Source organism: Lethenteron reissneri, chromosome 42 (assembly GCF_015708825.2).
Source record: "Lethenteron reissneri isolate LAM-NWPU_2019-01 chromosome 42, ASM1570882v1, whole genome shotgun sequence".
NCBI classification, from domain to species: Eukaryota; Metazoa; Chordata; class Hyperoartia; order Petromyzontiformes; family Petromyzontidae; genus Lethenteron; species Lethenteron reissneri.
In genome coordinates, this window is record NC_083820.1 from 8,629,435 (window position 1) to 8,769,291 (window position 139,857).

Genomic DNA, 139,857 nt, shown 5'->3' on the forward strand with positions numbered 1-139,857 from the left:
CCTTGCCTGGCCCCGCTGTGAGTGGCGCTGTGTGGGGGGGCAGCCCGGGCCTGGCCCCGCTGTGAGTGGCACTGTGTGTGGGGGCAGCCCTTGCCTGGCCCTGCTGTGAGTGGCGTGTGTGGGGGGCAGCCCTTGCCTGGCCCTGCTGTGAGTGGCGCTGTGTGGGGGGCAGCCCTTGCCTGACCCCGCTGTGAGTGGCACTGTGTGAGGGGCAGCCCTTGCCTGGCCCTGCTGTGAGTGGCACTGTGTGGGGGCAGCCCTTGCCTGGCCCTGCTGTGAGTGGCGCTGTGTGGGGGGCAGCCCTTGCCTGGCCCCGCTGTGAGTGGCGCTGTGTGGGGGCAGCCCTTGCCTGGCCCCGCTGTGAGTGGCGCTGTGTGGGGGCAGCCCTTGCCTGGCCCTGCTGTGAGTGGCGCTGTGTGGGGGCAGCCCTTGCCTGGCCCTGCTGTGAGTGGCGCTGTGTGGGGGGCAGCCCTTGCCTGGCCCTGCTGTGAGTGGCGCTGTGTGGGGGGCAGCCCTTGCCTGGCCCTGCTGTGAGTGGCGCTGTGTGTGGGGGCAGCCCTTGCCAGGCCCCGCTGTGAGTGGCGCTGTGTGGGGGGGGCAGCCCTTGCCTGGCCCCGCTGTGAGTGGCGCTTTGTGGGGGGCAGCCCTTGCCAGGCCCTGCTGTGAGTGGCGCTGTGTGGGGGGCAGCCCTTGCCAGGCCCTGCTGTGAGTGGCGCTGTGTGGGGGGCAGCCCTTGCCTGGCCCTGCTGTGAGTGGCGCTGTGTGTGAGGCAGCCCTTGCCTGGCCCCGCTGTGAGTGGCGCTGTGTGGGGGGGCAGCCCTTGCCTGGCCCCGCTGTGAGTGGCGCTGTGTGTGGGGGCAGCCCTTGCCTGGCCCCGCTGTGAGTGACGTGTGTGTGTGGGGCAGCCCTTGCCTGGCCCCGCTGTGAGTGACACGTGTGTGTGTCCATCCGCCCGGCGCTGTTGGCGCAGCCTGGAATTCAGGGGCTGGGATTGGAAAATGTGTTGTTGTTGTGGATAACTCTTATTGTGTACAATTGTTGGTCTGGTGGGAGACCCAATGTGATTGCACTTGCCTCTTAAAAACGCTGCGTGTAGAGAAAATATATTTTAAAGCTTGCTTGCACGATTTGCTTTTTTTTTATTTGCCCAAGAGTTTTATGTTTTAAGAAAAAAAATATATGGAAACAAATTACCAAGTAACTGTTACGATGTAATAGGAATAAAAAATGTATCTGTATATTCTACAAGTAGACGTCTGTTCACCTCATGATATCTGTGTTGCACATTTACTGTTTAAAGGAAACAAAAGCAGTGCAGTATATATATATTAAAGCGTCTGGTCCCAGTGCCCTCGCTCTTCGCGTGTCCCTCCTGCTCATGTCTTAAGCCACGTGTGTGTCACGTGTGTGTCACGTGTGTGCCCCACGAACCACGGGTGATGGTGACGGTCAAACTGGGGGGCCCCTCTAGAACTTGTGTGTCCCTCCTTCTCTCCCTAACCACCCCCCACCCCCTGCTCCTCCCATTGTAACACATTCCTGCGGAGGGAGCTGGTAGGAACGTTGGGTTGCTCGGTCAATGGCCAGGGTCAACGGCGGCGTGGTGTATTCCGCAAATATGGCCGACTGTGAGGGCGGGCACAAGCCGGCGTGAGTAGTTTAAACGTTGAATTTTACAAGGGCACCACGGGGTGACCCAGCCCCTCCCCACCCAGCACCACCCCACCCCTCCCAGCCCCACCCAGCCCCTCCCCTACCAGTATAAAATCCTCGTGAGATGATTGAGGATGTAGACGAGAGGTGGTGGAGCCCGGAGTGCGATAAGAAGTATAAGACACAATAGAGCTGCAGCGAGATAATAAAAGAGAGATTCACGTACTGTTATACGTGCATCCTTTTGTTGAGAGTTTCAATTTCAGAGATACTATTTGACTCTCTCACCATTTTCATTGTTTTCTTTACGAATCCTAAGGGGGGCGGGGGGGGTTGACCCCCTGTGCTATTTGGTGCCATTAGATTTTTGCTTGGTTGCCTTCATGCCATGTGTCGCGAACAGCAGGAAAAAAAGCTGCATTCTGGGTTCTCCCACCTCTTACAAGTGGAAGAGTAGGCCAGAATAACCCCGTAGCGGGGGAGGGGGAGGGGTGATCTCTCCAGATCTCGCTCTGGAGGAGGCCCTTCCACCAGCAGTGTCCTCAGCAGGAAATTGCAGGGCTGCACCCAGTACCCTAACGAGCGTGGGGGCAGGGGGTGCCTTGAAGCTACGAGTTGGGGCCCTCTTGACGATCACCATGAGAGATGTTTTCAACAACAGCGTAAAAGAACGCAAACGCGTATTTAATTCGGAGTGCCCCGAGACCCAGTTAATTGTTCGAGACTGCGCGTACCGATGATGCGATTAGGCAAGGCGTTGCCGCGATAGAGAGAATAGCCTGGGTGTGACCGTGCGAGACAAATTGCAGTATTCGGGGCTCCACCTGGATCGCTTGCCGCACCACATGTGCACCTTTACCTTAAAATAAAACCCTTTTACTGGTAGGGACCCACTGGTTCCACTAGTCCACAGGGGATTATTGTGTCCGTCCGTCGTGCAGGGAGGGGCTGGGTGGGGAGGGAGGGGTGGGGAGGGGAGTGTGGGGGGTGGGAGGGGTGGGAAGGGGCTGGGTGGGGAGGGGCTGGTCACCCCGTGGTGCCCTTATAAAACTCAACGTTTAACCTACTCACGCCGGCTTGTGCCCGCCCTCACAGTCGGCTATATTTGCGGTATACACCACGCCGCCGTTGACCCTGCAGGCCATTGACCGAGCAACCCAACGTTCCTACCAGCTCCCTCCGCAGGGATGTGTTAGAAATGTAGATTGTGATTCGAGCAACAACGCACACCGGGTTTTGACCACGCGGGGTTTTTCCTTTATTGGCGCCGATCAGCCACGGTGTGTATGATATGGACATCTTCAGACTTTTTTGAGGTTTCTTTTTTTTAACAACATCACAAGGAGCAAATCACAGGCAAAACCGACACTGTGCAAACTGCAGGGAGGGCGGGGGGGGGCACGGTGAAATACCCCCTCCCCCCCCCCCACGACACGGCCATAACAGCAGTTACACCCCCACCGTCCCTCAAACAGTGATATGTTTTGTTAGGTTAAGGGTTACAACAGAGGCCACCCCAACCCCCTTCTCCTCTCTCTCTCGGATGCTTCTAAACACTTTTTTTCGTCCCTTGGATTATCAGAAGGAACAACCCATCTCTTATGAAGCGGGGGACGTGCTCATTGACGATTTTTTTTCCCCTAGAAGCGGGCACATTCAGTTACTGGGGGAGGGTCTGGGTCGGTGGTTATTTTAATGCGAGTCCATGATCTCCGTCGTGCCCGGGGTAAGGACATGCTGGCGATGTCACGCGGAGGTCCGGGGGGAAAGGGGGGTGGGGGGGTGGGCAACCCGGGGCCTTTTAAGTTCCACATTTCCGCTCACAGTGCCGTGATGACGATGACGCGTGACCAAACGGTGACACCGAACACGATCCCAAGCCGCAGTCGCTGTACGTGTGCGCGCGGGTTTGTGGTGTGCGTGGGGTTTGTGGTGTGTGTGGGTTTGTGGTGTGCGTGGGTTTGTGGTGTGCGCGTGGGTTTGTGTGCGTGGGTTTGTGGTGTGCGCGTGGGTTTGTGGTGTGGGTTTGTGGTGTGCGTGGGTTTGTGGTGTTGCGTGGGTTTGTGGTGTGCGCGTGGGTTTGTGTGTGCGTGGGTTTGTGGTGTGCGCGTGGGTTTGTGGTGTGCGTGGGTTTGTGGTGTGCGTGGGTTTGTGTGTGCGTGGGTTTGTGGTGTGCGTGGGTTTGTGGTGTTGCGTGGGTTTGTGGTGTTCGTGGGTTTGTGTGTGCGTGGGTTTGTGTGCGCGTGGGTTTGTGGTGTGCGTGGGTTTGTGGTGTGCGTGGGTTTGTGGTGTGCGTGGGTTTGTGTGTGCGTGGGGTTTGTGTGTGCGTGGGTTTGTGGTGTGCGTGGGTTTGTGGTGTGCGTGTGGGTTTGTGTGAGCGTGGATTTGTGGTGTGCGTGTGGGTTTGTGTGTGCGTGGGTTTGTGGTGCGCATGGGTTATGGTGTGCGCGTGTGTTTGTGGTGCGCGTGGGTTTGTGGTGTGCGTGTGGGTTTGTGTGTACGTGGGTTTGTGGTGTGCGTGGGTTTGTGGTGTGCGTGGGTTTGTGGTGTGTGTGGGTTTGTGGTGTGCGTGGGTTTGTGGTGTGCGTGGGTTTGTGGTGTGCGTGGGTTTGTGGTGTTGCGTGGGTTTGTGGTGTGCGTGTGGGTTTGTGTGTACGTGGGTTTGTGTTGTGCGTGGGTTTGTGGTGTGCGTGGGTTTGTGGTGTGCGTGGGTTTGTGGTGTGCGTGGGTTTGTGGTGTGCGTGGGTTTGTGGTGTGCGTGGGTTTGTGGTGTGCGTGGGTTTGTGGTGTTGCGTGGGTTTGTGGTGTGCGCGTGGGTTTGTGGTGTGCGTGTGGGTTTGTGGTGTGCGTGGGTTGTGGTGTGCGTGGGTTTGTGGTGTGCGTGGGTTTGTGGTGTGCGTGGGTTTGTGGTGTTGCGTGGGTTTGTGGTGTGCGTGGGTTTGTGGTGTTGCGTGGGTTTGTGGTGTGCGTGGGTTCGTGGTGTGAGTGGGTTCGTGGTGTGCGTGGGTTTGTGGTGTGCGTGTGGGTTTGTGTGTGCGTGGGTTTGTGGTGTGCGTGTGGGTTTGTGTGTGCGTAGGTTTGTGGTGCGCGTGGGTTATGGTGTGCACGTGTGTTTGTGGTGCGCGTGGGTTTGTGGTGTGCGTGTGGGTTTGTGTGTGCGTGGGTTTGTGGTGTGCGTGGGTTTGTGGTGTGTGTGGGTTTGTGGTGTGCGTGGGTTTGTGGTGTTGCGTGGGTTTGTGGTGTGCGTGGGTTTGTGGTGTTGCGTGGGTTTGTGGTGTGCGTGGGTTTGTGGTGTTGCGTGGGTTTGTGGTGTGCGTGGGTTTGTGGTGTGCGTGGGTTTGTGGTGTTACGTGGATTTGTGGTGTGCGTGGGTTTGTGGTGTGCGTGGGTTTGTGGTGTGCGTGGGTTTGTGTGTGCGTGGGTTTGGGGGGTTTGTGGTGTGCGTGGGTTTGTTGTGTGCGTGGGTTGTGGTGTGCGTGGGTTTGTGGTGTGCGTGGGTTTGTGGTGTGCGTGGGTTTGTGGTGTGCGTGTGGGTTTGTGTGAGCGTGGGTTTGTGGTGTGCGTGTGGGTTTGTGTGAGCGTGGGTTTGTGGTGTGCGTGTGGGTTTGTGTGTGCGTGGGTTTGTGGTGCGCATGGGTTATGGTGTGCGCGTGTGTTTGTGGTGCGCGTGGGTTTGTGGTGTGCGTGTGGGTTTGTGTGTACGTGGGTTTGTGGTGTGCGTGGGTTTGTGGTGTGCGTGGGTTTGTGGTGTGCGTGGGTTTGTTGTGTTGCGTGGGTTTGTGGTGTGCGTGTGGGTTTGTGTGTACGTGGGTTTGTGGTGTGCGTGGGTTGTGGTGTGCGTGGGTTTGTGGTGTGCGTGGGTTTGTGGTGTGCGTGGGTTTGTGGTGTGCGTGGGTTTGTGGTGTGCGTGGGTTTGTGGTGTGCGTGGGTTTGTGGTGTGCGCGTGGGTTTGTGGTGTGCGCGTGGGTTTGTGGTGTGCGTGGGTTTGTGGTGTGCGTGGGTTTGTGGTGTGCGTGGGTTTGTGGTGTGCGTGGGTTTGTGGTGTTGCGTGGGTTTGTGGTGTTGCGTGGGTTTGTGGTGTGCGTGGGTTTGTGGTGTTGCGTGGGTTTGTGGTGTGCGTGGGTTTGTGGTGTGCGTGGGTTCGTGGTGTGAGTGGGTTCGTGGTGTGCGTGGGTTTGTGGTGTGCGTGTGGGTTTGTGTCTGCGTGGGTTTGTGGTGTGCGTGTGGGTTTGTGTGTGCGTAGGTTTGTGGTGCGCGTGGGTTATGGTGTGCGCGTGTGTTTGTGGTGCGCGTGGGTTTGTGGTGTGCGTGTGGGTTTGTGTGTGCGTGGGTTTGTGGTGTGTGTGGGTTGTGGTGTGTGTGGGTTTGTGGTGTGCGTGGGTTTGTGGTGTGCGTGGGTTTGTGGTGTTGCGTGGGTTTGTGGTGTGCGTGTGGGTTTGTGTGTGCGTGGGTTTGTGGTGTGCGTGGGTTTGTGGTGTGCGTGGGTTTGTGGTGTGCGTGGGTTTGTGGTGTTGCGTGGGTTTGTGGTGTGCGTGGGTTTGTGGTGTTGCGTGGGTTTGTGGTGTGCGTGGGTTTGTGGTGTGCGTGGGTTTGTGGTGTTACGTGGGTTTGTGGTGTGCGTGGGTTTGTGGTGTGCGTGGGTTTGTGTCTGCGTGGGTTTGTGGTGTGCGTGGGTTTGTGGTGTGCGTGGGTTTGTGGGGTTTGTGGTGTGCGTGGGTTTGTGGTGTGCGTGGGTTTGTGGTGTGCGTGGGTTTGTTGTGTGCGTGGGTTTGTGGTGTGCGTGGGTTGTGGTGTGCGTGGGTTTGTGGTGTGCGTGGGTTTGTGGTGTGCGTGGGTTTGTGGCGTGCATGGGTTTGTGGTGTGGGTGGGTTTGTGGTATTGCGTGGGTTTGTGGTGTGTGTGGGTTTGTGGTGTTGCGTGGGTTTGTGTTTTTTTGTTTTGAGCCCTTTGTTTTTGGTTCTGCCGTACACAAGCGGCCGCAGCTGTTGTCCCCCCAGGAGTTGTCGTGACGCGCGCACTCTCTCGTTTTTTGTTGTTGTTTGTGAGCGGCGCTATAATTCCGCCGGCTGGTGTTTGCCTGTCGTGGTGGACAGCGCGCGCACACACACGCGCACACACCGAATGGGAGAAGCAAGTTGGTTTTCCATCGGCGGAGAAGTCGAGGTTTGCCGTCAAATTTTCTTTGAGATTTCACTTGACATTTCCCCCCACCCCACCCCCTTGTTCAGCAACGCGCTGTAGACAAGCGAGTTGGAAAGCCGCTGGGAGCTATGCACATTTAAATCTAGATTTTGCGTTTTAGTTTGTTGTCCTTCCCCCGCACCTCCGATTAGCACGGGTGGCTACGTACGGTGCGAACGAAGTTCAACATATGAGTTGTAATTATCAAGCGTTTTTTTTACATAAATAAATGCATCGTGCTGTCAACACAACACAGAGGAATTGCATTCCGCAGAAATGTGCAAATTCAACATATATTATCTTTGTAAGAATACAGTTACTTGAAGCGAACACACCGCTCGCCAGGCATGCCTTTGCTATTGCACATTTTTGGATATCGCAAACTCTTAAACAATCTTAAGATAAAATAAAAATAAAATTCTCTTGTTTTTTTACTTTACTCGGGAATGACCACTTGTGTGGTGGCATCCCCAGATAAAGTTTTAAAATAAATTGCAATCAAGGCTGCGGAAAACCTAAAATCTAAAGAGCAGTAAAATGTGCCTTTAAAGGCATTACAGTGTTCGCTGCAGCAAAACATCTGTGTGGCCAAGATTCGATGAAATCAAAGGTGCGGTGGTTGTGATGGCGGTGGTATCTGTGCTGGTGGTGATGGTAGAGGTGCCACTGTCGGTGGAGGAACTTGCTGGTGAAGGTGCCGGTTGCGACGATGGTGCTTTGCGAGTGTTTGTAGTTCTGAGCTGGTGCTGAAGATGATGCCATTGCCATGGTGTTGGTACGAGTGCTGACGGATGACGGTGCTGTGGTGAGGAAGGCGTTGGTGGTGGTGGTGTTTGGTGTCGGTCGACCAGTGCTGATCAGTGTTGTTAAGCTGCTGCCCTCGGTGGTGGAGCCGCTAGTGGTATATGTTGCGATGGTACCAGTCCCCGGTAACATTGTGTGTGTACGGAGCTGGTGCGGGTCGCGATGATGGTGCCAGTGGTGCTGGCAGTCCCGGCTGGCACCAATCTCCCGTGCTTATTTTGGCAGCGCCGACGTTTGGGGCATGGAGATTTTTTTTTAAACAATCCAAATGCAGGCATTTCCTGGACAGATAGCAAAATGTGGTGACACGCCGAGAGAGATGACTTTTTTTAAGTGGCCACGAATTCACGGCGTGAACGGCCGCCCCCGCCGTCTGGGTGAAATGAGGACAAACATCGTGCCCAGAGGTTCGTAAGACCGCGGACTCGTTGAGTGTTGACACGGGCCCGGAGAAAAGCTGCTCAAATATTATCAGAAAAAAAGAACACGAAAGAGGAATGCTCGCGCACTTTGCAGAAGGGAAGCTGTAAAAAGCCGCTCGGTGACACCGAAAGTAAAGTTTAAAAAAAAACAATCCGTTTGCAAGGAACGTGGTGGGGAGGGAGTGACTGTGTGTGGATGAGAGCGAGGCAGACGCTGCTGCCGGGTCGCTTGAACCTGAGATGTGCGTGGAGCAGAGCCCGTGAAAGCGTGCAGCGATGGCAGGCTGACCCTACTACGGTTGGCTGAGTGTGGTGGCCGTGGCGGGATGGGGTTAGTGGAGCGATTGGACGATTGAGAGTGGCGAGTGGCGAAGGGTGGCGAGTGGCCGAGGGTGGCGAGTGGGTGGGTGCGATGGATGCCCCAGGTGTGCCGAGTAAAGCACGTAGATGTGGGTGAGCGGTGGGTATGTGTCCGAAGGTGAGCGAGAGTGGTGGGTGGATGTGGTGAGTGTGGCGGGTCAGCAGCGGGTAGGCGAGTATGGTGAACGAAGAAGCAGTGGGTAGATGAGCGAAGCCCCATGGTGGAGAGTTGGGGCGGTAGGAGGGTGGGTCTGCGAGTGTGCATCACATGCAGGCAGGGACAGCACACGCGTCGGACGCCCTCTGAGAAGCCGACGCTCCCACCGCCACCGCCACTGAGCCGTGTCCACTGCCCACAAGCGCCGTCTGCAGGTGCCGTCGTGCCGCGGGCGTCGCTCGCCTCCCGGTGTCGCGGTGGCATCCGAAGCCGGGCGCTCCCAGTCGAAGCTCCCCCCCCAGTGAGTCCTCCGCGCTTTGGTGAGCTGCAAGCAAGAGCGGCAAACCCGGCTGGAGCGCTCGTCCTCCCTTCCACGCGTTGTCGTGTTCCCCGCGCGGGCGCCTGCTCGGGACGCTGGGAGCCATCGCCCCCCCACCCCCCCCCCCCCCCGTGTCTCCGCACCACCACGGCTGCGGTGCCCGCTCAGCACGCGAGGATCGCTCCCTCGGACTTGGCGTTCGTTTTCGATTTGGCATCGTTCCTGGGAGTCGATCGCAGTTCTCCTCGGCTCTGCGGTCTACTGACGGGGAGGGGGGGGCGGATAGCACCGACGGTTTTACCCAAAAGTGGCTTGCAGCGCTTCCATTTCACTGCGCTACGGCCTTTCGCAAGCGGACTCGGGGAGTAATGAGATGACTCGGCTGAGTGCTGCAGCATCAGGTGACCGTCTCGCGCCTACGCGACCCCAGCGACGTCTGAAAGCGGACTCACAATCTCCACCACGAAGCCCTGGGGAAATCTTAGGTGACGGTCGCTTCGCCCCACATGAGTCCAGGTGGGTTTGGGTGCAGCGGTGACCCACGTGACTTGATCACTGTTAGGGTTGCCACCTGTCCTGGTTTTTTTTTTCTTCACCCCCAGGGTCATCCTCGTTTGGAGGCAGCTGTCCAGGGAAACGTGTAATCTCTCACTTAAGCGTACCTGGGTTTTGTCAGTTGCGTGACCATTCGCCACTCGGGACAATACGTGAACACGTTCTGCCCTCCGGTATTGTGAGATGTCCATCTTCCCAATGACACGTCCCGGTGTTTTCGGAGGTGGCAACCCAAATGAGTACGCCCAATCTCTTGAGCAACAACGATGGAAAATTTACAATTTTTGCCGTTTCGTGATTTTTTTTTACTTTCTCCAATTTGATTGAAAACAACAACAACAAAAGAGACACCTCAGCGCAGTCACGCGCAGAGAGAAACGGCTTTCCAGTTGGCACCAGGGTTCAAGCGGGAATCTGTCCGCGGCCGTCGTGCCAACCGACCGCGGCGTGTTTCCGAAATCTTCACGAAGTCGTTTCGTTTTTGATCGCACGAGCGCCCCCCCCATGCCCCCCCCCCTGCACCCCCCCTGCCCCCCCTGCCCCCCCCCCCGCCGGTCATTTTCGCCGCTTGTGGTCTTTTGTCGTGAATCCGGGTTCACAAATCGTTCATCGCTTTCCACTTTTATTTTTCGTCGACCTCTGTTATTTTGCCGCTATGGCCACTTGGCACGGAGAGCCAAGCCCGAGGCTCCATGTTCGTGGGGGGGGGGGGCGGAGGTTATTTTAAGCAACAAGTCTCTGGTTCTATGTTGCAACTTCGAAGTGCTGTCCAACAGTTGTTCCACACTCGCGCGTATTTCACGTTTGCCGAACTTCAAGACGGGTCGAGTGCGTAATCCGCGAGCCGTGAAGGAGGAGGCGGGAGGGCGGGGGGGGGGGTCCCCATTTCCTCCCGCGGCGACTGCCGAGGCGGCACGAGCCGTCGCTGTCGCATCAACGCGGTGGGTCGCACCCTCATGCGCGGGTTCGGAGCCTGCAGGTGGGCCGCCCGGCACAGTGTTGGTTCCCGTCGTGCTGACAAAAGGGGAGTGCGGTCCCGTGAGCCGTGTCCCCCCCACGACCCGGTGTCTCCCGCGAGCCGTGTCCCTCCGGGGAGGCCCCGGGGTCCTCGCGCAAAGACAAAAGCAGTGGCGCTGGCAGGAGTCTCTTCTACTGTGCCTCCATCCGCGTCGCGGGAACGAGGTCACGGATCGCCGTGCCGCGCCGGGGGGCGGGGGGTGCGGAGAGGCCTCGGGGTTTATGGCTTCTGCACGGCCGACGGCGCCTTCCAAGCTGTCGCGAGGAGGAGGAGGAGGTCAGTGGCGAGCGGAGAGAAAGTTGCCCGAGAAGCCCCGGTACGATTCCGCAGAGATGGGCGCCGCACTCGATTCGCCATCTCGTCGGTCCACTGCTCTGTTTCCCGCAATCCCCAGCATTGCGCAGTGGAGGCTCCGGGAATGGGTGGGCATGGAGGGGGGGGGGGGGCACCTGATCGGTTGTGTGAGGCGCCCTTGGAGTTGTGGGTGGCTGGGTGGGTGCCTTGAATGTTGCGCGCGAGTGTGTGCGCGTGCGAAAGTGTGGATGGAATGTCTGTATGTTGAACTTTTATCGCACCGTGCGAAGCCAACCGCGCTAAGGTGCGGAATGGTGGTGCAGTGGTTGGTGCACTGCGTTACAAACCCGGCAACCATGGCCAACATGAGTCACCATTATCTAAACCGGTCCCGGCCATCCTCTGTGTTGACTCAGCCTTAAATGAGGACCTCGTGCACTGTGTAAACATCAGCACTGTGGAGACAAAGGCAGTCAGGCGTGGTGCTGGCTACCCACCCACTCATGTGCCATGCCGGCCTTAATAGGTGCTCTCATTAACAGCACTTAAGACGTATATGATCTTTGTATGCGCATGTGTGGGCGCAGTTGGGTGAGTAGGTGTGTATGTGGTTGTGTGTATGTGTGTGGGGAGCGGTGGTGTAGCGGTTAGCGCCCTGCGCTACGAACCTGGCGACCCGGGATCAATTACCGCTCACGGCCAACACCAGTGACGATTCTCTGAACCGGTCCTGGGCCTCCCCTAGGTCGACTCAGCCCCAAGTGAGTACCTGGTGCGATGTGTAAACATCGCCACTAGGGAGACAAAGGCTGTCGGGCGTGGTGCTGGCCACCCACCTCCTCGTGTGCCATGCCGGCCTTTATAGGTGCAACAACACTTGCCCCTACAGTCTGTTCAGGCTTTACGGGGGATCTTTGTCTTTTCATGAGAGGCTCATGAAGGATGCTACTGGGCAGTCGGAGGCAACCGCCTTCGAACAACCGCGGAGGGGACGGAGAGCGACACCCACAGAAATGAGCGAAGCAACCAGGCCGCTGCAACACAGCAAGTTGGCACAGTAGGGAGCACAGGTAAGTGCGTCTGCCAGTCAAGTGGGTTAACCCGTAACACCTGGTTCTGTCCCGTGACTTAATGCCAGCGAGCCTTCGATACAGTCACGTGCCCTAAAAGTTCACCGAGCCTGGCACAAGCACCGCGGTGATATTACAGCCGCTTGGTGATTGGCGGTTGTTGTATATATGTATGTGCGTGTTTGTGTGCACGTCCGTGGGCATGCATGCGCGCACGTGCGCACGCGTGCGCACTTGGGATCTGCGTGCGCGCTTAGGATCTGCGTGCTCATGAGTGGCGAAGTCAGGGCTTAATATCAGCTGGGTCTGTCCGGGTCGGTGACCTAAGAGAATACTTCCGTGCCCAGAAAACCACATCCATCAGTCTTCATTCCTCTCGCTATGGCTGTGACTGACAGACACGTGCCTAATCCAGTCTACCAGCGACACGGAAAATGTTCGACGAGAAATTAAGCCTCGGGCGTCAATGCCGAGCGTGTGGACGTGGGCGGTGCAGCGGCAACCAGGGAGGGCTCACGGGCTGGAAGAGACCCAAGCCGTCGGCTCCGAAGAGAAGGGGTAGGGGGCGTGGGAATTTGGACAGGGGTGAGGGCACCCCCTCCCTTCCCCCCCTCCCTTCCCCCCCTTCCCTCCCTTCCCCCCCTCCCCCATTTAATCCCTGCACCAGTTTGCCATGCCAACCAACCCTCTAACACCACTGGTGCCCCTAGGGATCTAACGATGCCACCTGTCCTGGATTTCCCAGGATCCTCCTCTTTTTTTTCTGACAGAAGCCGTCCTGGGCGAGTCTTCAAGTCCCAGTCGCGGTTTTTTTTGTCGTCGGTTTGCGCCAAATAACACGCCGCTCAAGACGACGCATTTAGCGCGCAGTTCTCCCGTCTCTCGGTACTGTGAGATATTCTTCGTGCCGCGACCAGTCGCGGTTTCCTTTTTATTTCGTTGTGCACCTGAACAGGCGGCAACACTCCCCCCCCCTCCCCGAGACGTTTTGGCGCCCGAAGGGCAAAGGTCAAAGGTGCCATGTCCGCTCGCCGCCACCGCAAGCTCCAACCACCAGCCGCCGCACGATCGTGTCGCCTCCAGAAGTTGGGCCCACGCAGCCGGCCGGTGCCCGCCGCCCCCACGGGAGGGGCGGCCACCCTGCCCCCCCCCCCGCCCGGTTGCCCCTCCCGCCCACCCCCACCCTCGGCGGCGATTCCCTCCACTCTCAGTTCTGCTGGAGGATGAGGTTCTCGAGTTCGTCGGCCGATCGCAGGAGGAAGGCGGCCGACTCGCGGTACCCGGCGATGAGCTGCCTCACGGCCGACACCTCCACGGGGCTCAGCTGCTGCTGCTGCTGCTGCAGGGAGCCCGAGGTGGGGCACCCCACCGAGCCGGGGGTCAGCGGCGGGTGGGGACCCTTGGCCCCACCGGCGGCGGAGCCCCCCTCCGGGACCCCGGCGTCTCCGTTCACCGGCCTCTTCACGCTCAGGTCGGTGGGGCCTGTGGGTGGCAGCAGGGGTGCGGGCAAACCTGTAGCGTGGCCTTGCTTTTAAGTGTTGGAGGGGTGGGTCGGCGGTCGGGGGGGGCATACAAAAACTTAGGGGGGCCACGAAACATTCACTTTTAAACTATATTCTTAGGTTTTTTTCGGTAAAGTCACGTAGGTAAAAAAATTAAATTAATAAAAATAAAATAATATATGAATCCTTGCAGTCACGAAAGCTTCAATTCCACTTTTAAACTCGAAATAAATGGCAAATGTATAGACAGTGGGGGGTAGGGTGGGTGGGGGGGGCCCGGGTGGGAGGGGGGGGCCCTCACCATTGGGGATGTGTGGGGGTGCACGGGGACCCTCACCATTGGGGATGTGTGGGGGTGCACGGGGACCCTCACCGTTGGGGATGTGTGGGGGTGGGGGGGGCCTCTCACCGTTGGGGATGTGTGGGGGTGCACGGGGACCCTCACCATTGGGGATGTGTGGGGGTGGGGGGACCCTCATCATTGGGGATGTGTGGGGGTGCACGGGGACTCTCACCGTTGGGGATGTGTGGGGGTGCACGGGGACTCTCACCGTTGGGGATGTGTGGGGGTGCACGGGGACTCTCACCGTTGGGGATGTGTGGGGGTGCACGGGGACCCTCACCATTGGGGATGTGTGGGGGTGGGGGGACCCTCACCATTGGGGATGTGTGGGGGTGCACGGGGACTCTCACCGTTGGGGATGCTTGGGGGCGGCAGGGCGGACACGTGTGGGGGTGGGAGCCCCGCGTAGGCGTGGCGGCCGTAGCGCGCCGCCCCGTTCACCAGGCCGCTTGGGTCCGGGAGGAACGTGGCCGGGGATGGGGACGGGGCGGCCGGGAACGGCGGGTGGCCCCCTCCTCCGCCCCCGACGCCCCCCGCCACCGCCGCGTGCAGAACGTCCAGCGGTTGCAAGGCATGCTGGGAGTGCATGTCCGCCGCCTCGTCCTGAGGGAGAGGAGGGCGGCTTCCGTTAGCTTCTGTGCCGCTCCGCGTCGCCACTCTATTTTGGTGTTTTGCTGTCGTAATTTTAAACCACGAATTTACGCCGGTCGCTCCTTTGGCATCAACAAGGTATCCTTTCGGGTTTCGACCTGCTGGGTCTCATCAGCAGAGTCGGGGCTTGTTAAACGAATTCGGCTGGCTGGATTTGTTTCGCAGAGCGGCGCTAGCACCTTTCGTTGTTGTTGGAGAACGCTCCACGGAAGCGAACGTCACAGAGCTACCTCTGAGAGATCCCTTCGCGTGACCTACCTCTGGACCACATGTGCGTGTGTTGAACTTATTTCGCACCGTACGTAGCCAACCGTGCTCATGCAGCACCACACAGACTCACCACGTGATGGTCAAAACGGATATTTTCATTCTCGGAGTTGAAATTTAGCCGAATTAAGTGCGGAACCAAAGTGAACGCGCTTGTCATTTGTGGCCAGGATGCTGTTTTTTTCCCCTAATATTACCATTGCTGAGCACAGGCCCGAAGACCCAACATGCTGAGCAGGCAGGCAAACATAACTGCACTTTTGAAAGGGTAAATCGTTTATATGGAGTGCTATTCCCAAACAAACATCCGGTAATTAATCCAGCAGCATTATTTTAACAACCTGGCTGATGAGACCCGGAAGGTCGCAACTGGTCCAGAGTTTGCTTGCATAAAACAGAACACTGCTTGGGTAATACTGGTCTAAAAAGACAATTTGGACATGAAACTTATTGTGAATTTGAATCCATCTGAATACACAACCAGCGAGGCTTTACCACAGTGGATTAGTGCTGTACCTTTTACTGGCACTGGCCTCTCAAGTTATCAACCGCAAGCCTTGTTCTTTACAGTTTAACACGTGGGAGGCTTTCGCGACCAATGTTATTCATAATCAACGTTTTTGGGTTAGATCGCGTTATTTATAAATGTGTCGTAACCCTCCACCACCCGGCACGGCCAATCAGCAAAAAAAAGTGTCACGTTGAAAAAAGACAAATAGTTCACTGCTTTAGCCCACCGGTCTGTTGAAGCGTGAAACCACAACATTTACAATTTTTTTGTTCTCTACGTTGTAATCGTTACGCAGAGACACAGATCAGCATCCCGCTAAGCACGGAGAGCGCCGGGCCAACGCTGCTCCAACGGTTGAACGTTTGGCCCCGCGTTGCACGATTCTGCTTCTTCGTCCTTGTCCGTTAATTTTTTTTACCTGGAGCTTGGGAAAACGACGTCACCGATGAGAACGAGGAGGACGAGGAGGATGAGAACGAGGAGCGGCGCCCGTACCTGCAGCTGGCTCTCGATGCGCATCCGCTTGGCCGCGTTGCGGCTCTCGCTCTCGCACGCCGCCGCCAGGATCGTCTCGGCGAGCGCCGACGTGAGGTGGGCCGGCGGCGGGCGGGACTGCAGGTGCCGGCAAAAATCACGGGGTCATCACGACGCTCACACGTGCACCCCTGTACCCCCCTCGCCACCCCTCACTGACTGAGCGGGTGGGGCGGCTGCCCTGGACACCTCTCCCAAGGCCGCGTGGGGTGGAGTGCGGGGGCTTCGCATCGATGGGTAGCTACAAAATAGTTTCGAAATGAAGCGAGTAGTGGCAGCTGGTGTCTCGCTAAGTTTTTGGTGAGGGAAGTTTTTTCTGTGTGGGCGGGGCGGGGGGGGGGGCGGGGGGGCGGCGTGGAAGGGGGGAGGGGTGCGAGGTGTGTGCTGCTGCGGCGGCGAGATGTTATCTCCCTCGCCGGGTATGCAGGAGGTCACGGGTTAGAACCCGCACCCTGAGGATGCCCGTTGCATGTTTGGAATTTTCGTGTTTTCTGTCCCCGTGGTGGCCTCGTGCGTCGTTTTACGAGTTCCTCAGGGTTTTTCCCTCCGCATTAAAAAAAACTAGCGTTCATATTATTTGGCAGCTGTTATAAATTCCCACGTGCGATGATGATCCTATGTGTGTGTGTTGAACTTCTTTCGCACCGTGCGTAGCCAACCGTGCTAATCGGAGGTGAGGGGGAAGGAATGATATAAGCCACTTCGATGAGCCAGGGTGCCAGGTGGCCAGGTCGCCTCTGAAAAAGAGCTTATAGCTCAGTGGGCTTTACCTGGCAAACAAAATAGTTTAGTGTGCACGTGATGAATGTGTGTGTGTGGGGGGAGTGGTAATGTAGCGGTTAGCGCGTTTCGCTACAAACCTGGCGATCCGGGTTCGATTCTTACTCACGGCCAGCACCAGTGACAATTATCTGAACTGGTCCAGGGCCTCCCCTAGATCGACTCGGCCTCAAATGAGTGCCTGGTGCAATGTGTAAATATCACCACTAGGGAGACAAAGGCGGTGGGGCGTGGTGTTGGCCACCCACACCCTCATGTGCCGTGCCGGCCTTCATAGGTGCTCGCTAACAGCACTTGCCCCAGCAGTCTGTCGAGGCTGCGCGAGGGATCTTTGTCTTTGTGCTGACAGTGTAAATGCGTGCGGTGCGCGTGCTGGCGATGTGCGTGCGATCGTGCTCTCTAACCGTAGGTGCACGCGCGCCGACCGAGTGCAACACGACCAGCGCGCGTCAACGGGCTCGCTCACGGCACCTGCCCCAAAAGCCCGTCGAGGCTACGCACCGGGGATCTTCGTCGTCTTCGGATACGCGCGCCGGCCGGCGGGCTCCGCCGCGGGTGTCTCTCGGGCCGCGTCTCGGAATGTTTAGGGGCGCGGGGGTTGGTGGGCCAGGTGAGGGGTGGGTGGTGGGGGGGGGGGGTGGGTGTTCGGACGCGCACGGCACTCACGGTGGCTGCGCACTTGCGGCGCGTGCCCTCCTCGGCCGCCCCCACCTGCTCGGAGCCGTGCTTGCGCGTGCGCCGGCAGGACTTGAGGTAGGTGCGTATGCGCTTGCGGGCTCGCTCCTGGAACTCGGGGAACTGGCGGTGGCACGACTCGATGATGGCCTGCACCTTCTCCTTGGGCTGCTTCGAGATGGGCACCATCCGGTCCAGGTTCTCGTCCACGAATAGCCGCACGAACATCTGCGCGGCAGCGGCAGCGGCGTCAGCGTCACCGTCACCGTCAGCGTGACCGTCAGCGTCGCCGTCAGCGTCGCCGTCAGCGTCGCCGTCAGCGTCGCCGTCAGCGTCGCCGTCAGCGTCGCCGTCAGCGTCGCCGTCAGCGTCGCCGTCAGCGTCGCCGTCAGCGTCGCCGTCAGCGTCGCCGTCACCGTCAGCGTCACCGTCGTCCCAAGGGCCTCTCCCAAAAAACTAAATAAATCTTCAAGTGGCAGTGAGATCGTCGCATTACCGTCGAACTGGTCAATTTAATCTTGATTTGAAGCTTTCGTGGCTGCAGGAATCCATGCTCTTTGGTTCTTTCGGTAAAGTCACGTGGGTATAAAATAAAATAGATCACGACGTTTTGGGTGCAATACAAAGGTCCGTCATCAGGTGGGAAAGCATCATGCTGATGACGGACGCTTGTGTTGCGCCCGAAACGTCGTGATTCATTTTATTTTATACCTACGTGACTTTACCGAAAGAACCAAAGAGTATGGTCAATTTAAATTGTCAGAAATGCAATGAGGCCCAAATCAAGCGCGAACCTTTTACTTGTTGTGACCGGGGCTAAGACGAACCCGGGATCTTAATGGTGTCAACTTGGAGCTCTGACCTCTGAGCCACGCGATGACCTTCGACCGTGAGAGAAACTCAAAAGGTTTGGAACAACTGGGCCCGACTCTCCTCGAGGACAACGTGCCAATTGCTACATTACAGATATTGCAACGCAACTCCAAGGCAGTGACTTCTACGCTCTGTGCTGAGATTTATATCAATACCAGTAAAGGAAATAATTTAACTTGTTAAGCAAAAGGGGCTTTTTTATGGACAAGATTGATAGACTCACTCTTGTCTTTCTCTCATCTCACTCCACTCCCCTCCACGCACTCTCCTGCCTCTCCTCTCTCATCTCATTCTACTCCCCTCCACGCACTCTCCTGCCTCTCCTCTCCCATCTCACTCTACTCCCCTCCACGCACTCTCCTACCTCTCCCCTCTCATCTCACTCTACTCCCCTTTACGCACTCTCCTACCTCTCCCTATCTCACTCCATTCCCCTCCACACACTCTCCTACCTCTCCCTCCCATCTCACTCCACTCCCCTCCACTCACTCTACTACCTCTCCCCTGTCATCTCACTCCCCTCCACGCACTCTCCTGCCTCTCCCCTCTCATCTCACTCCACTCCCCTCCACGCACTCTCCTACCTCTCCTCTCTCTCTCCTCCACGCACTCTCTCTGCTCCAGCAGCTGAGGCTTTTTGTGCAAACACTCAGTCACACGCCACACCGAGGGTGACGGAGTTATGCGTCCACACGGTAGCGGAATTGTCCCCTCTCCGCAGCGAGTGAGAGAACGAGAGAACCGAGACGCCCAGGAGCGTGAGCGCGACGCGAGTCGACGGGAACTCGCGACCTGCATTTCATTTCGTGCCGGATCTGTCTGCGTGGGCAACCACGGGGAAACCGTTTCCACGCCGTGGTTCAAGATCACCTCGAGCAGCCCGTGGCTGCATCATCTCTGGGCTGTCAAGGGTGGACAAGGACGTCTGTTTGAGTGATGGTCAGTGTGAGGGTCAATCCGAGGGTCAGTGTTCAAGCCCATCCAAGGGCCAGTCCAAGGGTAAAGTTTGAAGGTCTGAAGGTCAGTGTGAGGGTCAGTCTGGGGGTCAGTCTGGGGGTCAGTCTGAGGTCATTTTGGAGGTTAGTCTGGGGTCAGTCTGGGGGTCAGTCTGAGGGTCAGTCTGGGGGTCAGTCTGGGGGTCAGTCTGGGGGTCGGTGTGAGGGTCAGTCTGGGGGTCAGTCTGAGGGTCAGTCTGGGGGTCAGTCTAAGAGTCAGTCTTGGGGTCGGTCTGGGGGTCAGTCTGGGGGTCGGTGTGAGGGTCAGTGGGGGTCAGTCTGGGGGTCAGTGTGAGGGTCAGTCTGGGGGTCAGTCTGGGGGTCAGTCTTGAGAGTCAGAGGGTTAGTCCCGAGGGTCAATGTGAGGATCCAGCATCTGTGTGAAGATGAGTGTGGCGGTCTGTCGGTCAATCTGAGGGTCAGTCTGTGGGTCAGTTTGAGGGTCGGTTGCACATGGCGGGGGGCAGGGGTGGGGGGGGAGTGAACTGTGCGGCAAAGCCAGCGCGGCCGTGCTTACGTTGAAGGCCTTGAGCCTCTCCTGGTCGACGCCGTCGCTCTCCGCCAGCCTCTCCCCGTCGTCGCCGTCGTCGTGATCGTCCTCGTCATCGTCGGCCCGGCCCCCCACAAAGGAACCTTCGCGAACGCCACCACCGCCACCGCCGCCGCCGCCACCGGGTCCCGGGGGGCCGCTCGGTCGCACGCAGCCCCGAGCTCCTCCAAGCTGCCGCGTCGGAGAGGAGAGACAAGCCGAGCGAGGAAAGATCCCCCGTGTAGCCTCTAACAGGCTGTCGGGGCAAGTGCTGTTCGCGATCAGCACCCGTGAAGGTCGGCACTGCGGCACCACGCCCGGCCGCCTTTGTCTCCCCGAGTGGTGATGTTTGACACACCGCACCAAGTATTCATTTAGGCTGAGTCGACCTAGGGGAGGCTCCGAACCGGTTCAGATAATCGGGTTCGTAGCGCGGCGTGCTGACTGTTGCACGACCACTCCAACGGCACACACACACACGCACATAAGGATCAAAGATAAAGAAAAAGATCCCCCGTATAGCCTGAACAGACTGTTTGGGCAAGTGCTGTTAACAAGCACCTATGAAGGCCGGCACGGCACACGAGGGGGTGGGTGGCCAGCACCACGCCCGGCCGCCTTGGTCTCCCCAGTGGTGATGTTGCCACACCTCACCGGGTACTAATTTGAGGCTGAGTCGACCTAGGGGAGGCCCAGGACTGGTTCAGATCATCGTCACCGGTGTTGGTCGCCGGGTTCGTAGCGCAGCATAGCGCTAACCGCTACACCGCCGCTCCCACATACACATTCGCTCGCACACACACGGCGCACGGCAGAAGCACGCACCTCCCGTGGCGCCGCGCGGGAAAACTTGAACCGGCCGCGTGGGGCCTCGTCGTCGTCGTCCTCCTCCTCCTCCTCGGGGGGGGGGGGCCCGTGCCCCGTGAGCCCCGGGCCCCGACCCGGACCCCGACCTCCGCTCGGGGCCGCGGCGACCCCGCGCTGCACGTGCGGCGCCGACGCCGTGAAGGCCGGCGCGGGGCTCCCGTAGCCGTTGGTGGCCCCGGGGCCGCGACCTCCGGCCCCCGGCGCGACCCCTCCCTCCGCGGGGTCAGAGGTCAGGGTGGAAGACTCGCTGTCGCTAAACCTCTCGCCTGGTGACGCTGCGAGCAGACAGCGCGGCGGCCCGTAGTCATCATCTCCCCGTGTTGGGTAAAACGCGTACAATTTTGTGGGATGTAAATTGTTGGTAAGTTGTCCTGGGGAGAGAAAACTCACTCTGCCCAGCCATATGAATGTGGAATTTCCGCCCGTGACTTGGGGCTTGGGGCTGTGGGCTCTGAACTTGAGATTAAGTGCTACCCCATTTGTCCAATGCTCATCCGAGTAGAAAGAAAATCCCACCAATACTGTATGCATGTTAATACAACACTCACCAACCCACTAATTTACTAATTATTCTACTCACTCAATTATCCACCATCTCGCCCATCCACCCATCCACTCACCCACTCACTCACTTGCTCACCCACTCGCTCAACCACCACGCTGCAGGTCACAATGATTCTCTTTCTGATTATTCCTGCGCACCGCTCCACTTTGGAAAGTTCCCTCCCATCATCGCCTCTCCCCCCCCCCCCCCCACAAGCCCCCACAATAATAACCTCGCTCGATTTTAAAAGTGCCCTTTGCTTGCCGCTTGACAAGTTGGGCCTCTGGGCTTGTGGTCTGTGGTTTTATATGGAACTCAATTAAGGCTGGAGTGGGTGCCACGTGACTTAGGAGTCAAAATCATCTCTGGGTTTCTCTGGATGAGATTTCCCAGAGTCCGGTGATCGCAGGTAGACTAAGTGACATCGTTGTCCACTCAGGCGCTATTATTTTAAGGCGTTTTGAAAAGTGCGCAAAGAAGCGTGGAGAAACGCACGCTCGGAATTGATCGAGAGACGCAAAGACGGACACGTGGGATGAGAGGACGTACACCGGGCTAACGTCGAAATTGAAATTCTGACGAAAGGTCAGCGAGGCCTAGGGCAGGACGCGTCATGGCCAGAAGGGACGACCGCCAAGGGTTGAAAATAATGACGGAGCCGAGGGATGGAATGCGTCCGAGAGGACGTCCACCGAAGAGAGATGAGAGCGATGAAGTCGGCTCATGCCGGGTGGATGATTAGCTTGTAGATCAAAGGATCACGATATAGGTGCTAGGTGGATGAGCCGACCACCACGCGTGCAATGGGTGCCACAGGCCTGCTGTGCACCTACATCGTCAGCTGAGGACAGAGCAGAAAAATCAGTTGTACTGTACTCCGCATCAACATCTATGCCCCCCTTCCTCGCACTAAGCAGTGTAGTGTGGTGAAATATCACCCACTATCCGCGCAGCGTAGGGGGGGGGGGAGATACTCATGCAGCAGTGGATTGACCATAGCTGCTGCTGATGATGATGATGCTGCTGCTGATGATGATGATGCTGATGGTGAATGAATGCAAATTGGACGCAGCTGCGTGTGTGCACTTGGGACGAGAGCCACAGCTGGAGGGGCTGTTGTTCGGCCGCTCGGCCGGGTGACTCGGGGTTAAGGGGTTGGAGGGGAGATAGCGTGCAGTGCCGCGTGGATGATAAAGGCCACTCCGAGCCCTCCAAGACACATTTTCTGGTCGCTTGTTTGCCCAGGAAAAGGCCTCTCTCTCTCTCTCTCCGAGTCTCGGGCCAACTTTCCATTAGGAGGGCCCTGCCAAGTTCGTCACAGGAGGGGGCGATGTCGCCTCCGTGCGTGATCACAATTTGAGTGATGTGCGCGTGATCACAATTTGAGTGATGTGGGTGTGTAAGTCGTCATCACTGGGCTGTTTGGCGAATACCAGTTACATTGTGTTATATTTGTTATTTTTAGCTACGGGAGGAAACTCAAACAGGACAGGGAGAGAAACGTACAAATTACAAACACAGAAAGGTGCACGAGTTGGGAATCGAACCCAGGACCCTTGCTGTAAGGGGAGCGGAGTGAGACGAGAGGTAGGAAAGTGTGTGGAGGGGCGGGTTGAGTGAGATGAGAGGGGTAGAGGTAGGAGAGTGTGTGGAGGGGTGGGTGGAGTGAGATGAGAGGGGTAGAGGTAGGAGAGTGTGTGGAGGGGTGGGTGGAGTGAGATGAGAGGTAGGAGAGTGTGTGGAGGGGAGTAGAGTGAGATGAGAGGGGAGAGGTAGGAGAGTGTGTGGAGGGGTGGGTGGAGTGAGATGAGAGGGGTAGAGGTGGGAGAGTGTGTGCAGGGGCGAGTGGAGTGAGATGAGAGGTAGGAGAGTGTGTGGAGGGGCCAGTAGAGTGAGATGAGAGGAGTAGAGGTAGGAGAGTGCATGGAGAGGCGGGTGGAGTGAGATGAGAGGGGAGAGGTAGGAGAGTGCGTGGAGAGGCCAGTGGAGTGAGATGAGAGGGGTAGAGGTAGGAGAGTGCGTGGAGAGGCGGGTTGAGTGAGATGAGAGGGGAGAGGTAGGAGAGTGCGTGGAGAGGCCAGTGGAGTGAGATGAGAGGGGTAGAGGTAGGAGAGTGTGTGGAGGGGTGAGTGGAGTGAGGCCCCAAGTCGCCCACCGTTCTCCCCCTTCGCTCCCTATTGTTTATTTGGCAAATGAGCGATAAATCGGCGCAGCCATCAGCGAACGCATCTGCTTACCGCGTGATTTACGCGGTGCGCCCCCATCGGACGGACAGGCAACGCACGAGTGTATCTTTCTGGGGAGCGGTGGTGGAGCGGTTAGCGCTACGCTGCGCAACGAACCCGGCGTCTCGTGTTCCCGATGCCCGCTCACGGCCGCCAACACCGGTGGCGATGATCTAAAACCGCTCTTGCGCCTCGCCTAGGTCGACTCTGCCTCAAATGAGTACCTTGATGCGGTGGGTAAAAACATCGCCACTGGGGAGACAAAGGCGGCCGGGCGTGGTGCTGGCCACCCACCTCCTCGTGCGCCGTGCCGGTCTTCGTAGGTGCTCGCTAACAGCACTTGCCCCGACAGTCTGTTAAGGCTACACGGGGGATCTTTGTCTTGTCCGTCTGTGTGTCTGCCGCGCAACCGAAAGCCGAGCCCGAACCGAGAGGCTTCGAGACGCCGTCGCCACCACCGTCAAGAAGAATCTCGATCTGAAATCCGTGGTGCAGTCACACCACCCCCCCCTCATCCCGGCGCTGCTGCAAGATCGTGGGCAAAAAAAAAAATGCATCCCGGCACACCACATCCAGTATAGCTACGGGAACCGTGGGCTACTAAGGCACGTGCCACCTACTCTCGTCTAGCGGCGGCGACGACCACGAAAATATGCGGTGGGCCATGAAGTCCGGCACGCCGGGGATGTTGGGTAGGGGAATGTCGTGCCGTGTGGGGGGGGGGGGTCGCAGGCGGCTGGGCGATGGGGTTTGGTGGAGGGGGGGGGGAGACCCCCATCGCCACACATCGCCCTTGAGCCTGAGCTCATCTGCCAGCCAGGGCACATCCTCCCCTCGCGCGCACGCGTGTGTGTGTGCGTGTGAGCGTGTGTGTGTGTGCGTGTGAGCGTGTGTGTGTGTGCGTGTGAGCGTGTGTGTGTGTGCGTGTGAGCGTGTGTGAGCGTGTGTGTGCGTGTGTGTGAGCGTGTGTGTGCGTGTGTGTGAGCGTGTGTATGTGTGTGTGTGAGCGTGTGTGTGTGTGCGTGTGTGTGAGCGTGTGTGTGTATGTGCGTGTGTGTGCGTGTGAGTGTGTGTGCGTGTGAGCGTGTGTGTGTGTGCGTGTGTGTGTGCGTGTGAGCAAATGCCTCCTCCTATTCCTCCTCCTTACCCACTCGTGCGCCCTGCCCTCTCATCCGCCTGCACCCCCCCGTCCCCCCACCCCTGTTCTACCCCCCCACCCCTACCACCCCCCTCCCCACCACCATCGCGGCGGACACTGAGTCATAGCGGAGGAGACGGAGCTGCACTTTGACAATGCAGCTCATTCCGCAAGAGAGAGGGAGGGGGGAGGAGGCCACGGAGAGGAGTCGGGGAGGACGAGGGGGGAGTGGGAGGGAGGGGGGTGGGAGGTTGGGAGGGAGGGGGGAGTGGGAGGGAGGGGGGAGTGGGAGGGAGGGGGGTGGGAGGTTGGGAGGGAGGGGGGAGTGGGGGGGAGGGGGGAGTGGGAAGGAGGGTGGGAGGGAGGGGGGGTGGGAGAGGGGGGGTGGGAGGGAGGGGTGGGTGGGTGGGAGGCAGGGGGGAATGGGAGGGAGTGGGAGGGAGGGGGCTGGGAGGGGGCTGGGAGGGTGGGGGAGTGGGAGGGAGGGTGGGAAGGAGGTTGGGAGGGAGGGGGGTGGGAGGAGGAGTGGGTTGGAGGAGGAGTAGGAGGGAGGGAGGGGGTAGGGAGGGGGAAAGGAGGGTGGGAGGGAGGGTGGGAGAGCGGGAGAGTGGGACGAAGGGGAGTGGGAGGGAGGGGAGTGGGAGGGAGGGGGTGGGAGGGAGGGAGGGGGAGGCACGTAATCTCCGCTCCTGGGCTTAGTGGCAACAATCGGCTTCCGTGGGAGGGTGCAGAGGGATATTGTGAGAGGGGTCCAGGGGATACTGTGACAGGGGACACAGTATCCCTCCCTAACCGTGTCGCCTGCTCCCCCTCGCAATTTCACAGTATCCCCTCTCAACCGTGGGGGAGCCGGCGCAGGGGATAATGTCAGTGTGTGACACAGACGTTCACAAAGGCACGCCACAGTTCTGGCAGGCTGTAGGGCGGTAAGTGATGTTGGGGAGCGCACGCAAGATGTGTCACGCAGTCGCGCACAATCTCACAAGCAAACAGTCAAAGGCACACTCATAGAAAGGCAAAGATCCCCCGCATAGACTGTAGGGACAAGTGCTGTTATGTCAACCGCCTATGAAGACCGGCACGGCACACGAAGGGGCTGGTGTGGCCAACACCACGCCCGGCCGCCTCTCTCCCCCCCCCCCCCAGTGCTGATGTTTTAGACGACGTACCTGGTACTCATTTGAGGCTGAGTCGACCTAAGGGAGGCCCAAGGCAAGTTTTGATAATTGTCGCTGGTGTTGGTCGCGAGCGGGAATCAAACTCGCGGATTCGTAGCGCAGCGTGCTAACCGCTACGCTTCCCACACAAAGACAATTTTCAGGCACACACAGCCAAACACATTCACCCAGACACAGCACCTTTGAAGGCCAACACGTGCACTAAAACATACGAAACACCGAGAGAGAGAGACACACATGTGTACGCACACGGCGACACATTCAAGCAAACGAATTCAGACACGTACACACGCACACATCCACACACTCACATAGACACATGCACATATTCACGTAGACAAAAAGTCACACAAAAATTCCGTTTGCCACGATGTAGCGGAGACGTGGCCACGTCAAGTGTCGAAGGCTCGCTGGCAGGACACAAGTCACAGGACAGACCCAGGTGCCATAGCTTGACTGACGAAGATGACTGACAGTTTGCACCCCACTGTGCCAACTTGCTGATGTTTAGCCGTTGTTGTGAGCATCGCTCCTCTGCCCTCCGTTGTTGCTGGAGGGCGACTGACTCCAACTGCCCAGGGGCGTCCTTCACGAGCCTCCTCAACAGACGCCGATCTTGACACCAATGGTGCCAGTCATTAGCAAGTACAGTCAACTTCTGTACAACATCAGTCAGTTGATCTTTAGCCCTGCCGCCCGCATTTAGACCGCTCTTTCCAGCCAAACAGAAGCTGCTCGGGCACGCGGTGGCTGGGCATGCGGGCTACATGACCCACCCAACGCAGCCTCGCCTGCCGGAGTAGTTTACCGCAGGAACTGGGTCCAGATCTTTCAAGTATCTGTGAGCTCCTCGCACTGTCCAGTCTGGTTAATCCCAGGATGGATCGTCGGAAGGCCAGCCTTTATATTTCAAACCAACACAGATGATCCTTTAGCGGACACCACGCGTTGCAAGCACAGAGAACGACGGGCATAACTGTGGCCGAGAAGACCCGCAGCTTCATACGGAGCATTAGGGCCGGGTAGCTTCCACACAGCATTACGCAGCTGATAAAAAATAAAATGCCACTCAGCTGATCCGGGGGCGAGACCTCCGCTGCCATTCACACACGAAGACATTCAACAAGGACACATTCACACATCAACACACGCGCGCGCACACACACACACATCAGGTGGGTGCGTGCAATCGTCCACCATAAAATTACCGAGGGCAGCGTGGGCGAGCGTGCGATGGGGGGTGGGGGGTAAAGGTGGACTCACCTTGACCGTGCGAAAAGGCCATGCCATTGTCCTCCCCGGAGCTGGGCTCGGAGGAGGTGAGGTGGCCGGGCGATGCCGTGCCAGGGTCGCTCATCTCAGGGCCCCGTCCTCGTCCTCCGTCTTCCTGCTGCCACTGCCACCGCCGCCGCTCACTGCTGAAGCAGCATCGCTGTGGCCGACGAGACGGGCGCAGGGTCAAGAGGAGCGACCGCCGGTCCCGCATCACTCCCCTCGCCTCCCTCTAGTCACTCCCCTCATCTCGCTCTCACACCACTCCCGTGGATACAGCAGTGCAGAACTGGACTCTAATCCGATTATTATTTGAGCTATAGATTTCTCTACCGATTTCGGTTCGATTACTCGACCGCAATCGGATAACACGAAAATAATTGGTGGGGGGCGGGGGAGGGGAAGTCTCACCTCTGTTCCCACGTGTGCCGCTGGACGGGAGGTGATCGGGCGGGGCTTTGTGGGTGATGTCACGCTGGGCGTGTCTTGTAGGGGGGTTTCCAGCCTTCGAGAGGCCGGATTGGGGCGGGGCGGGGGATGACGCCATTTTTCAAGGTGCCCGAGTAATCGACCGTCGATCAAAAAAAATCGATTACGATCCCCTATAGATTACTCGACAATCGATTAATTGTCCATAGATCTGCAGCAGCGTCTCTCGTCAACAGTTTAGTTCAGTTCATATATTAGGTATAGCTCTGTGAGCCATTCGGCTCTTGAATCGGGTGCAACCGCAACAAACAAAAACATGAATAAGAAACATCTTAAAATGACTAAACGCAACAGAAAAATCCAGGAAAAAACAGCAAAGTCTTCCAGAAAAAGCACCGTATTTCAACGCTGTGTGCAAAAATCCCAGTGGGATGCAAGTCAAACAATAACAACCAAAAGACAATTTAGATTAACAGGCTAACTCTGTACTGTAACAAACAAATATGGCTAAACCAAAACGTTTTCGAAATCACCAAAATAAAGCTATAAAAACAATGTAACAGTGATCATAGGAACTGTGATTCAAATTTAACAATAAACGATAATACATAACATGTACGACCAAACTTTTCAGCCATAGCTGGCAGCATGCGTCACTCCATAACAGCAGGAGTATCAAAAATTTTCAATGCACCTTTAAAGATCAGCACACTATAATCAAAACTCAAGATCATATTTTGCAGCGCCCATCCGAAGCGATAGATTTGATTTCAGGCCACTGAAATAGAGTGGCACTAAATTATTGTTGAATTGGCAGGGACCCTCCTGAAAACGAGTCTTGAGACTCGATGAGGATCTCCAGGGCGAAGAGGCGTAATAATATGAAAATACACCCCACTCACTCGCGCACAAAAATCCCGCGTATAGCCTTCAACTAATTTTTGGGGCAAGTGCTGTTAACGACAGCATGCGAGCGGGTGGATGGGTGTCCAACACCACGCCCGGCCGCCTTTGTCTCCCCCAGTTTATTACACACCGCACCAAAATATTAATTTGAGGCTGAGTCGACCTAGGGGGGTGGGGGGGCGGCACAGGACCGGTTCATATAATCGTCACCGATGTTGATGGTGGCCGTGAGCGGGAATCGAACTCGGGTCGAGGGCGGTGATTTTGTAGTGCAGTGCGCCACCAAAGACAAAGGTCCCCCGTGTAGCCTCAACAGACTTTCGGGGCAAGTGCTGTTAGTGAGCAGCACCTATGAAGGTCGGCACTGTGGCACACGAGGGGTGGGTGGCCAGCACCACGCCCGGCCGCCTTTGTCTCCCCAGTGGCGATGTTAACACACCGCACCAGGTACTCATTTGAGGCTGAGTCGACCTAGTAGAGGCCCAAGTTACCCGGTTCAGATAATCGTCACCGGTGCTGGTGGCCGTGAGCGGGAATCGAACCCGGGCCGCCGGGTTCGAAGCGCAGCTCAATGCTAACCGCTGCACCACTGCTCGCACTCACACAGACTCGTGCCGACCCCTCTCGGGCAGTGATACTCAACATCGTGTTGGCTACTTGCTACCCCCCCCCCACCTCTTGTTGAATTTTGTTGCAACCGAGTAACCCCCTTGCCTGACCACCCCCGCCCCGCCCCCCCCCCCCAACGTGGTTCTGAGAAATGTGTACGAATTAATGCACGTCAATGTTTTTAACCAAGAGTCCAACTTGTGAGGGTGTACACTAACTCGCTATTCACTGCGAGCGAATAAAAACGAAATCGACGGACGCTCTGCCGTTAGTTCCCGCTCGCCGGCTACCCTTGGAAACCCGGCATTGCTTACGCGATCGATGACTTTATCAAGGTCTTTGATATCGCTCCAGGTCACCATGTTGATGAAATGGTTAGCGTACTTATTTTAGATTGGCATATTCGCACGTGATCATTCACCAATGGCTCTCATACATGGCACAAATGTTCACACATTCATGAAGCCACCTCACGTACCCCAGGGGGGCTCCACGTGCCCCCCGGTTGAGAATCCACTGCTCTCGGTGCTTCACGAGAAGGCTTGAATAGGTGTGTGTGTGTGTGATCGGGCAGGCGCACAGGTGTGTGCGTGTGTGCCTTCACAGGTGAATTGTGGGGAGTGGTGGCGCAGAGATTAGCGCACTGCGCTACTCACCCGGCGTCGAGCCGAGTTCGATTCCCGCTCGTGACCAACACCGGTGACGATTGTCTGAACCGGTCCTGGGCTTTCCCCTGGGACGACTCGGCCTGAATTGAGTACCTGGTGCGGAGCGGAGCGGTGGCCACCGACCCCCTCGCGTGCCGTGCCACGGGGCCTTCATAGGTGCTCGCCAACAGCACTTGCCCCAACAGTCTGTTAGGGCTATACGGGGGATATTTGTCTTTTTTATTGGTATACAAGTATGTATGTATATGTGCAGGTGTGTTGATATACAGGTGTGCAAGTGAATGGATATGTGCGTGTGCCAGTTTGCAGGTGTGTTGATGTTTAGGTGTTCAGGTGTGCATGTGTGTTCCATGTCCTAGATATGAGTGCTGCGTCGGTGTGTGGGTGAGTAGATAAGAAAGAATGCAGGTACACGTGCAGGTGTGAGTCGATGTGTAGGTGTGAGTAATTGTAAGGGATTTGAATGAGCCAGGGGCTCGATAAGGTATTGAGGTGTGAATAGGTAAGATACTAACACTCTCTACCCGGTACCTGTGAAAAAATTAGCTTTATAGCTCAAGGCATACCTCCAGTATAAATACATTGATCCTGAACTCGCCTGGCTCACCGCCTTCCCTGGCACTAACATCTGTACACACACACCCTGTATCACCCACACACAGCAAAAACGCAGTCACGCTCAATTACTTATTATACACACACACACAAGACAAAAAAATCCCCCATATAGCCGACTCAGGCTGCTGGGGCAAGTCGGGTTAGCGAGAAACATACATATTCTTAGGTTTTTTCGGTAAAGTCACGTAGGTAAAAAATTAAAATTAATAAAAGTAAAATAAAAATAAAATAACTTGATACTGCAAATCAGGCTGTGACGGTCACACCTGATGACGGAGACTTGTGTTGCCTCCGAAACGTCGTGATTTTTATTTTATTTTTATTTTACTTTTATGAATTTAAATTTTTTTACCTACGTGACTTTACCGAAAAAAACCTAAGAATATGAATCCTTGCAGTCACGAAAACTTCAAATCTGGAGAAACCTACACATGCCCAACGCGTCACACCAGGCTGCCTTTGTCTCCCCAATACTGACGTTGCACGCCGCGCCAGAGAGGAGGCCAGGACTTGTTCAGACAGCGATCTCCGCTTAGCACGGTTGGCTACGTACGGTGCGCGAGAAGTTCAACGTGCGCACGTACATCACCGTTATTGGCCGTGAGCGGGAATCGAACTCGGGTTCGCCCGCCGTGACCGCTACCGGTCCCCGCACGCGCTTACACACAACGACAGATATCCCCACACGACCTTCAATTCCAGTGTTCTACATTGCAAGTCTCGCGGGCCACTGCGGCCCCTGGTGGCCTTTAGTGCGGCACCTGACGTGCGGCCCCCGACACAATACACAGCACGTGACAACACCGCCCCAACATCATCATCATCATCGTGCCGCTGTCAACCACCCCCCCCCCCCCCGCCAGTGGTTTCAAGTGTGTGGCAGCCCTCACTCACTGATGAAGAATATGGCTTTAAGGAGAGCGTTGGGGGCAAAGTGCCTTTCGCGAGCACCTATTTGCACGCACACCCTAACCCACTTAAACACGCACACCTTACCGATAGACACGCGTAACATCGCATAACACCCCCACCCACACCTCTCATTCCCATCCCTTTCTCGTCCTCCTCGCACAGTTGAGCTAACCAACAAGCCACATGCCCTGTCGAAGCCAAGATGCACGCGGTCGCACATTCGACCACGCGCGGCCTCTGACCTACCCGATCGCCCCCAGATCTCGGAAGCTGCGGCGATTTGGGAGGTGGGGGGGGGGGTGAGCTTCGATAGTTGCTTGGACGGATGGGTGGGTGGGTGACCCGTTCACACAAAAAAGTCAGGCTGTCATAGCGTCCCGTGGGGCCACGTGAAAGTGGCAGCAAAATCCACACGGCTCGAACTCCACCGCTGGAGCTTCTATTCTCAATCAGCAAAATGTTGCGAGCGGTGAGTTGACGTATGGTCCATGCAATCTCGCACACATCTCGCTGGCACACTGTGTGTGCAGACTGTTGGGGCAAGTGCTGTACTCACTTTGAGACTGAATCGACGGTAGGTGTGATGTTAATCGCCGCTGATGGTAGTTCGATTTCCTAGCCGTGGTCTGAAATCGAACTCGTGCAGCTGAGTTCGTAGCTTGGAGCCACTGTTCCACCACCACCGCTCCCCAAACGTGACACGCACGCACATACACGCAAACTGTATCACTCAGTCAAAGACAAATACAAAGATCCCCCGTATAGCCTTAACAGACTGTAGGGACAAGTGCTGTTATAGGGAGCACCTATGAAGGCTCGCACGGCACACAGCGGGTGGGTGACCAACAACACGCCCGGTCGCCTTTGTCTCCCCAGTGGCGATGTTTACACATCGCACCAGGTACTCATTTGAGGCTGAGTCGACCTAGGGGAGGCCCAGGTACCGGTTCAGATAATCGTCACTGGTGTTGGCCGTGAGCGGGAATCGAACCCGGGTCGCCGGGCTCATAGCGCAGCGTAGCGCTAACCGCTCCCCACAACTCACAAACTCTGGACACACACGCGCATGCACTCACACGCATGCACTCACACGCACGGCAACAGCACACCGCTCTCATGCACAGTCTCTCTCTCACACACACACACGCGCGCTCTCTCATACTCACATCCCCCCAAACACGTGGCTTTGTGGTGTGGCCAGCACCACGCCCAGTTCCTCCCAAGTGCGGGCCGCTGTTGACACACCGCACCGGGTACGAACACATTTTTTTTTAGGGGCTTAAGGCAGGGCAAGGGTTCCGGTTAAGTTATCAGTAGCCACCGATGTTAGCTCTGACTGGGATTCCAACTCAGGTTTGCTGAGGTCGTAGTGCAGTGCGCTACCGGCTCCCTGAAACACCAGACGCGCGCGTGCGAGTACACACACACACAAGACAAATGTCACCCGTATAGGCTTAACGAGACTGCTGGGGCAAGAGCCGCTAAGCACCAGGCACTTATTTGAGGTTGAGTCGACCCAGGGCGGAGGGCCAGGACCGGTTCAAATATCCACCACTGTTGTTGATGGCGAGCGGGAATCAAACTCGGGTCACTGTGTCTCTCGTAGCGCAGCAACGCGACCCGCTGCGCTACCGCTCCCCGCACGCAAAGGACACACACACAGGTGCCAACACCCTCCACATCCGTGACCATCCACGTAACCACAATCGTGGCAGGCCGCCTCCGTGGCCATGGCCTGCAACTCGGATGCGAACTCACTCCACCCAAGTGTGAGCTCTGCCTGGTGTCTCAGCACTCGGAGGAGATCGACAGAGAAGGACAAGGAGCAAGGGGGGGCCGCGGGGAGAAGGGGGAGCAGGAGAGAGCAGGGGAGAGCAGGGGCAAGCCGAATGCAAAGCAGGGAGTACAATGGAGAGGATGGGGAACAATGGAGAGCATGGGGAACAATGGAGAGCAGAGAGAATGGAGAGCAGGGAGAACAATGGAGAGCAGGGAGAACAATGGAGAGCAGGGAGAACAATGGAGAGCAGGGAGAAAAATGGAGAGCAGGGAGAACAATGGAGAGCATGGAGAACACTGGAGAGGATGGAGAACAATGGAGAGGATGGAGAACAATAAGGAGCAGGGGGAACAATAGGGAGCAGGGAGTACAATGGAAAGCATGGGGAAACAATAGGGAGCAGGGGGAACAATAGGGAGCAGGGAGTACAATGGAGATCAGAGTGAACAATGGAGGTGCCCCTGATAACAATGGAGAGCAGGAAGAACAATTGAGAGCAGGGAGAACAATGGAGAACAATGGAGAGCAGGAGGACAAAGGGGAGCAGGAGAATACGGGGGGTGCAAGGAGATTCGGGGGCAGCAGAGGGGGCTGAAGCATGAGGTGGGGGGAGGGGGAGCAGGCAGGTTCCCTCCGCTGCCCGAATCGTTCCTCCTCCTCCCCATTCGCCTCGCACTCAACAACAACAACAGCGGCAGCGGCGGCGGGCGGGGCGAGCACATGCGCGCGTGTGCACGTGGTGGAGTGTGTGCGTGTGCGGTGCGTGAACGTGTCAGTGTGTGTGTGTGTGTGGAGGGGAACGGTGGTGTAGGGGGTTAGCGCGCGCTGCTGCGCTACGAACCTGGCGACCCGAGTTCGATTCCCGCTCACGGCAACCAACACCAGTGTGACGATGATCTGAACCAGTCCTGGGTCTCCCCTAGGTCGACTCGGCCTCAAATGAGTATCTGGCACACGGTGTGTAAACATCGCCACTGGGGAGACAAATGCGGCCGGGCGTGGTGTTGGCACGCTCACCCCCTCGTGTGCCGTGCCGGCCTTCATAGGTGCTCGCTAACAGCACTTGCCCCAACAGTCTGTTAAGGCTACACGGGGGATCTTTGTCTTTGTGTATACGCGTGTATACGCGTGTGTACGTGTTTGTGTGTACACACGAGTTTTACTCTGTACGCGTATGTGCGCACGTGTATGTGTGTTGATATGCGCACACGTGTGTGGGTGTACGTGTGTGCGGGTACACGTGTGTTACTGTATTACACACTGCGGTGAGAGGGAGGTGTAGGAGGGACATGGAGTAGGGGAGGGGAGGGGTGGGACGGCGGTTGTGGGGGGGGGACGTGGGTGGGTGGGAAGAGGCACGGAGGCACGGGGAGGGAGGGAGGAGGTGGCGGACAGAGGCGCAGGGGAGAGACACTGAGACACGGGGCTAGGGGCCGGCTGGTCCCTCACGCGGGAGACACACGAGGAGGGAGCGGACCTCGCGAGACGCAAGAGACAAATGGAGCGGACACGATCGTGGGCAGACACCGGAGGGGCAGGCAGACACGGCGACACGAAAAGGGTGGCCAACGAGAGACGCTGAAGGATTTGGCCAGACCCCCCCCAACACCCTCCCCCCCCATCCCCATCTCTCCCTCCCGTCCCTCTCCTCCCCCGGGCGCCCATCACCGCGGCAGCATGGGGAGGGGGGGGGCCGCAGCGAGGATGGTGGGGTGGGGTTAGGGGTGTGGGGATGAAGGGTGCGGGTAAGCGTAGGGGCGGGGGAGTGATCGGGGCTTGGGGAAAGGGGTGAGGGCGCAAGGCCTCTCCTCTGCACCAGGATTCGCGCTTAGCCGTGCCCCAGTCCGTGCCTCCCTCTGTCTCACCCATGTCTTAACGTGTCTCACTCCTGTCTCCGTCTCTCTCACTGTCTCACCCATGTCTCTCCATGTCTCCGTCTCTCCCCATGTCTCCCCATGTCTCTCCCACTGTCTCACCCATGTCTCACCCATGTCTCACCCATGTCTCCCCATGTCTCCGTCTCTCCCCATGTCTCCCCATGTCTCTCCCACTGTCTCACCCATGTCTCACCCATGTCTCCCCATGTCTCCGTCTCTCCCCATGTCTCCCCATGTCTCTCCCACTGTCTCACTCATGTCTCACCCATGTCTCATCCCGTCCACGTCTCTCCCACTGTCTCTTTTTTTTTTACGATCAGTGGAAACAAGAAGATGCTCGGTGTAGTCGGCACTTTGCTTCGTTCATCATTTCGTAATTTTTTTTGCGGGTCTCTTTCCCTGTCTCACCCATGTCTCCCACTCTCTCCCTCCTGTCCGTTGTCCGCGTCGCTCTCCCCTTGTCTCACCCCCCCCCCCCCACCGTCTTTCTGTCTCTCTGTCTCGCCCTGCTCGTGTTTCACCCCCACCACCACCCACCCCCGTGTTCCCGTCTCGCTGTGTGTCCCCTCCTGTCTCGCCGCTGTCTGTCTCCCCCTGCCCCTCGTCGCCAGAAACCACGCACGTCTAAAGTCCGCGGTGCTCTGGGCTCCTCGGCCACTGCCCCTCTCCTATCTCTCTCTCTGCGTGTCCTCCCTCCCATCATCGCGTCTCGTGTCCTCATCTCGCTGGCCATCGTCACAGTCGTCGGCAACATCATCAGCAGCAGCAGCAACATCATCGCTCTGGTGCCCTCGTCTCGCTCACACAGCAACAGCATCAATCATCATCAGCAGCAACATCATCAGCAGCAGCAACATCATCAGCAGCAGCAACATCAGCAGCAGTAACATTATCATTCGCATGGCCCTCGTGGCCCCGTCTCGCCACTCCGCGCCCCCCTGGAGAGAGAGAGAGAGAGGCGGAGGGGGGGGATCACGCACACGTACCACCACCTCCTCCTCCTCCTGCTGCTGCTGCTTCTCCTCCCGCGGCTACTCGGGGCTTCATCTGGAGCCACGGGCGGCGCGAGAAGGCGACGCTGTGGAGCTTCTAGGAGCGAGGCGGCGGCGGCGGTGGCGGCAGCGAGGAGACGTTGAGAGGTAGAGAGAGAGGAGGAGGTCGTGGAGGAGGAGTAGGAGGAGCGCTGAGCGGAGCTCGGAGGAGCGCAGAGCGGAGCCTCTGACGTCAGCGCGCGGGGACTTCCGACTCCCTCCGAGGGAGCGAGCGGGGGCCCCGTGCCACCCTGCACGGGAGGGAGGGAGGGAGAGACGGGGGCGGCGGGCGGGGTGTCGGCGGCGATACGCGGGGACAGGGAGACGTGTGGGGAGAGGGAGAGATACAGAGAGGGGGGTGGGGGGGTGTACGCGGAGAGAGAAAGAGAGCGGTACATGGGGAGGGAGAGAGAGAGAGAGTGGGAGGGAGAGAGATACACAAGGATGGGGAGACATGGGGAGAGAGAGAGCTAACGAGGGGTACACGCGGGAGAGAGAGAGGGGGGCATGAGGGATACACGGGGATGGTGAGACAGAGAGAGAGTAAGGAAGAGATACAGAGAGAGGGGGGTAACATGAGAGAGAGAGTGGGAGGGAGGGAGGGAGAAATACACGAGGATGGGGAGACGTCGAGGGCGAGACAGAGAGAGGGGTGCACGGGAAAAGATGAGAGAGATGCATGGGGATGAGCAGACATGCGGAGAGGCAGAGATGGGGATAGTCGTATAGAGATGGGGGGGGGAGAGAGATACGTGTGATGGGGGCACAGGAGATGTGCAGAGAGGTACACGGGAAAGGGAGGGACGGAGAGGGAGAGAGATGCATGGGAATGGGAATACATAGAGAGATGCAGAGATACAGAGAGAGATACAGAGAGAGGGAGAGATACAGACAGAGAGGGAGGCAGACCGAGATGGGTACAACAAGAAGAAGAATAAGAAGAGAGATACACGGGGAGAGAGAGGGGGACAGGTACAGCGAGGGGGTACATATGGAGGGAGAGAGCTCCACGGGGAGAGAGAGAGTGGAATATATGGGGAGAGTAAACGAGAGAGAGGGAGCGAGAGGGTTAGAAGGGTGCGCAGGGGGGAGGGAGAGGGAGAAACACACGGAAGGGCAATACTGGGATGACCATGGGGAGAGAGAAACACACAAGCACATACGGCACACAGAGACACACACAGAGAAACATACCTTGTATAGTTCGATATACAGAGATGCAACACATAGATTCCCACATACACTGAGATTAACATGCAGATATGTATATGCAATAGATACCGGTTCACGTACACACTACTGATTACACATCGAGGCACACGTATTCTGAAACAAAGCTACGTTCGTATTTGCACATGTGTAGACTGGACGTACACAAACGTGCATACCCACATAGAGACAAAGACGAAGATCCCCCGTGTAGCCTTTAACAACCTGTTCGGGGCAAGTGCTGTTAGCGAGCGTCTCTGAAGGCCGGCATGGCACACGTGGTGTCGCAGTGGTTAGTAGCGCACCGCGCTACGAACTCGGCGACCAAAGTTGGACAGGAATGATGACAATACGAACAACCTGTCGCAGTGTCAAATACATCGGTACGGGGAAGACAAAGGCGTTCGTGCGTGGGGTTGCCCGAACCAACTCGTGTGCCGTGGTTCTCACATGGGTACAGACGCGCACAAAGGCAAAGGCCACTCGTGTAGCCTTAACAGACTGCTGGGGCAAGTGCTGTTAGCGAGCGCCTATGAAGGCCGGCAGGGCACAGGAAGGGGTGGGTGGCCAGCACCACGCCCGGCCGCCTTTGTCTCCCGAGTGCCGATGTTTACACACACTGCTGCAGCAGCTACTCATTTAAGGCTGAATCGACCCAGGGCGGGCCCAGAACGGGTTCAAATATTCGCTGTCACGGCCATCGCGTCGTGAGCGGGAATCGAACTCGGAACGGGCTTCTCGCTCCGCGGCGCAGTGCGCTAACCGCTGCGCCACCGCTCCTGAACACACTCGTTGCTTTAGCGCAGACACGCACCGCCGTGGGCAATGGAGAATGCCCACGTGACCCGACACGAACCCAACCTCGTCAGCTCTCGGAAGCTAAGCGGGGTTTGATCCTGGATAGCGCGTGGATGGGCAAACACCCAAGCGCAGCAGCAGTCGGAGCCGGCGGGCGGAGCGGGCGTTGTGCACAGTTCTGCACTCTGCGCGCCCTTCACCCAGCAGCGCTGACCAGCGCGGTGAAGTATGGTCAAAATACCCACCACGCCCTGCACCCCCCCCGCCCCCCCCACGGCACGGCGTGGGGAGGCCCGACTCATCCAGCAGCGGATTGGCACACGGGACTCTACAAAATATCCACAGGTACTCACAAATACCGACCCCCCCTCGCGCCCCCTCCACCCTGCCCCCCACCGCCCATGTGAAGTGGACACCCAGGTAGGCGCAGACACCCACCCCGCACCCCCCCCCCAGCCACCAGGGGGGGGAGGTGAGGGAGGTCATCCAACCAGGGGGTCAGCTATCTAGGGGTTCACTCAACCGAGTGGTTCGGTGTCTATGAAAACCAAAGGGGTCATCTAGACGGTCATGCGGTCACACAAGGGGTCAGCGGGTCACGGGGTCATCCAACCGAAGCTAAGGGGGGTGGGGGTGGAGCTTGAAGGACATCTAGCGGCGGAGAGAGAGGCGGGGAGGGGACACCAGGTGCCAAGGGGGTGGGTTTACGAGCACTGAAGGTCACCGTGTGTAGGGGTCGGTAGGTCACTGAGTGTGGGAGGGTGGGGGCACCAGGTGTAGGTGTAGCCGGGGGTGTCTGGTCGCCAGCTGTAGTGTGGGAGGAATGGGATCGCCGGCTGCAAGGAGGGAGAACTGTGGCAAGATGTAAGGTCGTCAGGTGTAAGCCAATGAGTGCGGGATCACGAGTACATACGCGTCCTCTGCACGCTGCTCGAGAAATCCCTGGAAGACGCCGCGATGAGGGAGTCGCGAAATCTCGAGGAATCGTGAGAGAGCTCAATACTGGAGCCTCGCTGCCTTGGGCTGTGTGTGTGAGACCCTGGCTCTGTGTGTGTGTGAGACACGGGCTGTGTCTGTGTGTGTGTGAGACACGGGCTGCGTGTGTGTAAGACTCGGGCTGTGTGTGTGTGAGACACGGGCTGTGTGTGTGTGTGAGACTCAGGCTGTGTGTGTGTGAGACACGGGCTATGTGTGTGTGTGTGAGACCTGGGCTGTGTGTGTGTGTGAGACACGGGCTGTGTGTGTGAGACACGGGCTGTGTGCGTGTGAGACACGGATTGTGTGTGTGTGAGACACGGGCTGTGTATGTGTGTGTGAGACTTGGGCTGTGTGCGTGTGAGACTCGGGCTGTGTGTGTGAGAGGCACGGGCTGTGTATGTGTGTGTGAGACTCGGGCTGTGTGTGTGTGAGACCCGGGCTGTGTGTGTGTGAGACCCGGGCTGTGTGTGTGTGTGACTCGGGCTGTATGTGTGTGTGTGAAACACGGGCTGTGTGTGTGTGTGAGTCTCTGGCTGTGTGCGTGTGAGACTCGGGCTGTGTGTGTGAGTCTCGGGCTGTGTGTGTGAGAGACACGGGCTGTGTGTGTGTGTGAGACCCGGGCTGTGTGTGTGTGAGACTCGGGCTGTGTGTGTGTGTGTGTGTGAGCCACGGACTATGTGTGTGTGTGAGACCCGGGCTGTGTGTGTTTGAGACACGGGCTGTGTGTGTGTGTGAGACTCGGGCTGTGTGTGTGAGAGACACGGGCTGTGTGTGTGTGTGAGACCCGGGCTGTGTGTGTGTGAGACTCGGGCTGTGTGTGTGTGTGTGAGCCACGGACTATGTGTGTGTGTGAGACCCGGGCTGTGTGTGTTTGAGACACGGGCTGTGTGTGTGTGTGAGACCCGGGCTGTGTGTGTAAGACCCGGGCTGTGTGTGTGTGTGTGTGAGACCCCACGCTGTGTGTGTGAGACCCGGGCTGTGTGTGTGTGAGACACGGGCTGTGTGTGTGTGTGATACTCGGGCTGTGTGTGGGTCAGACACGGGCTGTGTGTGCGTGAGACTCGGGCTGTGTGTGTGTGTGTGAGACACGGGCTGTGTGTGTGTGAGACTCGGGCTGTGTGTGTGTGAGACACGGGCTGTGTGTGTGTGAGACTCGGGCTGTGTGTGTGAGACACGGGCTGTGTGTGTGTGAGACTCGGACTGTGTGTGTGTGTGAGACTCGGGCTGTGTGTGTGTGTGAGACGAGGGCTGTGTGTGTGTGAGACACGGGTTGTGTGTGTGTGAGACACGGGCTATGTGTGTGTGTGACTCGGGCTGTGTGTGTGTGAGACACGGGCTGTGTGTGTGTGAGACACGGGCTGTGTGTGTGTGAGACACGGGCTGTGTGTGTGTGAGACACGGGCTGTGTGTGTGTGAGAGACTCGGGCTGTGTGTGTGTGAGACCCGGGCTGTGTGTGTGTGAGACCCTGGCTGTGTGTGTGTGAGACATGGGCTGTGTGTGTGTGAGACCTTCGCTGTGTGTGTGTGAGACACGGGCTGTGTGTGTGAGACACGGGCTGTGTGTGTGTGAGACACGGGCTGTGTGTGTGTGTGAGACACGGGCTGTGTGTGTGTGAGACACGGGCTGTGTGTGTGTGAGACACGGGCTGTGTGTGTGTGAGACTCGGGCTGTGTGTGTGTGTGAGACCCAGGCTGTGCGTACGACCCTGCCTCTGGCATCTCAGTCGCAGACGGTTGTTGCACGGCGAGTCTGAACACTTGTTACCGCGCATTCTCGTGACTCCACTCCATCACGAATGCGCACTGATCGCACGCAAGTGCCCTCTTTGGCACGACCCTCTTTGAAGTCTGCTGCAAAATTGGTGCGCGCGCGTCTCCACGACCGTTTTTCAGCCGCTGTCCTTGGTGCTGAAAACGGCCGGGCGGAACTATCCTTTGCCCCCCCCCCCCCAGCCCTTCTCCCCCCCCCCCCCGCATACAACGCTCACCTGAATGCTCACCCATGAGCTGCTTCACCTGTAGGCTCCGACCCGAAACTCAGCATCTCACCACACCAGGTGCCTCGCAGCTCAATTTAAATGACCACGGAAAGCGCACATCACGTTGCTGGTTGCAGTAAAGCCCAGGGACATCCAATTTCAAATGGCAGGCGATGAACAATTAATTAAACTCAGTTTAACACGTAGGCTTTCGCGAACAATATTATATTAATAATAATAAAATTTGGGTTAGATCGCGTTATTTAAAAATAATTTATTATTTAAAAATAACGCGATCTAATTGAACTGCTGCTCCTATGCGAAGCCACCCACCGCACGCACGACCCTGCACGTGGCTGACGATCCACGTGTGCCAACCCGATGTGTCCATCCACTACTGGATGACGCCCTCCCCCATGCCTAGCGTGGCACCCAGGGATACTTGACCATTCTTCACCACGCTGCTCAGTGCTGATTGGCGAAGGCGACGAGGATAGACGTTGGAAGCAAAGAGGTGCAGAACAACAACGGATTCTGCTGCAATGGATGTTGCCCACAAAGTCTGCAGTACCTGGCATTTGCCCATGATGGTTACCCATTCATCCAGGATCAAAAGTCCTGTTTTAGCTTCCGAGTTGTGGCGAGATCGGGCGCATCCCAGGTGACTTGGTCAACTGACGGTGGCACACCTTTGTGTATAACAGGGGACACACCACTGAGGCTCTTCAGCTCTTTGTTATGCGGGCATTCCCACACACAGGTAACATGGTGATCCAAGCTCTACTCTCCTGCTCCAGATGTCTTGTGATCACCCCCCCCCCCCTCATTTAATTCTCTAAAACGTATTTTTTTTAAAGTAAGGTTTATTTTAAACATAAATGAATATGCAAAGGAAATACTTATCAGGGGTCATACTCTTATGTTTTTTCCGGTAAAGTCACGTAGGTAAACATAAAAATTAAATAAAAATATAATAATAAAAAAATCAGGGGTCAGGGGTCAATTAATAAGGGGTCACAAGACATCTGGACCGTCCTGTACATCATCGGGGTCTCACTTATCATCCAAACCAGCGGTCGTCCCAAATCCCGTTGATTTTGTCTAACCAGGTGAGACATTTATAAACTAGGATGAGTCTATTTTGTAAGAGTGAGTGGGTAGGTAGGGTAAGTGGGTGGGTGATTAGGTGAGTGGGTGGGTGAGCGAGATGGTGAGTGAGATGGTGGGTGAGTGGTTGAACAAGTGTCTGAGTGAGACGATGTGTGAATGAGTGAGTTCAAGTTGATTTTGTTTTACCAGGTGAAAACTCAAGGAGGCAATGGCATCCAGTCGTCGCATTTGCAACAGTTACTTGGGTCACCAAAATGACGAAAAAAAATAAAATAAAGTACAGCAATAAAGCAAATATCAATCGTAGCACAAACAACTGCTGTACAGAATAAAAAAATATAAAATATTACGCAAATATAAATCAACGTTAAATCACACGTCCTCTACAGCATGAGCGTTGGCTCGGGCAGATAATTTTTATACCAATCATCGTGCAATTACACATTAAGTTACAGAAACATTTTACAGATATATTGTGACTATGTAGTGATATGTAAACAGACGTGGATATATGTCGAAGGCAATTGCAAGTGGGGTATTTGTGTAAGGTGTGTTCTGTGTGCTACGTGAGTGCTGTGTGTGTAGGGTGTCAGTTAAGTGCAAACAGTTAGTGTGGTACATCGATATACTGTGGCGTATAACGTATTTAGGCTGTGTGTATGCAATGTGCAGGGTGTAGTGTGTATGATACACCTCAGCGTATGACTTGTGCAGGCTGTGTGTGTTCTATGTGCATGCCGTGTGTACAATCATTGTTTATAGATACCATGTGGATACTGTTATGGTGTGTGTGTGTGGGGGGGGGGAGCGATAGTGTATCGGTTAGCACGCTGCGCTATGAACCCGACACGTGTTCGATTCCCGCTCACGGCTAACACCAGTGACGATTATCTGAACCGGTCCCGGGCCTCCCCTAGGTCGACTCAGCCACAAATGAGTACCTGGTGCTGTGTGTAAACATTGCCACTAGGGAGACAAAGGCGGTCGGGCGTGTTGCTGGCCACCCACCCTCTTGTGCACCGTTCCGGCCTTCATAGGTGCTCGCTAACAGCACTTGCCCCTACAGTCTGTTAAGGCTATATGGGGGATCTTTTATCTTTGTGCTTGAGCGTTGTTTATATAAGCTACGTGCACACTGTTTATGCCATGCGTGTGTATATGCTATGTTAATGCTGTGTGTAGGCTGTGTATTTGTGTGTGTGTGCTGCTGCTGATCCACGCACGTGCAGAGGGAACTCTCAGCGCGGACTGCATTGACTCCGCCGTGGAGATGCGGAGAACATCTCCCCCTGCCAGTTTCCATCGCTGCCCCCCCTCTCCCCCACCCCTCTAACCAACTACCCCTAACCCCCCACCCCATCCCACCCCCACCTGCCCCCACCCCCAAAAAAGAATAGAGCGACTCGAGGCTCTGGTCCCACGGATCCGGGAGCCTCTACGGGGCACCACGGGGCGAGGGATGCGTAGCGAGCGGTGCACGAGTGGCCACAGAGGAGGAGGAGAAACATGGTGGGTCGAGGGGGTGTGGTGGATAGTGGGTGGGTGGGTGGGGGGCACACATTGTCTCCGGATAGCGCAAGGAGGTGGGGTGGGCGGGTGGATACATGGGTGCACGGAGCCCCATTGAGGAGGGGATGGGTAGGGTGAGGGGGGGAAGATCGCCCTCCCTCCCTCCCTCCCCCGCTCGATCCCGCACGCACGCGCGCACGATCAATCAGGCGCCGCTGCCGCTGCTGCTGCCGCGTAGGGAGGAGGAGGAGGAGGAGGCGCCGCTCATTCCAATGCGCGGCGCGGCTCGGCCCTGCGAGCGCCAGGTGGTAGGGGACGAGGAGGGCCCGCGTGCGGTGGCTCAGCTTTGGGAACCGGGGTCATTCATGGGTCCAAGAATCAAAGTGCTGGGTCATTGGCACAGAGTTCAGGGACCCCCCCCCACCCCAGGGCACAGTGTCCGTAGAGTAGGTTCACGGTCAGGTATTCAGAGTCCGGAAATCGGCTCCTGAGGTCAGGTTTATAGGGATTCGCTGAGCAGAGTTCCTGAACAGGGGTCGGAAAACTGGAGTTCAGTTCGTGACTTTACCGAAAAAACCCAAAAATATGAATCCTTGCAGTCACGAAAGCTTCAAATCTGGAGTTCAGTAACCAGAGTCCAGGGTTCTGGCTTCACAGTCAAGGGTCCGGGGGTACAGGGTCCGGTGTTCACGGATCTCACGCAGAACGCGATCCGAGGTAACAGAAATCAGGGGTTTGTGTCCGTGATGAGGGCTCCTGGGTTAGAGTCCAGCGTTCGGAGTAGCGAGGGAGTTTAGCGTCCAGCTCACCAAGATTCCGTGACAGGGGTCAGAAATCTTGGGGTCCGATTGCTCCCGGAAACTCAAAGAGCCGTGGGCCACAGCCTCGCGCACGAGGACGCGAGGTCACGAGGGACATGGGGACACGGGGGGGGGGGGGCAAAAGGAGACAAGAGAGAAATGGGAACACGAGGGACGAGAGTGACATGGGGACACGTGGGGCATGAGGGCACGAGGCGACAGGGGGTCACGACAGACACGGGGACACAGGGGGTGGCACGGGGAACAGCAAGCTTGCCAACTCCGTGCTCCCTACATCAGCACGCGTTGGCATCGCGTGGCGCAGCTGCTGAGTTCCACGCCACTATTGCCCTCCTTGCGTGTGTTGGGTGTGTGTGGGGGGAGTGGACTCTGAGCTTAATTTCCATTCGATTGGTATTCGTCCGTTCCTCCCCGCCGAATGGGCGCTGGCGACACCAGTGCCTCGCTTCCTCTGCCACGCGGGGGGCACGGGGGGGGGGTGGGGGGGGGCGTTCCTCTACTCGGGGGGGGGGGGTAGAGAGGGGTCGTGTGTCCATAGCGACCACGGGGGGCCCGTATTAGGCACGGCAAATTAGAGAGTGATTGCCCTCCACCCCGCCCGCTGCTGGCTGCACCCCTCTCTCCTCCAGCACCCCCCCGCCCCCCCCCGCCCGCCCGCCCAGCCGGGTCCTCCTCTCCTCTCGCGACGCGAACAGCGATCCGTCTGTTACCATAGCGACGGTGTCAATCTACTTATCATTGCCCCTATGAGGGGTGGGCGAGGAGGAGGGGAGGGGAGGGGTGGGAGACAAGGGGGTTGGGGCAGGAGGAGGAGGGGGGGGGACTTGAGGGAGGAGGCGTGGAAGGAGCTGCACAGAGAGAGTGGAGAAGGGAGAGTGGCGAGAGAGAGGATGCGGCGCCGAGGCGGGAGCAGGAAGAGGAGGAGGAGGAGGCGATGGAAGCGAGCGACACCCGAGACGGGGGGGATTAGGCGAGTCCATTAGCCAAATGGTCGCCATGGATACCGTGGCCTCGCTGTAAAGCGGAGGGGAACAGGGGGGGAACCTCCCCCCCCCCACCAAAACCGCCCCCCCCCCCTTAATCTCACGTCGCCTTACTCGTCACTAAGGACGCGAGGCGCTTTCAGTGAGCACCTCAGGGTCACAGGCGATGCCGCGTTTGGGCACGGGGATCCGTGACCCCCAGAGATGAGGGGTCATCTTTGGGCCCCATCCTCTCTACATCCCATTCACGGCCCGTGCCCCTTCACCCTCTTTTCATGCCACGCTGCTGCCCTCCCCCACCTTGATTGGGCCCTAGGGACGCGATTTAGGGTTAGATTCCAGACCCAGGACCGTCGTGGTCATACCCTGGGAATGGGGCAGAGATGATGGCAGAGAGTGGCCGGTGGGAATAAGGCCCTAGCCACCATTACCGGGGTCAATTTGTCATTGCCACGACTTGTGAATGTCAATGGACGTCGGTGTGACTTGCCAGTGTAATTATCAGTGTGTCGCCGTGTGTCACTGCGTGTCACTGCGTGTCATTGTGTCAGTGTCACGGTGTGTTGCCGTCAGTGGCTCCACGTTAACCGCCTCGTTTGGCTTTACAAGAAGGTCGTGGGTTCGACCCCGACGCCCGCTGTATATTTGGAGTTTGCGTGTCTCTCTCTCTCCGTGGTCATGTGGATTTTTCTCCGGGTCCCATGGTTTTTTTCGTCCACATTGAGAAACATGCGTTTAGAGTACATGTCTGGCTGCTATAAATTTCCACGTGATCGTAAGCCACTTCTTCTTGGTTCTTTCGGTAAAGTCACGTAGAAGGGAAATAATAAAATAATAAAAAATAAAACATAATAAAATAATTCTCACGACGTTTCGGCTACAACGCAAGCAGCCGTCCTCAGGTGAAGAATGAAACACCACCAGCATTCTTCACCTGAGGATGGCTGCTTGCGTTGTAGCCGAAACGTCTTGAGAATTATTTTATTATGTTTTATTTTTATTATTTTATTATTTCCCTTCTACGTGACTTTACCGAAAGAACCAAGAAGATGAATCACTGCAGTCACGAAAGTTTTAAATCGAAACGTAAGCCACTTCGTTAAGCTATCGTTTGTGGCCAGGTCGTTTTTGAAAAAGAGCCGTATTAGTTCAGTGGGCCTTACCTGGTAGAATAAAAATGTTGATCGTTTTTAGCATCACAATGTTTGCCCGTCACTGTGTCATTGCCAGTATCGATGTCGTAACTTTACGTTAGTGAGGCTATCACACGTGTGGTAGTGTCGGTGTGACCGCGTGTTATCGTCACTGTTTGTTCACTGTCAAGGGGTGATGTTGGTATGACACCGACAGAACCACTCGGCGTGTCACTGCTCAGTGTCAAAGTCACCATCAGTGTGTCAGTGTCAATGTGAGTGTCACTTTCTGTTTCAGTTTGTGTCCGTCTCACCGTGTGTCAGTGTCACTGCCTCAATGTTACCGTGTCACTTGATCGCTATGTGTGTGTGTTTCGTGTCACTGTGTGAGTGTCGCAGTATCGCAATGCGTGTCTGTCACTGTGCTTCAGTTAGTGTCACGTTGCATACGTGTCCATATATCACGGTATTAGTACATACGTATCAGTGTCAATGTGCGTCAGTGTCAATGTGTTGCTCTGCATCAACATCAGCCACCGTGTCACTGCGTGGAGCACAGCCTCGAGTCTCTATTGTGTCCGGCAGGGGGCGCTAAAGGCTCTGAAGTCACAGATTGCAAGAAGGGACCTGGGTAAAAAAAATTAACAGGTAGGAACCTCCTGGTTCCACCATCCCACAGGGGATTATTGTGTCCGTCCGTCGTGCATCCAAAAATGGGAGGGGTGGGGCTGGGTGGAGAGGGGAGGGGCTGGGTGGGAGGGAGGGGCTGGGTGGGGAGGGTGGGGAAGGGCTGGGTGGGGAGGGTGGGGAGGGGTTGGGTGGGGAGGGTGGGGAGGGTGGAGCTGGGTGGGGAGGGTGGAGCTGGGTGGGGGGTGGGAGGGGTGGGGCTGGGTGGGGAGGGGCTGGTCACCCCGTGGTGCCCCTATACAACTCAACGTTTAACCTACCCACGCCGGCTTGTGCCCGCCCTCACAGTCGGGCATATTTGCGGAATACACCACGCCGCCGTTGACCCTGGCCATTCTCCGAGCAATCCGACGTTCCTACCAGCTCCATCCGCAGGAATGTGTTCATAAAGTACAGCAATGTATATACCGTATTTGAACTTCTTTCGTACCGTACGCAGTCAACCGTGCTCATTGGATATGCGGGGGGAGGACAACGAGCTAAACACAAAAAAGCAGTTCTAAAGAAATTAGTTTTCAGCCTCGATATATAAGTGCACAACGCCAGTGGCTTCCTGTTATCGGAAGGAAGAGCGTTCCAGACAGCCGCAGAAGTGCATCTGAAAGTGCACGATGGAGTGACCCCTGTGAGGTTGACCCGGTTTCGCGTGCCTGCTTCATTCCACAAAGTGGAAAGCACTTTGTGGAATGAAGCAAGGTAAACCGCGGGAACTAGACCTAAACTGTGATAAATCGTGGAGAAACCCTGGAGTGAGACCTTGGCCATACGAATGTGGAAATTTTTATTTTTCGATTTAAAGCTTTCGTGACTGCAAGGATTCATCTTCTTGGTTCTTTCGGTAAAGTCACGTGACTTTACCGAAAGAACCAAGAATGTGGAAATCTCACGGCCTGGCTTATAGGGGTACCTAAAGGAAGGAGGCGTTTGAGATTTGGTGATTTTTAGGAGGATGTTCAAAGGAGAGGATTGAAAGAATATTTTTTCACAAGGAATAATAGTTAAATATGCTGGGGTGCCAAGTCACAGGTAACCACACACACAAAGACAAATATTATCAGTACAGCCTTAACAGACTGTCACAGGGCAAGTGTTTTTAGCGAGCACCTATGAAGGCTGGCACGGCACACGAGGGGATACATGGCCAACATCACGCCAGGCCGTATTGGTCTCCCTAGTCGCGAGGTATACATATCGCACTAGGCACTTATTTTAGTCTGAATCGACCTAGTGGATGCCCAGAACTGGTTCAGATAATCGTCACTGGCGTTGATGACCCTGCACGGGAATCGTCACTACACGTGACGCGCATGACGCCCGGCCCCCTCCCGCCTCTACCCCCCCGCTCCTCCCCCCCGACGCACGTCACAGACCCCACGTGTCCATTACGATGACGCGGTGCTGTCGTCACAGATGGCCACGCTGCTTATCAAAGGCGAACGTCACTCGCTCGCTCGCAGATGCATCTGCTACTCCGAGACGACGCCACGACCTCTGCTGCTGTGAAGTTAAGTGTGGGATGTGACCTAATTTCTTTGCTGTTGTTGTTTGTTTGTGCTTTTCTTTTCGGTGCCATTTCTTGATTTGTTTATTCATTTGTGATGCTGCTCGGAACTTCGTATGTATGTGTGTGTTGGGCTTCTTTCGCGTCGTACGTAGCCAACCGCGTATGTGGCATTTGGTCATTATATATAATTAATGTGCAGCGTTGTGGGATGCTGTCGGCGTGAATGACGCCGCTATATAAAAGTATTATTATGGAGGGCCTTGGGCTTGCCTACCACCTCACGTGCCCTTTTGTGGTACCAACCGGAATGTTCCATACGGCGCGGGGTGAGAATTTCTCCTCAAACTGGTTGGTGAAGTCGAGTACGTGTGACGCCCTACCACCACCACCACCACCACATCTCACCAATCCAGACATGGCTGACCGCCCCACCAACCCTGCCGAGCGAGAGGCCTCGGCGTCAGTTGGTCGAGAGGACAGACTCCGCCTCAAGCCGCTTCCTCTCCCGGCCACGTAAATGTCAGCTCTGCAACGTGGCCGAGTCTGGGGGAGATGCTGCCCGATCAGAACGGGCTGGACGCCATCGAGGAGGGAATTCTCGATGAAGAATCTACTGCACAGAGTGAGTGTTGTTCTGGCTTCACTGTCACGTCGAGCATCAGTGTGACACCACACCAGACACAAGCGACACCGCGCGCAGAAACACACCGCATTCACTACGATAATGGGCCAAGAATGTCTGTGTGTCCCGCGAGTGACGTCACTCCACGTCGACCAGCCCCCCTCATTAATAATCATGAACAGGTTACGTCCTCCACAAGGACTCCCCACCCCTCCTCATTAATAATTATGAGCCGGTGACGTCACTCCGCATGGACCCCCCCCCCCCTCATTAATAATCCTGAACAGGTGGCGTCCTCGAAATGGACACCCCCCCTACCATTAATAATAATTAGCGGGTGACGTCACTCCACATGGGGGGGCGAGGCGCCTCCTCCCCCCTCCTCAGCGTCAACTTACAACCCTCACGACAAAGGCAGAACCCTCACGTCACGCGATCTCCGTAACGCTGTTGAGACATCGAAGTAAAAAGGACGTCATGATGAACAAGGGATTATAACCTTTAAATGAAATAGGTATGTGTCACCGCGGCCTTACAAATTGCACACGAATGGACGCAATGAATATCACGTCCCGGTCTGCTTTTCGCTTGCAAGTTTCAGATTTACTGCAATACACCCGTCCTTGGACGGGCAAAAGGCTAGTGTATAATAGAATCTTGCACCCAAATATAAATCTCTCACGCATACGTCACACATATATCACATTTACACACATTCGCAGCGACGATTCGCACGGTCGGCTACGTACGGTGCGAAAGAGGTTCAACATACGTAGTACATCAAGGCCGTAATTATAATATATTGGGGAGGACACATCCCCACATCCCCCCCCAATATTCAAATATGCTCAAAATGTCCCCCCCCAATATTATGTATAAAAAATAATTGCTATGCTATGTAAATAAAAACACAATTTGCTAAACCTTGGCCACAATATCTGGACTTGTCTTCATATAAATCAATGCATAGATTTATGTTTATATGATTGTGGTTATGGTTGTACTTTATTGATCCCTATTCTCTGCCATTACATACAATGGTAAAAAACAAGTTAAAACAGAGCAATGTAATACAATACACTATTAGACATTATTGTAAAAAATAAATAAAAAGTCTATCCCATGTGTTAGTGAATTTTTAAATATTTTCGGCAGGAAATTAGATTTTCAAATTTCGATATTTGTCTGGGTTGGGACCCCCAGACACCCTGGAAGATTTGGTCCCCCCCAATGTTGACTCCATGGCTACGGCCTTGTAGTACATACATCCGAGACAAATATCACCCGTATGGCCAACACAGACTCTTGGGCAAGTGCTCTGCACTCAGTATCCGTTAAAGGGTGAGTCAACTTCGAGGAGGCCCAGGACTGGCAAGGCACCAGCATTTAAGCAGGCAGGACTTTGCTGTCAAGACACTGGATATATAGAAGCCGGTCCAGAGGTTTGTGTTGATGCGTGTACGTTGAACTTCTTTCGCACCGTACGTGGCCAACCGTGCTACATCGGAGGTGCGGGAACCAATGCTGTCGAGGTTGCAGCTGATGTAATGCGTAAATAAATACATTTTACGTGAAAATACAGGTGCGTTTTCTGATTATGTTGTGACCCAATTGAACGTGAATCACTGTAAGAGATCCCCGTTCGGATAACGAAGCAACGTTCACTTCTATAATCATACTACTACTACAAAATAATTTATGCATACCTCTTCAAGTGATGTCCTCAATGGTCAAGACTGACACGGTTTATTTAAAATCACTATAACTGTTCAATCTGCGTGCCTATTATCATTCGTTCGACAGAATGTTATTGAAATCCTATAATTTGTTTAATCCCTCACAATACATATTTTAGTTATTTTTAAAGATTACATTTAGTGCTCCGAGTACAGGGTTTTGAGAATAGTATTAAATCACAGCTGTCTCTTATTTTTCGTTGCAGATCAATGGGTTTTGCAACTCTTAATCATCGCAACACATTATTATACTGGTAGGAACCTCCTGGTTACACCAGCCCACAGGGGATTATTGTGTCCGTCCGTCGTGCATCCAAAAATGGGAGGGGTGGGGCTGGGTGGAGAGGGGCTGGGTGGGGAGGGGCTGGGTGGGGAGGGAGGGGAGGGGCTGGGTGGGGAGGGGCTGGGTGGAGAGGGGCTGGGTGGGGCTGGGTGGGGGGTGGGAGGGGTGGGGCTGGGTGGGGAGGGGCTGGTCACCCCGTGGTGCCCTTATAAAGCTCAACGTTTCACCTACTCACGCCGGCTTGTGCCCGCCCTCACAGTCGGCCATATTTGCGGAATACACCACGCCGCCGTTGACCCTGGCCATTGACCGAGCAACCCAACGTTCCTACCAGCTCCCTCCGCAGGAATATGTTTTACTCTGCCAGTAGGGGGCGATGATTACAGTTTTCCGTACATATAACAGTCAAAATGTAATTATTTGCAGGTACAATATCTTCATGTTACATCAGCACACAATGGCTTTCTCGTGTCGAATGACATCCAGGGGCTATTTAACGTCCACTGTTAAGCATACAGCGTGGAAATATCGTCAACACACCTCCGCATTGGCAAACCCCGCGCTATTTGGCGTTATATGTCAGTGTTACTGAAATGGTGTACGACTTTAATTATGTTTTCATCGAACGCAATTTAATGCTTCAATCGCTGTCACTTACTTTAATTTTATCAGCAAGGCCCTCCGTGGGTCATTGTTGTAAATCGGCTTAAGGTTGCATGCAAGTTTTTTCCTTACCAGCTAAAAACAAATGCGAACAAAAACAACCAATCCATCAACTTCCAACATCGCAGCATTAACCAGGGCGACCTCTGCAATTCTAACCGCGACCGCCCGCCTCTCTCACGCCCCTCACGCCCCCACCCCCCCTCCCCTTAATCCGTTTCTCGTAACGCCATTGGCTGAGGCGAGCGCGCGACGCGCCGTAACTCGGCCTGCGATTGGCTGAGCTTCGCCGTCACGAGGGGGGGGGGGGCAGTGGGGGCAAGAAGGCGGGGGGGGGGGCAGTGGCCGTGCCTATCCGCGCTGGGAAATCAAAGGGGGGGAGAGCGTAGGGAGAGGTAAAAACGAGAGGGAGCGGAGAGGAGGAGGAGGAGAAACGCGAGAGCGGCAGACGCGGACGAGGCGAGAGGTGGACTCGAAGAGCGTGGACAAGCACAGGAGGAGAGACGCGTGAGGGAGAGAGGCCAGGGGGGAGGGAGAGAGACTCACGCAGGCAGACGCCGGTCACCAATCCCGGACCCCGGCCCAGCGAGGAGACCTCGGCCCGGCCCAGATTCTCAAGCCCAGGACCCCCCGCGACTACACGGTGAGCAGAACCCCTAACCCCGTCCCAGAGCCCCCTAAACCCCCTTCCCCGAGACCCCCTAACCCCTTCACCAAGACCCCCTAACCCAGTCCCTGAACCCCCTAAACCCCCTTCCCCGAGACCCCCTAACCCAGTCCCCTTAACCCCCTTCACCGAGACCCCCTAACCCCGTCCCTGAGCCCCCTTAACCCCCTTCACCAAGACCCCCTAACCCCGTCCCTGAGCCCCCTTAACCCCCTTCACCAAGACCCCCTAACCCAGTCCCTGAACCCCCCTTAACCCCCTTCACCAAGACCCCCTAAACCCCTTCACCAAGACCCCCTAACCCCTTCACCAAGACCCCCTAACCCCTTCACCAAGACCCCCTTACCCAGTCCCTGAACCCCCCTAAACCCCCTTCACCAAGAACCCCTAACCCAGTCCCTGAACCCCCTTAACCCCCTTCACCAAGACCCCCTAACCCCTTCACCGAGACCCCCTAACCCCTTCACCAAGACCCCCTAAACCCCTTCACCAAGACCCCCTAACCCCTTCACCAAGACCCCCTTACCCAGTCCCTGAACCCCCCTAAACCCCCTTCACCAAGAACCCCTAACCCAGTCCCTGAACCCCCTTAACCCCCTTCACCAAGACCCCCTAACCCCTTCACCGAGACCCCCTAACCCCTTCACCAAGACCCCCTAACCCAGCCCCTGAACCCCCCTTAACCCCTTCACCAAGACCCCCTGACCCAGCCCCTGAACCCCCCTTAACCCCTTCACCAAGACCCCCTAACTCAGTCCCTGAACCCCCCTTAACCTCCTTCACCAAGACCCCCTGACCCAGTCCCTGAGCCCCCTTCACCAAGACCCCCTAACTCAGTCCCTGAACCCCCTTAACCCCCTTCACCAAGACCCCTAACTCAGTCCCTGAACCCCCTTAACCCCTTCACCAAGACCCCCTAACCCAGTCACTGAACCCCCTAACCCCTTCACCAAGACCCCCTAAACCAGTCCCTGAACCCCCTTAACCCCCTTCACCAAGACCCCCTAACTCAGTCCCTGAACCCCCTAACCCCTTCACCAAGACCCCCTAACCCCTTCACCAAGACCCCCTAACCCAGTCCCTGAACCCCCTTAACCCCTTCACCAAGACCCCCTAACCCCTTCACCAAGACCCCCTAACCCAGTCCCTGAACCCCCTTAACCCCCTTCACCAAGACCCCCTAACTCAGTCCCTGAACCCCCTTAATCCCTTCACCAAGGAAACCCTAACCCAGTCCCTAACCCCCTTAACCCCTTCACCAAGACCCCTAACCCAGTCTGAACCCCTTAACCCCTTCACCAAGACCCTAACCCAGTCCATGAACCCCCTTAACCCCCTTCACCAAGACCCCCTAACCCAGTCCCACTGACCCCTAACCCCTTCACCAAGACCCCCTAACCCAGTCCTGAACCCCCTAACCCCTTCACCAAGACCCCCTAACCCAGTCCCTGAACCCCCTAAACCTCTTCACCGAGACCCCCTACCCAGTCCCTGAACCCCTTAACCCCCTTCACCAAGACCCCCTAACCCAGTCCCCTGAACCCCCTTAACCCCTTCACCAAGACCCCCTAACTCAGTCCCTGAACCCCCTTAACCCCTTCACCAAGACCCCCTAACCCAGTCCCTGAACCCCCTAAAACCCCTTCACCAAGACCCCCTAACCCCTTCACCAGACCCCTGAACCCCTTCACCAAGACCCCCTAACCCAGTCCCTGAGCCCCCCTGAACCCCCTTCACCAAGACCCCCTAACCCCTTCACCAAGACCCCCTAACCCCTTCACCAAGACCCCTAAACCCCTTCGCCAAGACCCCATAACCCTGTCCCTGAACCCCCTTAACCCCCTTCACCGAGACCCCCTAACCAAGTCCCTGAACCCCCCTTAACCCCTCCACCAAGACCCCCTAACCCAGTCCCTGAACCCCCTTAACCCCCTTCACCAAGACCCCCCCTAACCCAGTCCCTGAAACCCCTTAACCCCCTTCACCGAGACCCCCTAACCCAGCCCCTGAACCCCCTTAACCCCTTCACCGAGCCCCCCTAACCCAGTCCCTGAACCCCCTTAACCCCTTCACCGAGACCCCCTAACCCAGTCCCTGAACCCCCTTAACCCCCTTCACCAAGACCCCCTAACCCCGTCCCTGAACCCCCTTAACCCCCTTCACCAAGACCCCCTAACCCAGTCCCTGAACCCCCTTAATCCCTTCACCGAGACCCCCTAACCCAGTCCCTGAACCCCCTTAACCCCTTCACCAAGACCCCCTAACCCAGTCCCTGAACCCCCTTAACCCCTTCACCGAGACCTCCTAACCCAGTCCCTGAACCCCCTTAACCCCCTTCACCAAGACCCCCTAACTCAGTCCCTGAACCCCCTTAACCCCCTTCACCAAGACCCCCTAACTCAGTCCCTGAACCCCCTAAACTCCCTTCACCGAGACCCCCTAACCCAGTCCCTGAACCCCCTTAACCCCCTCACCGAGACCCCCTAACCCAGTCCCTGAACCCCCTTAACCCCCTTCACCGAGACCCCCTAACCCAGTCCCTGAACCCCCTTAACCCCTTCACCGAGACCCTCTAACCCAGTCCCTGAACCCCCTTAACCCCCTTCACCGAGACCCCCTAACCCCGTCCCTGAACCCCCTTAACCCCCTTCACCAAGACCTCCTAACCCAGTCCCTGAACCCCCTTAATCCCTTCACCGAGACCCCCTAACCCAGTCCCTGAACCCCCTTAACCCCTTCACCAAGACCCCCTAACCCAGTCCCTGAACCCCCTTAACCCCTTCACCGAGACCCCCTAACCCAGTCCCTGAACCCCCTTAACCCCCTTCACCAAGACCCCCTAACTCAGTCCCTGAACCCCCTTAACCCCCTTCACCAAGACCCCCTAACTCAGTCCCTGAACCCCCTAAACTCCCTTCACCGAGACCCCCTAACCCAGTCCCTGAACCCCCTTAACCCCCTCACCGAGACCCCCTAACCCAGTCCTTGAACCCCCTTAACCCCCTCACCGAGACCCCCTAACCCAGTCCCTGAACCCCCCTTAACCCCTTCACCAAGACCCTCTAACCCAGTCCCTGAACCCCCTTAACCCCTTCACCAAGACCCCCTAACCCCTTCACCAAGACCCCCTAACTCAGTCACTGAACCCCCTTTTTCCCCTTCACCGAGACCCCCTAACCCAGTCCCTGAACCCCCTAACTTAGTTCCTTGCCCCCCCTCCCTCTGAGACTCGCTAGCCCAGTCTCCGAGAGCCTCCCCCACGCCGCCCAACTCGAGCCCTGAGACCCCCGTGACCCACTCCTCATACCCTGGGCCTCTCTACAGCAGCGACCGAGAAACATGAGCCATTGGCACGCGTGATGAGTGAGTGAGTGAGCTGTGTATTTTATTGTGTGCGCCGGGGTTGGGTGTTGAACCTATGGGGCCCTCTCACCCATCGTCCCTGGCATGGAGTTGTCTCTGTCACCCGTGTGTCACTGTCGTCAAATGTCACGGAAAAAGATAAACTATTCATTTTTTTCGGAGGCGACCTGGCCACAAATGACAGCTCATGGAAGTGGCTCGTATCCATGTAGGGAGGTTTATATTAGCAGCCCCCCCAAAAAAAACAATTTAAAAGCAATTATCAATCTAAAAGCATGTTTCTTCATGTGGAGGGGCAAAACCGGAGGACAAGGAGAAAAATCACCATGGGAGAGAGAAACACGCAAACTACAAATATACAGCAGGCGTCAGGATCTGGACCGAACCCATGGCCCCTGCATACCAGGCGAGGGAGATAACATCTCTGTCATCCAGTGTCTCTGTCATCCAGTGTCTCTGTCAGCCACTGTCTCCCTCTTCTGTCTCCTCGATAAACGTGCTATCAGGCGCATTCACGCTGGCTTCCACTCCAGTGCGAGTCTCGACTGCCGGCCATCATCCTTCCCAGCGACGTGTTTCCTGCCTGAGCCCACTTTTCTAAATGGCCCGAAACATTTAACCTTGGATATGTTCTCAGATCCCAGTGTTCTTCTTTCTGTCACTCATTGTAATTCGAAGCGTTCCCCTCCCTGCGCACTTTTGAGCTCTTGAGCGTCACGGAGTGCCTCCGACATCTGGCGTCGTCGATGCTGTGGCAGGCTGATGTGACACTGCCGCTCTCGTGTTTGTTTTGATGAGACACCTCTGTCCACACACCCCCAACTGCGCGGGTCTCCTCGCTCGCTTGCCAACCGGTGGACCCATGTTTGCCGTAGCCATGGATTTGTGTTCGGCTTGTTTTTCTCCGCCGGCTGTTGCGCTAACAATTAATACTCTGTTCAGTTTGAGTTGGGGAGCACCCTGCACTTCTCGCCACAGCCAGAATCAAACTGACGAAGCTTGAGCGAGGATCAGTAAGTAACTTCGGAGTGCGGGTGTAAAGTGGGCTGCGGGTAATAGCGACACCGCACTCAAATGCTACCACACCGGGTGGTGCGGACGCTTTATTGTTCGAGTTTGAATATTTGACGGTCGGATGTGCGGTGCCGTTGTTACTGAACGAGTGAAACGCAGCGCGTGCACCCGTGACTTTAGTTTGCGTTGGCAAGCGTTGTTGGTGCCGCTGTTAGACGGAGGGGGCCGTGCCCAGGGGCTGTTGTGGCGGTCTCCTTGCGGCGCTGGAGGTCATTGTGTCTGGAGGGGACCCGTGGAGAGGACGCGAGTTTGCTTTTCTGCTTTACGAAAAACTCGCGCATAATGAGAGGGCATTTGTGTGCGCCCCCCCCCGCCTCCCCCGCGGACGGCGTGCCAGCTCGTGTGAGCTTGAGGTCGTCAAACGAGGAGGAGATAACTGCGCGGTGTGAGTCGGCGGTGGTAATTTGCACTTGGAGGCGTTAACTGCACATCGATTCATTGATTGATATCGACTTGTCGAGCCGCCCTAGTTTGTCGCGCCGCGGGATTGTGAGGGATGGCGGCGGCAGGTTAAAGACGTTACGTTCACTGTTAAGGCCGGCAGGTGGGATTGGGCAGGACTTGCCACTGTCTAGGGATGGTGCCCGGTGGTTAAGACTGTCAACAGAGTGGCCAACCTGGGGGATGGAACGCACCGGTAGAGAGGAACGTCCCGTTCCCTACCCGTACCCTACCCGAAATGAGTGACAAACGGTTACTCACCAGTGACTCACGGCCTACCCGTACTCGTACCCGGCCGCACCAGGGTCGCAAACGGGTACCCGTACCTGGCCGGGTACGGGTAGCCGGGTATCGGGTAGGGTATGGGTATCGGGTACCCGGTTGCGACCTCTGGCCTTCACCCGTCAGTAGGTTGGTGATGGCTGGTGGTGATGATTAAGTTTACGATGCGGGCACCGAGTCGCGTAAGAGTTGACACATTTTATTTTTCCTACACGTTCCAGTGAAATGTGCTCGTGTGTGGAGGTGCTAGGCGGATTATTACATCGCAGGACCGTGAAAAATGGAGGCGACTTTGGGAGTTCTTCATCCAGCAGCGGATTGACCATGACTGACGATGTTTTACGTATAATGGATTTCGTACAGATGCTCCCAATTCGAGCCTTTTCACATCGAGCAACGTATTGTTTATCCTGTGTACATTCACTTACTTGTGTAGCATGTTCCCACGACTAAAAGCGGTTTGCACTTTAGTTGTGTCCAGTCACCTATTTGTGCACGCTTTGTGGTGCTGTCATTGTCTATCTATGCTCACAATAGCTGTCCTTTTCACATACTCCCCCCCCTGCACCTCAAGACCACAGCAAGTCGGATATGTGGCAATTACTGTATTTCCAAATCAACCTGGCAACGGCTTTGTTGAGCTGACAGATATTTGCGAGTTTGCCAAGCCGCCGCATTTTGTATAAATTGGCAGTTTTTGCGCCAGCCTGCCGGTGGAATTTCACCCTTATTTGTTTTGGAAATTCCTTCCTCCGTTAAGACTCCGTGGCTATTTGAGGCGGCAAAAATTGTTATTTTGTGATTCTGATGACATACATGAAAACTGCCAAAGCCTCTTGATTTGAAGCTTTCGTGACTGTAAGGATTCATATTCTTAGGTTTTTTCGGTAAAGTCACGTAGGTAATTTTTTTTTAATTAATAAAAGTAAAATAAAAATAAAATAAAAATAAACGTCGTGATTTCTATTTTTATTTTATTTTAGTTTTACTTTTATTAAATTTTTTTTACCTACGTGACTTTACCGAAAGAACCTAAGAATATGAATGCCAAAGCCTCTGTTTATGAGTGCGCGGGATGCAGCGATTCACAAACCCGCTTACCCCCCCACCGCCGCCCCCCCCGGGACATTCGATGAATAATCACGATTCGGGTAAATTTGCAGTGCCTCCAGCTGCTGCGGCGGGGGGGGGGGGGGTCACGTCAAACCTGCCCGAGCAGCGGAGCGCATGCCGACGAGTCTCTGTAAGATTGGTGATTGAAACGCCTTGGCCAGTCTGTTGCTGGTGGAAAGCCTCTCCGCGGCACGACGGTGACACGGGTTTTTCGGGAACACTTCGTGCCGATGGTATCTGGTTTGTTGAAAGTGGGGGGATGCCATAGGTGGAGTTTGACTCGTATATTTGGGGGGGATGGAGGGGTGCAGGGCTTTGCTCTGTCCCTCACATTAGGAATTGCCGGTGCATGTTATTGCATTTTTAATCTTAATTGAAAATTATTCAAGGTGTCCAGTTTGCGGTGGGAGGGCCTTGGCCACCCGTGCCCCACCCCCAAACTCCGCCAATGGGGGAGGCCCCAGACTGGGTCAGAGTGACCACTCGCCACTTATGCCCGCCGAGACCAGGAATCGGCACGTTCGAAGCGCAGCGCTTGAACCGCTCTGCCCCCGCCCCACGAATAAGACAATATACGTGAGTTAAAAACTTGAATTCTTACACTACGTTATTTGAGTGCGTGTATCATGATTTAAAAACCGATGTTACTCTTATCGATTCGTTATTTGGCGATACTGCGTCTGCAGTGGTGCACACACACAACAACAACTCAACGCATTCATCAATAACACTCCTCTAAAATTAAAAATATATAATTGGGGGACCATTTCGGGGAAATAGGCCTCCTTAATAGCCGAGACATCAACAAGAGCCATTACCTAAAACGCTGCCTATTATATATATTTCCTTTTAGGGGCAGTGTTGTTGACAATTGTGTTTCAGGTTTTTGGTTTTGTCACTGTAATTGATGGATGGCTTGATGCCTCCTCGTTCTGTCTCTAATATCTGCACTTCACGGACGCTTGTGGTATGCCAGTTACGAGTTGTGGTTGTTGTGGTTGTTGTTGTTTTTTCCCACCCAGACACTGTCCGTTTGGCTTTTGTTGAAGTTAGAGGGAGCAAGGTCACAGCAGCAGTCAATACGGCATGAATAATTCACTAAACCCCGTAGGTAAAATGCAAACACCTGTCTGGCTTATTGCCAGGGGAGAGGGGAGAGAGGGAGGTGCTGGTCGATGTCCATTCACAAATTCACAGGCAGGGCCACTGTACGCTGATTTAAACCTCGACCCCATTCATTGTTCGTGTCACTGGGTCACTTGTCACATGTCCTGTTGCTCACATTGTGAGAAGCGTATTTGTTTGCCTGCGAGTACAAAAAAATACTCAAAACACATTCGTCAATAAACCGACTGCCCGCAATGTCAAAAAATAAATATAAGTAAGGTGACATTTCAGGCCATAACCCTTTTTGATCTCTCACTGCAATGAGTAAGGCAAATTTGCCTAAAGCGTCGCCTATTATATATTTCTAGATTTGAAGCTTTCGTGACTGCAAGGATTCATATTCTTAGGTTTTTTCGGTAAAGTCACGTAGGTAAAAAATAAAAATTAATAAAAGTAAAATAAAATAAAAATCACGACGTTTCGGAGGCAACACAAGCTTCCGTCTTCAGGTGGAACAGTCACAGCGGAAGCTTGTGTTGCTTCCGAAACGTCGTGATTTTTATTTTATTTTTTATTTTACTTTTATAAATTTTTATTTTTTACCTACGTGACTTAACCGAAAAGAACCTAAGAATACCTATTATATATATTTCTCCCATTAAGGCGGTGTTATTGATGGTGGTTGTGTTGACTTTTTTTTGCTCCGCGGGCTTGTGCACCTCTGCCAATGCAGTAGCACACGTTGCTTTTTTTTGGCTGCAGGTCAGTCTGCTGCCACGGCGCTAACTTGAGTCATTTTTTGCCCGTACAAAGTCGAGTCGGTGCTCATTCTGCTCGGAGGGAACCAAGGATGTACGGCATTCATGATGAGTTTTGTGTCCAACGTATAACCTCTGACCTACGTCGAATAAACCTTTGTTTGAGTATTTTCACCGTGGTTTTGTACGTAAAAATGTGGATTAACTTCATTAGTATATTTCGTTTTTTTATCTGACAGGTCACGTGTGTCCATGTCAGTCACTGGGAAAGTTGAGGTGGTGAGCAAGGGAGACAGACTTTGTTGCATTAAAAAAACAGTTATTAAATGTAATCGCAACAAATTAACAAATTGATTTATTTTTTACATGTATAAGTTTAGCAAAAAATATTCTTGCCAAATAATGGGAGCACCAGCTTATCTAAATATAGTTTGTCAGTATGCCAGTTTAAAGGAACACGCGGATTAGGAAACATAAGCAAGTTAACAGACACCTTGTTGACCATTCAGGAAAGTAAGTGGACTCGTTGCCTGTTGGGATGATGGCTGGTGGTTGAGACTGAGGACAGAGTGGCAGCCAAACGAGAGGAACACGTCCCTAATGAGGACACTCACTGCGGAGATGGAGCGATTTTACATCGGGTGCTGGATGGATTGTTACAGAGAGATGGTGGCGGCTTGAAGGGGCCTTCATCCAGCAGTGGTTCGATCGTGCCTGACAATGATGATGATGATAAGTGCACTTTTACATTCATTCATATGTCAGATTAGAATGTGTCTGGCAGACCTGTACAGGTTACCTGGACGCAGATGTGCAGCCTACCCTGTCGAATGGGCAACAGTGAGAATCTTATATGTTTGGCCGCTGGAACGTGAGCACACGAGGCGGCATAAATAATGCAAGCGTTCCCGCTCTGCTCTGCTTGAGCAGGGAGGACACGGACTGTTCCCGTGAACTTTTTTTACTCATCGATTCCTCTACTCGGTTGAACAGACTGACTGTTTTGTCTCGTCCACACTGTTCAACCCCTCCGCTGCTGGTCACAGTAACACTCGCTCGCCCACTTACTCGCCACAGCGCCGGTTACAATAACACGCAGGCACTCCGCCACACTGCAGGTCACCAAACACTCGCCCACACAGCACACAGCTGGTCACAGGAATACTCACTCACCCTTGACCTCGCCACGCTGCAGGTCACCATAACACGCACTCGCCCACTCATTCACCACACTGCAGGTTACAACATTTCTCTAGCTGCTGCTACCCCTCGCACTGCTCGACTTTGGAATTCCCTCCCATCGTCTCATTTACCATGCTCTTACAATAACCTTTCTCAATTCACGAAATGTGTTTATGTTATCTATTACAACCGAAATTCCTTCTGTGTATTGCTGGCTGCTTTGTGTTTTTGGACATTTGTGCCTGTGCTCAATAACCATTATAAATATTTAAAAAAACTGCTACCTTACTGTATGGCTAGTATACACGTTATCAACATCAGCCATGATACATCCACTGCTGGATGAAGGCCATCCCAAGCTTTTTCCATCTCTCACAGTTGTGCAATGTCGTAAGCCCTCCAGCACCTGTACAAGAGCTGATTTAATCGCTCCATCTCCGCAGGGGTCACGTACACTCAGCGATGTTTCGTCCGTCGGCTGCAACTCCACCGTTTGTCTTTGCCCACTGGCCATTCATGAAATGCAGAGTACAAATTCATAATACGGTACTATAATAATAATAAAATATCTTCTCTAGACCACATATGATCCTTATGGCGGTACCCTGGGGTACCAAATGATAGAAAATGGCCGAGGCAATTCAATATTCTATTTCTGGGATGCTTTCTTCCAGGGGTGTACTTCACTCTGCGACTGGGGTACCAATCAATCCGACATCGGTGCCACTCCGCGATGTCGAAACGCGGCGAGGACGATTGTGCCGAAACCCTGAACGCTCGCGGTACGCACCGTAGCGGTGCATCGTGTACAGCTCGTCGAGATGAGTCGATTGCCGCGTCGCCAACCATCAACAGACTAAAAATGACTGCATCACGGACATCATGCGAGAGCCGGGGTACTCTGGTACCCCGGGGTACCGCCATAAGGTTAATATGTGGAAGGGGTTAATCTTTTTCTAAACACACCTCCACCCACAGGACAAAGTCTAAGATCCCCTATATAGCCTTCACCAGACTGTTGGGGCAAGTTCTGTTAGCGAGCACCTATTAAGACCGGTATGGCACATGAGGGGTTGGGTGGTCAGCACCACACCTGGCTGCCTTTGTCTCCCCAGTGCTGATGTTCACACACCGCACCAGGTACACATTTAAGGCTGAGATGACCTAGGGGAGGCCCAGGACTGGTTTCGACATTTGTCACCAATGTTGGCCGTGAGCGGCAGTCGAACTCGGCTCGCCGGGTTTGTAGGGCGATGCTCCAGCCACTGCGCTAACGTCCCCGCACACGACGCGCACACGCCGGCGTTGTACGTTATTCTCATGGGAACCTCTTGAGTGCCGATCGTAACTCCGTCTCTCGCTGGAGTACGTGCCTTGTGCCGAGTTTTATACTTGTGTTGGTTTAATATGATGAAACGCTGACGAGATAATGTTTTGGATTTATGAATGGAGTTTTTCTGATCTCTTAGCCCCGATAAAAAAAAAAGTTATCTCGATTATATAATATATATCGTGTGTTACGGTCTTCCTCCGGATCATAAGATACTCCGCAAAGTAATACGCATCCCAAACTGGTGCCCTGTGTCAATAAAGTTATACGTTTATGGTCACAAAGGCAAAGGTCTCTCACATCCGGCCACCTTTGTCTCCCCAGTGGTGATGTTTACACATGTAGCACAGCGGTCGGGAACCTAAGGCTCGCGAGCCATATATGGCTCTTCCAGTGACGGCATATGGCTCCCAGACAATTTTGAGTTGAAAAAAATAATAATAATAAAAAAAAATCAGTTTGGAACTGTTTTTAAAATACTTGTGATATTGTTTAATAGTACGGTGTCATTTTAAAGTAAACAGAAATTAGTTTTGAAGATAATTTCACGGGTCACGCCTGCATGAAGCTCAACCTCACCACGTATGAACCAGACAACAAGGCCATCAGCAAAACCATATAGCACCAGAAGTCGCATTAAAAGTAAGACATATTTAATTTATTATACGTTAAAAATACTATATGGCTCTCAATGAAATATATTTAGAAATATTTGGCTTTTATGGCTCTCCCAGTCAAAAAGGTTCCCGACCCCTGCTGTAGCAGGTACTCGTTTAAGACTCGGGGAGGCCCAACATCGGTTCAGATATTCGTCACCGATGTTGACAGTGAGCGTGACTCAAACTCGGGCCGCATAGCGAAATGCGCTAACGGGCACACTCCATCTCCCCAATCTCATCTGGTCACACGGACACACGCACCGTATTATGAGACACACTGCCAACTTATGCTTTAAAATGCAGGGGGGAAAAAAGTCTGTCTTATCAACTCGCTAATACAGTATTGTCGGGGGGCAATTTTCACTGCAGAGAAATCCATCGTTGTACTGTACCATGCATCAATGTATATGCTCCCTGCCTTGACCCAACCCCATTGAGCAGCGTGGTGAAAGCAGGTCAAATCGCCCTCAGCAGGGTGTGGAGACTTGACTTGTTCAACGTGTCCATGTGTTGCAACTAAACCGCCCTGTAGAATTAACACGTAACCTAGGAATCGGTGCGGGACAACGTAAAGAATTCGGCATGACCAATACTGCGGATGTCAACACAGCATCCACTTCGCTTCCTCCTGCTGGACCCCTGGAGTCGATGCAAAGTTGACTCTCGTTTCACACGGACCACTCGGATGGCATCCCACACCATCTCTGGCTTTCGGTCTTTGCGTCGTTCGCTGACCTCTTTGAGTGCCACTTTGTGTTGCCCGTCTCCGTGAACCTGCCCCGCTCCGATCCTCGCTCACCCACCACCGCAACCTCCTGTTTCTGATTTGCATCTGCAATACATTCTTGCCACAATCTGTTAACATCTTCCAAGTTGCTTACCCTACCCTATGAAATGAAAACGGGCTTATAAGGCGAACACGTGTTTTACACAGGCACTGTGTCGTACCTCTCGGTTTGTAGCCAGGTGTTATTTCCACGTAGACAATACTTTATAATACTTCTTTTTAAACACGATTCGTGAGCACGGACCCGAAGGCCCTCAAACGTCGAGTGGCCGAACAGGACTATCACAGTATTAACTTCTTGAATTGGTGCAAGGTTATTATTGTTTATTATAAGAGCTGGCGGAGGAAAGATGATAGGCGAGGGGATTCCCAAGTGGAGCAGTGCGATGGAAGAAGTAGAAAGAAAAGTGGTGTGACCAGTGGTGTGGTGCAAGTCCTCTATCTGTCTGGCCTCTCTCTTTATGTGCTATAAAGAAAGGCCTTTCCTGCAATGTCACCAATTATATATTTTTTTCTTTTAAATGCAGTCGTATTTACATTTGTGTTTTAGTTTTTTGTTGTTACCTGTGCTTGTGCACCACTGCCGAAACAGCAGCAGCAGCAGGCAATCGCCAGATTATTCATTTCATTTTGCAGTGTTGGTGGTTGAGCACAGTGTGGATAAGAAATCGATGAGTGAACATCACAGGAACAGTCCGTGTCCTCCCTGCGCAACTCGAGCAGAGCGGGAACGCTTGGATTATTTATGCCTTGTCGTGTGATCGCGTTCCAGTCGCCAAACGCATAAGATTTTCCCTGTCACCCATTCGACAGGGTAGGCTGCACACCTATATTCAGGTCTGCCGTCCAGGACTGCTAGACACATTCTAATCTGGATTATTCACACCGTTTCATGTGCTCGCTTTCCAGTGGCATGGGTGGAGGAACTTCTTAACCGTTTGTGAATGTTTTTTTTTTAAAGATTAAAAACTCGGGTGAACGCGTGGCTTTTCAACACGAAGCTGAAAGCGTGATTTTTCGCGCGTCCTGAGCCACTCAAGAGCCTGCACAGGATGCTTCTCAGCTGCTCCCACGCGGCAGGTTCTTGCAGCCCGAGGGGTTGGTCCTTGACAAAATAAAGAGACCCAAGTGCCCTTGAAACCTTTAGATACTCCCCCACGTGTACATTTATACTTGCGGGACAGTATATATATTTTTATACTGTCCACATCATCCGTAATTTGTGCGAGTAACTTTGCGGATTTGAATTGTGTTAGGTTGTTCCACTTGTGCTTAGATGATGGCTCTCTTGGTTAAATCACCCTACCTCGCAGGTCTCTCTATGTGCTGTGACGATATGGGCCATTGCTCGAAATGTCTCCTATTATTTAGTTTTTTTTCTTTTCGAGGCCACAGTGCTATTGGCATGTGCTCGCGCAGCACTGCCAATGCAGTGTCACCAGAATAATTTGTTCAATCTCGTCTCAAATAGATTTTGGGAGTCCCCAACGAATCTGTTCAACAGCCGTTTTTTGTTAGGGCGGGCGGTGCGTTCATCAGCATTACTTATGCGTTCATGGGGAGGTTGGCGAGTGAACCAGTGAGCGACTTCAGGAGTAGCCATATGGTGAACATCCTGAAACGGCACCAGTGAATGATCGAAGCTATGTGGGTCCACGCTTTGAGATTGGTGACCGCATTCACACTCCGGGCTATTCTTATTTTTCTCTCCGTGTCGGAGATAGCCGTGTCTGCCACGCGGCGTTCGGATGCAGTTCAGTCCAGGCGATTGTTTTGTGGGGTAAATTGAAACCGGGATGTTCTTCTGTGGGGCGGGCACTGCATAGATGGCTGGTAAAGACTCTAGATGGGCAGAGCATAAGTTCGTCGTGTCTGTCAACATGGTCCAGAATGAGTAATAGTGCCCGAGTTGCCGACTACACAGTAAGTCATGTGAATTCAATGGAAATCGGTCTTTGACTCCAAGAACAAAAGTTGAACACACGTGAATGCCATGCTTTGTTGTGGTTTTGGGTGAAGGTTTATTTTGGCACAGGTAAAAACCCATTGGGCAAGAGACGTTCATTTTCCATGGGGACCTGCTTATAGCAACAACAACAACAACAACGACAAAAAACACGCGACCAAAACAATCCAAAAACAACTCACGTGGTCAAGGTTTCTGAATGGCAGAGCCGTGCATCGGTGGTGGACCAGGGCTGTCCCCAAGAGCCCATTGCCCCCACAGCAGCTTGGCCCAGCTGAACCCGAATCCCTCCCAGACCACAAATAAAATGATCATGAAATAATTTCTGCGTTTAGTATTCGTGCCATTGTTAAGGTTTTGCCGCACCTCCGATTGGCATGGTTGGCTACATACGGTGCGAAAGAAGTTCAACATACATATATATGCCGGCGATCGGGATTTTGTGGTTAGCGGTGATGTTGCTATGTAGCTTTTACACACGTAGGTAATTTGCGGGTAAGTTTCAAATTTGGCAAATTTGCACTGTGACAGCGGCATACGTTGCCAACTCGTTTTTTTATTCAGATATTGTTGATATTTGTGGGCCAGGGCGGCTCGCACGGTGAACTTCTGCAACAGGCAGCGGAGCGGTGCTTACAGCTCGCCCATGTCGCCACCCCAAGACTGTGAGGCCCACCCCCAGACCCGCTTCCGAAACCGAGCCAGATGCTTGGTCGGAGGCTGGCACACCCTGGAATCGTTGGCGGCGACGCGGGGGTCACTGTGGAAGAGAGACACGCGTGGTGTGACATCACTCGCTTAGTTTAACCTCCCGGCTGTGTTAGTTTAAAAAACCCACGGAGGTAAATGATTTAAACTACAATAGGTAAAATTAGTCTGCGCTAATAAGTACCTGCTTTATTTGTGCACCCCTCTCAATCTATTGCTGTATGTGAGCCTTCCCACAAGACGTCCCTATTGCTGGGTGAGAGTTGGTAGATTGGGGGGTCAGGACTGGTTCAGATATCGCTTGGTACTGATGCTAGCCATGGCCGGGAATCGAGCCCAGGTCGGCAGGTTTTGTAACGAAGTGCCTCCTAATCACTGCGCCACCGTGCCATGCCATGCACGCTCACGGATTATGTAATAACTTTCCAACGTGCGTTGTCTCCTGATGTGTTGCATTTTAAAGTGCGACAGCTCTCGGTGCAATGTGCGTTTGCAAATGGTCCTTTTTTTCCTCCTGTTGCGATCGAAACGTCGTAGTTTTTTGTTATTTTTGTAATTTTATTTTAACCTATCTTGCGTGACTTTACCGAAAGACCCAAGAATATCGTCCTTTTTTTCTCGGGTTTTTTCTCCAAGTTTTAGGCAACCCTTGGTTTTATCCATTAGTGTGGCCTGTTTTCAATAGGCCAAGTGTGTAATAGCAACTCCACTGTATACTAAAAAGTTTCATTTGTATCGGATCATCCGTTACGGATGGACGGACAGAGCTAATGTATAAGCGCCTTCAGCCTAATGTTGGAAAGCACTGGGCTAAATTTTGAATCGCCACTCCCTGGCTGACGAGGGTAAGAGGTGGAAGATGGATGGGGCAAAGTGGTGAAGGAGGGTTTATGGAGCTTTGGGACACAGAGCCAGGCTCTGGTGCTCTCCCCGGGCCAAACCTGGGCCAATCTTGGGCCAAAATAGCCCTTGTTCTCACGAGACATCAATCAATCAGAGTAAACACGCCGCTTCTTCTCATCAACGATTTCTCACGTGACGCGGTTGTTTTTTCCCCCCAGATTTATGTTTTCCTCCGTGACCGTCCATACATTTTGTTTGGTTTGTTTTGTGTCATTTTGGTGACCCAACCTCGCTATCAAATTCCATTATCCTCGTCTCTCTCGAGTTCTCACCTGGTTAAACTAAATACATTTGAAACTTGTGTGAAGCTGATTTTACTTTGTCTGCAGCTACTTTTGTTTTTTAATATCACGGTTGCTTGAGCATAGGCCCATAAAGGGGCCAGCCTGTTCAACGGCAAAAAACAGATATATTGGGGATATAATTGATGAGACTTCATACGTTTCTTAAATTGCACGGAGCTCTTAGAGTTTGGGAAAAGAGATTATACGAGTGAGAGTTTCAGAGTCGAGCAGTGTGAGCGAAGAAGCAGAGCGAGAGATGTGTGTGTTTCGATTTAAAGCTTTCGTGACTGCAGGGACCCATCTTCTTGGTTCTTTCGGTAAAGTCACGTAGAAGGGAAATAAAAAAATAATAAAACTTTAACATAATAAGAATACAATTCTCACGACGTTTCGGCCACAACGCACGGACGGCTGCTTGCGTTGTGGCCGAAACGTCGTGAGAATTGTATTTTATTATGTTTTTTATTTTATTATTTCCCTTCTACGTGACTTTACCGAAAGAACCAAGAAGAGAGATGTGTGTGTGTGTGTTGAACTGCAGTGCAGTGGTCGAACATGGTACGAACGAGACTAAACAGTAGTCTTACAGACAGAGTCCTCAACGTGGATGGATGAATCGGCGAGTGAATTTCCTAATGGTTGCGGAAGAAGAGTGACTGACCGCTGGCGAGCAAGTGCCAGATCGGCAAGCCTGACTTAGCGCCAGAGTTCTGGGAGATTGTTGTGGTCCAGTCATTGGCACCAGATCGTGTGCATGCTTATTTGTTTTGCTCTTCTATTTTCGGAAGTTTTACGTTCCCCCCACCCCCACCTTGCACGCATGGTCCGCTGTTCGCACGTTCTCCCTGCGCTGCACCCTTGCTTCTACTTTTGGGCATGTGTATAGTGAAGGCCGTGCCTCCCGTGTTATTCAAAGTCCTCCCTCTGGGCGAGCGTGCTCCGTGCAGAGCGCTCGCTGCCGCCCGCCTCCAATCGCTTTCGGCGAGAGAAATAAACTCTCGGAGAGATCCGGTCCCGTTACCTGGTCCCGCCGTGCGAGTAGCGGGAACGGAATGTCCCCCGGAGATGACGAAGGGCATGCGTCTGTTTTTTTTTTTGGCCTGTACTGCTACTGTCCGTTATGTTTTTCCATCGGCGTCGTCGGATGAAGAAATGTTTGCTTGGAAATTTGCGGCGAGCAGTGCATGATCCTTGCGTCGGAGGTTGTGTCGCCTTAAAAGTTTTATCTTGGAACTTTATTTTGAAGTTGTTCCAGTCGACCTCTGTCGACACGAGAGGGTACACCTTATAGAAGAAAAGTGTCCGTCGCGTAACAATCAAACCGATATTTCCGGAGCTGGAATGTAGGCAAAATAAGTGGCAAAAAAGCGGGTTACTTTTCGATTTAAAGCTTTCGTGACTGCAGGGATTCATCTTCTTGGTTCTTTCGGTAAAGTCACGTAGAAAGGAAGTAATAAAATAATAAAAACAAAACATAATCAAATTATTCTCACGACGTTTCGGCCACAACTGAGGACGACTGCTTGTGTTGTGGCCGAAACGTCGTGAGATATTATGTTTTATTTTTATTATTTTATATACTTCCCTTCTACGTGACTTTACCGAAAGAATCAAGAAGCAGGTTACTTATTTATCGTTTGGATTGGAGACTGGTAGAGTTGGAGCTCGCACAATTCTGTCTGTTGATTGGAGGGTCAGGGAGGGGCGGGGCGAGTTCTGACGAGGTGCGAGATGTGGACACCGATCCATTACGCTCCAAACAACCTCTGGTATCCTGGGGCGGAGACCGGCAACTCGCTTCACTTGACTTGTGAAAACCTGGTGCGATCGCAGGTGTTTGAATCCCAGACTCGAACCCAGGACCCCGTCGGTGCCAGCTCTGTGCTCTGACCTCTGGGTCACCCGGTCGCACGTTGCCAGGGGCTTGCTGTCTCTCTGGTATTGTTCGATGATAGGTCGGCGTGCCCGAGTTCCCATGCCGGATGGGACCACAGGGCAGCTGTTTGTACAGCTCTTGTAAACAACAATAACAAAAAAACTAACATTCGTCCATGACACTGGTGAGCAGCCTTTAAGAGGAAACTATACAATAGGTGACGTTTTGGGCAATGGCCCTTCTTCATAGCACACAAAGTTTGCACAACAGGTGGCATGACCACACACATGGCCCTCTGCTGCTTACCAGAACCCCACCCGCGCTAATTCTGACCAACCAAAGAGCATCCCAAGTTTAACTTGCCGGCGACGAGGCTTTGTGTTTTAAATTACGTGGCTGTACGCCAGCGGCGATTCTCGGCATAGCTCGTCGATTATAAAGCCAAAATTACTTACAAATACCTACGGGGGTGGGGGGGCAGTGCGTATTTTACTGCGTACGGTTTTATGTGCGTGTGTGTTTGTTAATAATCTGCCCTTCACATTCACTCACAAACCACCCGTGGCAGCCGACTCGTATTGTTGTGCTTCGGATTCCCGCCGAGGAGCGCAACGGTATTTCACCCCGATGGCATTTTCATCGCTGCTTCGGTATTTTGACAAAAGCGACGTGATTAATCGGTCAAGCGGCATCTCTGATTGATGCTGCCGTTTCATATGGTTGTCGTGATAGCGCCCGTTGTCGTTAAGGAGCTGCTGCGGGGAAAGAAAATAAAACGAACCGAATGTTTTGCGCGCGCCGGTGGTGAGCCGCCGCCGGCCGTGTGCGCCTGGCAGTGCTCACGTCCGCGTCTCCCCCGCTCGGAGAGGAAAACATTGGTATGCATCGCAAAATCTTGCTGCACCATCGAGATGGGCACAAGCTCAGGATTCCCCCCCCCACCACACCATGGGACCTGACCAATGCATGTAATGGGAATTGGTTGAGGATTAATTTAATTCCGTGCAAGAAGCCGGCCCAGCGTTTAAGTTGCATTCTTATCGTGCCGTGGCTCCGGTTTTCAGTAGTTATCTCTTTGATCCATGGCCGTTCCTGTGAGCAGCCCAATTTATGGTGTCGGGGAAATGGATGATGTTGTTCATTGGAGTGTGTGTCTGTACTGCATGTATTGTATCGGTCGCGTCCTTGATAATGAATTGTCACAAATGCATATTATAAATCTTGCGCAAATTCCGGTAGGCATCGAGCACATTGTTGTTTTGGAGGTGAGCATGTATTGAACTGGCCTGCTTTCATATTAGTGAGCCTCTGTGGTTCACGGCCATCGATGGTCAAATTCCTTTTGGCACCCTCCCACTATAAGCTGCTTAGAAACCAACGCATTATAGTTCCGCTCATGATAAACGCACCTGAGTAAAAACTGCCGCCCGGTCCCCTTCCATAAAGAGACGTCCTTTGACGCGTTTTAGAAGGCTCGCTCAATGGAACGGGGCAAGCCGTCTAGTTTATGGCTGGCCGCCGCCCCGTACCATGCCTTGTGGCCTTCGCTTGCTGGGGCTATGGATAGTGCTGCCCGTTGCCTCCAGGGGACCATGTCTGCCGTATACGGTGCGCGGCATGCGTGTCCAGGACAGCTGGTGCGGCTATACTGGGAGAGGGGGGCCCACCTAAATTTGGGCCCCCCCCCCCCCCCTTGTAGTAATTAATACCTCCAGAAGTTCCGGAGCGAGGAGATTTGTGTGTTGTGACCAGCGCTTCCAGCGACGTCGCCGACCAAGGGGGAAGATCGCCGGTTGTTTTGTGAGCCGCGTGCCAGTTTGGGGCCGGGCTCTTTTGCGTCCGGCGTGTAAGAACATGGCCTCTCTGCGTCCTCGCCGCGTGTTCTGTGGGCAGACCTCCCATGTGCTGCTGGCGCGGCGCGTGACAATTGATGACGAATGTCTGCAGCGATTCGGATGGACGTGTGGCGGTAACTGATAGCCGGATTTTGCAGTGTTACCCGCTGCCGCCGCCGCCGCCGCCGCCGCAGCCACCGCCGTCTGTCAGTATCCCCGATGTTAAATAACTTAACGGTGAATGGAGCCGCGTGGGTGCACTGTACGCCAGCGGGTTGCGCTGAATACGATTCCCCCATCGTGCGGGACGCGCACGTCACGCGCTGCGCTCGGCTGCCGAATCAATTGGCAGTGCAATAGACGTTCTTATTAATCTTGAACACCGCTATTTAATCCCTGGATCGGTTGCCGTTGTCAACTGGCGCGCACGCTCTAGACGGCGGCGGAGGCTGGAGGCTGGAGGTCGCACGCTGCCGCTCTGTTCGTTATCTCGCCGTTGTTGTTGCGTGAATTCAAATGGGTGGCTGCCACGCTGGAATGCTCTTGCCGGCCTCACCTGCTTTTACTGTATGGCTGGGCACAGCAGTACAGGTACCCTTTACCCACTGCATTAGCATTTCGAGTTTGCCCGCCTTGTGCTTAGCTGTTAATTTCCAGGCTTTTATGTGGGGTGGACGGCAATTTAATGGTTGATAAAGCTCATTGGTAGTGAGCTTGTTTAAAAAAAATTTTTTTTACAAAAAAGTTAGTCACACCGCGGTATTGGCTAGTCGACGTCTCTCGCACGCTTTCTCACTTCTCGACAACGCTCTCTCCCAGCGAGACCGCCCATAATCGGCTGCCTCTTGTGTGTTGTGCTCTGTGTGTTTCTCCCGCAGAATGATTGACGATCGGGCGCAACCCTCAAAGGTCATGGCGGACCGTCGGCAGCTCTTCCTCGAAATGCGTACGTCTTGCACGCAAGCGGGCACGTGCAATGGGGTTCGCGCACGGGGGCGGCGGTGAGCGCGGAAATAGCTGCATGAGAGCTCCGCCCGAGTTCCACGGAGCTCCATGGCAGCTCCACGGAGCTCCATGGCAGCTCCACGGGAGCTCCGGGGGAGCTCCGCGGGAGCTCCGAGGGAGCTCTGCGGGAGCTCTGGGGGAGCTCTGCGGGAGCACCAGGGAGCTCCGCGAGATTTCCACGGGAGCTCCGCTATATTTCCACAGAAAACTGTACGGGAGCTCCAGGGAGCTTCACGAGAGTTCCACGGGAGCGCGTCGCCATTCTCAAGGCGCACCGCAGCTGTGGATTTGAAGGCGCTTTGAATAACCTTCGTTGCTGGGAAAACTGAGCGGGCAATAGTGACGCTCGGTGATGTTTTGCCGCAATGCACCCTCCGCTTCTCGAGATGCTGTACAAGTTAAGCGTGTAGCGATTCGTCAGATTCGTAGATTTCACTTTATTCGATCCGATTGTGTAAGTGTTTTAAGTTAATGTAGCGAACAAAACTTTACAACCAAGACGGAAAATAATGAGAAACAGAAGCAGTGAATTATACGATTAAAATGGGAAATTAAATTAAATGTATTCTTGAATTAAATCGTGCGCAGGGATTCATTTTAGCTCTTTCCACTTGGGTTGGCGACCAGCAAAACAATTCTGCGCCGGGCACGCCGCATCCGTTATACCGCTCGCCATGTGCTGTGTGACTGCCGCTCGCCACGTTGTTTTTTCTCCGCGCGAAATTAAGCCCCTGATCGTATAAACCCTGGCGCCCTCCCTCCGCCCCCCACAATCGCTGGGTTTTGTTTTGGGTGAGGGTGGTGGGGCGGCGAAAATCTCTACGTGACAACCGAATGGGCGACGCGATTGTGAGCGTTGCACAACCAACGGGTGCTTCTGCGGGCTTTCACGCCGCCCTTCTGCTGGCGCGGGCGGGCACTTGCGATTGTGGTGTGCACCGGAGCATTGCAGCGGCGGAGATTAGTGGATGTTATCCAAATGTCAGCTTTTATGTGCGCATCTCCGGCAAATGGGCGATGAAAGGCTAGCGGCGACGGATAATGCCAGAAGTGGTCGCTAATTGCCTTTGCCTTCGTGGTCGTGATTGCCTGACGGGGCCACGTGGGGCCAGCTAATAAGAGCGGCCACTTTTGGACAATATGCGTGTCCATTATTTGGAATTGTGAAACTGAATATTTTCCAGGTGGGTGGCTGGTCGATGTGGGGTTAGGTGGCACGTGGCTAAGTGAAGCACGGTCGTTGCGAGGGGTTCTGTTCTGGATGTGGTGTGCCAGGTGCAGACATTATCTTCCTGGTCGCTGACCTGGACAGGCCCGAGACCAGCCGTGCACGCAACGGCCTCTGTCTTGCATTTTGGTGCCTCGAAATGTTGAAGAACCCTTCATAGTAATTGTAAATTTTACTCGTAAAGCGCCGCACAACATTTTCTCGCACTTGAAGTGGGAGGCGCGAGGAGGGAACCGCAGACAAGTGAGAAGGCGGCAGCCAGGCGGTAATTCGGTGCCAACAATTGCCCAAGCTTTGCAGTTGTCTATACATTAAGATGTTTTCAGCCAGTTAATGAGTGCTTACGTGTGGGAGGAAACCGGTGCACCCGGGGAAACCGTACAGACGTAACAGGTAATTTTGCCGTACCAACTTTTCCTGGAGAGCCAAGGTACGGCGGCACCTCGACACCTACGGGGGGAGGGGAGTTTTCTCCACAACGTCCGTGTGCGATCCACCAACCTTCGCCTTCAGTGCCTGATTACAAGCCACGTGCATCGCCGCCGCCGCCACCTACCCCTGTCGTGAGGATGCTCGATGTGACTCACCGGAGCGTCGTGCTTGAGCCACGCCCGCGCGCTCACCGGCCAGCCGACCAGGCCGGCGAGCGAGAGCGCATGCCGCGCTGCGCCGCGTCTTTCTCGCCGCTGTCATCATCCATGTCTTTTTTTGTTGTTTGCAGGGGCTCAGAATTTCGACGCCATTCGGCTGTCCACGTACCGCACGGCTTGCAAGCTTCGCTTCGTTCAAAAGAAATGCAACCGTGAGTTGGCTGGTTGTTGTGAAAATAGTTTGTTTATTTTTTGCTTGCGTGGATGCCGTCGTGAACTTTGCTTTGATCGTAAAGAGCTGTGGACCTCGGAAGCCGGGCATATTTATTTGTCGTCTTAGTCGTACTTTAGGTGAACTTATGACACGTGTAAAAGAGTTACTTCTTTATGTGAAGCCAGTTATGAATGGGCTTCGCATAGTGTTATTGCCTACGTTTATGGAGTACTCTTGATTATAGCAGTGGTACCCAACCTTACTGGGAACCCGCCTTCAATAAATGTTCATGGAGCTTCGTGCTCCAATGACATTATACCGACATTAAAACTTCTCCACATTGTAGTGTCTGCTATGGTTCTGTGGACCACTTCCCTTTAGCCTTGCAGACCCACAATGGTCTAAAGGCCCATAAGTTTGGAACCAGGTTTCAAGTTTATTTTGTTTAACTGGGTGGTAACTCGAGGGTCCAGGATCGGTCTAATTTGCAAGAAAGGCCTGGGGGCATCAAAGTGACAAGAGCAAAACAAGTAAAATATCGCACAGAAATTAAGCAAATAGTAGTTGCAGCGGAAACCACTGTGTCACAGGTAAAATCGAAAATATTGCACAAACACAAGTCATCGTTAAATAATAACTTCCCTGCAGTGCAAGGCGACCCTAGCGGAATTATTGTAAGACTCATCATAGTACAATTATAAGTTAATTTATGTAAGTATTAAACCGGTTATAGTGTGACTTGTTGTACTCGTATGTAAGTGGACAAGGATTAGATGTAAAAATGCCGCTCCATTCCAGACCAGAGTTTGCCTGCCAAACCAAATGTTTTTGAAAGACATTGATCTAGGACACCTGAAGCATGAAGGACCAAAACAATATTTTATTTTTACTTGGTCAAACAAAACCTTGTGTTTTTTTTGTGTTAATGACCCTTGGACAACCCGTCCAATAGACGTCGTGGTTCAAGGCACTCGCACAGCAACTCACTTGACCCTTGTCAGACAATCACCGCCCACCTGACATTGACCACTCGCCAGTTGACCCTCACCACTCACAAGTAGGGATATACATCGATGGGCACGTACATTCGTACAGAGATACATGCACACAGATGAGGTGCAAATGATTCAAAACTATTTTGTGATGCTGCTGCTGCTGCGTTGGCTGTACTGCACAGGCACTAATAACAGTAACAATAACTCGACACATTTGTCAATACCACTGTGGCCTTAAAATGGAAAATACCTGATAGCCAACGTTTCGGGTCATGGTCCTTATTCATAGCACATACAAATCACGTTTATTTTATTTCCTCTTCAGGCGGTGGTATGGATGACTTGATTGTGCTCATTGATATATATTTGATTACGCGCACTCCAGAAATATTGTACGTAGTAGTTTAGTACGAGAATGCCAATTTGGTTCCTTTACACACGTGACCTGAAGTTGATCCTTTTTTCTTTTTCCTTTCCAAAAGTATTTTATTGAACAAACGATTCCGGTACACACACACACACAGGGCATGTGTGGGAAATTACACCAGTATCATAGACACAATGTGAAGTACAATCATAATTATTAGCCGACGTTTAAAATGTTGAACACGTCCGTGTGTGTGTTTCAATAAACTCTATACTTCCCTAACTCGGATAACCCACCTGGGGGGAAGGGCGCGTAGGGGTGGGGGGGGCAGGGAGAGGAAAACCAAAAGGGGTACGTGGAGTTGATGGTGCAGCGCGCCGCTGTTCCCGCAGTCCACCTGGTGGACATCTGGAACATGATCGAGGCGTTCCGTGAGAACGGCCTCAACGCCTTGGACGCGGGCGCGGAGGTGAGCGTGGCGCGGCTGGAGAACCTCATCGCCTCCGTGTACTACCAGCTGAACAAGCGGCTGCCCACCACCCACCAGATCCACGTGGAGCAGTCCATCAACCTGCTGCTCAACTTCATGCTCGCCGCCTACAACGGGTAGGGCGTGCTTCCCCGGGCGTGTTAGATCTATATCCATATTCTTTGGTTCTTTCGGTAAGTCACATAGGTAAAAAATAAAATAAGAGATAAGAATAGAAATAAATAAATGAAGGTGAATTAAATCACGACGTTTCGATTGCAACACAAGCAATCATCATCAAGAGTTAAAATCACAGCCAGAAATGTTTTACTAAAGTGGGAGAAATGCCGAGGCTTAGGAGTTTTAGGTATTACCTTGTTATCGCGGCAACTCTTGAGGAAGGTTAGTGACTCGATTAGCTGTGATTTCTCGTCTCGTTGTCTGTTAAAAACTCTAACAGAAATGTGGAAGCCCTCCCCGTAGAGGCGATTCATTCTAGATTTGAAGTTTTCGTGACTGCAAGGATCCATATTCTTTGGTTCTTTCGGTAAAGTTCAAATCTATAATTGTTAGATCTAGTGTCAGAGGTACGATAGAAATGTACTCCTAACTATAGATCTATCTTTCGTTTAACATCTATCCATATTATTATTAGAAAGCCACTGGAGCTATGCAATTTTAAATCTGGATTGAAAACTAATTTCTTTAGAACAGATTTTTGTGTTTAGTTGTTCACCACCGATGAGCACGGTTGGTTATGTTCGGTGTGGAATAAGTTCAACATGCATCCATCCTCACCCTTAACCTGTGTCCAGCCTACATTCAAACCCAATCCTAACCACAACCTGGACCCAGCCACCATTCAGATCCATCCTCACCCTAACCTGGAACCAATCGCCATTCAAACACCATCTTAGCCCCAACACAAACACAGCGACCAATCAGACTCCATCCTGGCCCAGCCACAATTCCATTCCCATCCTCACCCTAACGAGACCTAAACTCGTGTTTAGACTCCAGCCACCAATCCAATCCCATACTAACCCTGCCCTGGACCCATCCACCACTCAGACGGCTTCCCTGCAGCACCGTCGTGACGCGTGAACCCCGCTGTGTCGGCAGGGAAGGCTGCGGCAAGATGACGGTGTTTGGGGTGAAGGTGGCGCTGGCCACCATGTGTGGAGGCAAGGTCGTGGACAAGCTGCGATGTGAGTGCACGCACGGGTGCACGCACGGGCGCACGTACGGGCGCACGTACTGGCGCACGTACTGGCGCACGCACGGGCGCACGTATGAGCAGGGCTTGCGGTCGGGGAATTCTGCTAGAGATGGGCCCCGGGTTTCCCTTCGCGGGCGATGTTGGCGAGGGTCATTTAAGAAAAGTCGTGTCGCTGCGTGCTCTGGCTTGATGTGAAGTTGCCCGAAGCGGAGGTTGGGTTCTGCTTCGTTAATCAATCTGTTGAATGTTGGACCAGTAGCAGTGGATGCAGCGTGCTTGTTTGTGACGCAACGCTCACTTACGGTGGACGCTCACCTTTGATCGATGCTCACCCACGATTCATGCTCGCCTGTGTCTGTGTGCCACGTCCTCTGCATACCCCCCGCCCCCCCCCCCCCCCCCCCCCCCCCCCCCCCCTCCACCACCACTTGCCCATCCGCAGATATTTTCTCCCAGATCTCAGACTCAAATGGCGTCATGGTCCTGAACAAGTTCGATCAGTACCTGCATGAGGTCCTCAAGCTGCCCACGGCCGTCTTCGAAGGGCCTTCCTTCGGCTACACGGAGCAGGCTGCCCGCTCGTGTTTCCCACACCAGGCAGGCCCGCACAGTGCCACAGCCTCTCCACAACCGGCCTCTGCACTGTGACAGCCGCTCATACAGCTTGCACACAGACAAACCTGTCTTCTACAGCATACACACTGGCACCCCTGTCTCTTACAACATACACGCTGGCATCCTGCTTCTTAGAGAGCCTGCACACTGACAGAGTTTCTTCGAATACAAAGACAAAGAGCCTCCGTATAGCCTGAACAGACTGTTGGGGCAAGTGCTGCTAGTGAGCACCTATGAAGGTGGGAACGGCACACGAAGTGGTGGGTGGCCAACACTACGCCCGGCCGTTTTTGTCTCTCCAGTGGTGATGTTTACACACCACACCAGGTACTCAGTTGAGGCTGAGTCGACCTAGGGTAGGCCCGGGTCCGCATCAGATAATCGTCACTGGTGTTGGTCGTGAGCGCGAATGGAACCCGGGTCGCCGGGTTCGTAGCGCAGCGCTAACTGCTACACTACCCCTCACCACACACTCACACATGCAGTGAAAGCTTTATCTTACAGCTGTAACAGATAGTTTGTAGCTTGGTTGTTATTTTTTTAAAGTTTACTTTTTGTAATGTCAGAGATGCGTTGCTAACGCGGCCCGCGGTCAAGTGCGCCGACTGCCGCGGTCGTGCAGCAACGGTTCTCTGCCTTGGAAACAAAACGCATGTGAATCTCATGGCCAGCCACTGGGAGGCAGTGTTGTTTTCAGAATGGTTCCTGTTGGAAGTTCAATGTTAATAGACCGGTGGTACCCAACGTTTCTGGACCCCGCATCATCACTGTCAAGCCTCAAACAGTTTTTCCTGCGTCGCTACGCAAATATTTTATGATATGTATGTTGGAACTTTTTTCTCACCGCCCTTCTCGACCCCCCCACATTCCCCCTGCTGGGTTTTTTTTTCCCACTGTAGAAGAAAGTGACGCTCAACGTGTTTCTGGACGCGCTCATGTCGGACCCGCCACCGCAGATCCTCATCTGGCTGCCTCTCATGCACCGCCTGGCCAACGTGGAGAACGGTGCGTGGTGGAGCCCCCTGGGGTGCTACACACCCCCCCCCCCACCACCTTGCGCTCGGGTGAAATGTGGAGCTGTGCATGGAGTGGCACGAAGGAGACTGCGGCTGTGAAAAGAAGCTTAACGGCTCATGGGATTCCTCCAGTATAAATAAAGATTCTGATTTGTCGCAACGGTGATACGGCCACGTTCTCGGCACTCTTGTGAGTCGGTTATCTGGACAAGGCTGGGAGTACGACAAGCACGCAAAGCATGATGGGAGTCCTGCCTGTTTGTGAGCAGCACACCTTTGTGTGCTGTTAAATCTATATACTTTTTTCAGTCTGCGCAAATCTTCCGGTTGCGATGGGTTATTTAGAAATGTGGAGTAGGAGAACGACGCTCCGATTCTTAATGGCAATTACTCAGTGGGATGCTGCCCTGATGTAACGGTAGGCACACCGCAGTATAACCCAGCAGTATAAATGGCTACAGCACAGATTAGTCGATCGCCAAGTTGCGTATGGTGGGGTAAAGTGTGGGCACTCCCACCTCTTCCAAGACGTCCAACCAGCGTGGAAGAGTAGGCCAAGTATACCTTCTAGACGAGGAGCTCTCTAGAGCACTCTCAAGTGGGGGCAGGCTTTTCATTCGGCAGTGGTGAGAGAAACCATTTCGCTGGACAGCGGTGGCTATGCACGTGACCTGTAATCCAGCACTGTGGAGGCAGCGAGGTTTCGTGGATTGCACAAATGTTGTGAAACCCTCCCGTGGGCATAGGAAGCGTCAATACCCTGGCTCGCCAGGAGAAGGATGTACACAAAGTGAACTCGTCGCCATTTGTTTCCATCCGTACGGGGATAGAGTGTTGCCCCCCTTCCCCGGGAACTCCGGTTCCCTCCCAGGTGTATAAACACTTGTTTTTTCGCTGATAGCATCTTTAAAAAAAACATTTTCAGGACCCTCCTTAAAAAAAGTGTCTTTCCTGGATGAATAAGTAATGATTACAATATTTTTTTATCACGTTCTTTACCGTGGTCACGCAAAGTCGACTGAGCGGGGGGTTTCGTGTCGTGCGGGCGCGCAGTGTTCCACCCGGTGGAGTGCTCGTTCTGCCACAGCGAGAGCATGCTGGGCTTCCGCTACCGCTGCCAGCAGTGCCACAGCTACCAGCTGTGCCAGGACTGCTTCTGGAGGGGTCAGGCGAGCAGCACCCACTCGAACCAGCACCAGATGAAGGAGTACACCTCGTGGGTACGTGCAGCGCCAACACACACACACACACGTGTGGTGTTTTTACACGCGTGCTAAAGACAATGATCCCCTGCATAGCCTGAACAGACTGTTGGGGCAAGTGCTGTTAGCGAGCACATGGTGAGGGGTGGGTCGTCAACACCACACCTAGCCACCTTTGTCTCCCCAGTGCTGATGTTTTACACACTGCACCAGGTTGCTCATTTAAGGCTGACCTACCTAGGGGAGAGCTAGAACCGGTTCTAACATTCTCTGCTGTTATTGGTCATGGGCAGGAATCAAACTCGGGTCGCCGGGTTCGCAGTGCAGTGCGCTAACCGCTCCACCACGCGCACACGCGCACATGCGCATGCATTCCAGAAGCACCACGTGAAGGAGGAGTACAGGTCACTTATACGAACACACACGCACACTGATGTGTTGAGCAATGTTCGATGTGTGTATGGGCTGGTCCATTTATAGATGGCCCACTAAAATAATGCCGATAAATTTTAGAGAACTTCGCGTCTTATACCCAAGTCTCTAAATTTTTATGCAACTTAATAAACCTTTTATACGTATATAAAAACACCTCTCCTATAAGATATAGAGCCAGCGCTCGTACAATATTCAGTCACCTGCAGAGAAGAAAGTTACAGGGACAGCGTGAATCATCATTGGGGCGGTTACGGCCCAGCAGTAGCGCGTTTGCTGCTCGTTGCAGATGTTCGCGATTTGAATCCAGCAGGTCGTCCTGGTTACTACTGCCGGTGTATTGACAGTGAAATACTGCCCGCCGTCGGCTGCACAGCGGACGTTAAATATACCGTGACAACATCCGAAATGAGTAGGCCCATTGTGTGCCACGCGTCACCGTCCAAATTGGCCCCAGTTTGAAAAATTACACGGCGCATTCCTGGGTATGGATTTGCACTCCGCTGCATTAAAGCGAGCACCATATAAATGCAAAGGTTATTATTACATTTAGCTCGTAGATTTTCACATTCAATATAACGATCGGAAAATTATTTTTGGGTTTGGCCATGGAATGATTATGATTAGATTTGATGATTATTATCTATGAATGGATTGCACTGTATTTTAGTCATGTGCGCCCTGACCCACGCTAACCTTTCCTCGCTTCCTCCTCCTTCCACCTCCCATCTCGCCCCCTTCCCCACCACGTAGAAATCCCCGGCGAAGAAACTAACTCGCGCCCTTAGTAAATCTTTGGGCTGCGTGCCGAGCCGCGAGCCCGCACACCCCATGTACCCCGACCAGCCCGAGAAGCCCTTAGACCTCTCCCACATTGTGTGAGTATCGTCGGACTTGCCTTCACACCCCCCCCCCCCCTCTTCCCGACACCGGGGCTGCCTAGGGTTGCCGCGATATCGTTCTTGTTAACAGCGATGAGTTTCGTACTTGAAAATTTCGGAATTTGTATTATTTATGACGATTTAAAATGTCGCTTTTTACAAAATGCATTTGTCGTAATATTTCGTTTTACATACGCTCGTCGTTCAGTCACATTGCATTTCACAAACGCTGTGGAACCACAGACAAGCCGGAAGGCAACCGGGCGGTGAACCGGTGTCAACAATTGCCCAAGCCCTGCAGTCCTCTATATTATAATAAATTGTTTTTAGCCATACTCTTAGGTTTTTTTTCCGGTAAAGTCACGTAGGTAAAAAAATTATAATAAAATAATATTAAATTAAAATAACTGTATCAAGTGATACAGTAAATTTAGCTCTGACCGTCCCACGTGAAGACGGAGACTTGTGTTGCCTCCGAAACGTCGGGATTTAATTGAGTTATTCTCACTTATTATTATTTTATTATTATTTTACCTACGTGATTTTACCGACAAAAACCAAGAGTATGAATCCCTGCAGTCACGAAAGCTTCAAATCTAGTGTTTTTATCCATTCATTGAGTGATTATACATTATGTAATTAACGTGTATTCGTACTAACAATAGTGATGTCACCCACTGCCACATGGACACCACTTTTATTGGGAAAAACGCGGAAGTGACGTATCACCTTAAGTGACGTCATACTTTCACATCGATCCAAGCCAACCTTTTTTCCGATTGGAAATTCATATCTAGGCCCATTTTTTTTCAGATTAATATAAAAACCGGGAACATATCCCTAGCTTGTAATAGTATTTCACGTTTTTGAAGAATCTGTTTTTCTGCTTTCGATGTACATCCAGCACTGAATGATTTGCTTAAAAGTTATTCAACTACAGTTCGCTCAACTCCAGCCTTCCATAAGTCTTACAAATTATTGCCATTTCTCGCACTTATAATGCACCCGCTGCCAGTAACGCTGAAAATAAATAAATAACTTGTTAAATGACCCGCGGCAATTGTGGCGTTACACAATAGCCACGCAGTCAATGAGTCGGAAACACATTTTGCCGAGCGATAATTTAATCGACAATAGCTGTCCCATTCACAACTGTAATCATTGCATTTGTTATTTCGTACGTAATTTTCCGCGAGATAAAACATTTAAGAAAAATAAAACGAACAACAGAAATTTTGCAAAACGGACGATGCAATCTCCCTGGATCTTATGCCGTACGATGTATCGGGAGTATCGTTGTTTCGTGGCACCCTGGAAACCAGCCACCTACTCCCCTCCCTCCTGGACCTCACGGTTGTCTTTCTCACATCAGTCTGTTACCATTCCTGTTGAGAGATTTTCGGTGATTGTGTTGCCCGTGACTGTCATGCTGCCCTGTGTGGTGGTGGTGGTGGTGTGATGCGTGTCGGCAAGGTCATGCCAAATATCGCAATGTAGCGGGATATTCCTGGCAAAAAATTGTGGAAACTTGATAAGACTTTCCTAGATAATTGAGGGTGTTACTCTATGTATGTATGTATGCACGTTGAACTTATTTTGCACTGTACCTAGCCAACCGTGCTAATCGGAGGTGCGGAAATACATTACTGTACAGTGATGATGGTGCCACAGTGGTGATGATCTTCTTGGTTCTTTCGGTAAAGTCACGTAGAAGGGAAATAATAAAATAATCAAAATTAAACATAATAAAATTAATGTATTTTATTATGTCTTATTTTTATTATTAAAATACATGTAATTTATTATGTTTTCTTTTTATTATTTTATTATTTCCCTTCTACGTGACTTTACCGAAAGAACCAAGAAGATGAATCCCTGCCGTCACGAAAGCTTTAAATCGAAAAAAAGTGGTGATGATGTTAGGTGTGTGTTTTGTGAGGCTTCGATTCTCTTGATGCTTTCGATATACAGTTGCTCTATAGATCAGAGATGTTCACACTGGATAATCCCTGTTGCACAAGGACATCGTGGAAAACAGAAGTAGATTTCACCCTGGTTACGGGATCATGCAATCCTAAATAATGACAGATTTCTTACCAAGCCACTGCTCTTATCTAACCGTTTCCGATGTATATAGTGCCTTAGTACAAGGCCCTTTACAATAACAATAAAGTTGTACATTAGATGACAGTGGTTAAAATAAAGAGTGGGATTATTAAACGCGGTGGTGTAGCCGTGGTGACATTAAGGAGCACAGGTGGGAGTGGTTAAGTGATGGGTTGGGGTAGGGGGTAGTGCTTGATGAAGACCACCTACGGAGTGTAAGTCATGTGGGTAGTTTGACCATACTTCACCTTGCTGATTAGTGCGGGTCGATAAAGGGGATGATGCTCAGGGCTGGTTCATCCATCACTCGCCATGAACCCAGGATAGCCGGGTTTGTTGCGCAATGCACCAAGCAACTGTACCACCACCAGCCCTGGCCATCTCGGCAATACCTGCTGGTCATCACGTGAGCAGATTGGCTGCCACTGTGGTCAAGACTTCTCCACGGGCTTCCACATTCCACATGGCCCAATGAATTTCAGGCCTTCCCCCCCCCCCCCCCCCCGAAACAAGGATGGGGAATATTTTCATTCCCAGGTGGGGGCTGGGGTTATTGAGCAAGGTTTGATTCGCCCGAGTGCAAAACAGTTAACAGGAATAATCGACGTAATTTTTTTCAAGGCGAAATGTTTGAAACACGCGGACGTTGCTCATTTTGCTTGTGGGCGAGCACGGGAGAAATAGTTTTTCCTGTCTTCCTTATTCTTCTTCTCCATCTTCGCTTGAATAATTCGCCTTTGTTGCTGCAGCTGAGACAGAGAGGTCGGTCCCTGGTTGTCGTCGTGTAGCTAAATGCAGATGGGCGCAATCCGGTTCACTGCTTAATTTGCGAGCTGTAGAACATTCGCGACGCTTTGTGCATTGGTGTTCGCATTCGTGCTGCGCCCCCCCCAACCCCCTTTTGCGTGCTTGAGTACGAGCGATATCAAATCAGAATTCATTCTTGCCAAACAACACAATACAAACAGCACGGTGCTGTTGTTTCTTTGTTTACAGGGTGATTCGATCAATCGTTGTGATTCTGGATCACGATTCGATTAAAGATTATATTCGTTTTCATATGCTTTCCAACAAACGTTGAAAGTGTCCGTGCATGAGCTCTCTCCCATCGGTCTGTAACGAGGGCGCACGAGTAACTCCCGTGCAGATGATCCAATGTGAGCTAAACTGTAGCATTACTGGTGTTGTGTCGTTGCTCTTCGGGAGGTACCCAGTTAATGACGATTAAAACTAATCGAATAGTTGCCTAAAGCTTGGAGGCACAAAGCAGCAAAAATGTTACGATTTGTAAAATGTGCAAACGCTAGTTTGACCCTGACAGCTCTGCGTCCGCCTTCATACTGCTAATTAAATGCTTCCATAGACGAACTCGATTTGGACTAGCATCACACGGATCCATGGCGTATACACGATTTTTCATTGCTTGTTTTGCCATAATATTGCGGCGAATGGTAGCACCTCCGGTGATTGCAAGGGTGACTCAAACCAATTACGAACAACATACACAACTCTAAATGCATTCATTTTCACACACACATTATCCTAGCCGGGCCATGTTTATGTCACGCTGGCACTGTGGATGACCGGCCCTCTGTCCACCTGGCATGTTGCCTCGTGCATGTCATTGCCTGCGGCTGTTTAAACAGATCCAGGGTTGAATTAGGGCTTTGTTTGTTATGTGCCCGGGGATGGAGCGGTTGGGCACAGCGGTTCGCCTGCTGCATGCTACGGAAGGCGGCAATCCGAGTTCGATTCCCGGCCATCGCTAACGTGCAAGTAATAATGATCACGGTAATTTTAACTTGCAAAGCGCCGCACAGAATTCACTCCCGACGAGAGAGAACGACTCGATAGGATCGAGGAGGAACCACAGGCGAGCGGGAAGGCGGTGGCCACACAGTCAGCCCGGGGCCAACCATTGCCCAAGCTCCACAGTCCTCTGTATATTAAGATGTTATTAGCCAATAAATGAGTGTTTTACACGTGGGAGAAAAACCGGAGCAGCACTCCAGGAATCCCACACGTGCCAGGAGGAAACACTGTAGTCTATCCAGGACGGTCCACATTTTTGCTGAACCGTCTTCTCCTGGCAAGCCAGGGTATGGCACCACCTCGATACCCACGGGAAGGGAATTTGACAACATGCTGTGCAGTGGTCCAGCAACCCTCACTGCCACCAGAGTGTTCAATTTCAGGCGTGCTCCACCATCGCTGCAGTTTTGTGAAGTATGGTAATCGACATGGCATGGATAGGCATTCATCCATTGGTGGATTGAGAATGGATGGAATGAATTGTATTATGTTTTGTGCTTTGCTTGTGACCAAATCACCCAGAATGCCCTCCGTCTCATCAGTCCTGTCGGAAGCGAAGCATGGTTGAGCCCGAATAGCGCTTGGGAGGGAGGGCGACCTCCGTGCTGTAGGATGGCCCCCCCTCACTTTCTTCACTAACTTGCACTCACCAGTGTGGGCAAGTACGGTCATATAACTTCCACGACCCGCACGGTGTGGGGAGGCCCCATCCAGCAGTGGAGTGGCAGCAATGGCTGTACGTGTACCTGCTGTATGTGTGCTATGGCTGTGGTGTGGTGCAGTGCCCTCCAACAGGTAAACATTTTAACCAACATTTATATCGGTAAAGGTACAAGTGGAGTCCTGCGATTGCTTGCTCACGCCATTGCTGGCAGCAGGGCCTCCTATCTTGGGAGTTCCTCCGAGCCTCTCTAGAGCCCGATTCTTCTCTGCTGGGAGAGCTGGGAGTACCCACGCTGTACCCCACCACGCGTGAGCTGCCAATCAACTGCCGCGTGGACAGAGGTGGCAGCGGTGGATTTAAGAGACCTGTCCCATTGTTGCAACTGTCGCGCCGGGGACATTATTTTTATTCTTATTCATCTATAACTGACGGCTTAATCTGCATGCTGCTGCTGTCGGCTGTGGTTAATTTAGACAATAGGTTGCCATGTGCACAGGGGTTAATGAAGGCTGCGGAGCGGACGGCCATGTGACCGGCGGGGATGTTGAGCGTGCTCCTTGAAATGGCGAAATGTCAGCAGCCATGTGGTCGCCCACCACTCCCGCCCTGACGCCGACGCGACCGCGGATCGTTGCTTCCTGCACGCTTCCTCGATTTAAAGCAGCAAGCAGCAGCGGCCGCCACCGTCTGTCTCGTCCTGGAGTGCTGCAGCGATTGTTCTATTTTTGTTAACGAAATGTTTTCAAATTCATGGTGATTTTTCGATTTAAAGCTTTCGTGACTGCAGGGATTCATCTTCTTGGTACGTGACTTTACCGAAAGAACCAAGAAGATCATGGTGATTTCATTGATCAAATGAGCACGGTGGACGTGCTCATCTCCTCTTTTCATAGCCCCGAGACGGTGGTGGAAATCCCACATTCCTCTGGTGGGGTCGAGTCTCCCCATAGGGGGGACAGCCACTGTCGGCTTCCCCACAAAGTGTGGTACACATTTGTCGACCCCCGGAGGGATGATGGGGCCGAGTCAAACCCCCAACCAGGATTTGGACTCGCAACCCTTCCGATCGCGAACCGCTCGCTCGACCGCTGAGCCACCTGGGCAGATACAAAATTAGCGCCGATAATATTCACAGACGAAGTGTTTTAGCTGTTTTATATATTTCAGTCGACGATGATCGTTAGTGGACGAATATCACTAAATGTGATGATGACTACGACTTCAGCCCACCCAAGCTCCAAGCGCGCGACTGGCAATGACAAGATGAAATTAACGAGCTTGAATGAAGATGGCGATTAAGACAATTTAGAAACGTTATTAGAGACTGCAGTGCACTGAGGCAAGCCAAAAATGGTAATTGGCAATATATGTTTATAAAAAAGATTTACTGAGCTCACCGATTGGTTGTGCCGATATTGTACGGGTGTCGGGCATCTTAATGATTTTCCACTGCAAGCTATTTTCCTTCTTCTCACACGTGCCAGGCCAGGTACGTACCGACAAGGCTTTAGAATAAACCTTCCTGTGCAGTATGGTGGTATGGTAGTTCTTGGTGCACTGCTCCATTAGCATGGTGACCCGAGTTGGATTCCTGGCCACGGCTAACATCAGTGGGGAACGCCGTCTGAATGGGTGACGAGGTGTTGCCCTCCTCCACAACGCCGCACCGACCGAAGTATTTGAGGTATGGTCAAATGACTCCCGTGACCGAGATGGCATGGAGAGGCCCTCGTCCAAGAATGGATTGACAAAAGACTGAATAGTCACAAGTAGAGGAGGCACGTAAAGGATCCTAATGGGCAGTTTGAGGCAGTCGCCCCCTCCAAAAACAACAAAGGGCAGAGGAGTGATGCTCACAACAACGAGCAGAGTACCAGGTGGCTAAAACAGCATGTTTGCACAGTCGGGAGCACAGGTGGTGCATCTGCCAGTCATCTTAGTCAATCAACCCATAAACACCTGGGTTTGTCCTGTGACCTCCTGCAAGCGAGCCTTTGTCACTTCACATGGCCTCAAAGCTCCCCTAGCTTGGCATAAGCGCTGTGGTGATGTCACCGCCACTAAGTGACGAATGGCGGTATGTCGTCGTGAATATTTGGGAGCACCTGGCGCTCGCTAACAACATTTTTCCCTGCAGCCTGTGTAGCTACACGGTGGCAGGGGGATCCTTGTCTTAGTTGCCATCGCACGCCGAATGGAGTTGTAACAACCGGTCCCCCACGCCGCCGCCGCCGCTGTGTGGCACCGCCGCGCCGTCCGCTCCTGGCGCTCCCGGCTGCCACCATTTCCACGCGTCACTTATTCCAGTGCCGAGATTGGTTGTCCTCTGGCTATGGCCTTGCGCTTGACGAAATCGTGCAGGACCACGTGCGAGAACAAAGTGGGGGCGTGGGGTGGGGGGGCGGGTTGCATCGCAAGGGTCGGCGCTAACGTCGCACTGCTCGCACGCCGCTGGGCGCGAGAGAGACGGGGCAGCGTTTTATGCCGGGCGTGTCGTTCGCGTCGACGCTTGCTTTCGCCCAACACGCGCGTCGAGTCGCGGCGCTTGCCAATGGATTGTTAACGGTGAAGGAAAATGACGAGCAAAATTGTGTTCCAGTGCTACCTTGAGGTCAATGGAGCGGACGAACCTGCACATAAGAACGAGTCAAAAAAATCAACAAAACAAATGAAGAACAAGGCAGCCAGTCAGGACGGACAGTTTTAGTCTCCCACTACCTTGAGGATTTATACTGAATTGTCTCGACTTTAGTTCTCAAATGCGTTGGTTGTGATTGTATTTTTACACTTTCTTTCAATATTATTGGTACATTCGTAATCGCAGCATAATTAAAATTCGCGTGTCTTGGCACTGATCGCTTCCCGCTTGCCAAGACCGTGCAGTGCTTCCCCACGGCAAACTCTCTCCCCTTAAACCCTATGTGCCGGCGATTAGAATTTCCACGTACAGGATAATAACGTGTGGGCGACAAAGATCGGGGTACAGACAATCGGTTCCCCGACCGAATATATAATTTACCTCGCTGCGAGGGACAACTTAACGATACAAGAGAGTATTGATGTGATCCCTTGAATTGGATCGTGAGCCCGACTTGCCGCTCCGTGCCATTGCGTAGCTTTTCACGGTTGTGCTGCTGCAACAGCCCTCCGACGCGTCACCGCCTCTTACCCGCGCGCGCCGTGGTGTTGTTTCGGCGCAACGTTTTCGCTGCCCGTGCTGGGAGGAACCCGTTCCCCGAAGCAGCTTCCGCCACGTGGAGCGAAACGTCGGACATCGCGCCGAACTAACGCGGCGGCGCGACCCAGAAAAACGTGGGTCGTGCATCGTGCGCGGTCTTACTGAGCCTCGGCGGGCGCGTGTGCATCAAGGCTTCGTCATTTCTGCCGCTTTGCACGCGGCTCTCGGGAGCAATGGCTTTAACATCATCTTAGTTTAGCCGTTTGACCTTGGGCAGTACCGTAATTTGTACGAGCGGCTATTTGGTGCACTTGTAACGACATGCCGTTGGCTATTAGAACAAAACGGGCTTTAATCCTCCCTACCTTTCCTTGTGCTGAATCGGTGTGTTCTTGTTCATTTGTAAAAAAAAAAACCTGATATCAAACAAAGAGAGGACCACAGTGAATTAATTACTTGCAGAGTGCCTGCCAACAGAAAAAGTCACCGGCATGGGATCAGGATACAGACTAAAATGCAGCCGACAAAAGTCGTAAACGAAGAATTGCAGGGGACGTGGGAAGAAAGTGAGTTGCGATTGTTGTGATGGGATAAGAGGTGGTGGCGGTGGTGGCGTGATTGTTCAGGGCTCTCCCGGCAGCAAACCCTGCAAGCCCCGGGGATTGTATTTAAAATATTTATTTACGTGAGACACGCAGCTGAGATGTCACATCGGGTTTTCTCAGTGGTCCCGGAGAGCTCTCAAAGGTTAATGTGGAAGTGGTGTCGTTTGCGGTGATTTAATAGGACAAGGACTGAATAATAAATCTCGCTCTTCGCGTTTGGCAACAGCGCAGGCGGCGGAGCTGTTTGAAATTTTAATTATTTTGTGTTTAAAAAAAAAATGCACGGCAACATCGAGCCACCGTAAAGGTCAAATGCTCGGGCTGCAAAGTTATCGCAATTAACAACACGTTCATTTTTATTTTTTGTTGCCGCTGGGATTTTATTTTCTCCGTAAACGCTTTCCGTTGTTAGCGGCCGCTGCGTCGCTGCTTCTTTGCGTAACGGCGCAATGAGCGGCGAGCGCACCCAGAATCTGGCGCCAGTCGTCGGCCCGCGGAGCGGCAAGGGGGGCAGCGAGTTGAGGTCCGGCAGTCACCCGGTGTCGCCGCCTCCTCCTCCGCCTCTTCCTCCTCTCCCGCTCGCATGTCCTGTCGCCATGGTGACGGGGGCCAGGCGTGAAATCCGCGCTGGGCTGCGCTCACGCCCAAGGATCTTCCGCGTCCTTACAGACGCGGAGGGAGAGTAGGGCCGAGCCAGAACAGGGAGGAGGAGGAGAAGGAGAGAGGCAGAGCGAGAGAGAGAGAGTCGAGCGGGGAGCGTGAACAGGGGGGGGGGGAGAGCGCGCAGTGAGAGCGCGACGCATCACGTGACTTTATCGCTATTCCAGAGCCAAAACCTCCTGCTCGCTCGCAGAAGCTGGCTTTTCCGCGGGGGCTATCGCCACCTTCACCGCCGCTCCACATCCTCCCGGCCCAGCTGCGCTTATTCTCTCCCGCCGTTTAAACCTTTCGTTTATTTTCCTCGATGCAGTTCCTTTGTGGCGCCCATGCCGTCTAGCCAACGCTTTCCGTCCAAGTAGCGGACCACGCGGAGGAGCGATTTGCGTCATACCTGATTGAGCGCGGTGCGCTCTATGCCAAAACTGCTCCTCGCCTTTGTACCGAGGTCGTTGGAGCAGAGAGGTACCACGTCGCGTTTCTCGCTGCGCGCGTAACCGTTGGGAGCCCGAGCGTCGGCGGCAGTGGTGCCGTGGATTTAGCAGTGAAGCGCGCTCGTCGCTTTTGATTCCGGCGCTGCCGTCGGCGAGCCTGCCTGAGCGCAGTCGTGTTTGCGGCAGGGTCGCGTCGGGACGGAAATAATGGCAAAGGCTGAGCTCTCAGTAAACTAATTGCCAATTAGCTGTTCATCATCATCATCATCGCTATTCATGGTTTTGTATGTACAGGCTCGAGCGCGCTGGGGGATTTCCTCATGACGGTTGTGGGGTTTTTTTTTTGTTCCTGTAAAATTCATGTCACGGACCACGTGAGCTCCGCAACCAAAACTTAGTAGCGTTAGTCTCGAAAATAGCAGAGCTCTGCACATTGCTGGCATTTGTCATGGCAGACGATCATCCGCAGAGACTGGGGCAGGGCGCGGGAAGGGTCGCTGTGCCGTTTGTACGGGGCTGTTTTAGCTGCTGTGCTGTGTGGCAGGGCCCACGGCAACTCTTTGAGTACAGCATCCCGTATGAAGTTCCTCTTAACCCTTTCCCATTTCGATGACGTAAGGTGTATGCAATCAGTCTTCCCTCCGATTCCGTTCAGATGATGTACGTGCGCGTAGTTGTACGTTATAAGAACAGAATTGCCAAAGGCAGTGCGGGAGGGCGTGGGGCACAGTTTGGCGCCAGTTGTAATAGAGTGCGGTCGTGTCGCTACGGTTCCCTGCGGTGAGTACAGTGTCTTTAAACACAGCGGCGCTGCTACGCCTCTAAATACAATGAACACCTTCTGGTTGCGCGTTCTGGGATTCGGCGGCGAACGGGACCCCCACCCTGCAACTTGCAGACGTCTCGGAACGGGGAAGTGTGCAGGTGATGTTCGTAGCTTCGCGGTCAACGGCAAGACCGCAACCACGCTCGGCAGCGAATAGCAGCCCACGTGTTCTTGTAACAGCGGCGCACGTGACTGGCTTTCTCATTCAGTTCGGCAAAGTTCACGTTGGGCAGGAGGCCAAGATGCAGCAGAGCAACTGGACGCGCGCCGTCTTGCAGCGGGGCGCGCGCTCGCGAGGTCGTTCTGTGATTGAATTCGCAAAAAACTACGTGGCCCCTTGAGCCATTTGAAGGAACCTAAATTGAAAGGCAACCTTCAGGGTGGCGCAAGACTTGGGGGCGATTGGTTGAGGCGGCGACGAGGCCGGCGACGGTCGTTGAGGCCGCTTTTGGCCCGCGCTTTCCTTCGCGTGGCCGTGAACGTGCCGAGAGGTGCAAGCACGCGTCGCTCACGCCGCTCTGTTCAATCCCGCAGGCCGGCACGTCCGCTGCCAAACAACATGAACGACAGCACCCTGGTGTCGCCCTCCATGCTCTCCTCCGGGAGCCCCACGCCCACGAAGAGGTGAGCTTCGCGTTTCCCAATTCCCAGGCCCAGGAATCCCTTTTGCGCGAACACGATCCGAGCCGTTTGGCACCCGCTTGCCACGGGCGATGGATCCGGCAGATCCGTTGGTGCGCGTTCGCTTGTACTGTGGATTGTAGAGAGCCTTGGTGTTTTGTAGCCGTGGTGACCAGCAGCCTGATGGATTGCTGCAGTGGCCAGCCCTGACTTGACGACGTTGAAAGGTGGACGGAGACGTCACCGCCTTCGCCCGTGAAACCGGAGGAGGTGTGATCGCACGTGCAAAGTCGGTGCCTCTGAACCCGCCAACAGCCATGGCGGGTGATCGTGGTGGCGGCAGCTCTGACAGTTGCGTTTTCCGTACTTTTTTTTTACTTTCAGATGCCTCTGTGGACACGAAGAGCGTCGTCACGTCTGTCTCTGTGATGCGCGTGGCCCGTGTGTCTGGAGAAGGGCCTCCATGCGAGAGCGGTTGGCGTTGACCGAATGCTATGGCTTTGTACAAGGGAATGGCACAAATGCAGTAGGCGATGCTGTTGCTGCCACTGCCAAACACTGATATTCTCCCTCGATTAGTTACACCGGGAGTGTATGCCAGTGGTGGTCACATCCCGTGGCTTGAAAGTCGCGCAGTTCATATTCGTAGTTAATTTGTAACTTTCAAAATACCTTTGATCTGTGGAAGCAGGAGCGGCCCAGGGCACTCACAAACCTGGCGGCGGAGCCAGGCATGATTACCCCCGCACATTTTTTTATTGAAAACTTCACAGCCAACCAGTGCCAGCGAATGAGCCGTACGACCACCCCACACGACCACCCCACGCGACCACCCCACATGACCACCCACACGACCACCCCACACGACGACTCCAGTTAACTTACGTGACCCGCGCAGTGTCTTGGAACCCTCGGGCACATTAAGATTTTTGCCATGTGGCTCGCAGGGTCAGTAAATTTGGCATCCCCTGTTGTACACGGTCTCCCGTAGTTAATTACGTTTTTGCTAAAACCTATTATTGTGAATAATCAATGATTATTGGCAGCAGCAGCAGCAGCAGCTTCGTAGCACATGGGCGACGCTGTGAGGGGGCGATGCTTGCGACAAATGGGATGCTGAGCCTCGCGATCGGCAGCGCCGGGCGACGCGCGTCAGCGGACAAAACCCCGGCGACGGTCGAGAGTGGCCCGACTGCGCTGGGATTTCGGCGGCGTTCGTTGCCGTTCCGGCGGCTGCGCCGTCGATTCTCTCCGTGGCGGGGGGCCTGGTTCTCCTGAGCGCCGAGACGACCGAGGCGACCTTCGATCGAGCGCGTATCTCGAGGAGCTGGTCCTCGCTCAGTCGGAGACGCATCTAACCGGGGCGGCTATCGTCAAAGATTGATGAACGAAGTGTGCGCCGCGAAAAGCCCCGCATTAATCAAACACAGCTACGGGGAAGCCCCGGCAATGTGAACACTGAGCGCATGCTCGTTCGAATCAATCACTGCCCGCTGTTGTGATTAATCCTCCACACCTCCCCCCCCCCCCCCCCCTCGATCGGTCCTGATGTGAAAGCTGCCGGACACGCAAACGCTTTGGGGAGACGCCTCGCGTTGCCGTACAGCGTGATGTGCAACCGAGGCGACGATACGATTTTCCCCACCAGCCATTTTCCCTCCGCTGCCGAGTGACGCTGACTTTAAAAAACGTTGACGGTATTTTTTGTTCCGTGGGAGCTGTCGCGACAAGAGGGCTGGGATACCGGCGCGTCCGACGTTATAAACTACTGCACGCTCGTCACCGCGCTCTCCGCTCGTGTGCGACCGTCGCAAATCACCATCGGCGCCGAATTTGGCAAACGTAAGCACGTGCTAATTATGGATGGAACGATTCATCACCCTTGGACCCGCTCCCCCCGCCTCGCTGCCCCCCCCCAACCCCCACCGCGACGATTCAATGAATTGTCGCGATTCAAGAATCAATAGTTTGTCGAACGTTACAGTGAACGGCGGCACCTCTGGTGGCTGTAGAGGTCAAGGAACCCATTACACCCACCGTAACCACATTGAAAGGCATTAGTTCACACACACACACCCTTTGATGCATGTACGAGCGTAAGAATCAATACGAATCGATGAACTGATGCATCTTTGAACCCCGACTATCTATTCATAATTATAGTAACGATCATTTACAACCCCTTTGTCAATTCACTGCTGGACGATGGCCTCTCCATGCCGTTGTCAGTAATGGGGGATTCATTGGCCATACTTCACCACGCTGGTCAATGCGGGTTGGTGATGGTGGAGAGCCCAGCACTGGGAGTCAAACTCGGGCCATCGTAGTGCTCTGAACCACCATTACATTCTAACACGTACAGCCTGCGAATTATAAATTCACACGTTCAAAGTGCCGTGCGCATTATGTGAATCACGCGCACAGGCACTGTGTTGCATGTTCATTAACGATAATCGCTTCTGCATTGCACGTGGGCAGAATGATGAGAAATGAAATCCATGACAAAAGTAGTTCGCGCCGCACAGCTTCTTAACAGCAGCGGTACGGGATGGAGCGATGTCATTAATTCATATAGATTCTGAAGCTCATGATGCACACGTCGAATCCTGACCCGGTGTTCATTCTAATTACAAACACAGCAGCAGCTGCAGCAGCAGCAGTGCTCTCAGCCCAAATTATAATTACACCGTGATTTGAAATTCATTCCGAAAGACACAACTGCAATATTCATTTATCCTCCCCGTCCCCAGGTGTGACGGAATCGCACGTGCATGAATCGCCGCGTTTCCCCGCTTCAACACCAGAATTCGCGTGATCGGTTCCCGTCGCGCGGTAAAAAAAACTTTGCGGATCATCGTGACCCTGAATCGGTGGGCACCTCCGATTAGCACGGTCGGCTATGTACGGTGCAAATTAAGTTCTACTTGCACACGTACGTACGAATCATCGAATCGCCACGTGGCGGGCGGGGCGGGCCGTGAATCGTTCCGTCCATAATCGGCGCGTGCGCTTAACGGCCCCCCGCCGAACTCGGGCGGTGCTGGTAATTTGCGATAGTCACACGCGAGTGGAGAGCGGTGGCGGACGCGGTTGTTTATGATATTGGTTGCTGCGTTGTTCCAGCCTCTGCGCGTGGAGTGTGGCGGGAGTGGGTGGGTGGGGGCCCCGACTCATTCTGGTCACGACTTAAGTGACGCTCGTGTCCAGTGATGCCTGCAAATGCCTTGTCCCCTTTATTGGCCGGCTCTCCCCTCCGCTCCTCTCCAAGGTCAGACGCGTGCAGGCGAGACCTTGGGACGGACGGCAAGGCTTTCCCGGAGCTCGCCCGGCTGCGTTGCAGAGATTCACAGCTCCCCACCCCCGTGCCCCCCCCCCACCCCCCGAGCCCCCCCCCCCAACTTCATGTTTCTTTACCCTAATTTGCAGTTTGGGCCCCGTACTGAAGACTTAATTGGTTTTCGTGTCACGGTGTAATCAAGTGCAGGCAGTATTCCCGTAATGTTTACCTTAAGTAATTTATAGCTGCTAATTTAAGTTATTGGTGCGCATGTGTAAACACGTTCTCGGTAATTTCCTTGGGTTCGGCATTTCGAGCCTCGTGTTTGGCGTCCTAAAAATAAGCGCTGTCTAAAAAGAGAAAAACAACCTTTTGCGTGCGCAATTTGTTCTGCACGCGCGCGCGCAAGTGTGTGGTGAGTGTCTCGGACGTAGTGCCCTGGCTTAACAGCAAAGTGTGGAAGGGCTCAGGACTGTACAGACGTCGGGCTCCGGGGGGTGCGGGGGGGGGGGGTTGGTCTTGGTTGATGTGGCAACAATGCGGCGAGGTTGACGTGGCGCGTGCCAGGTGGACGGTGCGGTGAGACGGATTGCCCTGTCATTGCTGTGCCCAGAGTGGCCGAGGTGGTGCTGGCTCAGAGAGCCAGCGAGCTAGAGCAGAGCAAGGTGCTGAGTAGGGAGACCCCGCGCATGCTCAAGGGCAAGGGGTGAGTAAGCGTGACCTCTGCTGCCGCTTGCCGCCGCCCCTCCCCTCCCGCCCGGCAGGGAGGTCGCAGCAGGATTTGCACGCAAGCGGTGCCCGCGGGTTTTTGGGATTGCTATTTATTTGATGGTTGACACATCCTGCGGTATTAATGCACCTGCTGTCTGAATGCGCCTGTGGTATTAACCAGTGCGGCCGCTTGGGTCTTAAACCGCGAGCCTCCGCAACGAGCGGTGAACGTGTGCCAGAGGTCGCAAACAGGTTTTGATTCCTTACCCGTACCCGGCCGCACCAGGGTCGTAAATGGCTACCCGTACCCGGCCGGGTACGGGTAGCCGGGTATCGGGTAGGGTACGGGTATCGGGTACCCGGTTGCGACCTCTGACGCGTGCCACCGCACGGCCGAGTCGCCGCCCCAAATCTACGACCCGACGCGTCGATCAAAACCCTGTACCCCACCTGCCCCACCCAGGAGTTGTTACTTCTTCATTAATCATCCTCCTCCATTCGATAACGGAGTGGCTCCCGCAGAGCTCGGTCGGGTCAGTTGGGCCGAGGGCTCGTCCATCGCGAGGCTGCAGGGGAGCGATGCCAACGCACCTTCCTGTATTGCGTTTGGAGGTCGCCCCTCGAGTGTGCGCACGCGGCCGGGACTTGACGTGTTCGCGCTTGGCTCTGCACCTGTGGCTGCTGCGGCGTGCTTCTCGTGGGGGCGCTCTGTCCGCCCGCTCGGCTTCACCGCACAGACACCGCCTTGTCACCCCACGTGACTGCGTCGAGCAGCGGAGACTCGCTCGGCGTGCTGGCTGCGACTAACCCCAGCTCCGCTGGTGGTCGTCGCCGCTCATGTTCAGCTAAACCGCGTCGCCCCCAGATAAACCGTGTCACCCACAACTAAATCACGTCACCCGCAACTAAGCCACATAACTCGCAGATAAACCGCGTCACCCGCAGCTAAACCGCGTCACTACGAGTCACTAAACACTGCCAGTTTCACACCGCTACCCCCGTGACTAAGCCACTGTGATGCTGCGGTGACCAGGTCGTGCGTTACGGCTGCAGTCTGCGGCGCCGTCTGGCTGCCTGTGCTTTGGTGGCTGCTCCGGCCTGTGTTCGCCCCCCCTCCCTTCCCCGGGCCCACTGCGTGCATGTGTGTGTGCGTGCTTGCGTGCGTGTGTGCGTGCGTGCGCGTGCGTGGGTCTGTGCTGCTCACTCTGCTTCTCTGCTTCCTTCTCACTTTGCATGCACGCGATTTGAATTTTGATTTATGATTTTTTTCCCTACACGTTCCCCTCCCCGTCCCCCGCACCGAACTTAATTTTTTTAACACAAATTGGAACGTTTCTCTTTCGTCTTGTCATTTTTGTGAGTTTCATTTGTTGTTCTGTGCGTTCACGAGCACGTGCGCGTGTGTGCGTGCGTCTTTATGTTTTCATTTTTCTTTGCCCCCCCCTCCCCCCCCCGTCTGTCAGAATACAGTACAGTTTGGACATGGCCAATCGAATGGCTGACGAGCATGTGCTAATTGCCCTGTACGTTGATCGTCTGCTGCACGGCGACCGGTACGCAGGGGGCCCCGCGTGCGCCCCATCGCGGCTTCGATCGCCATCACCGCCACGATCACCGCGATCGCCATCACCGCCCACGATCACCATCATTGCCCGCGATCGCCATCGCCGCCACAATTGCGATCGCTATCACCGCCACGATCGCCATCACGGCAGCGTCCCCATCGCCATCACGGCAGCGTCGCAAGAGAGAAAATGCGGGGTGCAGTGGTCATCGATCGTCATCGACAACATGCCTGCAAAAATAAAAAATAAACGGAAGCGATGCCAGTAATTACATCGGACAGTAATTCAGGTTACTTAAATGGAATAACAGCAGTTAGCATTAAAGGTGTCATTCCCAGCTGCGCTACGATATGTGCGCATTTAATTTTCAATATCGCCGCTCGTCCGGCAGATCACGAAGGTGCCGTAACGAGCCTGGCCTCATTGATGTTCCGTGTCGAATCCCTCCCAAGATTTGCGCCACCCTCTACTCTGCGCAACCGAATCGTATCCCACCTGCCAAACCCGCGCGCGCTCTCCCTTTGGTTTGCTTCCCGTGATTCGCGTCTCCTCTGCGCGTGAAATCAAAACGACTTCTCTTGATTCCGGCTGCTGCTGTTGCTGCTGCTGCTGCTACCGCCGCCGCTGCTGCGTCCCGATGCGTATGATTGAGCTGCCCTCCTACACACGCTGCCCTCTCATTTGGGCAGCCCCTTCACACACGAGCTGCCCCTTCCCCCCATCGACACACGGTGGCTCGTCATTGGGCCCTCACGGGTAAAAAGTAAACGTTAACAATACTTGCCTGCTCATTATAAAGATTATAAACTGCACATACCTCCCTTCCACCCCCCACAACTCCATCTCCAACTGCCCACCGCCCCCCACCCATTTCCCCCCCCCACCCTCGCGGGCTTCCGTGCTCCCACCAATATATTTACCACTGCCATCGGCACAGGCACTGGGCTTCCCTCTGCCTCCTTAATCAGCGATCGTCAAAATGCCGAGCCGTGGTGAAAGAAATACGCTTCTAACAAGTCTCGGGCTCGTCTTAGAGCCCATGGCTGTAGGCGGTCATGGACCTGCCCAGGAGGGTTGTGTATAGCCCCTAGCCCACCAGCACCGAGCAAAACCTACACGACGTCCTTGGCCAGAGATATTTTTTTCACGCTTCAAAGTAGACGTCCGTAAACCTGGTACTTTTTACATCGCGGTGCCGCGGGATGGAAACGACCTGTTCGTCAGAACATGTGTGCACGCCGTGTGTCGCCGTATTCTCTTAATTTTTAAAGACGCTCCAGTAAATAAGACGCGCTCTAAAGTTTGTGCCGTTGCCGAACAAGTCGCACATCCGGTGTCGCGCACATGAGCCCAACGAACTAGGGATTAGGGCAGGATGGCAGTGTAGTGGTGACGCGCGTGCCTCGCAGCAAGTAGGGGCCTGGGTTCGATTCCCGATGAGGGCGGCTTTCTGCGTGGAGCTTGTATGTTCTCCCTCTGTTTTACGTTTGATTCATCTGGGTCCATCGGTTTCTTCTCAGAGCTAAAACGAACAATGTCACCGGTATCAGGCAAAACATCCCATTGCTGAATAATTACCCGCACCTCCAATTAGCAGGGTTGGCTACCTACGTATGGTGCAAAAGAAGTTCAACATACATCTATGCAAATTACTCGAGTGAGATTACACACAGCAGCAACATCACCTCCTAGTCTGACAAGTTGGCACAGGACCCTCCTAAAAAGAGAGTCTTGAGACTCGGTGAGGCTCTTCCTGCACAAATGAAGGGCACTCCAACGAGACCACACTCTCCCCACATCTCGCTTTAAAACGCAGTGCAACAAAAGTGCGTCCTATAATCTGGACGGCATCGCACGGTCTACCCAGGGGGCTTGTTACGTGGACGGGCAAGGGTACGCTGCTCGGCATCTCTACTTCACTGGCGGTTTACACATTTGCACGGATGATTCGCATGTCAGGGTGACTCACGCGTCCCCACGGAGCTGGATGGATCGTCAGGCTGTCCGAGCTGCCGCGATGAAGGGAACCGGCATTTGGCCTGGCAGTCGTGTACCCTGCACGCCGCGTGAACACCCACACCCCCTATTCTTTGGTTTTGTTCATCGGCTGTTGGATGAGAGTCTGCCCCCGTGCCGTGCGGGTCGTAGGGGGCTTATGTCTGTGACCATTCTTCGCCACACGCTGGTCAGTGCGAGTTGGTGAAGGGACACGAGTCAAAGATGTCCAGCGGAGAAGCCCAGGACAGTAATCCTGCCCAGCCTACAACGCCTATTTCGTGCATGGCAGTCGCCCATCCAAGCAAATAATCGAGCTCGATTCCGCCCGGCTTCCGAGATCTGACAAGATGGGATGCATTCCGACTGAATTGGCCAGAGACATCGTTGTCCACGCGCGAGCTCCAACCAATCAGTTCTTCTTAGGGACGCCGCGTTGGCGAGGAGATGTCATCTCCCTTGCCTGGATTTTAGGAGGTTATGGGTTCGATCCGGACCCTGGCGATGCCTGTATATGTGGACTTCGTATGCCTTCGTTGTGGATTTTTCTCCGGGTTCCTCCGGTTTTACCATCCACGTTTTAGAGACATACGTTTAGATTATTTGGTGCCCACGTACGTCCAGTCACGTGTGTCCAGGTAGCCTATGAAAATAAGCTAAGGGATCAGGAGGCTTAGCCTGGTAAATCAATTAGTTTTGTTTCGTGTATATGCCCGTGCGCCCTGAATGCAATTAGTAGTAACCCCCTCGTTAGGGTTCTAGGACCGCAGGTTGCGTGGACAGTGGTCGGCGTCCTTCTGAGTTGTCGGAGCGCGGCTGTCGGTCGCTCGCGGCGTTGCACAAAGAGCCCTGCGCGCAATCGACAGCGCGAGCATTTAGACCTCTTCCCCCCCCCCCCCCCCATTTAATTACCTGGCGTCGTTTTAAACGCCGCTGCGTGGTGCAGCGCAAAGAGCGGCGGCGGCGGCGGCGGCGGCGTCGTCGTCGTTAATCTTGCGCGCCGGACGTGTGGCCGCCCAACGAGCGAGGCTCGTCCCTGACCAGACGTCCCGCAGCACGTAAACGTCCGATATGTTGCCGTTCAACTTTGGGTTGCGGACGGTGCCAGCGGTATCAGGAGCGCGCTGTGTGTGTGTGGGGAGCAGTGGCGCAATGGTTAGCACGCTGCCCTACGAACCCGGAAAACCCGAGTTCGTTTCCCGCTCACGGCCAGCACCAGGGACGATCATCCGAACCGGTCCTGGGCCTCCCCTAGGTCGACTGGACCTCTATTGAGTAGCTGGTGCGGTGTGTTAAACATCGCCACTGGGGAGACAAAGGTGGTCGGGCGTGGTGTTGGCCACCCACACCCCCCCAGTGTACCCCGCCGGCCTTCTAGGTGCTCGCTAACAACACTTGCTCCTAAAGTCTGTTAAGGCTACATGGGGATCTTTGTCTTGTACCAGCTGTGCCGTGTGTGTGTGTTTGAGTGTGATTGTGATCGTGCGCGTGCGTGCGTGTGTTTGTGTGAAGCTCAAACAGCGGGCTCGACAGCCCCGGCCGTCTGGATGAGGAACACCGTCTCATCGCTCGCTATGCTGCCAGACTCGCTGCCGAGGCCAGTACCACGGTGCACACTGTACACGTACGGCAAACCGCACACACCACGAATCATTAACTGCAACATACACACACCGCAGAGGGGCACCCTCCGCGGCATATGGCACACCACACGCACCGCACCGGGGAACCTGCTTGCACCTTCACCACGCGTCATACGCCTCGCAGCACTTGCCATGTATGTATCTGAACTGGTCCTGGGGCCGGTGTGTAAACATCGGAATGGGCGGGAGAAAAAGGTGGTCACGCGTGTCGTACTGCCACTCCCACCCCCCTCGTGTGCCGTGCAGGCCTAAATGGGTGCTCGCTAACAACACTTGTCCCAAAGGCTCTATCGGGTGGGCAGGGGATCTTTGCGTTTGTTTTGCGTGCACGTGCCGGCACTTTTGCAGGTCGTGGCGTGTGCGTGATATTTTTACTTCATGGTAACTCTCCAGTTTTGTGCGACTGAGCCGTCACCTTAACTAATGCCCTCCGGGCCGGTGGAATCGCAATATAATTTGCTCGTTACGTCTTCGTAAAATAACCGTCGGTGCGAGATGCATCGTCTGGCTCGCTATGTGATGGTGGCACGCGAGCCATTACGGGAAGCCATCGGCGTCGACTGCTTGCCTCCGAGCTGCGATCGAGAAGGAGAGAGATAGATATACGTGAAGCGTTTCCTCTTTGAATTCTCCGCACGTTCGGAGACTGAAATTGTTTCCCTTGTTGAAGGTGAGTTTCCATCGGATTGTCCAACAACCGCTGGGAGCACAGAATCATTTTTTTATTATAAATATATATAGCCAGGTTCAGTTCATTGATTTGGTTGGTCTTGGCTATTAAAAAAATCCTCTCAAAATCCCACGACTGGAGATAAACAAAATCCCTGAAACGACAAGAAAAAGGTCATTACACCAGAGCTTTCGTCTCTTTAAATTATTTGATCGTACATTTTTTGTTGCGTGCGTGTGCCGGGGGGCGGGCGCGCGTGTAATTTCTCCACGTCGTCACCTCGTGACCTCGTCGAGATGATGAAAGTAAGCGGCGTCCGGATCTCTCCCAGGGCGGTGCCGAGCGTTCGTGCCCGAGCACGGAAGCGGACATCACGGAGTTATCTCTTGAGATCACTGCCGGCGGCCTCGGTGGACGGCACTTTCCCACCTGCTGTTGCGCACGACAGTAACGTTCGTCGTCGCATTGCGGTCAAATCGATATTTTTATTTTTGCCAAATTAAGCGCAGCACCGCGCGATGGTGACTCGTCGCCGTAGGCATTGGTGACCGAACTGAGACCATGAACTCCACCGATGGTACATTCTATTTATTTGCCTCACTAATTTGCCTGGTATTCAGGAGGTCGTGGGTTCGATCCTGACCCTGGCGCCTATATATTTGGAGTTTTCATGTTCTCCCCGTGGTCGCATGGATTTTTTTTTCCACGTCCTCTGGGTTTTTCCCTCCACATTTAGAAACAACGTGCGTTTAGAGTATTCGGCTGCTTTAAAATGACACGTGATAAGCCACTTCATTGAGGGTCTTGGTTTTATGTGTGACAAATTCTGTAGGCCGGTGTGTCATGCTGTCAAGTATCACTCCGTGCTGAGTGTGTCGTATTATTTGGTGTGACATTAGCGTTTGAATTTTCCGGTGTTAAAATTGTGTTGATGGTGTGACGATTATCTGAACCGGTGCTGGCCCTCCCCTGGGTCGACTCAGCCTCAAATAAGGACCTGGTGCGGTGTGCAAACATTGCCACTGGGGAGACAAAGGCGGCCGGGCGTGGTGCTGGCCACCCACTCCCTCGTGTGCCGTGCCGGCCTTCATAGGTGCTCGCTAACAGCACTTGCCCTATTAAGGCTGTACGGGGGATTGTTGTCTTTGTTGCATTGCAGAGCGTTTGTCTGTATGTTGAACTTCTTTTGCACCATACGTAGCCAACCGTGATAATCGGAGATGCGGCACACTCGATGTGTCGCGTTGTTCACTGTGACATTCCATAAAGTGTGTGTGTGCGTCACATTGTTAAGTATCCCTCTATGAGTGTGTCAAGTTATCATATTCAGACGGTGTCACGTTGCTGAGGTTTACACTATGATGGGCATGCCGTATTAGTTTCAGGTTCCCATCTCAAGTTGATTTTGTTTAACCTGGTGAGAATTCACAAGAGACCCTGATAAACGTCGTCTGATTTGCAAGAGTGACTTGGGTCACCATTATGACAAAGGCGAAACTAGCGACGGTGATGAAGCACAATAGGATTGTTCAGTGCAGCGTCGCGTTGATCGCGTCACGGCTATGCGCTCTGTGCCATTGCCTTAATAGTGAAAGGATTGGAGCCATCGCCGGCTCACTGAATGTCGTTCGCTTGCACCTCTTACATTGTGAATGGTGCAGCAGCTTATACATTTAGTAAAAAAAACACAATGGTCATTGTTATGGACAATGAGATATCTCACTATGAAATCAGATAAAATTGCGTGGAGGAGGCAGTAGTAGCCTTCTAAATGTGTTTGTGTGTCTGCTTGTGTGCACTGGCATGTCTGTGCACGTGTCCCGTGTCTTTTTTTTCCGTGTGCACGTGTCTGCCTGTGTGCATGTGTGCGTGTCTGCGTGCCTGCGCGTACGCGCGATGTCGTGTGTGTTGTGCGTGCACACGTCTCTGTGCGTGTCCTTGTGTGTTGCGTGTCCGCGTATGTTGCGTGCGTATCTTTGTTTACATCTGCGTGCGCGTGGGCATGTATTCTATTCTGCGTGCGTGCGCGTGCGTGCGTCGTGGTGTGCAACTGTCGTGTTGCGTTTGTAGCAGCGGACGCCCACCGATTTGGCGTTCAACTCCGACACAAACAAGCAGCAGCGGCAGCTCATCGCCGAGCTGGAAAATAAAAACCGGTAAAGGCCGCATCGTCTGCCTCGTTTTACTTCCCCTCGCGGTTACATTCTCACCTTGTGATCTCTTGCTCCCAGCGCGTCCGTGCGTTGTATCTGTCTGCGTGTTCCCGGTTGTCTCCAAATTCTGTTTTGCGTTTGTCTCGCTGTTCCAGTGGTTTGTGGCTCCACTTCGTGATTGTCTCATGCCGTCGCGTCGCTGTGCTCCAGGGAGATAATGCAAGAGATCCAGCGGTTGAGGCTGGAGCATGAGCAGGCATCGCAGACGTCCCCCGAGAAGGACCAGCAGAACCCCACGCTCCTCGCTGAGCTCAAGCTGCTACGGTACGGCCTCTCTCACTCGCAGGCCTCCCCCACGGCCCCCACGTCACAGCCTCTCTCACACGGGCCTGCCCCATGGCCCAAGTCACGGCCGCTCCCACACCTATCCAAAACTTCAATGAGTACCTGGCGTGGTGTGTAAACGTCACCACTGGGGAGACACGCTGGCGACAGGGCGTATGGCTGTCCGCACCACCCCCTTCCATGTGCCGCGCCGGCCTTCGTAGAGCGCCTCCTTACAGCACGTTCCCTAAGAGGCCATTCACGGCTCTACATATTATGTCTGCCACTTCGCCATTTCTAGCGGTTAGACAAAATAACCGTGCGCCCGTTTGCTTGCCGTATGTGTTTTGTGCGCGTGTGCGCGTGTGTGCGCGTGTGTGTGTGCGTGCACGTGTGTGCGCGTTGCAGGCAGCGCAAGGATGAGCTGGAGCAGCGCATGTCGGCGCTGCAGGAAAGTCGGCGCGAGCTCATGGTGCAGCTGGAGGGACTCATGAAGCTGCTCAAGGTGACCCCCGTCTGCTGCCGGCGCCGTTGCCCGTTCCGTCACGTTATTTGCGGCTCTTGAGACGTAATTACCGAACTGCGGCAAGCCGTGAAGAATTTACTAAAAAAAACTTGGAGTGTAGGGGGGGGGGGGCGGTGGGGGGGGGGGGAAGAAAACTCAAAGACGGAAATAAATCACATGCCGGCTTCCCAGGTCACGTCCGAGCCGTGCGGCATTAGTTAGATTCACAATTTGACGGCGTGACGGTCGCTTTTACAAATTTGATGATTGTCGTAATCATTATTATAGACGTGTCCCGCTGCCTACTGCAACGTGACGCCCCCACACCTCACCCCCGCACCAACCCCCCTCCTCTGCTCCGGTGCTCGTGGCCACCTCTAGATTATCGACGATCTGGAAGCCGACTCTAGATTGGTAAGAATCTGGGCGCTGGACTATCACGTTACTAAAGCCATCCATGTATTCTGCTGGTCATCGGGTCGATTACTCGACGCATTGCATTTTTTGGGAGAAAAAAAAAAGTGTCTCCTTTATTCCCAGCCGTGCTACTCGACGCCGTTGGCTTCATCATGTGCGGCACGCTGCGCCGGGGTTTGTGGGGGTTTCCCACCTTCGGGAGGCAGGAAGCTGGGGGGGGCCTGAGTAATTGACCGCAAAAAAATTGTCGATTTATAATTTTTGGTCAATGAACGAGCTTCACCGGTTAATTGCCCCAGCTCTAGTGCTGACTCCAGATGACGAGGATGTGGGGGCGATGATGAGCATGATGAGGAGCTGTAGGTCACATGGGCCCGAGAGGCTGTCACTGACATCGCCGCTTCAGTGCGGTCGAGAGAGTCGCCCCAATTGGCTTTGCCGGTGCTCCAGCCAGGGCTGCCACCACCACCGCTCCACTCGTGCTGCGGTTGAGTTCAATAACACTGGTCAACACACTTTTTCTGGCATAAGGTATTCCAATGGTTTTAAGGTAATTTTGGGGTGCTGATTTCAAATATTGCATTTTCAATAAAAACTGCAGAAGAAAAATATTAAATAGATGTGGATATCTCCATAAAATGATATTATAAACACACTATCCTAAAAATACAGCACCATATTTTAACACTAAAGCAGTCACTGGCTCGCAACAACTTGCAATCATAAGTGACAGAGTTAATTTCGGGTAAAATCAATGAAAATGGGGTATGCCGATAGCATAAAAATGAGATGTGATAGAGCAAATCTGAGATCAGATTTGGAATCGGCACCCTGAAATTAGTCTAAAACAGCTGCAAAAGTCCAGGCCAGAAAAAAATGTTTTTTTTTTTGACCAGTGTTATTTCCAGCGACTAAGAGTGCCATGTGGTCCCAGAATGTTCCTCCTTCCTCTCCCCTTCCTCCTGGCTCGCTCCTCCTTCCGACGCCTTCCCTTCTTCTTCCTCCTCCTCCTCATCCTCGCTCCTCCTCCTCCCTCTCCTGTCCTCCCTCTGCCCTCTCTCTTCATACTCCTTGGCTAATTCTTCTGTGATGCTCTGTGTTCTGCCTCCTGTTGTAGGAAGAGGAACAGAAACAGGCAGTAAGTGTCTCCTCCTTCAGCCGTGCTCCTGTTGCTCCTGCTGCTGTTGCTTTGCGTGGGTTCCCCCATGCCGCTTGCTCTTCACAGGCTGTTGAGATTACGCACACGTAATTCTGCACGGTTTCAACGATCGTGTTTTACCCCAAAGAAACGACAAAAAAACCGACCTCCCGTTTCTATCTCCGCAATAAATAAATACGTTTTGAGTTTTGGCCTCCTCCTGAGCCTGCAAGAATGAGTTAAGCGGCATTATTTATTTAAGTAAAACAAACTCTGAACTGGTTTCGACCTTGACGGTGTTGTGAAAGCATTCGGCCTAAACTATGTACCAGTTAAATCCGGTACAGAGTTCGGTTAAACGAATGCTTTTGGTTAGTGCCAGGTCTAGACGAATCACGATACGATATATATTAACGATGTTGTCAACACACATATATTTTATTGGAATGCAGAACGGAAGGTCGACTTAATGTTCGATAACCCAGAATGTGGAATGAGTTTGAAACAAAATATATTTAGTGGGAGTGTTCTTGGTGTTTTTGACCCTGAACTTTTTGCATGAATGACCCTTAGCACAAGGAGACCCAGTACAGTGAATTATTGTCATCATCATCATCTCCATTCCTTACTTGATATCGCACCTCACATCGGGTAAATACAAGTCGCCAAGCCGTGAGTTGGAATTTGGTGCTGCCCTTGAGCTCAGAGCCGAATTCTCTCTGACCCCATTCGCAACCCCTGACTCGTAAAGAAGGGATTATCGAGCAGAGACGTGCCGCTCCTGTGTTGTGTAAAAAATATATAAAGGTGCAGCCCTGCAATTGCTTGCTCACGCCACTGCTGGCGAAAGGGCTCCAGAGCTCAAGAGAGCAAAGAGAGGTATTCCAGCCATACTCTGCCACGCTGGCCAGTCGTCTTGCAAGAGGTCAGAGTTACCCACACTTTACCCCACCGCTCGTTGCCTGCCGATCATAGACTAACTGTGTGGCATTCCCATTTATACAGCTGGGTGGACAGAGGCGGTGGCGGTGGTGGAGTAGGGCGGGGGGCAGGGGGGGTTGGTGATTTAATAAACTTTGCCCCGTTGTGCGCTGGGAGATCGATCTGGAACTGGCGACCTTTGCATTGCCAGTCCAGTGGGCTGCTGCTGCTACTGCTGCTAACTGTTACAGCGCTGTGGCAGCAGCCCCGCTGGGTAAATCATTATCTGGTGTGCTAACCCGTGGCAAACGCCTCAACGTGCGGGCAAATCAATTGCATGGTTTTCCAGGAAGGCTGCTGCTGCTGCCGCTGCTGTTGTTGCCGCTGCTGCTGCTGCGATGGAGGCCGCTTAGAGTTTACCCGTACGCGGCGTGCCGTGGCGACGTGAGAAAATCCCGTGTGCAGCGACGCGCTTCGCCGAAGAACGCGCCGCGCGGCGCAGAGGCGAGAGCGGGGAAAAAAAACACGCTGCGAGCGAGGACCACGGCGGACTTCATTTGTCTTCAGTCCTAGATCTGTGAAGCCTCTCTCCACTTATAAACCTCTCTGGGAAGCGCACTCGTGCGTGTGTGCGTCTGCGGCTAAAGCGCAACGAGTTGACCCAGTAGGGAGCACACGTGGCACATTTGCCGGTCATCTCAGGCAGTCAACCCGTGGCACCTGGGTCTGTCACATCACTCTGACACGCCACGTGGCCTCAAAGTGGAACCTAGCCTGGCGTAAGCGCTGTGGTGACGTCACCACCACTTAGTGGCGAATGGTGGCTGTTGTTGTTGCTGCTGCTGCTATGGGGAGCGGTGGTGCAGTGGTGAGTGCACTGCCCTATGAACCCGCCAACCTGTGTTCGATTCCAGTGTGCGTAGCCTATACCGGGGATCTTTACCTTTGTTGCTTGACCATTGAAAGCGACCAAGCTTGGCAAATGCATGGACTGCGTTTTATATGTGAATGCAAGACATACTTCGGGGACATCACGTTTGTGAACAACTCGCGCAAATGTGCACGGCGCGTGAAGTGTTTGTACAAAGAGCGGCTCTGTCACCGTGGCCTCGTTGTGAACGACGCCGCGTGGCAGCTCTTCCAGAATGTGACGACGCTGCCGTGTGTTGCGCGTGCGAGTGCGTGTGCGTGTGTGCATGGGCGTGTGCATGGGCGTGCGTGTTTATATGTGGGGGAGCGGTAGTGTGGTGGTAAGCGCATTGCGCTACGAACCCGTTGAGCAGAGTTCGATTCCCGCTCACGGCCAACACCGGTGACGATTATCTGAACCGGTCCTGGGCCTCCTCTAGATCGACAAAACGTTAAATGAGTTCCTGGTGCAGTGTGCAAACAACATTGGCACTGGGGAGACAAAGGTGGCCGGGCGTGGTACTGTTCACACCCACCACCTCGTGTGCCGTGTTGGCCTTCATTGGTGCTCGCTAACAGCACTTGCCCCAAGAGTCTGTTAAGGCTATACGGGGGATCTTTGTATACGATGCGTGTAATGTGGGCGAGTATTGTGTGTGCTTTGTTTGATGTGCAGTGCGCTGCCATGTGCCATGGCCTTCATAGGTGTGGCCTGCTAACGGCACACAGCCCATTATCCAGTTGAAGGCTGCACTGGGGATTTTTGCCTTTGTTGTCTCGTGTTCTTTGTTACCCGTGTGTTGTGTCGCGTACCTTTGTGCCAAATGTTACGTACCATGTGATGCATGTTGCATCCTACTACTGCGACTCCCTGCCCACCCCGCTCAGCTATGACCAGGCCTACCCCAAACCCCTATCACTACCCTCTACCCCTCTTTAACCAATCGCATCTGTTCTCCTAACACGTCAGCATGATGACACCACTTTTAATAACCCTCCCCCCCCCCACTCTTTATCTCAACCATGATCATCTTCTGTACAATTTTTGTTTTTAGAATCTTTCTAAAGCGCCTTTGAAGTTAAGTTGCGATGTAAATCTTCGTAAGTTGAGATCGCGCGGCCGCTCGCCCGCCGCTCTGCCCTGTACTGCTCGCGCGCGCGTTCGCCGTTCACCGCGTTCGCCGTTCACCGTGACCGCCGTTCACCGCGACCGCCGTTCACCGCGACCGCCGTTGACGCCCCCGCAGACGCAGAGCTCCCCGCGGTCGTCTCCGAGCCACACGATGGCGCGACCGATGCCCATGCCGATCCGGTCGACATCGGCCGGCTCCACGCCGACGCACACGCCGCAGGACTCGCTGACGGGCGTCGGCGGCGATGTGCAGGAGGCCTTCGCGCAAGGTGATGACGATCGCACGGCCTGGGTTGGTGGGGGGGGGGGTAGGCGCTGCCCGGCCCGGCCAACTCCGTGGGGGGCCAGTGGACTCCACTCTGCTCCCTTGTCCTCGTGTTCACGTAAACTCAAACTGAACATTTTTTTTTACTTTTACCAAGTAAGGCCCCGCAGAGCTGTTATGAAGCCCTGGCTATCACGTATCACAGCTCGACGAAGTGGCTTATCACTTGGAAAATTTATAGCAACCAAATACCTTCAAACGCACATTGTTTCTCAACGCGGAGAAAAATCCACGCGACCACCATGGGGAAAATACATGCAAACTCCGAATGTACAGGCGTCGGGGTTAGGATCGAACTCACAACCTCCTGCATACCAGGCGAGGTAGTTCACATTCCGCCAGCGTGGGGCCCCCCATGTAGCGGCGTTGCGCCGCTGTCTGTGCCACTGGAAGGAATTCGGACTGAAGCAGCAGGAAATGAAGCGGTACGGGATTCCATGTGCGTGCCTGCGCGTGTGTGTTTGCGCACGAACGCACCCCCCGCGTGTGTGAGGGTGGAGTGGTGGCACGGAGGTTGGCTCACTTTGCCCACGGGCACAGTGGCCTAAGTTGGATTCTCGACCACGGTCAACGTCGTTGGCGATTATATGAACTGGTCCTGGGCCTTGCCGTGGTTTGAAACAGCCATAAATATGTACGTTGTGTGGAGACAAAGGCGGTAAGCCATGTTGCTAGCCACACCGCCCCATTGTGTGCTGTTCTGGCTTTCATAGGCGCTCGATAACAGCGCTTGCCACAAATGTCTGTTAAGACTATCAGGGGGATTTTTGTCCTTGTATACGTGTACACCTAGCCTGGCACAAAGTGCCGTGGTGACGTCTCTCCGCCCCACGGTAGCGAACGGCGGTTGTTGTCGTTGTGCGCGTGTCGTGCCCAGGCGCCCGCAGGAATCTCCGTAACGACCTGCTCGTTGCGGCCGACTCGATCACCAACACCATGTCGTCGCTGGTGCGGGAGCTCAACTCAGGTGCGCGAGCGCGGCGGTCGGCGTGGCTGGGGTCACGCGAGCCATCGGTCCCCGCGCACGGGAGGGGGGGCACGGCCCTCGTGGTCTTCGTTGGCCCTCGGTGTTCCCTTAAGAGTGCTCCGAGATGACCCAGCATACGGGATGCTCAAAACAACGAATCATTCTGGTTGTGTCACGGGACCTTTTTGCTCGTATCAAAGTCTTAAAATGAAGGTGTTAAGATGTTCAAACACCGATTAGATACCTTTTGCAAGGAATCAAGTCTGCATTACCCACACACAGTACTTGTCGTGAACATGCAAACAAACACACTCTGATAATAGACGGGCATTGTCTTTGAAACTGATTGGCCTACACCAGAGACAGCAGCCTTCTTTATGGCCTAGTCTCACCGCCAGTGTCAGACAGAGAACGCCTGAGCTGTAAATACACTAAATTTCGATTTAAAGCTTTCGTGACTGCAGGGATTCATATTCTTGGTTCTTTTGGTAAAGTCACGTAGAAGGGAAAAAAACAATAAAAATAAACCAATGAAATTCTCACAACGTTTCGATTGCAACACAAGCAATCATCATCAGGTTTGAAAAACACATCAAGAAAATGTGCTTGTGTTGCAATCGAAACGTCGTGAGAATTTTTTTTTTATTCTTTTATTGTTTTTTTCTCTTCTACGTGACTTTACCGAAAGAACCAAGAATATAAATGCACTTTAAATTTCGATTTAAAGCTTTCGTGACTGCAGGGATTCATCTTCTTGGTTCTTTCGGTAAAGTCACGTAGAAGGGAAGTAATAAAATAATAAAAATAAAACATAATAAAATAAAATAATTCTCACGACTGGTGAGACTAGGCCATAAGAAGTCTCTCTCTGATGTTGGCCAATCAGTTTCAATTCTCGTCTTCCCTGCCGGCATCCTGTTGAGGACACACCCAATCGCCTCTCGTTCAGTCCCAGCGCAACCCTAACCGCGTGCCGCTGAAACTGTCTCCGCAGACAACGGGCGAGGCGACGAAGAAGGTGGCAGCAACGACCCAGACAGAGGTACGTGGGAGACGTGGCAGGCCTCGCCGTGACGGCACCGCGCAGTGACTGCCGTTGACGTAGGTGGACCAACGCTGACGACGCGCCGTGTGCTTACGCAGATGCTCCTCGTGTGAGCACTGGGCGAGTGGTGTCGTGTGTCGGGTGTGCCTACTTGCTGGCCCGCCCACCCGACGGCGTGCGTGTGTCTGTGTGGGTTTATCTTCTTGGTTCTTTCGGTAAAGTCACTTAGAAGGGAAGTAATACAATAATAAAAATAAAACATAATAAAATAATTCTCACGACGTTTCGGCCACAACGCAAGCAGCCGTCCTCAGGTGAAGAACAGGTCTGTCGGAAAGACAGCATCTGAATGAACACCACCACGCTTGGCAGCATATATTTAATCTGGGTTAGGGGAGGAAGGGCGCCTTGACAAATGAATCTGCATATCAACAGAGGAATTTAGCATATTTATGGAAAATGCAGATATGGGATTAGTCACTACTTGTGATGAGAGAGTACTTCTGCGCTGGGTGATGATGCGAATCTGCGTTTGTTTGTTGGTTGGCCGTGCGGCCCCGCAAGTGGGCACCGGACCCGAGCAGGGAGGGCTGGACTCGGAGCTGCTGAGAGCCCAGCTGGAGGAGATGATGGCCTTCTCCCCGACGGCCGTCCCCGAGCGCAGCTACGGCGTTCGCAGGGCAGGGCCTTCCTCGTGAGTCGCGTCCCCACGCTGCCCCCTCCTCGTACTCCTCGCACTCATCTTCTTGGTTCTTTCGGAAAAGTCACGTAGAATGGAAATAATAAAATAATAAAAATACAACATAATAGAATGGAAATAATAAAATGATAAAAATAAAAAATACACTTTTTTTTATTATGTTTTATTTTTTTTATTTTATTATTTCCATTCTACGTGACTTTTCCGAAAGAACCAAGAAGATGAATCCCTGCAGTCACGAAAGCTTTAAATCGAAAAATTTCTCGCACTCCCCGCGGCTCAAGCGTTGCTGCTGGGGCGGAGAGAATGTGAAGGGGGGGGACGTGTGGGGGTGAGAGTGAGATGAGACGGGGAGAGATAGGAGAATGCTTCATTGTTGATTTTCTTTGGATTAGGTCGTGTTGGTATAATATCGTTTTTTTTTTACGATAACCCTTCACCACCCAACACAACCAAACTGTGTGCCATGGGCAAATGTGCCAAATTGATTCTGCCTTTAAGAAAACCGGTTACATTGGAAGAGCAAGGAAAAGTATTTTTAATTTCTATCAACAACATTTCGCTAGAGAGTTCATCCAGCATCGTCAGGCATTGACAAAAGCTCAGCTCTTGCGTGAAAGAGCTTCCTGATCCAATTTTAAAACAAACCGTAGAGACATTATACCCACACAACGATCTAAAAAGTAAACCAATGTACCGAATCGTGATATTCGTCGTGAAAGCCTAAGTAGGAGAGCGCGTTTAGAGGAATAGCTTTAGACGAGAGGGAGAGGGAGGTCGACAGGGGGGCGGATTCACGGAGAATCTTAAACATTGCAAATGTCATCTTTGAGTTGACGATGCGAGACTGTGAATTGGGAGGGGGGGGGGGGTGGCGCCGCTGGAGGGAATTCTGCGAGTCGCGGGGTGATGTGGTCACGTTTCAAGGATGCGGGCGTGAAATCTGGCAGCGGGATTCGAATCCGGGCTCCTGCATGTCAAACCATGATTGGGTTTCCGGAAGGGGAACATGTAGCTGCTTTGCATTACGTTCCGGCGTCGTCACTTAAGGCTTTTGATCTGAAATGGTAGTCACAATAATGCCCCTTTTTTAACCAGGAAAGCCTCGGTGAGCCACAAGCCTGCTTTTAAGAAGGGTCCTGCATTATTGGGATGTTTGGCCAATTACATCAGTGGGTGAGGGGCGGGGGTAACACTCAAAGATCCACACGGCATGCAGAATCTGTCGCTGTGTACTACAACCTACACCTACAACGCCTGGCATTCACCTGACAGTGTCAGATGCAGCGTGCATGCGCGCGCGTGTCATTCTGTTCAGCCCACCATGCCCTGAGTCGTCTCGTGTCACCGTGTCGTCCCAGGTTCCCAGTCGGGGCCGAGTTTGGCTTCCAGGGAGAGGCCGCCCGCACTGATCCCCCCAAGCGGAAGATGGTGGAGGACGAGGCCTGCCAGGGTGAGGCGCCAGCTCGGCCCGCAGCCCAGAGTCCGCGTCTGCGCTAGCGTCTTAACCTGTTCCGTACCTCTACCCTCGCTGAGCAGCCCAGAGCACAGTTTCGATTTAAAGCTTTCGTGACTGCAGGGATTCATCTTCTTGGTTCTTTCGGTAAAGTCACGTAGAATGGAAACAATAAAATAATAAAAATAAAACATAATAAAATAATTCTCACGACGTTTCGGCCACAACGCAAGCAGCCGTCCTCAGGTGAAGACCAGGTCTGTCGGGGAGACAGCGTCTGAATGAAATTCATTAATTCAGAAATTCTGTCGGGGAGACAGCGTCTGAATGAAATTCATTCATTCAGAAATTCATTCATTCAGACGCTGTCTCCCCGACAGACCTGGTCTTCACCTGAGGACGGCTGCTTGCGTTGTGGCCGAAACGTCGTGAGAATTATTTTATTATGTTTTATTTTTATTATTTTATTGTTTCCATTCTACGTGACTTTACCGAAAGAACCAAGAAGACAGAGCACAGTTGTTCATACGGTGGTCACCGGCACGCTCCGACTGATCACCATTGAGCTCCATCCTCTGCCAGGGGACTTTAGAAAGCAAATAAATATATTTATATATATGTTTCACAGTTTTTGTTTTAGCGCTTGCCAACTCACGTTGCATGTGTTGATTCGTTAGCTCTGCCCCGTCGGAACCTCACGTCCTGAACAGCAGGGGGAGGGCACAATAACGCTCGTGAAGGTGACACAATGTGAGCCAAACTTTAGGATAAAGTTGTACTGCCGTTCAGGACTTACCCGAAGAAAATGAGTCATGTTGATCAAACCCCATTGATGTGCCATAAAGAATTAGCCATTGCCCCAAATGTTACCCATTATATACATATTTAGTTTTGTTTTAAAGCCACAAAGTGTTATTTACAAATGTGTTGAGTTTTTGTTTGCTAATTGTACACCACTGCCAATGCAGCAGCAGCACTCGAAATAATTTGTTTAACGCTGATCAGAGGGTTACTGCCCAAAATTTGGAGATATAAGAGAGAAAAAAAATGTAATCTGCTGCCCGCCGGCTCCCGTACCGCTTATTAAATGCTTCCACAAAGACACAAACGCGTGCGGGAGAGCGTTGCGTAGTCCATGCCTGTGCATGATTTATTTACCGACTTGTTTACCGTAAAATTTTATTGGCGTTTATAAGCCTCCGAGTGAACGTGATCAAATTGTCTGCGATGCACACGAACCTCATCAGATCTCATCGGATGTCAGAAGCGGAGGCAGGAGATAGTGCCCCGGATAGAGTGCGCGGTGTAACAAGCTGCTTGGCTATGTTGCGGGAAACGAACGGGGGCTGCGGCAAATTCCATTGTTGTACTGCACTTCTGTGCTGCCACGTCTATGCTCTCCGGCTTCGCTAAACCACGCTGTCCAGGTTGATGATGGAAATGCGGTTAAATAACCCCCACTACCCGCACTGGCAGTGGACCAACAAAACGTGCCGTGTCTGGAGCTTGTAAAGGGTGTGTTTAAGCGTTACTGTCTCTGCTGCTTATTGCTAATGTGGAATCTCGCAGCGGTGGCGCGTTCGCCGCTCGTTGCAGAGGTTCACGGTTCGAACCAGCAGTCCCTCCCGTGTGCAATAACCACCTTAATAACAATAGCATTCGCCGTCTGCTTCACAGTGGACATGAAACATCCCCTGACGTCGCTTGCAAGAGTCGGCCGTCCTGTGTGCCAAGTTGTAAAATTGCCAGCAAGTGACTCATTTGAATTACACACGGCAGCAAACACTTGCCACCCCCCCTTCCCCACTGCCAGACAACTGGCCGTTTGCAGGCCAGGTGCTAAGTCATCTTGTGCCACACAGGGACAGCTGCTGGGAGGGGGGGGTGCCCTTTAAAGATGTGTTGAAATTCGATGTGGTGTAAAGTTGCTCTTAGACGCCTCTCCGGTACGTCAGTGGACGCTCGGTCCTCATCGACGTTTCATAACTTTGCATTTTTGTTTTGCTTCAGGCTGAATTACGTCCTCCGGCACCCAAGGGGGGCAACAACCTCCTCGCTCAAGCAAGAAAGCCTTCACTCGAATCATCATCATCATCAGCAGCAGCAGCCCCTCTGTATATTAATGATTTGCTAAGAATGTCGCCGTGTGTCGTGGATTGTACTGAGCGATGATTGTGAATGTCCACATGCCTGCAACCTGCATGAGGCGCTGTGTAAAAACGCTTTCCTTATAGAGTGTGTGACTCGCGGCCGTGTGCGGCCCATCCGTCTGCGTGGTGCTCCAAGTGGATCGCAGGGCCTCTCTCCACGCGACCCTTGTGTACCGCACGGTGGCACGGGTTGATTGTACCGCACGGTGGCGCAGGGTGGCACGCGCTCGGTTTGGTACCTGGGAGCTCGCTTCTCTCTGTGCAGCGATGAATCGCGCATCGGGCCACAGATGGAAAGAGGAGCGTTGCGTCACGCGGGACCGGTCCCTGCCACTGTTGTAAGCCACCAGCGCTCGCTGCTGTCTTCATGGACTCACGGTGGAGAGAGGGGGGGGAACCTCTCGTTCGGTTCTTAAGGAGGCTGCGTGTCGCTCCCGTGGCCACTCCCGTCCTCCTTCAGCACCAGGCACGACAAGAGACGCTCCGAGCACCCCCTTGTGTTGTGCGTTCAAGGTTTCACTGCAGGGGAAACGGCAACGCAAGCTCCGCCTTGCGAAGCTTTCGGCTGCGTAAGCGAGCGAGCGTGCGTGTGCATTGGGAGGTCGCTGTGTCCCACACTTGACCAACCTGCCTCTCCATTGCCGGGGTTGAGTGAAGATGGGAATTGTTGCGCGCTCCGTGAGGTCGGGAATGGTTTCACATGCGAGCGACGGAGCATTACGGACCTGTGCCCCCAGGGATGTAATAATTCCCCCCCCCCGCCCACGATTTGATTAGCTATGCACGCATTCAGTCCTATGTGTGTATTGTGAGCATACAAACCCACGTTTATGTATGTCTCCTTGTACCACCAACTGCTTATTGGAGATGGGATATCCATTCCAGTATCGATTTACTATCGGTTCGATTTTGCGACTAATCGGATAACAGGGAAATAGTTTTGAAAAAAAAAGTCTTGACTTCTGTTCCCACGTGTGCCGCTGGACGGGAGGTGTTTGTCGCGGCAATGGTGACGTCACAGCAGGGGCGTGCCTCGTGGTGGGCGGGAGGAGGAGGGGGGGTTTCCCACCTTCGCGGGACAATTTATCAGAGCAGCTGCTGTGATACATTGTCTCGTTCAAGGGGCCCGAGTAATGGCGAATAAAAGTAGTCCGTTACTCTCCATCGTCGCTGAATGGGCTCGACGAACTCGTGGGCCCGGCCCTCCTGCTTGCCGGCACCGCCTGTCGCAGGGCTGGGCGGTGACAAGCCTCTTTGCTGCGCCAAGTGAGCCGCGTTGCCACAAAAACTCATGGCTACAGAAAAGTTTAATGTTCCAAAAAAAACCCCATCAACCATCGTGATTGTCCCGGGAGTTGGGTTACATCCGTAATGTAGCGGCCCGGTCGTGTGCGTGCGTGCGTTTGTGTTTTTTTTCTTTCGAGTCGCTGTCACTGTGGTGCATGCGGAGTGCCTGGTTAATCGTGTCCGTTCGTCTGTAGTACCCGTCGGGGTCTGTGCTCTGTATAGAAGGGATCGTGCCTAGGGTGCGCCGCTGTTGCTGCTGCGAATAATCGGCGGAAGCCACGAAACGTTTCTAAAGCGAGGCGTCCGTTGTGCGTACGAGGCAAGCAAGCGATACGCTGCGGCAATGCCGTGGCGTTCCGCGAATGGTGCAGGAAGGTACGGAGAGTGATAGGCGCTAGGGGTGGGTGGCACGTGTGGTCATAGGGAGCCGCCGGGGTTGGTGGGGGGAGGGCACTCAAGTTTATCGGGGCTAATCCTCTACTTTGTGGCTTCATAATCCGTGGTTTTAACCGCGGCTAGGGAGCAGCGGGGGGTCGTGGACTCCTCTGAATCATACTGTCCGTGGCAAACGCATGTGCCGATCGGTAGATCGGACGGTGGGCCGGGCGGCGGAACAGCCGGTGGACTAGGTGGTAAATGAGAGGGCAGATCATATGGTGGACTTGACTGGTAGACCAATTTGTAGACGAGGTCGTAGATTTAGGTGGTGGTCTTGGTGGTAGAGCAAGTGGTAGATCAGGTGGTGGACGAGGTGGTAAATCATATGGTGAACTACGTGGATAATCAGGTGGTAGAGCAAGTGGTCGATCAGCTGGTGGATAGGTGGTAGGTCAGGCGATCGAATAGGCAGGGGAACAGGAGGTTCCCCTGCCCTCGGTGTGAACCGGCTTTTTTTGCCGGACAAGGTAAACACTGCTGAGAAAGAGCGGACATAACTTGAAGAGGTCACGAATTGCAAAGAGAATGAGTGAAGCATGCTGGCTGGCCGGCCAAGCCAACCCCCATAGACCTAACACGAACGCGAGGCAACCAAATGCTAGCCCGAGTCTTCTTCAGCAAACGCAGCAGCCACAAGGATTAGGGCCTCTCAACTGAGCCAGCCGGAGAAATATCCCAACCCTGTGGAACCAGCTATTACTCGCTAACCTTAACCTACTTTTGTCTCAATTGGCTCAAGCCTCCGGTAAACCACGTGACCTAGGTGAAAGTGCCAGCCCTATCACTGACGCTACCCATAACTCCACCACCGCCACAAAGTCTACCACTCATGAAGAGATGTGGTGCTTTCTGCTGTGGCTCCTGTGGTCGCGTCCAATGCTGTACTGTCCACACAGCCATGCCCCGCACGGTTCTGCACGTGTCAAGCTCTCGCTCCGTGAAACGTGCTCAGCTTGTTGTCAATCTACGAGTGAGTGATGCTCTCCCCCACACGGTCTTGATCATGGGAGTCTGACCATACTTCACCACGCTGGTCAGTGCGGTAGGTGAGGGGGGGGGGGTTAACCCAGGACTTCTTCAGATATCGCTCATCACCACTCGTAGTGCAATCAGGCCTGCCTCCAGCTCCTCTCGAATGTTAGAGGGCCGTCTAGACACGCCGCTAAGGAGAGCAGATGTGGGTGAGCAGCCAAAGGCACATTTGGTGGGTGCAGGGCCCATCCCAGCACCTCCCTGTCGCCGGCTCCTGAGTACAATGCGCTCACCGCTTTGCCACCGCAACGCCTTCACTGTGGTCGTGAGTCGAGACTGTGCGTGGTCTCCGCTGCGTGGCGAGTCCCGACAGGAGCAGCAAGCGGCATCGGCTCACGGTCGTGAGCCACGTCTTGAAGGCGGCCGTGGTGTCTCGCTGCGTCATCACCGCTGCTGTTGCCGAGACGCGTGGTGGAATGTGCAGTAAGCAAGCGTAGTCGGTTTGTAAAGCCGATCCCTTAACTATATATTATATGATTTGGTTTTATATTGCGTCAAAGATACGTCTAGACGTGTAATATATTGCAACCTGTAAATGCGCAACTTTGTCGAACCACTGGGGGCTTCGCCGTGAGACCTGGCATGGGAGTTCAACTCATCTCCCATGGTATTGCAGGCTCCGCAAGCAGCGCGCACTCTCATACGCACCTTTGCTGCAGCCGACCTGCCTGCAGACGTTAGCACGTTAGAGGGAGAAATTCGCTGCTGAAGATTGAGTGCACTGAATAGGAGATGAAGTGGGACATGGGAGTGGACATAGGAGCTGCGTGATATGGGGGGATGGAGGGTATGCAAGGAGATGCGGGGAGATATTGAAGCGAGGCGCTGTGAAAGTTGTAGGTGTGAAGACTGTATTTGAGAGACGGTACAGGAGTTGGTGGAAGGCAGTGTGATGAGGAGGCGGTGTGCTATAGAATAGTTCTGGCTGAAGGTAAGGAGTTGCGGGCGTCTGGGGCATGGGGCAGGAAGGGGGTGGAGTGTTTAGGATATGCGGGGAGACCACCGCACGAGGAGTGGATGTGTGGTGAGCACACATCACCGCCGTCGCGTTTCGCCGGCTCCGACGTTTAATTGTGAAATTCATTGACGAGTGTAAAAATAACGCTTCCTCGTCCTCCCAGCCCCTGGAGGTTGACGTGTATGAAAGAAGAGTCGCGTAGGAGTCTGCGCACGACTCGAGTCGTCCGTGTCTTCGTGGCTTAGGCAGGGAGGAGCGGGCTGTCCTCAGCTTTCACCTGCCGAGTTGTAACGCGCATCGACAGGCCTTGCTCACGCTCTGCTGTAAGTTTCGCCTCCACGTGTGTCGGTTTCCACCTGCCTTGCGCTTTGGAGTGAATGCGTCGATTAAAACTGCCGACATTTTGCGATGTCACGATGCCTCCTGATTTCTTCTCTCGGTTGGCGGGGGCGCTTCCACGCGTGTCCCCGCGATCCTGCGTGGCTTCATCACCCAGACGCGTTAAGTTTTTCGTGAGAGTTGTGCTTTGATGTGCATCTTCGTTTCTGTGGGAATGCCTGCAATCAATGGGGATCACGGTTATGCACGAGGCGTTTAGCAAAAGCGGGCCGTCATGCGCCGAGGTGGTGGCTCGTCCGGGAGAGATTTCTCGGAAGATTAAACAAAAATGCGTAATCTTTACTCTTTGGTACTTTCGGTAAAGTCACGTAGATATAAAATAAAATAGATCGCGACGTTTCGGGCGCAACACAAGCGTCCGTCATCAGGTGGGAAAGCATGGTCTGCTGCTGATGCAGACTTTCTTACCACATCGGACGTCAACGCTTCTGCAGGATCGCACTTGCGTGAGATCAGCACCAAAGAGTGATTTTGTCAGTGGGATCAGCACCACGGACAGCGCCTCTCAATATGGAATCAGCACCACGGAGAGCGCCTCAGTGTGGCGTCCTTACGTCGCGTATTTCCTCGAGAGAGAGCCCATCTAGACGTGATGCCACGTATCGGTTGTGGCAATAACCGGCTGGCTATAGACCCTGACGCTCACGTGCACTTGTAGAGCAAAAGTCACGAATGGAATTGGCCAAACATCCCAATGCAGGATCCTCCTGAATAGAAGAGTTGATTCAGTGAGGTTTTCCCGAGTGATTATGCCGACAGCGGCCAGTGCCCCGTTTTGACGAGTGGATCTGCCCCTGTGATCGATGGCCGTGACCAGGGCTTCATTTCTCACTCGACATTTTCCGGAAGACTGGCTGGCGTGGATTATGGACGTACGGCACTGCCACTAGAGTACAAGGTGCGCCTATCTATGACAACTATATTATCGCGCCCTGCTTTCCTACCATCCTATGGACAGGTGTGTTAAGAAGAAAAAAAACCGTGAGGATAAGAAGGCGAGATGGATGTACGCGCCAAAAATAATTCCCGCAACCAAAGCTATTTTGACTATTCCAGCTGAAATTCAGCACTGGTCGTAATCGACATCTTAACACCATCTAAATATTATGTTTTATTTTTATTATTTTATTACTTCCCTTCTACGTGACTTTACCGAAAGAACCAAGAAGATGAATCCCTGCAGTCACGAAAGCTTTAAATCGAAATTTAACCACAGGGCCCGTCTCGCGTCCCCTGGCTTCCCATCGCCTCTCGCCACTGTCTCAGCGCGTGGGGCCTTCCATGAGTGGATGAATGAGACGCTGGTTCGTGAGGATCGTGCGTCACGATAGCCGTTTACGGTGAAATCGTACACATGAGCAGACGTTTCGGACCATGGACCTTCGTCACGTATGAAGTCGTTTTTTAATGCATGTGCTTTATCGACTTCATTTGAAGATGGAGCATTGTCTGAGACGACACCTATTTTCAGTGTTAAAGTCACGCGGTGTTATTTACGAATCGCGTGTTGAGGTTTTGTCCGTTGATTGTGCTTGTGCACCGCTGCCGACGCAGCAGCAGCGTCGCCAAATCATCTGCGCTATTTACAGCCTCGCCGGGCCAATCGTCTGGCCTTCGACCTTCATGCACAGTCGTGTCTGTTGCATCCACTCCGACAAGGGCGTTACGAGTCTCGGGGTGTTGCGGCCACCCCGCTACACGGAGCAACGATGGACGGAACCCGGCATCGATTGGCCCAGAGTGTGCCTGGTTCGGGTTAGAGTCTAGTCGGCCTTGTATACCGGTTGACGAACTGAGTTTTGTTCGTGCTGGATATCCGTGCTATTGATTCACAACAACCGCGGTTCTCCGCGATGGCAACGACGATTGCTAACAACGCGAATCGTGAGTGCGACCTTCCTTCGAGACGGTGCGGTGGGATGTATCTGAGAGTGTTCAGACGCTCCTCGTGCGAGACTGCTCTGTGTGTGTCCTGCGCTGTCCAGAGCGTGCGCTGAGGGGGGTCCGCGCGCCCGCATCTTGACCCGCGACTTCGTTTCATCCGCTCCAGACCCACCACTGCCAAGTCGGAACGGCGCCACGCGCGATATTTTTTTCCCCGTCACTGCAAACAACGCGGGGCAGAGGGAGCTCGAGTCACGCAGATCCGCAGAGGAGAGAAGCGGGTGGAGGCGGAGAGAGGGAGGCGAAGAAGAGGAGGAGGGAGTAACGGGGTACGGAGAGACGTGGGAAGGGGGTGGACGGATGGAGGGAGAGGGGGGTAGAGGGAGGAGACGAGGGAGATGGAGGGAGGCGGCGAGAGAGGGAGGGAGGGAGAGAGAGAGTGGGAAAGAGGAGGGGGACGAGGAGAGAGAGAGAGGAGGGAGAGCGCATGAGAGAGGGAGGCTGGACGCCTCGGCTTCGCCACCGGGTGAGTTCGCGTCGCCCCGTGCGGCTCCCGAGAACGGGGCTCGCTAAAAGGGGACCGGGACCCCGGCCTGGGGGACTCTGACCTGGGTGACCTGGAGCTGGGGACCCTGGGACCGGGTCCTGGGAGCGGGACTCGGGTCGATTGTAGCCGAACAAGTTTCACGCGGAGACGCGGGCAGGGCGAGCGAGCGAGGGCTGTTACGTAACTCCTTGTATAATGCAGCAGCCACTCTGCCACGGTGCGCGTAACCACACGGTACGTGTGCAACGGTTCGCCTACCACGGTGGGTGTAGCGGTGCGTGTGCCACGGTACGTGCTGCACGGTGGGTATAGCCGTAACGCGTACCACGGTACGTGCAGCACGGTTGTGCGTAACCACGGTACGTGTGCTACGGTGCGCGTGCCACGGTGGGTGTGCCATGGTACGTGTGCAATTGTGAGTATAGGAACATGGCACGTACTAGGTGCTCCACGGCATGGAAACGATACCGGGTACCATGGTGCGTGTGCCACGGTACGTGTACATGGCGTGTACCACGGTGGGTAAAGCGTTCCATGTAGCACGGAACGTGTACCACACCTGCGCATGGAGTAGTGATGCTATGATGATGGTATTGATGTTGGTGATGGTGCTGATGGTGATGGAGGTGATGACGGTGTTGCTGAGGATTATGGTGTTGGCGAGGGTGATGATGGTGTTGGTGACGGTGGTGATGATGGTGATGCTGGTGATGATGATGTTGGTGGTGATGTTGGTGGTGGTGATGATGATGGTGTTGGTGATGATGTTGGTGATGATGCTGCAGTTGGTGGGGATGATGATGTTGGTGATGATGGTGTTGGTGATGATGGTGTTGGTGATGATGTTGGTGATGATGATGGTGTTGGTGTTGGTGATGATGATGTTGGTGGTGATAATGATGTTGATGATGATGCTGCTGTTGGTGGTGATGATGTTGGTGATGGTGATGATGTTGGTGATGATGATGGTGTTGGTGGTTTTGGTGATGATGATGATGGTGGTGTTGGTGATGATGATGTTGGTGATGTTGGTGGTGATGGTGGTGATGTTGGTGATGATGCTGTTGGTGGTGGTGATGATGATGGTAATGATTACGGTGTCGGTGATGATGATAGTGATGATGATGATGGTGATGATGATGGTTATGATGATGGCGGTTGAGACCACGGCTCCGCGCGAGTAGCGAGCGGGGGAGGGGGGGGGGCTCTGTGTGGGAGTCTGCAGGGAGACGGAGACCGAGAGATACGGGGGGGGGGGGGCAGAGGAGAGAGAGGAGAGAGAGGGTGAGAGAGATACGGGGGGCAGAGAAGAGAGAGGAGAGAGAGGGTGAGAGAGATACGGGGGGCAGAGGAGAGAGAGGGTGAGAGAGAGACGGGGGGGCAGAGCGCATGGACGAGAGGGCGGGGAGTCGAGTGGTGGGGGGGGGGGGTAGAATGCAACAGACAGCGAGACGGGAGAGAGAGGGGGGAGGGGTATAAAGAGGGAGAGAGGGGGGGGGGATGTATCAGACATGGAGATGGGAGCGAGGGTGGAGTCGTTTATGCGAGACTCATTCCTGTCCTTCTCGAGCTGTCAACCCTCGGGGGGGGGGGCATGTCGCCCCCTCTCTGCGCTCCGTGGCGCTCGCAAGTTGTCCACGCCTCCTCCTCCTCCCCCCCCCTTCACCCCCCCCTTCACCCCCCCCCCCTTCACCCCCCCCCCCTCCACCCCCCCCCTTCACCCCCCCCTCCACCCCCCCCCTTCACCCCCCCCCCTCTCCGCTTCCCCTCCTGCTCCCCTAACCTCCAACCCCCCTCCCCTCTGGCCCCCACCTCTCCTCTTATCGCCCTCTCCCCTCCCCTCCTCTCCCTCGTCTCCTCCACTCCGATCCTTCCCTCCAATCTCTTCCGCCCCCACCACCCCACCACCCCCTCCCTCCTCCCCTCCCTCTCATACCCCTCACATCCTGCTCCCCCTCCCCTCCAGTCCCCCCTCCCCTCAGAATCCCCCCCACTCCCCCATCCCCCCACTCCCCTATCCCCCACCCCCCCACTCCCCCATCCTCCCACTCCCCCCACCCCCCACTCCCCCATTGGTCATTGGAGACGCGGGCGCGAGTCACGTGATCCCGGCTCCTCTCGTGCCGCTTCACGGGTCCCGGTGTAGGAGAGAGACCGATTACGATCATCCATCATCAACATCATCTACATCAGCAACATCAGCAACATCATCATCAGCAACATCATCATCAGCAACATCATCCATCATCTACATCAGCAACATCATCTACATCATCATCATCTACATCATCATCAGCAACATCATCTACATCATCATCAACATCATCATCTTCATCATCATCGACATCATCATCAGCAACATCATCATCAGCAACATCATCATCAGCAACATCATCTACATCAGCAACAACCTCTACATCATCCATCATCAACATCATCATCATCTATCGGCAACATCAGCAATATCATCTACATCATCATCAGCAACATCAACATCATCATCATCTACATCATCTACATCAGCAACATCATCTACATCATCTATCAACAACATCATCAGCAACATCATCATCATCTACATCAGCAACATCAACATCATCTACATCATCATCAGCAACATCATCATCAGCAACATCATCTACATCAGCAACATCAACATCATCAGCAACATCATCATCAGCAGCAACATTATCTACATCATCCATCATCAACATCATCATCTACATCATCATCTATCGGCAACATCAGCAATACCATCTACATCAGCAACATCAACATCATCTACATCATCAGCAGCAACATCATCAACATCATAAACATCATCTACATCATCAGCAAGATCATGTACATCATCTATCAGCAACATCAACATCATCTACATCATCATCAGCAACATCATCAGCAACATCATCTACAACATTATCAGCAACATCTACATCATCTATCAGCAACATCATCAACATCATCATCAACATCATCAGCAACATCATCAGCAACATCATCATCATTTATATCAACATCATCTACATCTATCAGCAACATCATCATCAGCAACATCTACATCATCTATCATCAACATCATCTACATCATCATCAGCAACATCATCTACATCATCATCAGCAACATCATCTACATCATCATCAGCAACATCATCTACATCGTCTCCATCATAATATACATAATCATCGACATCATCACCTTACACTTCAATACTTCGCTACAATCTCACCGTCCAATCATCACTCTCACCACCATCATCATCACTCTCATCACCACAACCATCATCATCATCACCACAACCACCATCATCACCACAACCATCATCATCATCACTGTCATCACCACCGTCATCATCACCGTCATCACTCTCACCACCATCATCATCATCATTGTCATCACCACAACCATCATCATCACCACCACCATCACCACCCTCATCACCACCATCTGCTGGTGTCTACATCTCCGTGTCTCTGCTGTATCTGCGTCCTCAATGTCTCCATTCCCCGTGTCTCTGTGTCCCCCGTGTCTTCGTATCCCCGTGTCTCTGTGTTCCCATGTTTCTGTGTCTCCGTGTCTCTGTGTCTCCGTGTCTTTGTTGTGCCCCGTGTCTCTGTGTCCCCGTGTCTCCGTGTTCCCCGTGTCTTTGTTGTGTCTCCGTGTCCCCGTGTCCCCGTGTCTCCGTGTCTTTGTTGTGCCCCGTGTCCCCCGTGTTCCCCGTGTCTCCCTTCTTTGTTGTGTCTCCGTGTCCCCGTGTTCTCCGTGTCTTTGTTGTGTCTCCGTGTCCCCGTGTCTTTGTTGTGTCCCCGTATCTCCGTGTCTCCGTGTCTTTGTTGTGCCCCGTGTCCCCGTGTCTCCGTGTCCCCGTGTCTTTGTTGTGTCCCCGTGTCTCCGTGTCCCCCGTGTCCCCGTGTCTTTGTTGTGTCCCGTGTCTCCGTGTCCCCCGTGTCCCCGTGTCTCAGTGTCTTTGTTGTGTCCCCGTGTCCCCCGTGTCCCCGTGTCTCCGTGTCCCCCGTGTCCCCGTGTCTCAGTGTCTTTGTTGTGTCCCCGTGTCTCAGTGTCTTTGTTGTGTCCCCGTGTCTCCGTGTCCCCCGTGTCCCCGTGTCTCCGTGTCATTGTTGTGTCCCCGTGTCTCCGTGTCCCCCGTGTCCCCGTGTCTCCGTGTCTTTGTTGTGCCCCGTGTCTCCGTGTCCCCGTGTCCCCGTGTCCCCGTGTCCCCCGTGTCTCTGTGTCTCCGTGTCCCCCGTGTCTCTGTGTCTCCGTGTCTTTGTTGTGTCTCCGCTATTCCAAAAAGTCGGCGCGTGCGCGGTGAGGTCGCGATGCGGAGAAGAGACGGATAAATAATTAAATAAACATCCCACTCGCCTCGCAGTCGCTGAGAGCCACGGGGAGGGAGAGATACACTGGGGGAGAGATATACACTGGGGGAGATACACTGGGAGAGAGGGACACTGGGGGAGAGATACACGGGGAGAGATACACGGGGAGAAAGATACACTGGGGGAGAGACACTGGGAGAGATACACTGGGGAAGAGATACACTGGGAGAGAGATACACTGGGGAAGAGATACACTGGGGGAGAGATACACTGGGAGAGAGATACACTGGGGGAGAGACACTGGGAGAGAGATACACGGGGAGAGATACACTGGGAGAGAGATACACTGGGGGAGAGACACTGGGAGAGAGATACACGGGGAGAGAGATACACTGGGAGAGATACACTGGGGAAGAGATACACGGGGAGAGAGATACACTGGGAGAGATACACTTGGAGAGAGATACACTGGGGGAAAGATACACTGGGAGAGAGATACACTGGGAGAGAGATACACTGGGAGAGATACACTGGGAGAGTGATACACTGGGGGAGAGATACACTGGGAGAGAGATACACTGGGAGAGATACACTGGGAGAGAGATACACTGGGGGAGAGATACACGGGGAGAGAGAGACACTGGGGGAGAGATACACTGGGGAAGAGATACACTGGGGGAGAGACACTTGGAGAGAGATACACGGGGAGAGAGATACACTGGGGGAGAGATACACTGGGGGAGAGATACACTGGAGGAGAGATACACTGGGAGAAATACACTGGGGGAGAGATACACTGGGAGAGAAATACACTGGGAGAGATACACTGGGAGAGAGATACACGGGGAGAGATGCACTGGGAGAGAGATACACGGGGAGAGAGATACACTGGGAGAGAGATACACTGGTAGAGAGATACACTGGGAGAGATACATGGGGGAGAGATACACTGAGAGAGATACATGGGACAGAGATACACTGGGAGAGAGATACACTGAGAGATACATGGGACAGAGATACACTGGGAGAGAAATACACTGGGAGAGAGATACACTGGGGGGGATACAAAGGCGGTCGGGCGTGGTGATAGCCCCCCCATCCCCTCGTTACTACCACGTTCGCCTTCATAGGTGCTAACATGCACTTGACCCATCAGTCTGTGTAACCACACTGGGGGACCTTTGTCTTTGTACACCCAACGTGTCGAGGTTTAAGCACAAAGATCGATTCCCGTTCATTTCCATTCCACGCACAGCACCCTCCAGCGAGCCACGTGTGGTGGTGGTGGTGGTTGTTGTACACGTGTGGTGGTGGTTGTTGTTGTACACGTGTGGTGGTGGTGGTGATTGTGGTTGTTGTACACGTGTGGTGGTGGTTGTTGTTGTACACGTGTGGTGGTGGTGGTGGTTGTTGTACACGTGTGGTGGTGGTGGTGATTGTGGTACACGTGTGGTGGTGGTGGTTGTTGTACACGTGTGGTGGTGGTGGTTGTTGTACACGTGTGGTGGTGGTGGTGGTTGGTGTACACGTGTGGTGGTGGTTGTTGTTGTACACGTGTGGTGGTGGTGGTTGTTGTTGTACACGTGTGGTGGTGGTGGTGGTTGTTGTACACGTGTGGTGGTGATGGTGGTTGTTGTACACGTGTGGTGGTGGTGGTGATTGTGGTACACGTGTGGTGGTGGTGGTTGTTGTACACGTGTGGTGGTGGTTGTTGTTGTTGTACACGTGTGGTGGTGGTTGTTGTTGTTGTACACGTGTGGTGGTGGTGGTGGTTGTTGTACACGTGTGGTGGTGGTGGTTGTTGTACACGTGTGGTGGTGGTGGTTGTTGTTGTCCACGTGTGGTGGTGGTGGTGGTTGTTGTACACGTGTGGTGGTGGTGGTGATTGTGGTACACGTGTGGTGGTGGTGGTTGTTGTACACGTGTGGTGGTGGTTGTTGTTGTTGTACACGTGTGGTGGTGGTGGTGGTTGTTGTACACGTGTGGTGGTGGTGGTGGTTGTTGTACACGTGTGGTGGTGGTTGTTGTTGTACACGTGTGGTGGTGGTGGTGGTTGTTGTACACGTGTGGTGGTGGTGGTGATTGTGGTACACGTGTGGTGGTGGTGGTTGTTGTACACGTGTGGTGGTGGTGGTTGTTGTACACGTGTGGTGGTGGTGGTGGTTGTTGTTGTCCACGTGTGGTGGTGGTGGTTGTTGTACACGTGTGGTGGTGGTGGTGGTTGTTGTACTCGTGTGGTGGTGGTGGTGGTTGTTGTTGTCCACGTGTGGTGGTGGTTGTTGTACACGTGTGGTGATGGTGGTGGTTGTTGTACACGTGTGGTGGTGGTTGTTGTACACGTGTGGTGGTGGTTGTTGTACACGTGTGGTGGTGGTGGTGATGATGGTGGTTGTTGTACACGTGTGGTGGTGGTGGTTGTTGTACACGTGTGGGGAATGGTGGCGCAATGGTTAGCGCCCTGCGCTCCGAACCCGGCGATCCCGAGTTCGATTCCCACTCATGGTTCCCAAAACCAGTGTGACGATTATCTCAACCCCATCATGGACCTCCCGTAGGTCGACTCAGCCTCAAATGAGTATCCGGCGCGGTGTGTAGCAAACATCGCCACTGGGGAGACAAAGGCGGCCGGGCGTGGTGCGCTGGCCAACCCACCCACCCCATCGTGGTCCGTGCCGGTCTGCCACTCGCGAACAGCTCTTACCCCCAGCAGTCTGTTGTTAAAGCTACACGTGTGGCGTGTGTATGTGTCTCGTGTACACGTGTGATGGTGGTGATGGTCGTGTGTACACTTTGGGGGCCTTTTGCAGTACCGTGTGTGGTGGTGGGGAGGGGGTCTGTGAAGGGGGCAAGTGATGGGCCGATGACTGGGATCGTGGTGGGAGATGATACAGGGGCTGCTTCAAAAACAATGTGAACACTTTGGAGAATTTGCAACAATATCAAATACGTGTGCCTCCTCCGGGCTCTAGAGACCACCTGGAGAAGATTCCAGGCACGCGTTGACAACGATGGTGAACAATCTTCTTCTTGGTTCTTTCGGTAAAGTCACGTAGAAGGGAAGTAATAAAATAATTAAAATAAAACATAATAAAATAATTCTCACGACGTTTCGGCCACAACGCTCTTCTTCCCACCTCCCCCCCTCCAACCCAGCTTAAATATACGCTCCAAGCTTGGTGGTGTTTCATTCTTCACCTGAGGACGGCTGCTTGCGTTGTGGCCGAAACGTCGTGAGAATTATTTTATTATGTTTTATTTTTGTTATTTTATTACTTCCCTTCTACGTGACTTTACCGAAAGAACCAAGAAGATGAATCCCTGCAGTCACGAAAGCTTTAAATCGAGATGGTGAACAAGTGGATACTCTGACTTTTTGAAGCTGTTAACATTGCATTTGTGTTCATGTTACAACGTATTATCGGTTCTTTTTCCATTATAAACGATAATCCCGTATGAGTGTTAACATTTTTTGCAGCACCCTGTGTAAATATATATATATATGAAACTAAACTATTGTTATTTGATGACAAGGTAAGGCCTACTGAGCTATGTAGCTCTTTTTCAGAAGCGATCACGAATGATAAACTCTACAAAGTGGCTTATCATTATCGTGTGGACATTTATAGCAGCCTAAATACTCTCAAACACGTGATGATGATTCTAAATGTGGAGGGGAAACCCGGAGGACCCGGAGAAAAATGCATGCGACCATGGGGAGAGAGACGCAAACTCCGAATAAACAGCAGGCATCAGGGTCGGGATCGAACCCACGACCTCCTGAATACCAGGCGAGGTAGTTAACATCTCCTAACTACCGTAATGATGATGAGAGAGAGAGACACGCAATCTCCAAATATACAGCAGACATCAAGGGTCGGGATCGAACCCACGACCTCCGGCATACCCGGTGAGGTAGTTAACATCTCCTAGCCACCGTGATTATGATGAGAGAGACACGCAAACTCCAAATTTACAGCAGAAATCAGGATCGGGATCGAACCCACGATCTCCTGCATACCAGGCGAAGTAGTGAACATCTCCTAGCCACCGTGATGATGATGAGGGACACGCAAACTCCATATATACAGCAGACATCAGGGTCGGGATCGAACCCACGATCTCCTGCATACCAGGCGAGGTAGTTAACATCTAGCCACCGTGATGATGATGAGAGAGAGAGAGACACGCAAACTCCAAATATACAGCAGACATCAAGGGTCGTGATCGAACCCACGACCTCCGGCATACCAGGCGAGGTAGTTCACATCTCCTAGCCACCGTGATGATGATGAGACCTCCTGTATACCAGGCGAGGTAGTTAACATCTAGCCACCATGATGATGATGAGAGAGAGAGACACGCAAACTCCAAATATACAGCAGACATCAGGGTCGGGATTGAATCCACGACCTCCTGCATACCAGGCGAGGTAGTTAACATCTCATAGCCACCGTGATGATGATGAGAGAGAGAGACACGCAAACTCCAAATATACAGCAGCAGGCATCAGGGTCGGGATCGAACCCACGACCTCCTGCATACCAGGCGAGGTAGTTAACATCTCCCAGCCACCGTGATGATGATGATGATGAGAGAGACACGCAAACTCCAAATATACAGCAGGCGTCAGGGTCGGGATTGAACCCACGACCTCCTGTATACCAGGCGAGGTAGTTCACATCTCCTAGCCACCGTGATGATGATGAGACCTCCTGTATACCAGGCGAGGTAGTTAACATCTAGCCACCATGATGATGATGAGAGAGAGAGACACGCAAACTCCAAATATGCAGCAGACATGAGGGTCGGGATTGAACCCACGACCTCCTGCATACCAGGCGAGGTAGTTCACATTGGAGGTGGGGGGGGTGTACGTTGTCTGACACTGCCCCCTGCGTGTGTGATTAGCAGGTCGGAAAGGCTGGGCCATGCCTGGCCGCACGGGGGCCGCCCTGGGGGGCCAGGCGAGGGCTCCCGCGGCGGGGCCCAAGGGGGCGGCCCAACCCGGGGGGGTCAGGGCGGGGGGCGTCACGGGGGCCCGGCCCGGGGGGGAGCCCGGGGGGGGCCCCAAGCAAGAGGCGGGGGCGCCAAGACTTGAGCCGACGATGCAGCAGGTGAGAGACCTCGGGGCCATGCTGCGCCGGAAAAACATGCCAACGTTGGGTCAACGTTGGGCCCTACGTTGGGTCAGCTGCTCCAACAATACTGCGAACGTTGGGTCAACGTTGGGTCAACGTTCGGTCAGCTGCTCCAACAACATGCGAACGTTGGCTTTAACATTCGGTCAGGTGCTCTAACAATACGCGAACGTTGGGTCAAAGTTGTGCCCAGCGTTGGGTCAGCTGCTCCAACAATAAGCTAACGTTGGGTCAACATTGTGCCCAGCGTTGGGTCAGCTGCTCCAACAACATGCGAACGTTGGGTCAACGTTGGGTCAGCTGCTCCAACAATACGCGAACGTTGGGTCAACGTTGTGCCCTACGTTGGGTCAGCTGCTCAAACAACATGCCAACAACATTAGTCCAACGTTGTTGGCATATTTAATGGGGCCCCCTCGGGGTGATTGATGATCAGGCCACTCGCCCATTTCCTCCAGTCGCTCGCTCACTCGCTGGTGGAGGTCAGTGGCCTCCCTGTCGCTCTGCTATAGCTGCTACCTCCACGGTCATCGTTCACTTTGTTGTGCACTGTTCACCTTGTTGTGCACTGTTCACTTTGTTGTGCACTGGCCATTGTTCACTTTGTTGATGCGTCCACCCACGTGGAGGACCCGGGTCTAACAGGGGCTGTTTCGTCTCGTTCCACCACCACCATCACCACCACCAACCACACTGCAGTCACAACAACAACAACACACTCCAGGTCACAACAACAACAACACACACTGCAGGTCACAACAACAACAACACACACTGCAGGTCACAACAACAACACACTGCAGGTCACAACAACAACAACACACTGCAGGTCACAACAACAACAACACTGCAGGTCACAACAACAACACACTGTAGGTCACAACAACAACAACACTGCAAGGTCACAACAACAACACACACTGCAGGTCACAACAACAACACACTGCAGGTCACAACAACAACAACACACACTGCAGGTCACAACAACAACAACACACACTGCAGGTCACAACAACAACAACACACACTGCAGGTCACAACAACAACACACTGCAGGTCACAACAACAACAACACACACTGCAGGTCACAACAACAACAACACACACTGCAGGTCACAACAACAACAACACACACTGCAGGTCACAACAACAACAACACACACTGCAGGTCACAACAACAACACACTGCAGGTCACAACAACAACAACACACACTGCAGGTCACAACAAGAACACACTGCAGGTCACAACAACAACAACAACACTGCAGGTCACAACAACAACACACTGTAGGTCACAACAACAACAACACTGCAGGTCACAACAACAACACACTGCAGGTCACAACAACAACAACACACACTGCAGGTCACAACAACAACAACAACACTGCAGGTCACAACAACAACAACAACACACTGCAGGTCACAACAACAACACACTGCAGGTCACAACAACAACAACACACACTGCAGGTCACAACAAGAACACACTGCAGGTCACAACAACAACAACAACACTGCAGGTCACAACAACAACAACAACACTGCAGGTCACAACAAGAACAACACTCAACCACTCATTCACTCACCCGCTCTCTCACCCACCCACTTGTTCAATTAGTGCGTGTGCTATGGGTGAGCATGAGTGAGTGCTATGGGTGAGTGAGTGCTATGGGTGAGCATGAGTGAGTGCTATGGGTGAGTGAGTGCTATGGGTGAGCATGAGTGAGTGCTATGGGTGAGTGAGTGCTATGGGTGAGCATGAGTGAGTGCTATGGGTGAGTGAGTGCTATGGGTGAGCATGAGTGAGTGCTATGGGTGAGTGAGTGCTATGGGTGAGCATGAGTGAGTGCTATGGGTGAGTGAGTGCTATGGGTGAGCATGAGTGAGTGCTATGGGTGAGTGAGTGCTATGAGAGTGGAATTCTCGCGTCTACGCGTCATGGAAACTCCTCTCTCCGTGCAGCTCAGAATTTTAAAAATCTGCTGTGTACAGTGGCGGTGTACAGTAGCTGATGCTGCTTGCATTGGGCAGGGGAGCGTAGCTGCTCGCGAACTTAAAACAAGGATCCTTAAACAGCCTGAACCCTAAACAGCCTGAATCCTAAATAGCCTGAACCCTAAACAGCATGATGCTGCTTGCATTGGGCAGGGGAGCGTAGCTGCTCGCGAACTTAAAACAAGGATCCTTAAACAGCCTGAACCCTAAACAGCCTGAATCCTAAATAGCCTGAACCCTAAACAGCATGAACCCTGAACCCACCTTAAACCTAACCCAACCTTAACATTAACATCACCTTCACACTAAACTCGCCTGAACCCTAACCCCACCTTACCCCTAAACTCACCTTAACTCTAAACCCACCTTAACCCTAAACAGCCTGAACCCTAAATAGCCTGAACCCTAAGTTGCCTGAACCCTAAACAGCCTGAACCCTAAACCCACCTTAACCCTAACCCAACCTTAACACTAACATCACCTTCACACTAAACTAGCCTGAACCCTAAACCCACCTTAACCCTAACCCCACCTGAACCCTAAACCCACCTTAACCCTAACCCCACCTGAACCCTAATCCCACCTGAACCCTAACCACACCTGAACCCTAACCCCACCTTAACCCTAACCACACCTGAACCCTAACCCCACCTTAACCGTAACCCCACCTTATCCACAACCTAACCTTCACGATAACCCCACCTGAACCCTAAACCGACCTTAACCCCAACCCCAATGTAACCCTAACCCTCCTTAACCCTAACCCCACCTTAACCCTGCTGTGATCCTACCCTAAATCAGACTGCACGTTAACCCTTCCCCAACCGCGATCGTTTCCCCCGACTCCCACAATTAAGCCGACCTAACCCCGATGACGAATATCTAACCCTCACCGTACCTTCACCATGACTCTAACCCTATGCTAATTATTTACAAGAGGTTTTTTTTTACGTGTTAGATCGCGTGAATATAAACGTGTCGTTAAACCCGCCACCACCCGACCAAAGCCAATTAGTAAGGATTTGTCACGTAAACAGAACGTGCCAATTCGTGACCAGTCCAGCACACCGCTTGTGTGTCAGCGAGTCAACCCACAACACTTACAATTCGAGTACCGCCATATCCCCCAAACCCTTTTACGTTGAATCGACACAACGATCCTAACCCACATCGCACCAGTATCCCCTAAACAATGATCCCCTAACCCCCTGACCCCCTGTACTCTATAGCCGTCAGCGCTATCCTCTCACCCTCTAACATCTATGAAAAGCACGAGACACCACCCCCCCCCCCCCCCCCGAGCTCGCTTGGATCTTCGGGGCATTCGTTTCAAACTGATGTCGTCGCTTCCGAGAGAAATATATGTAAATTTAATCTCGCGGTTTTTGTCGACCAGTCCAGCATTTGTGCGATACAGCGTTACGGGGGGGTGGCGTGGCAGTGAAAAACTAAAATAAACACCCAGAAACGACAGCTTTCACAAGTGCCGTTGGAACTGTGCACCACCGAAAATCCACCGATATCTGCGCCGGCAAGCCGGAACGAGGCCACCGCAGCCGCCGTGGCTGCCCTGCGTTCTACCGGCCCAAAGTTGGAGGTCGTTGTAGGTCGAGCCCTCGGCGAGTGAGGAGCAATGGTTTTCGTCGTGGACGCCGCTCGGCACAGCGTTTTGTTTTTTTGTCGGCGGGGTTTTGGCGACGGTTTCGTTGTTGTTGTTTTTTTCCCAGCGAAGTGACGAAATTTTGGGTCAGAGTGACCGGCGGCAAAATCTGGCGACTTTCGGCGATGAGGAGTCGACGCAGACTTAGGAAGGAGCGATCCCAGGATCGTGTTAACGACCCCGCACGAGTTCATTTGCGCGTAAAAAAGAAACTGCTGTATTCTATTTAGGATTTATAAAGCGCCTTTCGCCACGGCGCTAGACAACGCTTGCCGGCGGCGGTAAAAAAATGGCAAAATAAGGGAAGGATGGGCGGGAGGGGGGGGCGGCCGTTGATGATCGGGTTTGGAAAAGGAATGAGATGTGGGCAGCAGGAGGAGGAGGCGATGGTGCAGGGGGAGGAATGGGTGGAGCGTGATAGTGGACGAGGCTGGTAGAGAGGGGGTAGGGTGAAGGTGGATGGTATAGTATGAAGTAAGTGCACGATAGGGACTGTGGGTTGCTGGGCTGAGCGTAAATGCGAGAGGTTTTATTGAGTTTGTGGCGGGCTTTTTTTTTTTGGGCAGCCTGCGACGTTTTGAGCTTCGTTTGGCAACCTTCCGCTTTCAGGCGTTCACAATGAGCCCGGGACTTTTTCTGTTTTGTTTTCACGCAAGCGACATTCGTGACTGCTCTTTGGCTCTGCGCGTTTCGTGCGCTACGTTGCGTGCATTGCGTGCGTCGCCCACGACGTGCCCCCCCACCTCCACCTGCAGAACGGCGGTGGAGTCGGGCCCTGGCTCGATGAAGAAGACGATGACGACGAGGAGGAGGAGGAGGAGCTCCTGAAAAAGAAGAAGATGAGGAGGAAGCAGCTGGGGGAGAAGCAGGCGAAAGAGGTGTGGAGCACGGCACACAGAGCGGCTCCCTGTCAAATCCCCCACGAGACCCCTGTTATACCCCTGAAATATCCCTGTGAGGCCCCTGTGATATCCGCTGATATCCCATGAGATTCCACCCCTCTGAGATGTGAAATCCTGCAGTTACCCCCCGCACCTCCGATTAGCACGGTCGGCTATGTGCGGCGCGAAAGAAGTTCGACGTACATACATAAGACACCCGGTGAGCCCGATGGGTCCCTCTGATAAACCCCCGTGAGTCCCCTGTGAGAGCCCTTGAGACCCCACCGTTTGCATGGAGAAGCTGCAATCACGAGCCGTGTCAGGTGATGACTACTCCAGTTCAGATGATGTTGAATAATTATTATGTTAATGATGGTGATTACGATAATGATGACGATGACTTGCGTTCCCGGTGATAGGTGTGTCAATGTGCGTCAATGCACGCATGCTGGTAGGCGCACAAAGACAAAGATCCCCCGCGTAGCCTGTAACAGACTGTCGAGGCAAGTGCTGTTAGCGAGCAGCACCTATGAAGGCCGGAACGGCACACGAGGGGGTGAGTGGCCAGCACCACACCCGGCCGCCTTTGTCTCCCCAGTGGCGATTTTTATACATCGCACCAGGTAATAATTTGAGGCTGAGTCGACCTACGGGAGGCACAGGAACGGTTCAGATAATCGTCACCGATGTTGGCCGTGAGCGGGAATCGAACTCGGGTCGCTAGGTTTGCAGCGCAGCGCGCTAACCACTCCACCACCACTCCCCACTCAGTCACATATTCACTTTAAGATGTTTTTTGTTCATGTTTTTGTTTTTTGTTTGTTGCGGTTGCACCCGATTCAAGAGCCGAATGGCTCACATGGCTATATACCTAATACATTAACTTGAAATGAACTTGAACTTCCGCACACACACACACACGCGCATTCACTTTTGCGGCACACTGAACCTTTCCCGAGCCGGGAGGAACGGGAGGGCATCGCCGGGGCTGTGCGACCGGCTCCCCCGTGGCCGCAGTTATATCGGTACGGGCGGCCCGTGCCACCCGGGAACCTCTGCCTCGCCGTCACATTGGTGACAATCACCGCCGGTGCCTAGCTGCCGCTGATTGCGGTGACATCATCGGCCGGCTGCGCCACGGGTGACGGCACCAGAGGGCCGCTGACGGCAACTGTGCCCGTCGCACCGGGCGATCGTCACCGCAGCGACCACCACCGTCGTCTCACCATCGTTTATTATTATTTATACCGCGCCTCCGATGCTACCGCAGTGGTGCAATGGCCCGCGTTCTGAACTCACGATCCAGAGGTCATCGGGTCGATTCGATCAACGGCGCAAATTTCTTAAATCTCCCCCCCCACCCCCATCGGCTCCGTCCGACCAGCAGTGTTAGCGGGTACGCCATGGCCTCGTTAATAGCCACGTCCCAGGTACTCCCACCTCCTGGATACTGGGTACTCCACCTCTTGAGTCCTGGCTGGTGAACTCGGCAAGGCCGCGGGGAAGCATCCCGCCGAGTTTTTCACAAAACGCCAGGTTAGTCGCCACACAGAGCTTCGTGAAAACGCGCTAGGGGGTGGGGGGGGGGGGGGTGGCTGACGGCGGCGACGGGCAGGGTGCCGGGCGGGTGGGGGAACGCCACCGGTCTGGACGACGTTCGGAATCGAGCGAGCGAACGGAGCGGAACGTCTTGACGCGTGCTTGAGCCTTCTGTCGTGTCGCCCTCGGCCACTGCACACCCCATCCCCCACCTTCCACGCATCCCACCACTCCCAACAGAAAACAAGGACCGACCCGAGAAACTGGAAGACGCCGGGGGGTGCGGACCCCCCTCGTGCCAACTCTTCCTCGTCCTCCTCGTCCTCCTCTTCGTCGTCATCGTCTGGCAGCAGAGCCCCGACCACCGGCGCTCAGGACGGGCCCAGCAGCACGAATTCCAGGGGCAAAGACAAGCGGAGCAAGCAGGGAGACGACGGGGCCAAGGACCCGGGCAAGGACCCGGGCCAGGCCGCGATCAAGAAGAAGAGGAAGCAGGATGCCGGGGGGGATGGCAGGAAGGCCGCGGCGTCGCGTGAAGCCAAGAAGTCGGGTCCCCCGCCAGCGCAGCACTCCAGAGGAGACGCCGAGATCCCACCTCGCGGCGGTGGTGACGGTGGCGGTGGGGCCGGCGACCGCGGTCGGGCCAATGTCAACGCCGGAGGTCGCGCGGGTGCCCCCGATGGGCGGAAGACCTCCGGAGACTCTCGCGAAGCGGCGGATTCCTCAACGGCAGCAGCAG

The 139,857-nt window shown here is 53.7% G+C and overlaps 3 protein-coding genes and 1 pseudogene across 15 annotated transcripts in view; 3 read left to right on the forward strand and 1 right to left on the reverse strand.

Annotated features, from left to right (window-relative positions):
- Positions 1 to 1,349, forward strand: part of LOC133352850 (uncharacterized) — a 22,673-nt gene extending 21,324 nt beyond the window's left edge. The window contains exon 11 of the mRNA XM_061568806.1: positions 1 to 1,349. This exon is cut by the window's left edge and continues 5,270 nt beyond it. The gene's annotated coding sequence lies outside the window, so the exon portion shown is untranslated.
- An 11,669-nt stretch (positions 1,350 to 13,018) lies between these two features.
- On the reverse strand, positions 13,019 to 35,710 carry LOC133352873 (nucleolar protein 4-like). Of its 3 annotated transcripts, none has more exons than XM_061568855.1 (8): positions 35,503 to 35,710; positions 26,709 to 26,877; positions 20,319 to 20,635; positions 19,482 to 19,685; positions 17,133 to 17,324; positions 15,603 to 15,719; positions 14,029 to 14,281; positions 13,019 to 13,315 (listed from the first exon to the last, which is right to left on the reverse strand). In XM_061568855.1, the coding sequence occupies exons 2-8, from the start codon at positions 26,800 to 26,802 to the stop codon at positions 13,041 to 13,043; spliced, it is 1,452 nt and encodes a 483-aa protein (XP_061424839.1). In that variant the 5' UTR covers positions 26,803 to 26,877; positions 35,503 to 35,710; the 3' UTR covers positions 13,019 to 13,040. The 3 variants fall into 3 exon arrangements, with proteins under 3 accessions (XP_061424839.1, XP_061424837.1, XP_061424838.1); XM_061568853.1 differs by having other exon boundaries at positions 17,088 to 17,324; XM_061568854.1 differs by lacking the exon at positions 35,503 to 35,710 and adding an exon at positions 31,416 to 31,554 and having other exon boundaries at positions 17,088 to 17,324.
- Positions 35,711 to 48,810: 13,100 nt separating this feature from the next.
- Positions 48,811 to 56,179, forward strand: LOC133352923 (uncharacterized; annotated as a pseudogene).
- DTNB (dystrobrevin beta) lies at positions 51,933 to 121,155 on the forward strand. Of its 11 annotated transcripts, none has more exons than XM_061568831.1 (23): positions 51,933 to 52,205; positions 72,776 to 72,843; positions 74,852 to 74,932; positions 76,689 to 76,902; positions 77,888 to 77,973; positions 78,427 to 78,581; positions 79,499 to 79,604; positions 80,669 to 80,835; positions 82,003 to 82,127; positions 92,947 to 93,036; positions 96,924 to 97,016; positions 98,485 to 98,574; positions 102,094 to 102,178; positions 104,965 to 105,050; positions 105,258 to 105,371; positions 105,780 to 105,876; positions 107,411 to 107,431; positions 110,509 to 110,662; positions 111,596 to 111,685; positions 112,680 to 112,727; positions 113,295 to 113,424; positions 114,792 to 114,883; positions 116,897 to 121,155. In XM_061568831.1, the coding sequence occupies exons 2-23, from the start codon at positions 72,777 to 72,779 to the stop codon at positions 116,899 to 116,901; spliced, it is 2,196 nt and encodes a 731-aa protein (XP_061424815.1). In that variant the 5' UTR covers positions 51,933 to 52,205; position 72,776; the 3' UTR covers positions 116,902 to 121,155. The 11 variants fall into 11 exon arrangements, with proteins under 11 accessions (XP_061424815.1, XP_061424819.1, XP_061424818.1 ...); XM_061568835.1 differs by lacking the exon at positions 51,933 to 52,205 and adding an exon at positions 56,587 to 56,605; XM_061568834.1 differs by lacking the exon at positions 51,933 to 52,205 and adding an exon at positions 59,016 to 59,078.
- The last annotated feature ends 18,702 nt before the right edge of the window (positions 121,156 to 139,857 follow it).

Coding starts and splice junctions, on each gene's coding strand:
- LOC133352873 (XM_061568853.1), bottom strand. CDS start 26,802: ATGAGCGACCCTGGCACGGCATCGCCCGGCCACCTCACCTCCTCCGAG. Junction 19,686..20,318: donor CCCGCGCGGCGCCACGGGAG/GTGCGTGCTTCT, acceptor CCGACGCGGCAG/CTTGGAGGAGCTCGGGGCTG. Junction 14,282..15,602: donor GCATCGAGAGCCAGCTGCAG/GTACGGGCGCCG, acceptor CCTCTCCCTCAG/GACGAGGCGGCGGACATGCA.
- DTNB (XM_061568829.1), top strand. CDS start 72,000: ATGTCTGCAGCGATTCGGATGGACGTGTGGCG. Junction 72,032..72,775: donor ATTCGGATGGACGTGTGGCG/GTAACTGATAGC, acceptor TTTCTCCCGCAG/AATGATTGACGATCGGGCGC. Junction 102,179..104,964: donor CTGCCAGACTCGCTGCCGAG/GCCAGTACCACG, acceptor TTGCGTTTGTAG/CAGCGGACGCCCACCGATTT.